The sequence below is a fragment of the Synchiropus splendidus genome, chromosome 3 (genome assembly GCF_027744825.2).
Source record: "Synchiropus splendidus isolate RoL2022-P1 chromosome 3, RoL_Sspl_1.0, whole genome shotgun sequence".
Classification (NCBI taxonomy): Eukaryota; Metazoa; Chordata; class Actinopteri; order Syngnathiformes; family Callionymidae; genus Synchiropus; species Synchiropus splendidus.
In genome coordinates, this window is record NC_071336.1 from 10762510 (window position 1) to 10903114 (window position 140605).

Sequence of the window (140605 nt, forward strand, 5' to 3'; positions counted from 1 at the left end):
AGCTCCTGCCTATACATTCTGGAGTTCATTTGTATGGAATAATAGTGAATGGAGATATTGCCTCGGGTATAAGTTGTGATTTGGACTCAATCCTGTCTAAAAAAAAAAAGCCAGTCACATACATAAACATACATTCTCTAGTATGCTGAAGTTTACCCTGATTTACTCCAATGATCAGCCTGATGTGAAGGCTGCCTTAGATCCATGTTCAGTCTGATGAACATGCTCATTGATGTTCAGTCTAGTGAGCACAGTTGTGGATGTAAATGTTCAGTCTGTTGAACAAAAGAGCCCCCGAAACCTTTAAATCATCTGACTAACATCATTTAATGACACAAATGTGTCCCAACTCCAACTTAAAGCCACAAACGGGGAGTTAGACACGCACCGATGCGCACACACTGGCTCAGTCAGGAGTGCTATTTTTATGAATCATTTGGTGTCCAAACACTTCTACCCGCCTCATTTATCAGCTAAGGGTGTCACAGAAAAGTAAAGAATTTGTTTGCTTTGCTTCTGCGATTCCGCTGCCGCTGCTGGGTGCGTGTGTTTGTTTTTGCTACAGACCCGTCTACGCCGCAGAATCTTCTTCCTCTCTGAATAAACAAACACATTCGTTCCGGCTCACATACACACACCTTTTTTTTTTTCCAAGACAAAATGAAACCACACAGATGTGCTGAGGCTGTGAAGAGGCCGTGAGCTGAATCCCCAATCAAACCTGGCATGAATTAATATAGCCCAAGGCCATGGAAGCCTTTATGATCACACAGTGTGGAAAATTAGGCAAAAATTGGAACAATTAATTGCAATGAATTTATCCACTTACAATTTCTATTACAATGTTTCTGCCTTCATCGAGTACAAATGTATGCAAGCGAGTGAGACGAAATGCTTCACACATTCATCCCTCACAGGTTCTGCAGTGGCAGCGACTATACGAAGGGCTCAAGTTGCAGCACAACAAACCTGCGCTAGATTCAATAAAAGACTCAATCACCACATCTCATAAACACACTGCTTCCAGTATAACCCTGATTTCTGCATAAACTCAACGGTCTTTGCAGCAGATTTACGAGTGTGACATTACAGCTCCACAGGGGTCTCTTTGCTTTAAATCTTCTCGTCGTCTTGCTGCTTGAAGTCAGTGAAGCCTGCACCCTGAAATGACGGGCTCCGCCACTTCCACCTCTCCAAAGACTCAAAAGTCACTGATGGAGCGGGTGGAGTGAAAATAAAGTCAGCGTTACCCTGTTCCACTTAAACAACAGCAACACCAGAGTTGATCACCAAATTATCATTTAACTGGACGCATGGAGTCAAACCACAGTCAAGTCATTTTAGCAGTGAAGCACAGCACCATAGCGGGGGTCAGTTAGTGTTCAAGGTCAAGTTGAAAGCGATGAACACGCACCTCAGCACAAGGACGTTTGTTCTGTCATCCGCTAGGTCTTTACACTTCATCAGTTATCAATCACACAGCTCACCAAGCAAACACTGCCAGCAGGGGGCGCACAATCAAAAGAAGGAGCAACGCACTCCCATTTACTCCAGAGAATCACACTCTTTCTAAACATGATTTATTTCTAAAACAATAAGCAAGAGTCGTAATCCTCACTTGAAACTCCTCAACATTGAACTCATTTAATAGCCATTTAATAACTAATAACTGAAACACAACTGAAAAGGTAAAATCGAACTCTAACAAGTGCGTGTGAATATGTGTGAGTGTACACACATGAGCATGTTTGTGAGCACACGGCTTAAGTGTTTACTACTGTCGCAGCTCCACTCATATTTCATGTTGCATTTAGCATCGCTAAGGCGTTACATGTGACCCCCTGTACGTGTGTGTGCTTGTACTTCTATCTTTGTAAGAACCTGTATGAGTTTTTAATCAACAGAATGAGGACATTTTGGCCGGTCGTCGCTTCATTTTGAGGGTTAAAACAACAAAATAGCTCGGTTATTATAATTGGGTTTTGGTTTGGTTAAGAGAAAAGGTTAAATTTAGCTCTTCTTTCTCAGATTAGGTTTAGGGTGAGAGGCTGGGGAAAGGGTTATGTCAATGTATGTCATTGACAGTTCCCACGAAAATAGGAAGACAAACCTCTGTGTGTGTGTGTGTGTGTGTGTGTGTGTGTGTGTGTGTGTGTGTGTGTGTGTGTGTGTGTGTGTGTGTGTGCAACTGTGCATCAATGAACATGGAAAAAGACATTCGTCACAGACACACAACAAATGTTGACTTAATAGACCAAAATGGATTTCGGGAACCAGCAAGTGCTTTTATTTGGAATCAACATTGAAACTGAACCGACACCTGAGGCTCGCTGCAAAAATGGATCATTAGACATCACTAGCATGAAAGGATGTTGTGTCTAACAACACTCTGTAGGAGGGAGAACGCAAACAAATGCTGGTCCAGTAGTTACGCAATGAATTGAGGGTGATGGCAAAAAAGAAAGGTAATAATAATAACGCATAATAAACCGCTTCAATAATTTCAAGCGAAAGGGGAGAGAAACGGTCCCAGGAGCAGATGATACACCCACATAATGCACAACATCCTGCACTCCAACATGAATTGCAGTTCTTGAATTCTGAATGCAGTTGTATTGTAAGTTTCATTGTGACAATTCACAGGTTTATGGCATCAAACAAAGTGAAGCAGAATGCCGTTTGTGCTATGTAAATATGTCTGTCAGAAAGATAGCAAGACTGCCATGCGGATGGAGAAACTTCTCAATAAGGAATCTCACGGGTGCCACCACAGATGGGAAACATGACACCATTTGGACCGACCAGAAGAAGATGAGTGTTGTGAGGATAATCCTCCTTCATGTCTCCTAAAGCAGATGTTTGATGGTGAAGCAAAGAAGCTGCCCAGATTCGCAAGCTGGTGATAAAAGAATCTCTTTGACAAGCAGCTGCTCTTAAAAAGTCAATTGTTTTCAAGACGTTACTGAAACACTGTGGTCACAGTGGAATGCTCAACAGTGAAGCTGCTGTTCATCAACATCAGAGGAGTCGTGGTCTCCTGCTACAGAACCAACGCACCACCAACGCAGGCCTCAGCAATACAGAATGCCCACCCGGCTTGAAGGCAGAAGAATGAAGAAGGAGACAAGAAGGCGTTAAAAAGAGCACAAAGAACTACTAATATGTGAAACATGGGAGCTGCAACAAGGAAGACAGCCCTTTGACCAGGTAACAGCGACAGTAGTAGCGACAGAAGTAAAAGAATGAACCAATAATCAAGCAAAGCTGTAAAAGCCAAAAAGACAATAAGGCAGGAAATGTAAATAACAGTGCCACAAATCATGGACATATCTGGAGGGGTTGGGAAGAAGACATCAAAGGGATAAAATTAAAAAAAGAAGATGACAAACAATGTGACGGTCGGGAGAAAAGGAAACTACAGCATTATAAAGAAAGAAAGTGACAAACCAGAAAAAAAGGAAGATCAAAAAGGAACGACACCATTGAAAGAATAGACAAAGAAATATGAGAAAGAAATGTCTCCGGTGAAATCAAACTTGGACGTCAAGAAAAGGATTATGAAAATGAGGACTAAAATTAAAAGAAGGCGTATAAAAGATGACAAAGAAAAATAGACTATGTTGATGACGTTGAAAACAAAGTGGGTGAAGAGTAGGGAAGTGATTCAACAACAACAAAGTCACTAGATAAGGAGATGGCGTTATGTAACAAGGTGATTAAAGTTTTAACAAACATATGGAGGAAACACATACGGAGGAGGAGGAAGCAAGTCCATATGGAAACTTCAAAGAAACAACAAGAAAGCAGTGAGGAGACAACATTTCCAATGCTTCAGTGAGCGTGTCGCAGCAACATCCTCAGTTGATGTGTGACAGCCACAACTGCCTCCACTTTCAGGCTTACTAACAGTTCTAACCCGCCTAAAGCTAGAAGCAGTGGCCACCTGCAGGTCTGGCTTTATTGCCCCTCCCACCAACTGAGAGCTTCCTTCAGGAACCTTAAGAACTGGGTCACACCGGATGGATATAAAAACCTTCCTCACCTTTGACCCTTGCAGGCATACCCAAGTAGGACAAACAAAACACCAAGAGCAGTGAGCGCATGCTTGTGTGGAGGCAGTACACACTGTATAGCAGAGAAGTACTTTTCTGTCTAAAAGGCCATCAACGTTTTCCGTTTTGCTTCCCATCTGTTGCATAATGTGGTGTTTGACCACTTATCCTCGGTGGTTCTCTTTCCATCTTGGTCATTGTCAACCATAATCTCTGCGCCCCATTATGCTATCACATGCTTTCACAATGACTTCACTCCTGATGAATACCGCGCAGCAGTATTTCTGTCTCATCCCACTGTCATCTTGTAACATTCACACCACAAAGATACTGTACCTTGTGTAATTCGACAGAATGTATATATTCAATCCTATTCTCTCATAGCCAGGAGAGGTCCGTAGTTAGATTTGAACCCACATCCTCCTTGCTGTGACCCACTAAGTCAATGTAAGAGCAACATGCTGCCATAGATGAGGGAGAGCTGCTAGTTTCTGTCGTTGAAAAAGTTTAAGATGACAGCTAAATAGCATGGTCACATCAGGCTTTACATCTATCTGCCCCTTCACTCCCACATTTCTATTCCCACTGAAGACAACATACACGCATTTGAGACACAGTTATCATCTGTTTTAATCCTAAAGAAAGCATCTGCAATTGCGCGAAACTCGCTTCTAAAATGAACCAATCAGCGTTGACTTAAACGCTGCCTGACGTCATTTGTGTTTCATGAACGGCATCTGTCAATCATCTGCTGCCAGCATCAGCAGCAGAGGGAGCGCACGTCTCCACCTGCTGGTCACATAAGTGAACTTGCAGCAAGGTCTCAGGTCAGACAGCCGCTCAGCGCCTCTAAGTTTAGTCTGGTCAAATAGCTTTGTCCGTGCGCAGCATAGGAGCAGCAGCTGCCTGCACCCTTCATGTGCCACTCGCACGCGCGCACTCACCTGGCGGGCAGCTGCACTCAGGTGATGCCTGTCGAGCGGTCCGGATCTTGGCCAACTGTTCGTAAGAGCGCTGAAACGAACACACATCGGGTTCATTCATTTGTCCCCGAGGCTCCAACTCACCAGCGAGCACAGAGAGACAAGACACACCTGGGAGAGCAGCTCCGTCACTCTCTGCTGGATCACTGAATCCAGATCAGAGGGGGTCCGAGTCCCGCTCTCCAGGTCCACGACTCGGTTTCGGATGTCGGCGGCGTTGATGCTGAGCAGGACGCAGAAGGCGAGGGAGGCGATGGAGCAGGCGGACGAGGCGACGTGAATCAGCGTCGCTCGGCAGGATTGTCGCTTGACTTCTGCTGTCTCCATCTTGTCCGCAGATGCTGCGCTTCTCTGCCCGCGGGCTTGATGCTGGCGGGGGGCGCGTGCGTGGGAGCGCGCGTGCGACGCGATCACGGGCGGACGCGGTTGTGCGAGTCGGCGGAAGCTGCGGAGCTCAAACTTGTTGCTCTGCTCGGCGGCGCCAACGTCAATGTGGAGAAGTGGAGCGGAGGGTCGGGAGCGCGCGTGTGGAGGCAGCTGCCGGCGGAGGCACCCCCCACCGTCCCCACGCCACTTCACTCAGGACCCCCTCCCGCAGGATGGAGAACACGCCCCCTTTCTGACAAGTCATTCATTCGTCTGTGCACTTCATTTTCACTGGCGACAAGTCAAAACATTTTGAGATAAAAGCCAAAGGAAAGTGACGCAGAGTTCACGGTTCACTTTACTTACAATTCCTGACATTGCAGCATAAATGGTTGACATCACGACTGTGGAGGCAAGGTGAAATATTTTCAATAATTCATCATGATAAAATTTTAAAAGAACGTTTACAGATGCTCCATGTGACGTGGTGTGAAAGTAGAAGTCCCATTATATCAGATAGGACGAGGTCACCCTAAATCATCCTTTTAAATTGACCAATCCAAGATGACATTGAGGAGTACTGACTGAGCTAAAAACATTCTGAAGTTGACAAATAAGGGACAAGGAAGTGCAACAATAGGGTCAAAAAGATCACTGATTCACTCATTCAAGTTTTAAAAGTGATCAGCATCTGTGCTATTACTGTATCTAACAAGCTAGTTTAGTTTTGGGATTAAGAGGTTTCAGAGATACCAAAACTGTCTGGGAAAAGTGGGAACTGGGAAAAGAAAATACAAAAAGGAGGCAGAATTATAAGAACTTCTCGCCACTCCTTTTCAATTCCTCAGATCAAGTTTGGTGTCGTTTTGACATTTTAAAAAAATGCATCAATTCATTTCAGTTGTGCTTGTAATGCTACCTAAATGAAGAATTGGAGTCTGCCATAAAATTGGCGATGGAATAAACTGTCAGGTTCATTGGGCATTGGACCTCAACTCGGCTGTCGTTTGTCGCCTGTCTAATTTCACAGAAAGAATTTCAAGGCAGAGCCAAACTACAAACTATTTCCAGTTTAATGGTCTCAGGCTCTCTCTCTGCAGATGTTGGCTCCATTAACCTGAACTGTCTCTGGTTCCCCTCACAGCAGAGCCCGGAGCATCTGCAATCAGCACAACTAAGTCGGAGACTGTGGTGCTCAGACAGGGAACAGTGGGTTGGTGGTCGACACTGGTGGTGAGGACCGACTCCAAATAGTTTCTTTCACTGGGAAAGTGCCCAGCCTTCCTGCTGCAATGCTGATGAAAAGTTCTTGGTGGGAGCTCAGGTAAAAAAGACTGTACAGTGCATGTAAAATTTGGTGTCACTGGTGTCTTGCCATTTTCACTGTTTGAACACATTTTTTGGTCATTTAGTGTGCATTCCTAGCTCATTTGTGATTTTATTTGAAGCAAGCTATTTGAATTACAAACGCTATTCTTCAGGTCCCTCCATTTAAACACAACTAGGACATATTCAGATGAGTTAAAACAAAGTGAAGATGTGCTTTAATTTCAGACGCCTTGTTTAATTTTTGAGGGTATTTCACAACCAAATCAGTCGTATGGTGAAGGTGCCCTTTTCAGGCAACTGTTCCAAAATAACGAGACAGTTGAAGGCTCAGCTCATCCTCAGGCTCAGCTCATGACAGGTGTGTGTGTTATTCCCTCATAATCCTGTTTTAAAGGAGCAGATAAAAGACTTAGAGGTAATTTCGCGGATGCTCTTTGCATTCGGAATATGTTGCCGTCAACCCTCAATATGGGAGCAAATCTCGGGTATAGGAAAACCCCTTCTCTATAGTTGTCCTGTCCAGAACAAGAACACTGTCCAGGAGAGGCGTGTCACAGTCAACTGTCATGAGAGACTTAGCCAGGGTGATCACGCAGCCAAAAGATGTAAACCACTGCTGAGCCACAAAAACAGAAAGGACAGATATGCGTGCCAAACAATAACAATCTAAAAAAAAATCCTTTACAGATCTGGGGGATCTGAGGGAGAGACGAGACAAAGATTTACCAAAACCAGAGTGATAGGAAGAGAAGAGTATGTGGAAGGACAGGCCCTGGTCAGGAGCCACACAAAACAGAAGCATGGTGGTGGTTGTGTCATGGCGTGGGCAAGGATGGCTGCCAGTGGAACTTGTTCCATTGTATTCATTGATGATGTGACTGCGGATAAAAACAGCAGGGTGGATTCTGACGTGTTTTGGGCGATATAGCCGGCCCATGTTCAGCCAAGTGCTACAAAAGTCATTGGATGGGGCTTCACAGTGTAGTGACCAAAGCACAGGAAAGCAACCAAAGAGATTTTAAAGCCATGAAGTGGAACATTAAGCAATGCCCCTGTCAATCATACAACCTGAAGCCAAGGGAAACAGCCCCAGGAACAAGCAGAAGTGAAGGAAGTTCAGCCTGGCAGGCATCACCAGGGATAAAACCCAGCATCTATTGTATGTCTTCCAGACTTTAGGCGGTACCGCGAAGGATTTGCCACCAGGTATTAAAAATTTGATTTATCGTTGTTAATTTCCCCCATTACTTTTAGTGTCTTAAAAAGTAGGGAGTAAAGACTGATGCAATTCCAACTCTGTTCACCTGCTTTGGATGCTGCAAATGAAGTCTGTGGTTAGCACATCTTGTTCTTCTCATTTCAAATCCCTTCTAGCTGTGTTTCAAGCCAAAGGGATAAGAATTGTGTCTGTGTCCCAATACTGAAGATCAAGCAGAAAATGATGAGTCGAGGGAGCAAATTGAGGCCAATCCTCCCCACCTGAGTAAAACCACTGAACGATTTTGTTCTGTTATTATTGCTTCCCAGTTGCTACTGATGAAGAGGTTGGACTGAACAAAGAACAGCAGAACGTTGCCTCAGGATTCAGGATTAAAATGAATGATTGCAATTCTCCACTGATTAAGATGAATTGTTTGGTTTGTAGGAACAGCTGAAAGTAACCTCCTCAGGTGCTACATTTGCAACAAAGATCATTTAAATAGGTGCTGTCGGAGCTCAACTGGATAACCTAGTCAGTTTCCGAGACTATGAGAAATATGAATAATTTCCTCTCCGCAAACTACAGAGTTTACATGCATTTTTAGTGGGACAAATACGAGAACTTCCTCAGCTGTTAACATATCCATCGTGACGATGGACTCAGGAAACAAACCTTTTTGTCAAGTGAAAAACATTTTCTTGCTCACAGTGTTTTAGATATTAGTGTGCAAAAAAGCTAATATTAGTTCAGTGCTTTGAACTGCATTCAATTCTGTCGCGTTAGATCGCACAAACTGCACGACTGTATTCAGTAGAACCTAAAATTACACCGTTTTTTTTAATCAACCTCGTTTGGTTTTGAGTAAAACAAATGATACATACCAACCGTCATGCTACCTCAACCGGCAAATAGATGCTTCAACACCTGCGCCCGAAATCATGAACATATGCATCTGATAGCAGCGAAATTGAGTTCATCATTAATGGTCATTAAACACTTTTTCCTGCTTTCCTTCGAGACAATCATAATATAGAACTTGATTTGACTTACTGGACAACTTGAGCTAATAATTCTGAAAAAAAACTAGGGTTAGAATTGGCAGAGCGTATCGCGCTACAAATGTAGGACAAGAGTGTAAAGTTACAAAACTCTTCTTACCTTCAGAAGGATTTTGAGTGAAAACTGACCCAACTATTTTACAATTTGTTCATTAAATGCACTGTTATATGGTCGTCACACTTATCCTGAGTCTTGGATGTGATTGGAACTTTGGCGCCATCTAGTGTACAAGGACTGACGAAGTGACAATATTATAAACCTGAAAGATTTCGAGTGTAAGTTTAGAATCCTGGCTATCTTCCTATTCATACAAAGCCATTCCTTGATGTACTTTGCAGAGCAAGAAAATGTTTTTCATATTACTTTACAACAACCTCTTGACAAAATGGGTTCACTTCCTGTTAGTTCAAGCTGGCTGCATTATAAAATTTAAAAATGAAATGCTATGTTTTTGACATCCCTATGGAGCCATGAGTCGCACAGTGGCAATATCAAGCATACTTGCTTAGTCACGCTCGTCTGAGGACTCCATCACTGATAATGAATAACTTATTCTCTCTTTTGATGAGGGACAACTTCAGACATCTGCACAGGCCTGATAACGTACTGCTCATTTTACTGCTCAAGTCTATACTCAATATTAAAAAATCATCATGAATCATGTTTGAGCAAAGTTGCTTTTGGAATCTTCACCCCTTCACTTAACAAACTCAAAATAAAATCACAGCAGTGACCATCAAAAATAAAGACAATTTATTAAAAAAAAAAAAAAAAAAGACACTCCACATTTGGATGAGAAGAATATCAACATTCACACAACGTCCATTAAAACATGACTGAAAATGACACGTGGTCAAAGAGTCTGAACCACACAATACAGTAAAAACCACCACAGCCAGTCAGTCTTCAGAAAAACGGATGTGCTTGCAGGACTCTGACGCCCGGGCCACAATGATCTTCTCCGCTTTGGATATGAGCTGTAGGGAAAACATGACTTTAAAAATACATTCTTGTGAACATGTGTTATACTGTCGTGAGGCTGACATGAAGTAGGTGAATTTTGAGGGACAATATCAAACATGTACCATTTAATATGACACATAACAAAAGTAAAAACTAGTCTGTTTACCTTCTCGGTCCCACGCCTTTTCTCACGTGGTCGGTTCAGTTTGACCTGACGATCAACCAATATCTTCTGCCAATATCTTTGTTCATGGTCACCTTCAAATGACACACACTGGATTTAATGTTTCAAACAACAAATCTAAGCAGCCTTCAAATTCTTTTTACCTGAGAGGATCTCCATCTTCCAGCTGTGCTGCTCCTTCATCTTCGAGCTGGCTTTGATCACCGCAGCAGCTTGATCGGGAGTGCTGAACCGGACGTGTCCATCCAGATCACCATCCAGGACGTCTACGTATGCCACTGGAGAGATTTTACTCAGACAGTCCTGTCGACCAGAACCGGGACACTCAACACCAGGACAGGACAGGTAAGGAAACAGAAAACAATGTTGGTGTGACACGTACTTTGATGACCATCTTGCTAGGTAGCGGCTTGCTGTCCGCAATCTTGAGGATGACACCACTGGTGAACTGAGGTCCCTGCTTCTGTGGCGGCTCACCCACTGAGAAGAGACAACACAACACAAATCTAACACAAATCTAATTCACAAAGTCAGAGGAGGATATAATGCTACAAATAAGGTCAGTTCATTAACTCTGTTATCAGCAGTCTTGCTGGCAGTAAGATTTTATACATCTGGACTCACATGTTAGGTCAGCAGCACCATGAGACTCGTCCTGCTTGGTGTCATTGATCTTAGTGATGCATTTCTTAAGCGATGCCATGCTGCTCCTCTGCAGATTGAGGTACTCATCCTTTAGCCGGAGCCAAGCTTCTCTGGGTGGAGAAAAAACACGTCAGGCTTCTGCCTCATTCTGGAGCTGACAGTTCGCATCTGTTCTCACTTTGACAAAACCCTCAGGGGGATGACCTCCTCTCCAATCTTCAGTTTCTCCTTGTGTTTCTTGTTCCTCTTCCTCTTTGCTTTTAAAGTGGAGTCGTCCCCGTTCTCCTTCCCGTCGTCATGCGAGTCTGGCAGAAACCAACACAGTAGGAGCTTCAGATGACCCAGATTTGAAGAAATCAAAAAACAACATACCAGTCTTTTCTGCTGCATCACTTTCATCTGTCTTTCTCATCTTCCTCGGGGCCTCGCCCTCAGAATCAACCGCAGCCTGAGACCTTCGCCTCTTTTTCTCTGTGGACTTGCTCGCTACTTTAACATCCATGTCTTTCTCTCCTTTTGCCGTCACCACGGTCTTCTGTTCAGGAAGCTTAGAGTCTTCTTGCTTCTGCTTGACTTCCTGGGCTGCGGCTCCATCCTTTTTCTTCTTTTTCTTCTTTTTTTTCTTCTCCTCCTCCTCAGCTAAAAACATTAAACAACCCATTCTAACCATTGTGAAGTTATTTTCACAGTGCATGCCAATTGATTTCCAGGAAAATCCAACATTACGTATACATTTTTCATGTATCCATCATGCAGACAATCTATGAAAATGACCTATCAGTCTTGATAATTTTTACACATTCTTCTCTTCAGAGCTACTCTATGCAGTATTTTCTAATGTAACCGCAGTTAAGTCCATTACATGCAATTGTGGGAGTACCGTCTTCATTTTTGACCAGAGAAAGTGAATGAAAGTAAGATGATATATTGCTCTTTATTAACCCCAATTTGAACACTTTACTTAAGGAACTGTTATTGGAAGAACTTTCCCAGGTCATATATACAAGCATAACAGAAGAGCAACATCATCACCTGGTGGTGGATTGTCAGCCTGCAAAGGAATGGGTTTCCAGCCTTTGGTTTTGGGGAAGATCCCAGGTTTCCTTGGAGCATCTTCAGGAGGATTGTTCAGCATCTGTTTTGTGCACAGACCCAGGTGTCATACACCAGTTTTGCACATGCATTGAATACAAAAACAGCATAACAACAGTCACCTCAATGGCTTTTTGTGCTTGCTCCACAGTCTCAAACTCCACAAAGGCAAATCCTTTTGGGTCTCCTGTAGACCTGTATCTGGGGATGCTAATGTAAACCACGTTGCCACACTTGGTAAACACTCGCTCCATCCAGCTGTGGTTGACATCCCTTGGTAGAAGTTCCTAATTTAAAAATAAAAAAAAAATTAAAATTAAAAAAATAAAATAAAACATCTTCATGACCGACTTCATTCCATTTTTAAACATAGCAATTTTGAAAAAGACTTAACCCCAAACCCAATTAGCCCAAATTTTAAAAAAGGAAACTTTACACTTCATGAGGTGTGTTGAACTTTTACTTCCATGGCATGTAACACTAAATATTGTATTTAATGTCTGATGAATCATGCCGTTTAAAAGAAAAATTACCACATAAACAGTGCGGCTGTCCACATCTTCTGGCTTTTCTCCGATAGGAAACTGCCGTCTGACTTTATTTCCCTCCAAATTAACCTGAAATACAACTACAGTCAATGTAGTAAAAGAGAACACTAGAAAAGCACCTTTTCTTCACTACATTACTTCGACAACGGATGAGTTCTTCAGTGCTCTGGCAATCAGTTTGGTATCAGATGTGAGCTTCTTCATCCGATTAAAACTGGCCAGCACGGATAAGTCCACATCTGCAACACATTCAAACTGTGTCACACCCTGAAAGCCATAACTTGAGTGATCGAATACCAGTTACTTACATCCATCACCAGAGTCCTCGATGAGCTGTCTCATGAATCTGTCCTTGTGAAGGTTCACATCCCCAAACCAGAACTCTACTTGCTTCTTTACATCTCCGAGCAGTTGCTTCACACGAGACCGTTTCTTCTTTTCAGTGTCTTCTTTCTTAACGCTGTGAGTCCCGCTTTCGGTAGCCCCAGACTCACTGTCATTCATTCTGTAAAGGGGAAACAATGATAGAACCGAAGCATGAATGATCAGTCGCCTGAGATATTTAGTCATGGTCAATTATTTAATGACAATTTGCCAAGAACACGCTGATGGGACATCGCAAAAAGACCCTGAAGAACAGGAATAAATCATACAGTTCTAAGTTGTTCATGTACTAATGTGAAAGGTCGAGATTAAATCGAACTATTTTTGTGAATGTGAATGGAGTTACAACTAAATGCAGCTGTGGCGTTACTTAGCTTTCCTTTCACCACAACAAAAACTGACGATTTAGTTTAGAAGTCCTATCGCATCTTGTTCGCCGGCAACATCGTTAAAAAAAATAAAAATTAGATAATGAGGTCGAAACGAGTTCAAATAGCAGATATATTTACCTGATATAAAACCGAGGACAGAAAGAGAGTCGACTAAACTGTGGATATTTGTTTAAAAAACAGAGTCCTCCGGCTAATGTTTTAAGTCCGCATCGACGCAGAGATGACGTTGGGTCACGACGTCATCAAACGCAGACAACATCCGGTAAACATTTCAAAATAAATGCAGAAAGGGAATCGGAACTCGGAGTAGTGTATTATTGTGTATGCTACTCAAAAGTGTATATCCTCGTAAGGACTTTTGGAGGTTTCTGATTGCCGTAATGCGTTCCCGGGCCACCCACCATAAACTAGAACCCTTAACAAAATCTAAAGTCAGTTATAAAGACCCTCACACACGTATTTCTATCCCTGTTTCTCATTGCCATAATGCTTTCCCCAGCCTCTCACCCTTGACCTCACCATCTAAAACAAATGGCTCACCTTAACCATGACTCTGAACCAAACTTACACCCAATCATCCTCAAATTGAGGCTTAACCTCGTGGGGTCCAGCCAAATGTCACCACGAAGTCTTCATAAGGATAGGGTTTCCTCAAGAATTGGTCCCCACAAGTAAGGATTAAACACACTCACACACGTATTTCTATCCCTGTTTCTCGTTGCCATAACCCTTTCCCCAGCCTCTCACCCTTGACCTAACCATCCAAAACAAATGGCTCACCTTAACCTGTGAACCAAACTCCTCCTCAAATTGAGGCTTAACCTCGTGGGGTCCAGCCAAATATCACCACAAAGTCTTCACAAGGATAGGGTTTTGTGAAGAATTGGTCCCCATAATGTGGGACAAGCAAGCCCACACACGCACACACACACACAGCAGTGAGTGAATGTCACCAAGAGAAGTTTTTCAGCTTTATTTGACCAGCAGGTAGAACCGTCACATGTACAAAGACATACAAATAAATAAAAACAAATATCTACAAACTGAAAGGCATGTTTGTGATGGTTTGTTGGAGTTGGAAACATCACAAAGTGGTTGAAGAAACAAACAGGTTTCCTGATAATCTGAACTATATAAATAAAACACTTGGACGAGAGCAGAGTGCAAAAGTTGTCGCTTAGTGCAACACAAACATCCAAATCATGTCAACTGTTCTCTAGAGTAAGTCCAGATGTTTGCCGCTACGATGATCAAACAACCATTAATAACATTAATTTAATCTAATTATAAACATGTGCAACAGTTTCTCTGGGTTCCAACCACATTGCACAACCTCAGATAAAACCTCCAGATGTTTTCGGGATTTAAAGTAACCTCTCTCTTCTTTGATGAGATCAGGTGTTTTTTCAGAGTCAGTATCAATATTGTCTTGGAACAAAACAAAAGACTGAAGGTGATCCAAATTCTCGGACACCTTTAGATTCTAAAGAACGTCCAGGATCTTTATTCAGACTGAAGACGGTCTTTGTCATGGTCTCCTCATGTGTTGTGGCAGGACTGACAGCAGCGAGTCTGAAACTGGGGCAGCGAGCAAAGGTCCAGCTGCTGGACTTTCTCACAATAGCGGGTGCTGTCCTGACATTTTCCTGCTGAGACGAGAACTTTCAGATGCAGGCACATATTCTAAACATTTACGCACATCAGGAACAGCAGGGGATATTACTGTGATTAATTACAGACTGAATTCACAATACTAAAATACTCAAATAAAAATGAACAGAATAACTTTCTTGTCTCACCTTGACCACAAGACTGGACGTTGCAGCGTTGCCAGCTATGAGGGCGGAGCTTAAATAAGCACTGTAGGTCAGGCATCACCTTCCCCGTCCCCTGGTCCACACAGGTCACCTGGCGAGACTGGAAACCATGACGGCCACAAGAAGCAGTGCATTGAGTCCACGGTCCCACCTGCCATGATGGAGAGCAGGCGTCCGAGGAACAATTGTCCACAGAATGGAGTCTAGGAGCAAATATCAGAGTTCCTGAAAGTCTGAGTATGATTTAAGGGTATGTGGAAATAAAAAGACAACTATGATCGCCAAAAGAGAAGTGGAAGATGCAAACCATGAAGAACAAAAACAAACCAAACCAAACAGGAACGTTAAAATCAGTTTAGCATGAGAGTGCAGATATTTAGAAGGGCAAACTACCTAGTAGGTCCGACACACATCCTGGAGGAAACACGGGTTCCATTTGCATGCTGACAGTATACATGCCGACGTGGAGAACATGTACCTCGACACTGGAAGACAACAGTTTTCATGACAATAGAATACGGACAGTGAATTAAATTATTTACGCTTGTGCTCTACTTAGCGTTTTCTAGCTTTTTCACCTGACAAAATGTTATTCAAGCAATGTCTGTCCCATGTCTAAGCGATAAGACATCATGTGTGGGATTGACAGACACAGTTCCTGTGTTAGGAGTCTTACCGGGCCCCATCGGGTCACCACCCATCTGAAACATGGCGTCAGGAAACAGCTCTGTGTACTTGGGGGTTTCTTTCCCGAGCTGGAGCAGTGATGCTGTTTCACCTCAGACAAGTCAGAGTCCTTCAGGCATCGAACACTTCTGGTCTGAAGGCCATCCCCACAACTGGCTGAGCACGGAGTCCAGGCCTCTGCATGCCACCTGAGCCACCAACAAGTCTTGATCACTTGATCAATTCACACGCTCTGAATGTGACTCGTGTAGTAGCAGAAATTCACCTGAAGGGGCAGTGTTGTACCACACATTTCCCTGATGGTTTTGCGTGGCAACTCTCTGCATCACACCTTTCTCCTGGAAACACATTTATATTCATCAAAAGCCATTCCACAGGAGGATTGTTCAGCATGATCTGAACCCTGAGGTAAAACATCTCATCATACCTGACACCTGCAGCACAGAGGTCAGAGACGCTGATCCAGACAGACTCCTGGTGGTGCAGGTGTACAGACCCTCGTCCGACTGGGAGGGGGTCTGGATCCTCAGAGCTCCAGTCTTAAGCACCTCCACTCTGCAAACAATATCCAAATATCACTCCCCACCTCCTTCAGCCACATTCTCACACTTGCCACACCTGCCAGTTTGTATCAGCGCTCTCCCATTCTTTGTCCAGGAAACGGACGTCTCCACGTCTCCCAGCGACTCACACCTTATCTCCAAACTAGCTACTGGCTTGCGGAGCACCACTGGACCCCCAACATGAACAATCAACTCCGATGAGTTCCTTCCACTCCCAGGTGACACTACCAATGAGCCGTGAGACCTTGTAGTCTGAAGGTCTGGAGGTAGAGTGGGTGATTCAGAAATTTCTGGCGCTGTCAGGGCTGACTTCTGGGTGTCACTTTGAAGTAACTGCCATCCCTGTGGCCCTCCAGAGAGCTTCTGTACCAACTCATCCAGCCGGGCTGTGTCTACAATGAAGACTGAGGGAGAAGACTTGTTCCTTCTGCTGAACTGGGACTTTAGGGCGATGTCTGACACTTCATGTTTGTGCCTCAGAAGATCTGCAATATGGTCATACTGGTGGAGGGAGGTGATCTGCTCTAACAAAGAGCTACGAGAAGGTCCCACCTTCATATCGCCTCCTGCTTTCATCTTTGGTAATGAGAGTTTCCGCTTGTTTCCAGTGATCTGAATGACCAAATGTTCCTGTGCTGCACCTGCCACACATGTGTACACTCCGCTGTCAGAAGCACGGACCTGATGAATCTTCACGTTTCCCATTGAAGTGATGTACAAGTGTGGACGGCTCAGTAGAGGCTTTCCGTCCTTCAGCCAGCGAACACGGCTCCTCAGGAAGTGGCGGGTGGGACACCGAAGCACCACAGTGGTGGATGGGAGCAGGTAGCCAAAGCCTCCTATGACTAAATGAACCTTTTTGACCTTCAGCAGTTGAATGAAGAGTTTTCTCTGTCCCAGGATGGAGGGTGTGCGCTCCATTAAATCTGTCACAGGGAAAGAGACAGGAACATATGACATTTCAAAGTCAAGTTACATGTGCCAAAATCAGCCCACACCACAGTTTCATGGTGTTTTTATCATGTTCACTTTGCCTTTTTTTAAATTTCAACTGACTTTCAAATGATAACCTGTTTCCATAGCTTGACCTGTATTCTGAGTTCCACACCTGCACACCGCACCTGCTGATGACCAGCCATTGAGCTAAATCCTGTACAGACTCTCTTTTAGTTCTTGTTTGTATGTGGACTTTGGAATCATTTTGACATTGCCCATTTTAGCTTGGATCTTCCAGCGTTCCGGACATCCCTCTGGATGCAAATTGCACATTTTCAGATAGTGACTCTGTGTATCGACAGACAGTATTTGCCTCTTGTGTTTCTGCTTCCACTCTTCCGTGCTTCTCTGGTCCTTTATTACTGTTTATTACTATTACTTTAAAACAACTTCTGAAGCTGAAGATGCATTTATTTGGCTTTGGTCAAAGCCCTTTTCTCACAGTTTCACATTCCATTCACCTAAACATAGAGCCAAACAACAGATCCACCAGGGAATATAATTCCACATGTTTTGGGACTCTGTGTGACAAGTATATGACGTCATCTTTTAAATTTTAAAACTTGCATTAGTTTCTCCAAATAAATATTAGTGGGACCACTGCAAGCCTGCATTTGTTCTAGTTACAAAAACAACCATTGTTGACCACAAACCAATCCAAAGTCTTCAAATAATCAAATTAAATCCCCTTTAAGATGGATTCAATGTTCTTAAAAGATCCAAACCATTTCACCAAACATAGTGCAATACGATATGATTGTAATTAGCAAAGGTTTACCTTGTTTAGCTGTCTGGGCTCAGATTTAAATGTGACTAGTCATAAGCCTGAGTGATTTCTTGTTGTTATTACAGCCATGTAATCCCCATGGCCTGCGAGTCATTGTTTATGTGTGCACTACATTGTGATTAACTTGGTTCGCTGCCTAAATACCTTCTTTCATGCAAAAAAAAAGCTCAAAAATGTGACTTTCTGGCACGCTGAGCTTCTGTTTCAGAACAAAATTAAAGAAGACGTCCTCCCTCATTTCCCACTCCTCAAGAGAGCGGACCAGACGTTTCTCATGGAAAAAAAGCAACAGGTAGTGAGGTACCCAGATGATGATTTTGTCATGAGACAATGCAGTTTTCTCTCACTCACCATTACATGGTCTTTGGGAACATGGCCTTACACTGGTTGGTCGAACCACGGTGGAACAATCTTTTGGATCCAATACCTTGAGGCTTCCAGCATCTCCTAGTCTCTGGCAGGTGACCTGACGCCTCTGAGTCCCAGCTCCACATGTCACTGAACACTAAAACCGGGACAGTTTCACATTAAAATAATAACCTGATGGCGGACAGGTCAGTCCTCACCTTGGTCCAGTCAGAGCTGAGCCACTCTGCCGGACATTCCTGGTTGGAGCAGGTCTGGTGGTTGGCTGGTCTCTTGGAAGTGCACAAGGAACCTGTCTGATCTAGTACACGTCCATCTGCGAGTCTCTGTCTACAAACAACCTGTCTCAACTGAACCCCACCACCGCAGCTTTGCGAACACTGGAACAGCAAAGGATTTGGACAGTGAGAATCATTCCGTGTTGTTGTACGACAAACACATACTCACCTGCTGCCAGTCACCAACCTCCCAGCCTGGTGGGCAGTCCAAGCGGTTGCAGACTTGGACTGGCACTGGCTTTGGACCTGCACAGGCTTCCTCAGCCAGAACCTCAATGGGGATGTCCTTTCTAGAGCAAACAACTGAACGGCTCATCAGACCTATTCCACAGGAAGCTGAGCAGGAGGTCCATGACCCTGTCACCCACCTGCAACACAAATAGGGCTTCAGACTTAAGTATATGTGGAACCCTCTGTCCACCACTGAATAGTTGACCTGGACATCATCACACAATGTGGTCAAGCCCACTCAAAAGTGTGAAGAAGTTGAAAGCCAGATTCAGCACTAACTGTCCTCTGAGGTATGATAATAAAGTGAGACGGTACGTTCACACCAAAAGCTATTGTCAACTATTGCCGTGTTGCTCACATCCGACAGAAAAAGAAATACACTCTGTCTATTGGAGGAAAAAAATAGGCCAACCTGCTCAGGGGTGTGTCTAAATTTAGTGGCAATATCCGAGTTCGGCGAGGGGGTGTGGGAGTTGGGCGAACAGCAGAATACAAGTCACATCCTCAACTGCCCTCCTGAATAGTCTACCTTAAAAAAGGCCTCCTCGAATGACGTTGAGCTTGCTATTACGTTATTATGAGTGATACTACATTACTACAGTGGACAACTCCCCTGACGCTGACAAAGTCTCTGCGTCGGGGGACCATCACCATCGTCTCATTGGGGTTCCATGTGAACGGTAATGCCAACAAACCAAGGTTTTTCTTAGATCTGTGTCCAAAAAAAAAACAGAACTCAGTCCAAATGAGAGCAGGACAGCTATTTAGCATCCTCGGAAACGTTCCAAAAATATACATGTTTAGAATCTTTTAAAAGCTACATATGCTTTACTGTTGCAAGAGGTCCACACATTGGTGTACAAGAGTTCATCTAAATTATGTAGCAGTGTTTTCACCTGGGTGGGCAGGGTTGGGTACTGCAATTCTGGACCAGCGAAGGGGGGCGATGGGACATCAAACAGTGGGTGTGGGGGACCTCTTCCTCTGTCTGCTGGTTCACACAGATGATAACAGACTGCTGGACACCTGAGAGGAACATCAGCATAGAGGCATCGGATCTTGAGCGGTGTGTGTGTGTGTGTGTGTGTGCGTGTGTGTACCTCCTCCACAAGTCTGAGAGCACTCTTTGAAGCCATTGTATTCCCATTCGTGCACCTGCTCCCTGGCTAGATGCGTCTCAGCCTCTTCTTCCGCTACCTGGTCATGATCTTCCCCCTCTACAACAGGTTGTAGGCTTGAATTCTTCGGGCAGGAGTTCTGGTAGCAAGGGCGGGTGCTGACAGGTTGGACCCCCTCGCACTCATCTTCCGGGACGTCGACCAAAGCCTGAGAGAAGGACAGCAGCACCTGGCAGCTGACTGTGCGCTGCTGTACGCCTGTGCCACAGGTCTTACTACAGGGCTCCCACTGACCAGCAATCCAGCTTTAATGACAGAGGCATTACTGTTAAGGTTTGGTGTGCTGGGTGGACAATAGAGAGAGATTTTTATCTCTCTCTATTGCACCCAAGAAACAAATAAATAATACCGGACCACAGACGGAAAATGAAATAAGGGAAAGGAAGCTGAATTAAAAGAGTTAAGTCCAGAAAACAATTCAAATAATTATTTAAAAAAATACAATAGTATTAAAAGTATACTTAATCACATCATATTGAAGGCATATTTGGAATAGGAAAATGTCAGTGAACGTCGGTGTGTGTCTCTGTGTGTCCTTACGTAGGCTCCTCCCTCTCCTCCAGTTCCATGGCTTGCTTGTTCCACGCAGGAATTTTTTGTTCAGGTGGGATTTCTGGTCAAATAACATGAAATATTGTTTCAGACCAACTTCAAAATGAAACACAACAATGTTTGCTAATATATAATAAATTAATATTATTTATTTGATCTAATAGCTGCTATCCAGCTGTTTGATTCTTTTTGCATATAAAAAAAAGTTAACATAGAAATAAGAAATACAAATATTAGAAATAAATTCCAGTTACATGAATTTCAGAAAGAGTCAGAAAACGAAAATCTAATCCTGGATGGACATTTATTGCTTATGGTTGATCAGGAATACAAATTGAACTCCTCAACAAGACCTTAAATTGTTGCAGTGCATTGTGGGGATTATAGATTATAGGCCACTGAGTTTGTGTTTTACTTAATTTTGATATTCAATGGTAATAAGTGAAGAGACACCTCTGGACTTGTAGCAGGGTGTGGTTACGACACACTCCTCCTTAATGTGAGGTTTGGTAGTTGGGTTGCAGCCTCCAGCATGAAGCCCCCGGTGGTCCAGGCACAAGACCACCCTGTAGCGGAGACCCTGACCACAGCTGACCGTGCACTGATAGAGACATAACAGAGATGAGATCAAAGGACGTCAAAAGGTCATCTGTATTTTGTATTCATAGGCCAGGATATGATTTTGGCTCCACCCACCGGTGACCACTCCTGGGCCTGCCAGTGCGGGCAGGTGAAGCTGTTGCAGGGCTGCATGATGGGCGTCTTCGTGGCGTAGAGACACTTCCACTCATCTGCTGGGATGATGTTCCCCTGGACATCCTCTTCGACGCAGGACACTGAGCGACTCTGGACACCACCGCCACATGAGGCAGAGCAGGAGGTCCATGGTCCACTCTCCCACCTGACAGAATCCACATCCACGCGTCACACCAGTAACTGAAGAATCCAATTATAGAGCAAGCGGGCTTACCTGGGCAGCGGGTGGTAGAGGTCATAGGGCATGATCTGTTTGTAGCCATCTCTGCAAGAAGGGAAGATCAATCATTAGTAGTTGAAAAGATATTACATTTTCATTTTCAGTGAAGAAATAAGCCCTCATGCTGATAGGAGGAGTAACTGTTTATCGTGTCAGAGAGGTCTCTACCGGGCAGGGCAAGGGTCCAGGTTGCATTCCTGCAATTTAGGCTTGGGTTTGATGTTTTCGGGGTGATAATGGCAAAACTGGTCCAGCACCACCCGTCTGCTCCGGAAGTCGACGCACTCAGCAGAGGTCAGCTGGTATCCTGCAGGACACGACAAAGGTCACTGAAGACTGACAGGTGGGTCAGCGGGACGGAGCGGCTCTCACCTCCACCACAAGTGGCAGAGCAAGGGAAGAAGTCCGTCTGTCTCCAGCGGTGGGGGATGGGCTGGTAGAAGATGTACTGGATGGCACTTTCTGTCACCCCAACAGGCTGGGCCTGGACATACAACGCTAGACTCACTGATACAGGCACACAGTCACCCATACTCACAAACAGACTTGATACCTTCACAGTGAAGTCAGCGGCCAGCGGACCATTTATCCTCACAACTTGTTTATCTGGAAGCTTTTGGAAATCCACAGTTGTGTTCTCCAGATGGTACTGACCAGAGTGATCCAGAGCCAGCAGATCTTTTACACCATCAAGTGTTTTGCTTTCCAGAGCTACACACACACACACACACACACACACACACACATTGGTTATCAATAATGAGTCAATGCTTCTGCTCCAGGGCGTCGGTAAATACACAAAGGACTCCTTTCTGAGGCGTAACGGTTCAAACTTGCTGACCAAAAAATAAATGCCATTTGTAAAAAATAAATAAAAGCAAAAAAAAGTCATGAAACAGAAACGTAATGACTGAGTATAGAACCCCGGACCTACCAGGACTTACACAAGTGATCTGGACCTTTCAGAACCAAGCGGATGTGACGACTCATGTAAGGCACCATGACCACTTCATCTGCATGAAACAAAGACAAAGCGATGAAACACTGTTGTCAAAGAAAAAAAAAGAAATCTTGGAATTTGATCACAAGTTTATTTTCAATTGTAGTTAGTGTATTTATGTCAGTGAGTATACAAGTTGACGATGATGTTTATTCTCTTGGTTGTTTGCATAGTGTAACATGAAACAAAGTGTTGGTCAGAAAGGTTGAGAATCTGATGTGAAATGAGGAAAGATTAAAGCAGAAAAATCCAAATAGAGAAAACCAACTTGTTCCTAATGCATGCTGGAGTTTGTAGTTTCCTCTCACAAGCCGGCATGAAGCTCCATCTCCGTTACAAACTCCGCAGTTGTCTTCTTTAGCTGGACTTCCCAACTCGTGATCACATCCCACAATCTAAACACATGACATTCACTAAAAGCTGCAGACAAAAGAATAACACAAAACACTTGCCGAGGATTCAATGGTCACACCTGACACACTCCACTGATGCACATGTCCAGAGACTCGGTGTAACAGCGTGTCCCATCCAAAACTTTCGGAGCCAGCTCTACGACCAGGTCCATGTCCTTTGCCTTGCACTTGAGGCTACAAGGGTTCTGAGGGTCGTTGTAGACCGGGAGCCATTCATGGTAGCGCCCTTGGTGACGCACGTCTGCATGGGCGAGACACTGCTGAGACCTGAAGTCTTCAGAACCATCAGGACAGTCCTGAGCACAAAACAATGGGAGTCAGAATCAGGCTTTGATCATTGAGTTATTAAATAACAAGAGAATAGTTTTACTTACCACATTACTGCAGGTTCGGTATTTTATGTTCTGTCCATTGCAGCTCCTAAAACAATTATGATCATTATTACTTCGAATAATTCGAATAAGTAAAGTCATATCAACATATCAGCAACAGTAACAAAAATGGTTGCAGCATTTAGGAGCATGGCTTTCATTCCCATCTGTGATCACATCACAGTCATAGTCTCATCTAACACTCAGATTCTGGATGTTTTCAAATGAAAGCAGACACCAAGACGGAAGTGATACTAAACTTTCTTGATCAGCTGGTCAGGAACAGAGTCTGTCGCGAGAACAGCACGATTTCTGAGATTCTATTCGGGAGATGTCTGATCTGCCAAGTCAAACATCTGCAGCGGCAGCATGGAAATATTTCATGTAGACGATAAAAACAGACCAAAGTCATTTCCTCTTTGTGAGAATTTATCATCCACATCGCACAGACACACACACACACGAGCAGAGGTAGACGCACACACAGGGACATGCAGACACAAAGGCATACACACACAGTGAGGTCACCATAAAGTGACAGCATTCCTCCCTCTTTCTTTTTCCCTTCATTCCTTGAATCCATAATTGGCCACTTAACCCAAACCACTTTGATCGTGCAGCCAAACTAAGCAGAGCCGTGTGGCCTGCAGATGAAAGAACCTGCAGGTCCACGTCGGTTCCGAGATGATGAATGCCATTAGCACACAACCCTGATTTTGTGTTTACTTCTTGGTCTCAATTCTGCTAACCAGAATCAGACACTAGCACATGACAAAAACAAACCCGCACAAATGCACACAGAATTAGATACAACATGTAGCATGCAAAAGAATCAAGTAAATAATGGCTGTCACAAACCTTGCGCACACTTGCTACACATTAAAAGTTGAGCAGGATAGCATCAGCTTATTTAAAAAAAAAATGGATCCAGTGTCAGTCTAACCTGGAGCTCAAACACCTCCTCAGTGAGTACGAGGCTCCTCCCCCGCATGTACGTGAACACTCGCTCCAGGATCCCCAAGCATCCCAAAGTGTCTCGCGATCTTCTTCCGATCTGGTCGACCGTGAGTTCTGCAGACAAGTAAAAGCAAATTGTTGCCGGTCAGTGATTTCACCCCACATTGTATATAGAAGAAGAAGAAAACCTAGTGAGTGGTTTTCCTCCAGATCCTCTGAAGCTTATCTAGAGGTACAACACATTCAGTGGCTGGGTTTGCAGGGTAAAACAAAGAAAACGCAAATAGCACCATCAAAAACTGTTGATGGAAGCACGTGGATTTAGAACACCTCTCAAATGTCGCAAAGAAGTTTTTACACTTTCATGAAAGCTTTTCTTTATAGTGTTTAAATACTGAACTATGCTGCATACGCGTGAAAAATACACTTAAGACTGAATCCTTGGGCAACTGCCAGTTGGTCCAAATTTGAGAAGCTTAGTTTGTGGAAAATCTGCGCAGCTAATGGCTTCTTTGTGTTGACACAACATGACACTCAAAAGTGTGAGAGACCCTGATTAACGACCTGATGCAAGTCTAGTTTCTTGTTTCAGGAAAGGCTCGACGTGGAGAAGTTGGAAAACACGATTCAAAGCCTACCTCACTACCTAACAACTGTCTGGATGAGGGACCTTCAATCTGAGGAGTTGTTGAGGAACACCAGAGCCTCAGCTGTTGCTCTGTTCCTTTTCATGTTAAATACTTCGGACATTCTCTTCTTCAGACAACCATGAACTGCATCATTGATACCAACAAGACGGAGTTGAGATGAGCTGTGGAGACACTTGTCAGCTTGTATTTGGAGAACCAGAATCTACTGAATAATGTAAGACCATGTAGCTGCAGGACCGCAGCCCCAAAACAACCATTGACAGAAATTGTGGACTTAATGCAACAGTAAACATGTCACATCAATGCCGTCTACAAGACGACAGAGTCCAGACTCTTTGTCTTTCAAAGGTTAAGGTGCTTATGAGCAACAAACTGTAGTCTCTGGCACAACACATCTCAGAGAGACAGAAATCTTTCGGGGCTGTACAAGCTGATGAAGTCGGTTTTGGTTAAGGCCATGAACAGTAATGTGTAGAGGCGATGATGGAGAGGAGAACTTGGGAGAGAAGACCTTGAGAAACCTCTGACATGCCTTTGAGCAAAACGACAAGAGCACAACAGTCGATGACCAGACTTCAGCATCCTAGTTCAGCACTACACGTTTTTAACAAAATGATCATTTTACTTACTTCTACACGGCACATTCAAACTCTTGTATCAAGGTACCAGTTGTATATTTTGACACATTCAATATGGCCATGTATGTTGGTATCTGAAGTACATGAGTATCATCTGTTAGATCATGTCTCTGGCCTTTTATTATTGGGTGTCTTTCAAGCCAAAGCATCCATGTGAATGAAAATGTATGATTTGATGTCAATGGCCTTCCTGTTTTCAGGATCTCTGCCTTCAGTAACTACATGGTCTGAGTCCAACTGCTTTTAGAGCAGCCCAATGTTTTGCCTTGCTCACAGGCTGGTCACGAGTCCTCAGCTACTGGTGACAAGCAGGATTTTCATCAGACTGGAGCCCCATGAATGAGTCCAGAATCAACGAGTCAGCTGAATAAGCTCAACTCAATGGAATGACTTTGTCAAAGAAGCGAGGAGCCAAATGGCCTCACATCTGTCGCATTATTGCCCTTGGGCAAGTCTCGTACCCATATTTTCTGACTGATGAATGGCTTGGTACCGCACAACAGCACCCTCCTTCATTATCTTGCTAAATTTTGGCCAGCTCAGGAGCCAGTAATTGAGACCAGTAATTAAGAGGTTCGGCTTCAGACAGAGTGACCGTTAAAGAGTCTGCTCACGGTGCAGCACCAACACCCAAGTGAGTCTCAGGAAATTAAAAAGTTTTTACCCCAGAATGTGAAATGCAGAGCAGACCTGTGCCAGCAATAGACTCACCAGTGTAACCGCACCTGGTATCGACGAGGGAACCTGATCTCAGATGTGTTGATCCACACGTGACAGTGGTCGACACTTGATATTCCCACATCTGCCAAATCCCTCAGTCACACCAAAGTCTGAGGATCAACCAAGATAACTCACCATGATGAGAAGAAGGACAAGTCCACCCCAGCGTGAGAAATCCATTTGTACGGCGTGTTTCTACCAATGCGCAAGTGTGTGGTTTTCCTCACTCAAAGTGTGCTAGCGTGTCCTGTCCCGCTGCTGTCTCCTCTCTGAGTCTCTCCTCCACAACACTAACTGTGTGAGGGGAGGGATGGGGAGGAGTGTGGGTCTGGAGGGGAGTGTTAGGTGGAGGGCTAATTGTGTGTGCGTGTGTGTGATGACCAATCTGGATGTACTTGTGACAACTGTTCAGTTGATGTAAAAATTACAAAGTACCTGATTGTTTTAGTGTCTAGTTTTGGCTACATTATAGTGACCACATAATGGGAGCAGGTGACTAGTTATTATAGTATAAACATCGTTCAGAAGATTGACCTTTTGTTGTGGTGAACGAAGCTGTCCCTTCAGTTGACAAACATTGTTTCAAGCCACTTACTTTGAGTTTGGAGTTATGTGTCTTGTGGCTGTGGCAAATCATGTCTTACTGTTATGTTCCGCTTCATTTTTCGGTCGTTAAAAAAACCATTCTTTCCTTCCAACGACACTTGTTTCACTGGTGCAGTGTGAAACGGTTTGTGGTGTTTTGATCATTTGTGGTTGTCTTGAGCTAAATAAGCAATTGATTCGTACTCCAAAAAATCCACTTGAATTTAGGGTCTAACTGTTATGGTTGCTACCAGTCAATATTTCTTCAGGGCGATTATAATGGTGAGTGTTTTTTTTCGGTCAACCACAAGAAATGGTAAAGAGACCTGAGAACAAGATCTAAAAGATCATTCACCAAAGGGGGCGCTGACCAGGAGATGTGATAACACTGGAGTCAAGAGGCTGAACTTCATGATCCAAGCGCAGCAGGAGATGCGGCAGCTCTGGGAAGGCTCTACGAAGAGCAGACTCCGCCTGTGTTTCATCGTGCTCCATCACTTTTTCTTTTCTCTCTCCAGCCGTCTTGTATAATTCCTGGGATCCGGTTTCACTTTCTGAATCCATCCAGCAGATCTGATGGAAATGAGCTCACACTCCTGCCATCGTGGGCTTCTGTTCCAAAACCACTAGAATATCAAGTGCAGCACACGTCAACAACAGCCGGCTCGCGGGACTCATGTTCTGGTTTTAGAGGAGTCAAAGATAAACACGTCTGAAGAATTCTTTTCAAAATTTCCACCAGTCAAGAGAAAAGTTGAGTGTTTGAGACATGACCGCTAGGTTTGGACAATTAAAAGGTAAAGACACTGTCAAGGAGACAAAAAGAGCTGTTCATCGCATGAGCGGTGAATATAAATTCTCATCCGAGTCCATACAATTTTGTGTGCAAGTTGGTGTCAAAGGTCATACAGGAAGTGTGCCCATATACAAACACACATGCACATTTTAAATTACAAAGAAGACAAACACACACACATCACACAAGCGTTTGGACGTCCTGTCTCTTTAATCACTCGTCTGCCTCCATGTCACCACGGTAACCAGCATTTACACCTCTTTGTCTGTCATTACCTCAGTGACTCATCACCAATGCACCGGCCACACTTCTGACCTTCAGAGCGCCTTCCTGTCGGAGTTTATCGCATTATAATGTCCAAGCTCCTTCCTGATAACCTATGATCTTTTTCCTGAGCCAAATTCTTCACAATCTGCTTCCTGGCTTCAGAGTTTATTTTGATGTCCTCCCTTTGTAGTCACATATTTTTCTGAAAACGAATTGCAAATTTCAAAATCTTCCAACCTCTTTCAGACGTTTATTATTTTCACTTTGCTCTGATTTCCAAATGTTGAAGCTTAGCTCAGGAAGAAGCTCAAATGTCCATTAATGTTTGAGCTCTTTGTGATGTCCACCACCTCTAATGCCTGAGCACAGGCAAGTGGGTCGTCATGAAAAAAAAACTGCTTTTGGAGAACATAGTTTTACTTTCTACTTCTTTATTCCCTATAGTTACAACTATATTGGTTATAACGGTGGTATACAGCAGAGGTCCCTGACCACTGGGCCAGTCCGTGAGAATATTGTCGAACAGCAAATCACTCCTGGGTGCTAAAGGTTGAGGACCAGTGGTATACAGTACAGAAGGTGTCCATGCATTTCTTATTTTTAATGGTGCACCAGTGGTGCATGCAGTGTTTTTTGACACTTTGTACCTATGAGGAGCTGCAGTGAAGATTGTCCAAGCTTGGCTTTGTCAGTGGGTGGACCTTTGGATGTTTCAATGACAAGACTGTATTTCAAACAGATCTGGTATTGATGGTTCACCTGATCTTCAGTTTTCTGTCCGTCGTCATGTTGCAGCTCCTCAGACAGGTGGTCTCTTCGGATCAGAGTGAACTCTCTGATGAATACAGCGTCCCCATCGTCGCCCCTTACGACAATCTGAAAAACAGGAAAAACTATTGAGTAGAAATCAACACCTCACCAGTGCTATTTCCGCACTTTAAATTATTTGCAGCAATTTGCCTCCCACAAGAGGGAAGGAATCAGTAATCCAGCCTCATGCCACAAACCCACTATGACACATTACTCGCACAAAGTTTTATGTTCAGTGGTTCTAGTTTTCCCCCTTTCTCAACCAAAAAATAAGCTCCCAGCCCCCGAAAATGTGAAGAGTTCAAGTATGCTGCTCTGATTGACACAGCAGTTGACTCGGGTCATTAAAGAGTGTTTATGACCCACAGAGGGCAGCTGGGGGTCTTGCTGAGCTGCTAATGGACCGTAACAAGATCTTTAAATGTCACGTTCACTCTGTTTCACCACCAGCTGAAGTAAAATATGTGATTTAACTCTTGATGGTCCAATCCTGCTGACGGCTTGACTGTACCACCGTTCATTTCTGCAGTACAATAAGCTGAGTCGTGTGTTTTTGTCATAGTGAGGACCATTCAACAGATTGAACCTAGTTTCATGCATCCCCAAATATTCATGCCTTAGGCAGAATTCCCATTGACCAAAAGCAAGCTGGACAGAAGCGTCCAGAAATGGGCAAAGACGGTACGAAGGTCATGAACACGGTCAATGATGTAGGCAGTCAAGAGAAACAGTGCTGGTGAACGAGCAGCTGGCAACTTACATACACTGGCAACAACTGAGAGGAAGCAGTCAGGTCAAGATGAAGGTGACAGGTGTGTGCAAGGGACGGGGGGGATATGAGGAAAGGGTATGAGTGGTGGTCACCAGTGTGAAGCTGTGACATTAAATTGGCAGAGATTCTTCTCTGTCCAACTACTCCCCATAGGAGAACTGGCCCCCTTTCTCAACATGAACTTATTCATTCATCATCCAAGCAAGCCAGGGTTGCTGACATTTGAGCCAAATAAAGCAAGAGGCAAGGCTGTGTTCCCAAAGAAAACGCACTCTATCATGAAGCCGTAGGACATACAGACGCCTAAGTCTTTCTCATAGTTCACTTTCTGTCAACCCCATTGCCTCTCACCATTTGAACCTTTCCAAAATTCCCATTTGTCTAGACTGATGGTCTGAAGCCCAAGTCACCATTAAGCACCTGAGAGACTGCGATCGTTGGATGGTCTCTTCTGTTTAGGAAGACGAAACACATCTACACATGGGCACTGAAACAAAAAACATGCCATGACAGCACACTCAAGCGTGTCGACTTAAAAAAAAGTGTTTTGTTTGCATTACTTGCTGAGGTTTAAGTAAACATCAAGTAACCACCTAAGGGGGCAGATGTTTTCACTCAGTGGGAAAAAACAGTGATGTTCTGCTACATTACACGTTCTAGTGACCTGAACATGATCAAAAACAGGAAGTGACCGATTACACATGTCAGAATGCAATAGTCTCCGTTTGTGTGCGTACAAGTTGAATAAGACAGAGGTTAAGAAAACACACACTCCACAGTATTTGTGTGTATTCCTGAGCACACGCGTACATGTGTGTGTGAGTGAGACAGAAACCATTTACCCCTTTGATTTCAAAGAGGGGTCCACAGAAGGAAAGGTCGTGACCTCGACTTGTCAGCCCTTCAAAGTCACATAATCAACAGTAAAAACATCAACCTGATATTATAATTGAGCTTCCTGCCCTCGTCCCCACCTGACTTCCCCGCCTCCACAGAAAACACACACACGCACACACACACACACACACACACACTAAACATGCCACAACGGCCCTGTGTGGGTAGGAACTGACTTGAAACAGAACCAGGACTTGTGTTTGGTTGACTGCAGCCTTTGATCAAGACTGTATCGGACATTGGAATCAAGAGCCGCTCTGTTTGAATCCGAGCAGCAAAACATGCAGAAGTGGATTCTCTTTAAAGGGACACATCCATGTCATTCAACCGATCCAGAAACAGATCAGAACTCTCTGTGATGCTCCTGTCAAAGCATTGTTATTAGTTCCCATTTAACAAGTTTTTCAGAATTGCTGCATAGTCTGAAGGGAGAAAATACATGAAAATTTGAAATTGCATTACTGTGGAATGATAGTTAAACTAGATGGGATCACCTCAGCAGAATTTGCAATGAACATGTGGACAGAGTTTGGAAGCGGTTGGAATGGTTGTAGTTGACAATTTGATAATATATGACAATGTGGACTTTTTAATGGGCCTGGACTGACTTCCCGTTTGTGCAGCTGCGCCTTCCAATAGATAAGGTGCAACGTCTTAAATCAGGGTAGGGTGGAAATCAGGGTAAGAGGTAACTAACAAGTGTGTGTTGAACTGAATATCGATGGGACGGACTCACACATAACTTGATGTGCTGAAGGAACAAGCAATGATAGACATCTTATAGCCAGATTTGCCCCCAATTCAGACTTTTGCGAGCTACACTTCCATTATATTGCCTTCTACTGTAGACGAAACAAAATGGTGTACACGAAATAATAGCCCCAACCACTACTATTAGGGTGAACAGAAGCATCAACGGGGTGAAATGGTGACCCTTCCAGATACATCGGACTCTTCTTGGAAACAGTGTTAACTGCCCATGAAAGCTGATTGGTCCGATTTTCAGAGACATGACTCTGGTGTTCCTTTACTCGAAGTGCACCACCGCCAACTATGAAGGCTGTCAAATGACACAAACAAAAGTGGGTTGTTGATGAAACAGATGGGAATCGAAACAGAACCAGTGAGTACAAGGAGTTTACTATTGATTGGGAACAGCAATGAGCTCAACACAGGACAAACTCTGTAACTTATCACACATGAGTTTACATGTTATAGATACTTTTTTCCAGCTGTCCAACTTACGCCAATCTAATTCCAATCATAGTCTGACAGTGCAAGAAAAAAGCAGCATATTTGTGTGACTGCTTGCTAAATCTCTGCAACAGTCTCTGTTTGCAGGCATTCTGACCAGTGGACAATCTTTATTTCCATATTCTGTTGCATTCTTGGTCCCTGATCTCATCTGGCTGGCATTGAGGAAAATAATGGACTGCAGCCCAGCGTGAGCGTGGCATTTTTCGCCTTCTCCCAAAATCCCTGGTTGAGTTCCATCCAACTGGAAACAAGCAGCACAGCAGCCCCGTAGGAAAAAATTCCAACACTTTTATTGGTCTGAATCAAATTCTGGAGTGTTTGTCATTCAGCAAGAATTCAGCATTCTTCAAAGACTTACTCAGAAAACACATTCAGCCAAAAGTGACAAAAGTGAAAAAACATTCTGCCTGTTTTTCAAAGTGAGCTGTTCTGTCTCAAAGTGCATCTCCACCACGGGGCGCTAATGATACAGTGGGAAACGTTTTCATGAATAAAGGAATGCTCTCAAAATGAGTCTGGCTCGCATGTAGTGCGCGGCAAGAAGGGGCTTGCTGTTGTTTTTGGCTTTAGTTTATTGGCTGCTTTCTTGAAATTAGATGCATGATTGCTGGTTCCACAAAAACTATTCAAGCCTGGTTCAGACCTGTTAATTTGATGGAACGTGGATTGCACTTGATATCTTCACCACTGACCATGACTAGCGCTTGGATTTACTAGGCATGTGTGAAAACAGGATTGGAGGAGCACCAAGATCATGTCCATGTTTATCAACTAGCTTCTGGATTCGAAATGTGGAAGACAACCAGAGTGCCCAAATGAAACACAAGTCAACAAAGGGAGAACACAAAACCTATGGTTTGCCCCAAACATGGAAATCAATCTCAGCGCTGTGACGTTGAGACACACTGTGATGTGAGTATATATATATTTTTCCAAATATATTTGGATAAGCCTAATAAATACCTTCGTTTGAAGTTGATTTCGAGTTTATTCAGTAAACAAGATGAGACAATCAAAGAAAACAAACACACCCAACAACGAATTCTTTTGCTTTTTTCATAAAATCATGCTCTCTCAAACATTCCTGACGGAATTGACTTTCTGAGATCTCTGGTTTCAATCTGATAGCTCCAAAATTGCTTCTGCAACAAAACCCTTCAAATGCGCTTGAGACCGCCTCCCATTGTTGAATGTAACAGAGATCCAAGTGACACTGAGATGCTCCGGGCAAGATATCCAGCAAAGTCTCAGTTCCACATGCAAACAGACATGACTTGCGCTGTCTACCACTATCACCGCAGATCACAGCGCTCGTATTTCATTTTGAAAACATTTGGGTTAGTAACATGAAATGCATCAGGTGCAAAAGCACTGATATGGTTTCCTGTGGTCTTCTGAGTCCATTTGTGTTCCTGGAGATTAAAAACCAAATGGACCCCTGAGATTAGTGTCAGCCTGTAAACGTGATGCCTGCAGCAGGTGGACGGAGAGTGAGACCGTTAATCTGTCAGAGCTGGTGGACAGGAAGAGTGGAATTATGGGTCACAGTGAGGACACGGGAGGAAACATGTGCTGGGTGAAAGGTGGTCTTTATTTTACACAAAGCAACACTTATGTAATTGTCATTATCAGAGTCCTAATCCTGGACAGTGAGTCAAAAGCCCAGAAAAACAACAACTGGAGCCTTAAGGCATTAGCAAAAATGTCTTTGATGCTGACTGCACTGTCACAAAACATAGTTGATATCTGCAGATAACTAAAATGTCAAACAAACATAAGAGAGAAGATGTGGGAACATTTTAAATAAATTAACTTTGTACCAGACATTGTTAATGATAGATAGTGCGACTTACTGCAAAAGGTAAAGCAAGAGGTAGCCTTGGTTTTTAAGGCCGGCTTGGGTCCTTCTTATCTGACCAGGAGTCACCAATGAACCATACCTCTCACCATAAGAAGGCTTCAGTCTACCATAATACTAGCACCCCAAAATACTAGCATTAGTACACAGAACTGAATGACAGTTATATTCACTGCATGCTTGAAACAAGTTCCGACCTTCTTCATGCACAAAATGAATTTACGTAATAACACCATGTTTCAGACATGTTTCCTTTATTCCAATATGCTTCATCAACATCTGCTTTTCAAACTGATCATTGAACCTATTCTACTGTCTGTCTTCTACTGGCTTGTGGTATCTGCTCTGCAGGTGCAGCTGTGGGAAAGTTGGGAACAGAGGTCAAGACAGGAAACCTCCAAACAGGAGGCGAGGACGTGTACAAGAATGATGAAAGTCCACGACTGTTAGCGGTCCTCACTGGTGGCATTATCTAATGTTTAATATGTTGAATGAAAATGTATCTGCTCTAATGATTACTGACAAGACTGTGCCTATTAAACAGGGTACGTTGAGCCACACCTGAAGAAACATTACAATACTTGTCTGTTCTGTCCTAAACTGCACTTTATTGTTGTCTAAATGAGTTCCACTTCCCACATCTGTTGTCCAAATTAGTCGTCGGCTAGTTTGGTCTGGTCAGAGGAAAAGTATTTTGCTGGTGTCCGCACAGATTAGCCGTTGCAATTACACACAGGCATTGTGTGCTAAAGCTGAGCGAGCGAGCATAACTCAGCATGAGGTGAGGGACTGGCAGCGTGTTAGCTCTGGGCAAACACAACAAATTCTTCAGCTCTTGTGCAAAGTGACATGCTGCCAGTTTAAGTGAAAGTCTATTAAAAGAGGAAAAACTGATGGTCACATGGCAGAGAATGTTTTCTCATTATTTGAAGAATCATGTGGAAAGACCTCTTGTCCAATACAGTGGAGTTGGTGTGATTCACATTATATTCTTATACTCTGTCTCTATATGAGTCATGCGCCACAGTCTGTTTGTGTGTTCATCCTCCTGAGAATTTCATGGAGTAGTTTATCCACCCAGAGTCTGGAACCTAGACCCTTTCTTGCAAGAGGACATCAGAAAAAAACAGGGCTCAGGAGCATTGCTTTCCGCAGTCCAGATGTTGGTTTACAGCATCCTAGTTCCTGTGTCTCCTTCATCTGCCCAGTTCATCAGGCTGCCATGTGTCGTGGTCAGCATCTCTACAATGAATACAGGGGCCTGTGGGGCATGGACAGTTAGCAATAAAACCGTCATTATTGATTCTAAAGCCAGCACAGTGATGCTAGCACTGGAGGGACATGCCAGCTAAGTTAAGTTCTGGACCAGGAGGAGGCGTGACAGAGATTTATTGTCGATGCTAGTGAGGAGAGACAGTAGTCTGGACAGGAGAATACAAAAAAGCCAAACTGAGATGTAACAGTCAAAATGAAGCTCTCACCATTGTCTGCCGCTCAGATGAGGTCATTGGCTACTTTCGGATGTGCTGCTACAGCGCTTATCCTAAGTTTTATTCAACAGCGACATGCAAAAAGACCAGGAAGAGGATCAGCTCCCCTAAGTCAGAGAACATGGTTCTCAGTCGAAAGTGGAGTGAATAATCCAGTCCAGGAGGAAGACAAGATACTGGCATGAGTTTGACAAGACGAGTGGCTGCAGTGTAGAGTCATAGAAAGACTCTCTGATTCACGAAAGGTATCTAGTACTTTGTCATCAAGTATGTTAGTGAAGTAACTCAGACTTCTGAAAAGGGCACAGAGTTCATCTCGACAGCACTATTGTAAGGATACTGTTAAATACTCATTCCGTCTGTCAGCTCCAGTTATCACTCGTCGCACTCCTCTGCTTGAGTTACCATTAAGAAATCAAAACTAAGCCTCCTCCTCACGGAACATGAATTCTTTCAGTCAGCTCTTCTGTAGTCTTCATGGAATATATCTGGACCGTCTGCATATTTGACAGATCTGGGCTGCTCTATGATCATGTAACGATTTGCCCTTAATGATGTGATGATGTTCACTCCTGCCACCAGACACATTCCTGCTGCACCCTGCTCTCAAACACTGCACACATTCTTTGTTTACCGGCGTGTTGACGGGTGCGCCAACATTCACACATTCATCCCTCATGTTCACCAGAACAGAGGTACCACTTAAACAAGCAAGTACAATGGCTTTTAAGACAATTGGAGAGTACACAAACACCAGTCTTCCAACTAGGAATTCTAACCGCGAAGGTACGTCACTCTAGAAAAAGATGTTTTAGGGTAGAAACCCCATGCATGAAAGTCTTGCTTGAAGTGTGATGTTATTGTAAGTCATACAGTTTACCACTGGTTGATTACATTAGGCAAAACTGTTTGTGACGCTCTCTTTATGTAAACTCATGCATCACCTTTGTTGCCTATTGAAAAACATCGATCTTTTGTCTTGCTATTTTGTTCCTCACCCACAAGAGTCGAGGACAATTGTACAATTGCTGTACAATTGAGTTGTAAGTCTTGAAGGATTTTTGAGTTGAGTCAGTGTAAACACAGATAAAACACACTATTAACATGAGACCTACGTAGAAGTTAAACCAACCTAGAGGCACAAATTTGGAGTATTGACAGACGAGACTTACTTTCTGAGGATTCAATAGTCTTAAGGGCCTCATTCTGTAGTGGTGTGCATTATCACTACAGAGTGGACTGGACTGTGACAGCCCTGCACTGTATGTAATTTTGAAGGGGATCTATCCTGTAGTTAAGACTATTCTGACTGAACCGTGTTTCAAATATGGACGCCTTCCGCTACATGATGCATGATGATACTACGTTCAGAAGTTATCGGGAACGTTTGAAATTGTGGTAAGGAGCCGTGTCCAGGATCAAAATCTCCATCCAAATAAGCAAGGCGCCTGCAGCTACTTGTGAACCACAGCGCCGGCCTGATCCCAGGGCATGCTGGGATTTCGAGTGCACGGAGAAAGGCTCTAAAGCCATAAGCTATTAAAATTATATTGGAACATTACAATATCTTTATTTTTGCACAAAACTAAACACAAAAAAAGATATTTTTTTAAACATCCAGAGGGCTTTGTTTAGTGGGAGCTGTTTTTTGCTTGTTTTCCTCGACCACAGCCACGGAGGTGTGACTGCTCAGGAGTCTAGAGTAGGTCGCACCTACAAACGTTCCACCCTGCTTCTGGCTACAGCTACCACCAGGAACACCTCCTGGACAGACTTGGACAGATGAGTGGTGCTGGTGATGTCAGCGCAGCATTTCAAGAGTGCTAAGACTCACAACCTATTTAAAATCAAGAGATGTCAGTCCCAATATACTCCATTGCTCCAGCAGATTAGTCACCCTCCTCTTGGAGCACCCTCTCAGTGGGTGCAGGTTTTGTTCCAACCAGTCACCTTTTCACCAATCAGGAGTCTGAAGGCTGTGATCAGTCGATTGTCAGGCTGGTGCGGATTGGAAAAAAAAACAGCAACCACTGCAGCCCCTTTGTGGCGGAGTTTGAGAGCCTTGCTTCAAACATTTTGTGAACTATGAGGTTGTGAACTATATGCAACCACTCCATGCTCCCTGATCTGAAGATTGAAGCTTCTGATCTCCAAAGTCTTACTACTGCAGAGTCACCACAAATATTTCAACTATTCCAGCTATGAGGCAGATTAAAGGAAACATTGTGAAGATGTAGCAGAAAGATTTATATCCTCAGCCCTCGGACGATCAAAACAAGCTGTGGTGGGTAGCACTGTACCCCCACATCCCTTCTCCCCTCAACTTCCTCTATATACAAACACACCTAGCAAACCCAATGATGTCACAGCACTTTGGAATGTTGGAACAGAAATTCCACAGTGGCACATGAGATTTAACACCAGTCTGAGACAACAACAGTAATCTGAATAAGTTAGAGGTGGGAGGGGGTCAAATATCGACCACAAGTTCAAGTCGTCACATTTGTCTTTACAATTATGCCAGTACATTGTAATACACAGCTCCATCAAGCTGGTCCAGTAAGTGTGTGAGCATGCCTGCATGCTGCAACCGTCCCACTGTGTGTCGACGCAGCTCACCTGCCCTCCCTTTTAATTAGGCCTTGTGAGCCCCCGCTTTTCTAACACTGTCCTCTGTCAATCCAGCGGCAACACTGCTGTGAGGACGGACAAGGGTCAAGGCAGGGTCACACCCCGCACACACCAGTTCAGGAAATAGATGCTCAATTAAATCCCTGAGGGAAATGAGGGGTGATGTGCAGACACAACTCAGTATTTTTGGAACTCAATTCAGGAGGTTGGAGGTGTGCTGTTCAAGTTCTTGCAGAAACCCCCAATCTTGCCAAGTATGTTTTTGCACTTCAAGATAAAACAGCTCTGATATCTTCAATGACAAGTAGAAGATCAAAGAAAACTAAACGACACTGTGTTGACAGTTGATCAGTCAGTGCTTATTTCTTGTGTTGTCGAAGCCATGGTTTAATTCAGGAGTTTGCCTTATGATAAATCATGGATGGCCTGTCCCATAATTTCAGAGAACCAAGCTATTGTCATCATAACATACATATCCATACAACAAACTGAACAAATGTTGCAGTTTTACTAACTTTGTTTGTCTTCTGTCCTGGAGGAGAGCGGCCAGCTCCAAATCCAGTTCCCAACTGTGACCATCCAGAACTTCAGGAAGGCACTGCCGAGGTGCCAATGCTGGGGTGGCTTCTCTCCATGGCTTTGTTCCATGGCAGGGAGAAAGCTTGACAACAGAGTCCAGGAGATGGACAGAGGTCTACTTTTTAACTGATTGCTACTTAAAGTACTACAGTACATAATTTAAGATCATAGAATTATTAATGGTGGCAAAATATTTCAACCAACTTCTGCTTAAATCCATCCACTTAGACTCCAGAGATTCAGACTGTTTTTTTCCTCCCAGCTCCATGGAGTTCATCACCTCTGCTCACTGACAACAATCTTGAAAAGATAGTCAGCATTATAGCAGGACGGTAGAAGTCAACCACGTCTAGCCCAACGTGATGGAATCATCCTGAAAATCCCAGGCACATACAGTAGGTCTAATTCAAATTCTGCTGTTAGATTGCACAATAGTAATGTCTGACTGGACTCAATGTTCATTGTCAAACATTTTTCCAGTCCTTTTTGTCCTTTGAATTTTATTTAGTTACATTTTTCTAATACTTTTGTCAATTTATTGTTATTTATTTTGGCACAATATTAGCTTAATGATATTCATCTGTTTTAATTTCTATACTAATGTTGTTAAGTTGTTTAATTATGCATTGTGAAGCTGCTTTATGTATAGTCTTACTTTTTATACATCTTTAATGCGAGTGTTTGTGTCTTTCATTACTTTATGTCTAATGTGACAAGTTGAACGTCTCTATTGTGGGATGAATAAAGGGTATCCAATCTCATTTAATGTAATCTCATTTAAATTCACGAATCAAATCATTTCATGTGAATTCAGTTGAATACTAATTTGAAGGGCTCCAAACACACCCTATAAACTCAAGGGGTGAACTCCAGGTCACATGACTCATGGGACATGAAGTGCCACAAGGCAGAAAACACAGCAGCACACAGGTGATGAGAGTGGAATATAAAGGAAGACCAGACCAGTTGGTCAGACGACCCAGCAGGACAGTGTTACAGATGAGACACTCTCCTCAAACCTGTCCCCATCATTCTCACCCACGTGCACTTGTCGACCTCAGACAACCATTGTTGAATGGGCGACTATATGCATCACATCCAGATCACCACCACTGTTTTACTTTTTCAGTAAAGTTGAGATCTTTGTTGTAAAAAAAAATAATATCACACTAAATCAAGTCAAAATACAACAATAAAGTGTAGCCAAGTGGACACATGATAGCAGAGGCGGCAACAAGTCAAAGCAGCCTCTACATTGCATGAGAACATGAACATGAAATGCGATCATGGTTTCAGCACATCACATTTTAAGCTAAACTACAGCTTCAATGCATCATGTTGTTTCAGTTATCATGAACCACAGTGAGCTGTTTGTTACACTGAGCCACAACAGGATTCTCTTTTCAAACTTCTGTTCTGATGCGTTCAAGAAGTGAAACGTATTTGGTTTCAGTTTATTGAATATTCTTCTGCTGGCATCCATCTGGTAGCCGGCAGTAACACAGCTAAATGGATACCAGCCACCACTAAACCGCAATAGAAGAAGAGAACTATTCAGTATGCTCAAACACACGTATCACTCCTTGAACTCATCATGGCACACACGTTGTGATGTTATGTAATGCGATTAATGGCCACTAAATATGATGCTCTGTCATTACGTTTTTTTTTTTGTTTTTTTTTTTGATAAACAATGAGTACAATTCCTAAATTCACTGAGCGCCTGATCATGACTCTGGTCATTCTGGTAACAGTATGACAGTAACAGGCAACATTCTGGTAAACCATATCATTTTCATGGCATGGTATTACCAGAAGGACTTTTTTATGCATGCATACAACTAGAACATCCATCTTCTGTAGGTTCTACCCAGCACTTTAGCAGTATGGGGTCCACAACGCTGGGAAAACCATGTCAGTGCTGTAGGACTGTGTAGGATGTACAATTCATTCTGCTTTTGTGTTCCCTGTCATCAAAATCCAACACATTGCTGGCTTCACTCCCCGCTCCCCCTGGGAGAACCCTGATATCTGAGGACACCAGTCAGCACAAAGAGGTCCACACTTGCCTCTTGACTTGACTCTTCTGGGAGAACAGTGTGGCATTCCCAAGACAATCTGAATGGATAGCCTGTGCGCTGTTCTGGGGTCTGCCTCCTCCCTGTAGGGTATGCTCTGAACACCACCCGACAGAAGCAGCAGGCAAGATTCCTGATTTAGGTGTCTTCTCTCACACAAGGTGGAGCACTGTTGAGTCTGGCCAAAATGACTGAGCCCCTGCATCCTATTGCCAGGGGAAAGCCCAGACACCCATCATATCAAAACTAATGCATGTGCTGTCTTATTCAACAACCCAAACTCTTGAGAAAAGATGAGAGTAGGAACTGAGGGCTTGCTTTTCATCTCACATCTTCACTGCGGCAGTTGAGCACATACAATTTTCAATGACTTAACTGGAATTTGTTTCACTCAAGACGTCTTCATCTCAACGTTTCTGATTTACCAACTGAATCATTCAAGCGTTATAAATGTTGCTTGTGTGTGTGAGGTAAATTCAGGTGAACATTTAAAGGCATCATAACTTTATCAAAAGTTCACATGCGCTTGGATGAGCAGACGTGCGCACTTGAAGGCACCACAGCTACGGCACCTGAACGCATCACTATAACGAACAAGCTCACCTTCACGCAAGCGGCCAGCAGAAGGAGACCCGCCGCGCCCCCGCTGCGCACTCTCATCTCCGCCTGACTTGATGGGACGATCCGGTGGTGGCTCCTGCCTCAGTCCGCCTGGGCGTCCGGGTGGCACCGCTCTCGTCCCCGGTCTCTCCGCGTCTGCTTTACCGATTCAGAGGAGGCTCAGCTCGGCCTGAGGCGTCGCTCTTCGTCCGCGTCCACATTTTTAGTTCCTCTGAACACATTGGTGCTAAATTTATGTTTGCATACCAGGAGGTCCCCCCACCCCTCCAACATCACCACCCCCGGCTGTCTTAAAGGAACATCAACCCGAAACAAAAACAAATTTTGCGGAATAAGAGCAATTTGGCCACATTACCACAACTGGATACAGATGTTGTCACGCTAACTGACATGAGACTGGCAAGTCAAACAGATGTGATACAGTTTTAAGTCTAGTTTTGGGTTCTAAATTACGCAACACAATTGCAAAATACGACATTATGAAGAAGATTATATTTTGCCAAAAGTGTTGTTTTTCGTGCAGAAATGACAACATGGCAATATTTCTATCATACAACAATGATGAAAATAATGAATACGACAATAAAAGTCATGTGAAGCGGTTGAATAATGCCTATATTTTACCACAGAAGAGTTAAGATCGATTAAGCAATTTTAATCTTTTTCTTGTTTGAGAATGAAAAGGCTTCGCATCGTACCCACCTTAAGCACATGAGCCGGTTCTTGTGGCATAAATGATTTTATGCTATTTCTGAAATATATAAAATAAGTAATCGTGAAATCGTGCCAGATTGGTAAGTGAAAAATGTGGCGGTGAAATGATGAATACGGGTTCTTTTGAAAGTTGTGTCCTATTTTATTTCAGAGTCACCATCAGCTGGATCAGACCACCAATCTCTTCACGACCAGGTCGTGGTTTTAAGTGAGGCTTGTGCAATGATGGTGACTTGCTGCCGCTCAGTGACGTAGATCGGAAATACAAGTAAACTCAAATCGACCCGAGCGCGAGTCCCGTTCATAAAGCACCACGAACTACAGTATACTCGAGGCTACGTCTATGAAATGATGTGAAAGTTATTCATGAGACAGACAACGCTCCCGACTGTGATCCGAGGTCAGCTATGAGGAAAGTCTGAATCACCTGACACTGATGTCACCCAGACAAGTGCCCCAGTGAAGAGCTTATTGACTCAATTATATGACTTGTTTCATCACCAATATCATCTGAACTTTGATATCTATCTCCAATCTCCACTCGTCAGTGATAAGCGGTGCGTTTATGTGTCACACGCAACGTGTGCAAGTGAAGAAACCGATCTCATGCGCTGGAGACACTTCTCATGCAATATGTATGATATTACAAGTAAAACTCAGCTAAACGCAGAAACACATTTTAAAAAATACATATACACGTGAACGTTAAGGAGCTTGGGAATCAATTGACTCGTTGTCATCGCAGGAATCGGAACTCCCCTTGAACACAGTCTATCACCTTTGACCCAAAAACCTTGGCCCGCTGCTGACTCACAGACGCACGACCTCTCGCGATAAGACCGACAATATAAATTGAAGTCAGTGCGCGTGTTTAGTCATTCGGTGCCTGGCGATTCAGTCGGTTTGTGTCCTGACTGTGAACGAGGATTTTGATCGGATCGTTTCACCATGTCCGCCTCCAGAGTTTCTCCTCCGACGGTGAGTTTTAAGGAGATGTCCTATTGAAATGATAAAACGTTGAAATGTAAGACATCATTGTCTAATAGTACATGTAGTTTTTATTGATTTGATTTTGCTCACCATATTGATCTCAACTATTGGTTGAAATATGAATGCAAACTGTTGTTGTTGTTGTAGCCCAACACGAGTGTTGTTCTTGCATCTGGATCTGATGATGTGTGTTTTGGTTGCAGAGCGTGATAGACCGAGTGGCCTCTCTTCCTCTCGTCACGTCCACTTACCAGCTAGTTTCCACTGTGTACTCCTCCACCAAACACACTCATCCCTACATCCAGAGCGTGTGTGAGGCTGCTGAGCAGGGAGTCTGGAGCTTCACGAATGTCGCCCGGACCACCGCCACCCCTTTCATCCATCGTTTTGAGCCGCAGAGTGAGACAAGACAAGCGCCCACACACAAGCATGCGCTTGCGATTTTAATAGTGAAACTCAGATGATAGACATAACTAACCATGATTGACATAAAGGCTACAACTGGAAATGTGCTCCTCAGGCATTCACACTGGACCACAGTTGTAAAAATATAATTGAACCTCTGTCCGTTAATCTCAACTCAGCCACAAGTATTTCTTCTGCTTAATCAGTGTTGTGGCCTTTCACCCATTTCCTGATCTGTTGACTCATTTAACCAAGATCATGTGATTGCGCTGAGGAAACATTTCATAGTTTCACATAGTAACTCTTTGTTTTTTGTCAACCTCTCGCTCCCATGACTGTGCTGCAACTGTATTGTCCTATTCTTGCAGTTGCTGTGGCCAACCAGATGGTCTGCCGTGGCCTGGACCAGGTGGAAAAGTCACTCCCAATTCTGCAGCAGCCTCCGCAGCAGGTTCGATTCACATCCAGAGTGCGTGCCCTTGTACAGCTGCTTCAATTGGTGTCTTTTCTCTTTGCTCAGATTGTCTCCAGTGCAAGGGGCCTGGTCAGCAACACCAAGCACGTGGTGACGGATGCCACAGTCACTGTCTCAGACACACTGAGCAGCCTGATGAAGCGGACCCGGGGTGCTGTGCATAGTGGAATGGAGAAGACCGTAGCAGCTGTGTCCGGCAGTGTTAGCTCAGTGCTGGAAAGTCGGGTGATTCAACTGGTCAGTAGCAGCATGGACTCTGCCCTGATCACATCTGAGAGCCTTGTGGATCAACTCCTCCCCTTGACCGAGGATGAACTGGGTGAGTTACTGCTAGTCTTTGTGCCACACTGATGCTGTAATCTTTGCTGACTTCATCATTTGAGTCACAATAATTATTCATGGACGTTGCCACTCTCTAGTGGTCAATGGAATGAAAGAGGGCCACGCATTCATCTTCAATTTAGAAATCTAGACCACCACTACTGCTGCACAATGAAGTGAAGTGAAAGTCCAGCAGAAGGTCGCTCCAGCTAGTCACCCTGTAAAAAAGTTTGCTACCGGTGCTTGGTACTGCCCACCTGGCTCCTGGGTTAATAAGGCAGACCACTGCCATTCATTATTCCAACTGTTGAGTCCTCGACTGACAGATTCCAGAGTCTGACCTAGGGACTTTCCGTTGGTACAAGGTGATCAATTAAGACAAATCTTTGACGCTATAGCAGAACTAGAAGACAACTCCATCAGCAACTTCGACAGGACGCAGCAGGGCTACTATGTCCGTCTGGGATGTCTTTCCACTAAACTGCGGCGCAGAGCTACTGCCACTGCTTTGGACAAGATCCAAGCAGGAAAGCTGCGAAGCCTGGAGTTTCTGTCTGAACTCAACACAACTGTGGACATGGTGAGTGTCTGTTTTGGACCTATAATGCATGAATGAACAGGTACTTACTCTAGCTTTTGGACTTTAGATCCATCCTGGCCGACCACACAAGCGTGTACCGTTGAGATCTGCAGGTCAAGAAGCAGAGGTGAGTTTTAAAACATGATTTTTCTGATCTGCAATAAAATTAATATCCTTGTTATTTAGGTGATCGAGTCTCGGACCTTGGCTCTGGCTCACTCCCTCACCCAGCAACTTCAAACCACATGTCTGGTTGTGGTCTCAGGTCTACAGGGTGTCCCCAGACACCTCCAGAAGGAGGTGCTGTCAGTGGCTCATTCAGCTTCAGAGGTCTACAATAGCCTTAGTAAGGCTACAATGTTCTCTGACCTGCCGGACAATGTTGTCAACAGCACTAAGGTTCAGTTCGGTTATATGCGGAACTCAATGGATCATGTCTTGGAATATCTTGTCAACAACACACCACTTAACTGGCTTGTCGGACCCTTCTACCCGCGTGTAGTCCGAGAGGAGATACCAGATCAAGCTGTGTCGCGTCCTCCCACCTTGACCACTCAACACCAGCAGAGTTCCCCTGAGATAGAAATGGATTCACTCTAGCTTCTATCTTTCAACAGTCAAGGCCAACACTCGGACATTTGTTGTGTCCAACTGAGATCCAACATGTCCTCGAATCAAGTACTGCAACAGTTCCTTCAGACTGGCTTTCCTTAAGTTCATTACCAGACTAGTGCTTCAATCATTCTGTTACAACTTCATGCCCTGTGATCCTGTTTTCCACTCATTAAATCATGCAGCTTTGTCAATCACGATGTAAAATTGCATTTTTCAATTCCATGAAATAAATTTGCTTTAAAAGATTCTGTCTTCTGCACTTCAACGGAAAAAAGAAACACTTGTCATAATGTAGATCTTTTTTTTTTGTTCAGAATCAGAATAGAATTTATTGCCATGGTCAGTGGGGTCCCACTAACTAGGAAAGTACTTCAAATAAGGTGCTGTTGGATGGACCGTAGCCTCCTGCCAGAGGGAAGAGGAACAAACAGTCCATGTCCAGGATGGGAAGGGTCGCCTCTAATCCGAACTGCACGTCTCTGGGTCCTGGAGACATACAGGTCATGAAGAGGTCTTATTTGATGATACGTTATAAGTTATTATTCATGTTACTATTATAGCTTTATTCATATGGCACTTTTCAGCACTGTTCACAAAGTACTGATTTATATCCATAGGTATATATTCATGACCAGTTTTCTATACACTGAGGATGGCGTCACATGCTCTCATCTAAAGACTCTGTGAGTAATCAAACAGACACTGTTAAGAGGTCAAAAATTACCCATGGTTGGTTTCAAAACAAGTCTACAGTCAGTCTTTTGTGCTAAGAATGTACGTTTTTCAAGAAAAATATGTGCGAAATGTTTTCTTATGTGTGTCTTTCACAAACACATGACTTTAAGGTCACAATGTTTGTTTGGATCAGCAAAAGCCAGTGTGATTATGAAGACGATCAAACTGACTGATCAAAGCCAAGTGTGTGTCACTTAATTTCAACCTGATATCTATTTGCTCTAAATTTTAATTTAGTAGGATTAATTCAGAATATTTTTTCTTACATGTAGTAGAACATTTGGTTGTGACCAGTATTTCATTTATTGATAAGTCAGTTGTTACAGATGAGGTGAACACGAGGACAATTGAGACTTAAGCTGAGATGAAAATAAGGCTGACATGACACTGATGTTTTGAGGTGATCGATCGGCTACTGGCAATCAGCAGCAGCAGTAGTTTTTTTTTAAATATTGGAACAAATGTGTTTCCCTAATGTTAGCAAGTCAATTAAATATACACTAGAGTAAAATTTATTTGTGTATGACGCCATCATGTTGCTGAAGTGAGGATGTTTGTCATGTAAAAAAAAGGTGCTTATTTGCTACTTCCTTATAAGTTCGTTTAGTAATTGCGTTTCTGTTGGGTCACTGCTCACTATTTTGGGGAATTTTGAGTCCATAAAATCAAACTGTTTCAGCAAAACATGTAAAACACGTAGGATTGCGCATTTGGACAATATACAAATATGGATATTTAAGTTAATAAAAGTTAATTTTTAAGATCTGGGAGATGTTTTAAATTACTGTATCACAAAATCAGACGGCAGAATAAAATATATAATATAAACACCGCTGTGGCGCATCAGTAACCCAGGAAGTATCTTCTGTCAACTTCCGGGTGATGGCTATAAAAAAAATTGGCGGGTTTGCTGAGTTGTTAGCAGAGCTACCAAGTCTGCGTTCGCCGTGCTTCTATTTCCGCCTAATGTTCTCACTATAACATCCAGAGATGTCGGAAACGGATGGGAAACATCTATGGTGGTCACTCCTGGTGCTTGGTTTTAATCCAGAAACCGTCAATTCCAAGCACATCAACATGGGACCGTAAGTTTCGTTTAGTTTCCGTCATGTCTCGTTTAGTCGATGTTCTCCATTGTTTACAATCTCAAACCCCCTTCCCGACAGGGGTATGTTCGACAAACCCAACAAAGACGCCTTTTACATAATTATCCACTTCCTTTTGGGGAAACTGAACCCGACGCGCTGCCAAGAAACTTATAGGTAAACTGCAGTTCATACACTTAATTCCTATAGTGTGGGAGAAACATTGATTGTTTCTTCCATGTTTTTCTCTTCAGGTTTTGTTGGCCTGTTCTTAACCAGAAGATGGACGCAGATTTCCGAAAAGCCACTTGTACTTGGCTACGTGAAATTCTGGTAAGAAGTCAAAGCAAACTTTGAGAGCAATTAGATATACTGTTCCTCTGTTACTATAGCAATTAAATATCATAATGATATGGCACAATGCTTTTATTTTATCTTATTTAATGGACACAGATAATGTGTGCCTAAAATTCTTAACATGAAGCTACCTCACAGTGAATAATTGCCAGCACAATTTTATTATAACAAAACTTTGTGTATTCGTTCAGCTTGAATGTCACCTTCTGTCTAATGTTTTCCAAGTATTCATGCTTGTATAACGGTTTGAATGTTTACATGTTACTTTGATAAGTGTCAAGAGTCAAGACATGAATATAAATTACCACTGTGGCAGGGTTCTCCCAAGGATTTGCTTTCACCGCATAAGAGTGTGAGGACAAGGATCGACAAGGCGGAGTGGGGTTTGAGCTCAGCTCAGTTTGAGCTGAGTAAGTGGGTGTATGGCTGGACGACAGCGTTTTGTACATCTCTCATGATTCTCCTTAATGGTCTACCTTAAAAGGCACAGTCCTGTAGGACAACCGGTCACGGAACAACGCGTCAGACTTCACTTGACGAAAACAGCTGGGATTTCTACCTCTATGTTGAGAAAATACCAGTGTAGAGGGGAATTCCCAGCAAAGGGGATCAAAATACCATGCTTCCCCACTGCTGCTGTGGAGACCGCTGCCACAGCTGTGGTAAATGTGACATGCTCAATACATTACATGTCAATGACAGTTAGTGGTGGGATCTTTTAGTGTCATGATTCGATTAGATCATGATTTTTGAGCCATGATTGAATTTTAAAAAATGCAATTAAAATGATTTCTGATCATAATCCACTCCCATCTACTTTGCTATGGCTTTCCAGGATGAAAACGTGAACGCATCATTGCTTCTCTCTCCTGGTGGCCCCAAATTCACTAGTGTCATGCTTCAGCTGGTCAGATACACCCTGTTGGTTGAGATGAAGACCCTTAACAATGGTGAGTGAACACATGTGTCAAGGAACTGTTGGAATAGGAAGTGTTTGTACTTCAGTCTTGATTCTGTTTTCTTTTCAGATGAAGGCTGGTTCCCAGAGGTGGTGGCCAAGCCAGCGTCCTCTCCAGAACTCAGAGTGAAGCGATTTCAACTGGTCAGGAGGCGATTTCTGAGAGCCGCACTTCACCAAGATGTCCTTCTGAGGGAGCACCAGAGACGATCACAGTCAGTCTTATGAAGTCCTAGTGTTTGCTTGCTTTTAATTTGAAATGTGATTCATACTCTTTTTGCCTCATTTCAGTTGAAGTTTTATTTCATTGGCTTAGAAGATTCTCAGAAATCTGCAGAACTCATGACTTTTAAATTTATTTTTCAGGACGTTGGCCAAGTCTGTGAGAGAGCTGCAAGCAGAGAGTCTAAAGTACAATGAACTGCTGAAGTAAGTTTTTTTTTTTTTTTTTTTTAAAAGTCTAATACGTTTTCAGTGACATGTGGTTTTTTTTTTTTTTTTTCCTCCCAGACGTTATGAGTCCAATCAGGAATGTTCTGCTCCAGACGGTGTCAAACTAGTACGTTCCCTGTCATCCACTGTTGATGAGATGTTGGCCAATTCTGCAAAGGGTCAGGAAGTTTTGAAAGGTGTTCTGAAAGGGTCAGCCAACCAACAAACCCTGGAGGGACCAGCCCATGTTCTTCAGATTCCCCCCCGTCTCCTTGAGAAAGTTGAGCAGCTTCCACATCAGCTGCACTCCGGGGCTCTGTATCAGGATGGTCAACTGAACTTGCTCGGTGCAATGGAGTTAATGAACCACTCACTTCAACTTTTAAAGGCAGAACGGCACAATCTCTCCAAGTCTCCCAAACTTGAACTGAGTACTTGTAGTCTACAGAACTACAGCGAGCAGATGACCCGCCACCTGCAGGATCTTCGGCTCACCAGGTGACTCACTCTAGGGTCAAATAGCCCTAAACTGATGATTGCCCCGCTCAAATTCAGTAGTTTAATGTCACTCCTGCTTATTTTTTTTCATCTAGACAGAAGATTTCCAAAGAAGAAATTCCTGAAGTCCAGTGTAGCATCCATGAGTTGGAGGCTGAGTGGGACAGAAAGTGGACAGAACTGTTGAAAGAGACCCCCCTTGCCTCTTTTCTCAATAAAGACTCAGTAAGTACCTTGTAGCTGACTTGCATACCCCACGATAATGACCGTGTAAATGGGGTTTGATATAGTAAATGTTATAGCAGTTCCTATGTTTATTTCCATGGGTTTTGCAGTCATAGCTGTTTCCATTGCAGACTATGAGGCTACTTGTATGTGGAGAGGGCACGCTAAAGTGCAGTCGTCCATTTAGCAGTTTGCCTCTTTATTAAGTTGAATATATTACATGTACAGAATATTGTGGCAGAAATACCTGAGAATAATTCGTCTTCAACCTACAGGACTTGCCCACTAGCTCTGGCCCGTGGGGTCAGGTTAAATATGGAAGACTGAAAGATTAATTGCTTCTAAACTCAACAGCTGATGTTTGAAATGAGAGTACAAGTGTGCAATATGACCTATTGATTGCAATGAAAAGTTCACATGCTGTTTGTAGGTAAACATTGTACTGAATCTCTCGCTTTCAGGTACCAGGTTTGCTTTCCCCAATTAGTCAACTATCGTTTGAGCCCTCAACTGAAACAAGTTCAGGCGCAAGTGTGTTCTCTATGTTTGCTGCCAAACTCCTAGGTGAGAAAAGTTCTGGTTCTTCCATGTTCCCCAATTAGACTCTGATAACTCTGTTCAATCAAGTTTTTTTATTTTTTTGCAGAGAAATCTGAATCCCAAGATGGCATGCTTAGTTCTTTACAGATCCAGAGGTAAAGTATGAGCCAGAGTTATCTGGGAGGCAGATACCCAGGCAGACCTGAGCACTGATCTGTCTGTCACCAGTCCTCCCGACATCATCCATGCTCTCTGATGACTGTGGAGACCTGAGGGAAATCTCCACAGACAGATACGGAGCAGACAATAACCTTTGTCATGGGGTTCTTATCCTCACTGTTGATGGCTAATTTTTTATTTTTTTGTGTCAACAGTTGTCGCCCTGCTGCTTTGAGTCAACATGGTGTGACTGAACCATCGTCACCACGAGTCAACAGTTCTCTAGACTTCATCTTCAACACACCACCATCTCCTCCCATGTCTGTGACACCAATTCAGGTTTGATCTTCTTTTTCCAAGCAAGACTCTTCATAGAAGTCTAATCAGTTGACTCCCCTTTAGGAGGACCCCATGTGCCTCACTCCTGACAACAAAACAAAGACCCCCGTCCAAAAACTTGGCTCCACCAGGACCAAGAGTCAGATTCTGGACTTGGAATCTGACAACCTTGCAAATCAGGTAATATCTCTTTTGAACTTGAGGGGCAATATATTTTATTTCTGACTTGGTGATGGTTCTTGTAGTGTCTTTTGAGATTATTAAAGGCAATTTAAATGCTTTGTTTATTCATTCAATCATTTCCTTGTTTGAAACAAAGTTATCGTGTGGCCAATAACTGTAATCTCTATTAGTTTGCAGAGGCTGTAATGATCAGTCCAAAGGGAGACAAAGTCCCTTATATGGACCTGGAAGATATTCTCTGCAATCTGCGAGATCCCTTTTCCACCAAGAAGAGACTTCTTCATACCCCTGAGAGCTTGAGTGAGTTAACAGCCAGATTTGCATGTGTCATGTTGCCATTTTTGTCGAATATGTGTTTGGTCAACGTTTTGGATGCCTCAACCTCGGACTGTGCAATAGGCTTATTGTACACAATTTACTACTCCATCGTGCACCTGTGTTACAATGCAGGGACACTGCAGTCAATGATGTTTCTGAATCGTCTATAGCTATTGAAGGAACCACGCAACCCAGACAGCATGGTGGAAGTCATAAGCATATTTCTTCCGCATGCATTACTTTATTTTATTGTATTATGGTTTGTTAAAGCCATCTTGTGTTGCTATTCAACACAACAGATTTATACACTCAAATTGCAGCTTGGACTTTCTTGTTCCTGAATCTCCTCTGAAGATCAGTATGTTGGTTTGTAATTGCGTTGTCTCAGATCCTCGGGTAAATGTCTGTCATTTATCATTTCAGTTCAAGATGTGAAGGACTCCTGGCGGAAAGCCGTTGGATCATGTGAAGCTAAAAAACAGAACACTTCTGAGTTAAACGAAAGCCTTGGGGGTCGACTTCAGCCGACTTATTCATTAAGTTCTTCTGAGTCCCCTGACTGCTGCCCCACTGTAAACCAACAGGAAGCACTCAAGTCTTCACTCTTTTGGGAGACCACTGGTACAGACTCTCTTGACTGCAGTGCAGTCCCGTTCAGTCTTAACCTTGAAACGCTGCCTGAGATGTCCAGCTGTGACAGTCTCCTCAGTCTCGGTGAGGATGATTATCAGCTTGATAACTCTCCACTGGCCCAGACGCCTGCACTGAACACATCGGCTAGTCTGATCCGCACTCCACAAACTGGATACTTTAGGACTTCTGAAAAGTGTCTGGTAGACTCTCCAGGGCTGGACGGTGAGTGGGTAGGGGGACATCCGTCCATTGTGGAGCCCAGCAGCAATGTGTTCTCTCTTGACTTGGACTCACTAGACCTGCGCCCCTCCACGCCATCAGACAAGCAGGAGTACAGCCTTCCGACACTGATCACCTTCTCCCCGATTGATGACGAGAAGATGCACTTATTGTCTGATATTTAATAAAGAGGATTTAAAATGTTTTGTCTATTGTAACAAGTCATGCACTAACACTGTTAGGACTAAATACATTTTGGAATCTGAACGTCAAGTCTTTGTCTTTTTTTTTCTGTGTGCCTGACCATCAGATGATGTGTAATGGTATTAAAAAAAACAAAAACTAACTTCTGTCGCAATCTCTTGAATTTTTCCTCTTGACACTTTTAGCCCATGTGCCTGAATGGGTTCAATGCATGATCTGGTCCTGTTATCTGTTATGGTGGCTCCTAAGCAACAACGTGAATCATGGTTGTTGGTTAAGACAGAAAATGCACGAAGCCCTAATCAGTCATGGCGTGGCCATTACAGCTCAGTCCATTGCCCATTTCCCTGGAATAAATTGTGTGCAATTGTTTCACACGAAGGATGTGAAATTGCGATTTAAACCTAATGAAGATATTTTCTCGGATCCTGTGTGGCTGCATGTAACGTAGATGTCAAGTTAACAAAGCTTTCTACTCTACGACTCGTCTTTTCCGGTACCAGATGTGTAAAGATGAACGCTTTTATATTGAAGGTGTTGGGCGGAAACCGTTGATGTGGTCTCTGTAGCTAATCTGTGGGCGGGCCCAGAAGAAGAAGCTGACACAAACATGGCGGACGCGTATCAACGCTGAAGACGAAGCTGTAAAAGTTTGTTGCAACAGGAAGTCACATTCATGTCAACATCGTCTGTGGCAAAGCCGTAACCCGCTGGTTCGTCATCTTCCTAACTTGTAAGTTGTGCACATTGAACTTCGTAGCTTGCGGCTGATTCAAACAGTCTAAAACTGACTCTTTGACAAGTCAAAGTTGGCGGGAGGGGTCCGACATTTTGCACTGTGCTCTCGTTGAAAGCCACGTATCTCTCCGCACCCGGAGTGATACGCAACTTTTACTTTTAGAGTCCGCTCGCTTGTGTTTCCTGCTTCGGTTTGACCCAGTTGTGATGTCGGAAGCAACAGTTGGTAATATGACACCCCCAGCCTCCTCCTTTCACCCCCCTAACGTCTCCTCTGGGTTTGACATGTGACCTGTCCAGGTGAACCTGCCGCCTGCACAAGTTGACACGCCCAGTGATGTGTAAATAAAATACAGTATAAATAGGCGAACGGTATTAAGTGTGTGTTCGGCCTGATAGACGGGTTTTAGGAGCTTATCTGTTTGTACGTTTGTTTAAGCTCTGCCAAGTGTCTCTTTATGCTGGTCACTGTTGGTTGCTGGTGTTTACTGACATGCACAGCGGAGTGTTGGGCCCCGTTTGAGACTATATAGGGTGACATCAATATTGCCAGTCACTCTGCTCTTGGTCCTGCTCCTGCATTGCTGTGGGTGCATGGTTGCCTTGGCTACAAACACACAAAGAGATGTTTGTATTGGCTCTTCCCTTCAGAAATTATTTACTTAAAGAGAGGCATATAGCGTTTGACAGAAGGGTCGGTGCACAAAAACAAATTAGCCAGACAGTGTGAGACATGATGTACATTATCACAGTAAACACTTTCAAATGTCTTGTTGATCATCGGATGTAGTCACACACAACTCTCATTCAACATACGATGAATGTGATTTCTGCATACCCTTGATGCCGTCCAGTGAGCAACAAGTCCAAGATGATATTTCTGAACCGAATCTTAATTTGCATGTCAGGTCAACCAGCCATGATTGAGGACAAGGGTCACCGTGTAACTGATTACTTTGTGGTGGCTGGGCTGACTGACCGGTCCAAACCGTTGGAGCAGGACCTGTCTGAGACCAAGTCCAGTGGACCCAAGGCTCCAATCACTGACTTGGCTGTCATTAACCGTTCTGCTGGTGAGGCAGTGCCAGAGGGCTTCACCTGCATCGACTCCACGCCCAGTGGCCAGCCTGCCAATCTGAACCATGGCAGCCTGAAGAGTCCAGAACTGTTCTTGTGTTACAAGAGGGGCAGAGGAAAGCCACCGCTCATAGACATTGGGTAAGTGAAACGCCACATTCTAGACAAGTATATATATTAATTCTTCCCACAATGTAGCCACGACAGGTCTGGTGGTATCAGTTTTTTCTTTTCATGGCACTTTGTAATGGATGCCATGCATAACTTGGAACACCAGGTTTACTGGTCATTGACGTCATTGCTCTCTTTTGTGCCTATGTGCGAGCGAGCACAATACCAGAAATGGCCGATGCTCCGGGACCATTGTGACCCAAAAAAATCCAAAGTATGGAATTTCACAGTATACACATCAAACAGTAAAATTAGATAAACAATCTGGAAACATATCTTCCTACTTTGAGCTGGATTTGAACCCTGAACCTTCTTGCTGAGCAGCTTCTAATGCTACAGATATAGGTTTGGTTAATGTTTTGTTTAGTCACTAGGACACGTCCTGTCATTTGATGATGACTCTACAAAAATGGCTCATAGAAGCATGCTTTTACATTACTAAAAACAACCCTCCCCCTCCTTTTTCAGTGTGCTGTATGAGGGGAAGGAGCGGTTGATCCAAGGCTGTGAAGTCATCCAGGCTACACCATATGGCCGCTGTGCAAACGTCAACAACAGTTCTGCCACCTCTCAGCGCATCTTTATCACATTCCGGCGAGCGCCGCCCGTGCAGCCTCAGAACTCGCTTGCCGTAACGGACATCTGCGTCATCGTTGGCAGCAAGGGCGAGAATCCGCCACACACATTTTGTAAGGTGGACAAGAACTTGAACTGTGGCATGGTAGGAAACCGCTGGTATTTCCTGTGCTCAAACCAGAATCTGTACACCTGCTGACTCTCTTGTTGAACCTTCATAGTGGGGCTCCAGTGTGTTTCTCTGCTATAAGAAGTCTGTCTCTTCTTCCAACTCCATCAGTTACAAAGCTGGTGAGTAAATAAAAAATAAATAAATAAATAAATCAATAAATAAATAAATATATATATATATATATATATATATATATATATATATATATATATATATATATATATATATATATATATATATATATCTATGTATGTATATATGTATATATATGTATGTATATATATATATATATATATATATATATATATATATATATCTATGTATGTATATATGTATATATATGTATGTATATATATATATATATACATATATATGTATGTATGTATATGTATATGTATATGTATGTATGTATGTCAGTGTTATCATGTCATGAATAATCAAATTCATTTATATATATCTCATGTCAGTCAGTGCATTCCATACAAAGTTTAAGTTGCAGGTGTGTGTGTGTGTGGGCCTGTTTATCCTCCTTTGTGGGAACGATTCTTCACACTAGCCTTGTGAGGACCGTATGACATTTGGGTGGACCCCACGCAGTTAAGCCACAATTTGAGGATGAAGACTTCTGGGTAACTGGGTCATTATAATTGAATTTGAGATAGGTTTAAACATGCTTGAACATAATGCTGCTTGACTGATGGAACATTGTTCCTCTAACAAATACACTGGATACTGTGTCGCAAGATTCCTCTCAGTACAGGAAATGCGAGGGGTGGTGATCTTTGTTATATTGCAATATTAGATAAGGTTTATTAAGCAATGTGGTTGTTGGAATGCGGTGTGTACATTCCACCTGGCAAGCACAACCTGCTGCGTATTTGAAACAAGTGCTTATTCTGAACCTGTCTGTCACCTTGCAGGCCTCATTTTTCGCTATCCTGAGGAGGACTATGAGTCTTTTCCTCTGTCTGAGTCTGTACCTCTGTTCTGTTTGCCAATGGGGGCTAAGATTGAATGCTGGGCGCCGAATACACGGGACCCCTTACCCGTCTTCTCAACATTTGTCCTGACCATCTCTTCAGGGGAAAAGGTGACGCACACTGTTCACCACAGAGCCTTCGTAACCTGTTGTATGGATCTATTGAGGTTCAAATATTCTGCGTGTTAAAATATAGTTTTAAGAGTTTTTTTTAACACGTCCCAGTCCAATATAAAAGAAGACAATAAAAGCTTTATAATCTATTTTTTATTCCTCAAAAAGGCTCAAGCAAACTAACCTTTTAAGACCCATGTTCATCCTAATGCAATATTCTCAAGATTTTACAGTAAAAAGGACATGTAGTGAGATTAAATTACATGTTTTGGAAACATCTGAGATGACTTCAAGCTCATTTGAATAGTATCCATGTTAAAGAAAGTGTTAGTGGACACACACCATCATTCAGTCCATCAATGCATCACCATCAATGCAGTGGTTTAACTATATTTCCAATTGTAATGTTGACAAAGTTACACGAAATGTTCATGATACTTTTTCATGACCCTTTGTGGTGTGGTTCTCTGTATACCACGTTATCATCACATCATTTACTTATCTCTGTTGCTTTTAGGTCTATGGGTCTGCGATCCAGTTCTATGAACCTTACCCTGTGGATCTCTTGAGTGAGAAGCAAAAGGTCCAGTTGGGTCTTCTCACCACTGTGGAGAAGAAAGTGATTCCTAACCGGCCCGTGAACACCAACAAGTGTATCTGCCTGCTGTCCCGCTGGCCTTTCTTTGAGTCCTTCCGCAAGTTTCTCATGTTCCTCTACAAGCTGTCCGTCTCTGGTCCACACCCACTGCCTATCGAAAAGTATTTGTCAATCATTGTCATCTTTCATGTATCTGTAATCCTGCAGGTCATTAATTTGCGTTTCCTTCGTAGACACATCTCACATTTCATGCACAATGTTTCATTTCCATCGCCACAGAGGCCCAGAATTCTGGTTCAGGTGAGAGTCAAGACCGGCTGTTGGCTTGTATGTACCTAAGTCCGTATGTTAACATGATCAACTTTCTCTTAGCTCTCTGCACACGACACTCTGAACCTGTCACAGCCTGTTTCGACTCCATTACCTCTTAGGTAGGAGTTTGTCCGCCAGTAAAATGCAATAAGTATATATTTACTTTTGAGGAGTATCACAAGTTTTCACATCCTCTCATTTCTGCTGCTTTCCACAGCGGGGCAGACTATGGCACGCTGCTAATGAATCTGGGTGCGGAGAACTGTGCAACTCTTCTGCACTTCGTCTTGCAGGAGAGTAAAATCTTGCTGCACTCACTGAGACCTGCTGTGCTGACGGGGGTTGCCGAGGCAGTGGTGGCGGTGAGTTGAATATTGTGTAGATGATCTTTATGGCACCGTCTTGCATCAGCAGCTTACATTCAGTGGTTTACAATATTTTTGTTGCAAAATGATGTACTGTAATGTGCCATTGTGAAAGATGCTTTGTGTGACGCAGTGCGGTGATGTCTTCTGATTTTTCTTTTTGTGTGTCTCAGATGATCTTCCCATTTCAGTGGCAGTGTCCTTACATCCCTCTTTGTCCACTGTCTCTCGCTGATGTCCTTAATGCACCGTGTCCCTTCATTGTGGGCGTGGACTCTCGCTACTTTGATCTTTACGACCCTCCTCCTGATGTGGTTTGCGTGGACCTGGACACCAACACCATCTACCTGTGTGACATTAAGCTCTTGTGATTTACTGTCATGTAAAAAAGTCTGTATTGATGTGCGAGTCTCTTTGTACAGCTCTGATGAGAAGAGACACAGCAGCTGGAAGAATCTTCCGAAAAAGCCCTGCAAGAGCCTCAACAACTCTCTGAACAGCCTGCACCACCAGCTTGCCACAGGTAGTTATTTCTTGCAGTGTGATTATGCTGTCAATGTTATCCTTAGGTTCTTACAAGTGGATTACACCAGTTTCAGTGCACCAGAGTGTTTCGGAGGGCTCAGCCTTGGACATGACCCCAATTGAGGCAGACTTTACCTGGCACAAAAAGAAGACCGCGCTGGAGATGGAGATCCAGGAGGCCTTCCTGCGTTTCATGGCCTCCATCCTGAAGGGCTACCGCAGCTACCTTAAACCCATCACCCAGGCACCATCTGAGAAAGCCACTGCAGCAGATTCACTCTATGACCTGCAGGGTACAAAGACATTCATCATGAAGTCCCTTCCTGAGAGTTACTTTTCTGATGTGAGTGGTTGTTCCCAACCAACAGGATTTTTGAAGAGTCGAGATCGGGCCCATCAGAAGTTCTACTCTCAGCTAACCAAGACTCAGATTTTTATCCGCTTCATTGAAGAGTGTACCTTTGTCAGCGACAAGGACACGGGTTTGGCCTTCTTCGACGACTGTGTGGAAAAGGTGACTACACAGCGGATGTTCTCTTTTCTCCCCTGTTTACCTCTGTGGTGGTTTATTGCTTGGCTGTATACAGAGAGACTCAGGAAACCTACATTTCCTCTGATTCATTCTGTCCCATTGCATTTTTCCACTTCTGCAGCTATTTCCTTCTGATAAAATCACAGACAAGAGCAGCAAGGTAATCTCTCTAATTAGCTCCCTGCCTCGTTCCCACTTTTCTGTGTTTCATTCCAAACTCAGTAAAAGAGAACTGTCTAACAATTTGCATGTGATTGCATATTTTTGCAGTTTATTTACGGACTGTTCCCCTCAGGTGGAGGCAGAGTCATCTGAGGACACCAGACTGTTGGAACTGGATGAGTCCCAGAAGAGCGAACACACAGTGTTTGTAATGCCACCTGAACCCCCAGCGGATGAAGTCTCCAGATACATGTAAGACCATGAGTCCTTTCCATTTTAGCTATGTCACAGCAATCTAGCTGCACTGATGTGTAATCTAGGGATTTGGAATGACCCCCACTTAAGGAGCTATGATTTAAACTTTCTTGGTCTTGTTCATTCCTTTTATTTTCACTATATTACTCAACTGTATAGTTGAACTATACAATAGTTTCAAATAGAATAATTAACGCTGCTATTATGCTTATTCATGACTAGGGACGAAAAATTTCCGGTAAAAGAAAAAGTGTCTGGTAAATTTCCATGGGAAGTGAAACTAGGGAATTTGGAAATATTCCATTTTGGAAACTTTGCATGGGACGAATAGGAATGCAGGGCAGCTAACTGGGGAAATATATTTTCTTATCCCTCCATCGAAAAATCTCCACTTGGTCCTTTTGAAAATGTTAAATGGAAAAAAACGTATCATTAAACCTTTAAATCTTCATTGAAGCAATCCTGTTTTTTGCCCAGTCAATAGTCTCCTCTGTCTGCATGACTCCATCCAACACACCAAGTATGACTTAGAATCTCAGTCCCTGCTGATGTTATTATTGAGAGTTTCATGTATTACTCCGGAACCATTTAATAGACTAAATCGGTCCTGTACCTAAAATGATTTAGTTCCTGTAAACTGACATACAGTGTGAAAACACCTGTTGAAACAGTAAAGCAGTAAATGTCATGCACTTTGACACACTCAACTCTGACAGATGACAATTGAATGAACTAAATGCGGCTGTATTTGCGGATCAGGTACAAAGGTTTCCCGAGGCTTCAGGTGAATTTGTTTGACCGGCCAAGAGAGTTACGTCCAGCCATCAGTACCAGAGCTGCTGGTGCCAGTCTGTCCAGCAGCCCCGCACTGCTGGCAAAGAGGACCAAGCAGGTTTGTGCTGTCACCAGGCTGGTTGTTTATTTTTTGGTTTTGCATAATCTTCTTGACAAATAACTAATGATTACGCAGTACATACCTTAATACCAAGAAGCTGACAGTGGAACTTACTCTGAGTCTGTTTGACTCCACAGGAGATCAAGCTTGCCTACAAGTTGGCCAGGCGTTACTACTCCAACCCCCCTCTGTGGGCACGCTGTCTGTTCAGTCACTGTTATAGCCTGTGGTTCATCTGCCTGCCTGCTGCGGTGACACTGGCCAAGTCTAAAAGCAGAGCTATGCAGCAGGCGTACAATATCTTGCTGAAAATGAGGACCACAGAGGTGGAGGTCCTTGATGAGGTAACCTGCCATTTTCCCTCTGGAAACATGACAGTTGGGCTGCAAGGTGACGTGTGGCCTTTATATTAGGTGTGCTACAGGGTGGTCATGCAGCTTTGTGGTGTCTGGGGTCTCCCTGTTATGGCAGTGCGAGTTCTGGTGGAGATGAAGAAAGCTGGAATCCATCCCAACGCCATCACGTATGGATACTACAACAAGGTACCGCAGCTAGCTCATCGCATGAGAAGAGAGGACGATGGACTGCAGATGTGAAGACTCGCGTATCTCCTTTCCAGGCGGTCCTTGAGAGCCCCTGGCCCAGCCGGAACCGCAGCGGTCTCTTCATGTGGACCAAACTGAGGAATGTGCTGCGAGGCATCGTGCAGTTTAAATATGGGATTAGTCAAACATCAACCACAAAGGAAACCACAGATTCAGCGACTGGTGGGCTCAAAATGATTTTTGAATTGTCCATTACTCCACATATGACTTACTTCTCAAACTTTTTTTTTTTACTTTCAAGCAAACAGACTTTTGACGTACTTTTGTGGACCCTCACATCTCTTTCTTCTGTACCTGTCTTGTGGTTTAGGAGGAGCATCTCCATCTGTAGGTGATCATTTGAGTGGTTGCCATCCCAGCAGCCCTGGAGCAGCCATTGAGCCCCGTCTTGTCCACAGTACCACAGATACTCCAGATACTCACCAAGGTAGTGACCAGCTGCAGATTTCGGGCACGTCTCATTGCTAAATTATGTTAACACTCATCCTCAGGGCCGCAGCTGGATCAGGGCTATGGCTCCAAAGACGAGTTACCCCAGGAGGAATCCCAACTGCCTGTCGTCCCAACAGCTGAGGACAGTGTGGCAGCAAAGAAGAACGGTGAGGCTGATTCCGAATCATTCATGTACCGGGTTCACCCCAGTGCTTTCCCACCACAGGGGGATTTTTTTCTAGTTTGTCAAACTGTAGTGAAATATGACTCCTATGTCAGTGCTCCCTCACTGTCAGTTGAGCTGGACTCCTTTTAAGGTACAGGAGGACCGTGAAGGCTGTAAATGTGATACATCGCTGCCCTCTCCCCCAATCGGAGACACCCCCTATAAAAAAGTCCTGGATAGAACCCTGGTGTACTCTGTGATAGTGATATGTGTATGCTGATTCCACAGGCACCAGCTCTGGCTCAGTGGACAGTGCAGTAGCAGTGTCAGAACCATGTGGCCTGCCTGAAGTGTCCTCCACAGCCCGTGGCATTGTGAAGCCATCTGGCAGTTTTGATGCTGGCAGGGACTCTGGTGAGCAGAGGGATCTTACTAGTAGCTGAGGTTTGGTCAACTCAAAATAATTTAAGTTCTGCTCGGCTGTCTCCAGGTGGAGGGTCCCTTTTCAGACGGAAGAGTAATAGTGACAACGTGTCTCTGCCTGATGACCTCACTTCTCGGGAGCCAAATGAAGCTACTAAACAACACAGGCAGAAGGCCTTTGCTGAACGCAGTTGCAGCTTTAGTGCAGAGACACGGGCCGGCATGCTGCTGGACAAAGGTGTTGACAACATGGCCAGTCGGATGGGTGCAGACACTCGGATCCTCGCTGCGGCTCTGTCTACTGGCCAGAGTCCTCCTCCCAGCACGGTCTCGAAATCACTCTTCACAGACCTGGATGAAGAGCCGGAGGATGAAGATGGGTCGATGCCGAGGAGGCTAGAGGAGGAAGAGCAAAAAGTGGACGTGAGAAAGGACAGTGGACATCAGATACCCACTGAGACCAATGAGGATGAGTCAGGGTTACGGAGTGCAACTCTAGAGAGAGCTGACGTGGAGGTTGGCGCAGACCCCCTCTCCCTTCTGGTCTCTGAGAGTGAAGAGTCTGCCTCAGTCAGTAGTCAGGACCCCCCACGCCCTCCTGCGGTGGTCTCACGCAACCTTGCAGAGGAGATCGAGATGTACATGAGCCTGCGGAGTCCCCTCGGGGTCAAGTCCTCTAGTATGGAGTTGCAGGAGGACCAGGGTGACTCCTCTGATGCCCCTCAGGCCAAGCAGCCTCTTGGGCGGAGGTCCAGCCTCCCTGTGCCTGCTGGAGGGCCCTCACAAGAAACTCCCAAGCGCAGCCCCGGCACAGTTACTCGCTCCAAGACATTTGCAGTCAAGACAAAGACCCAGGGAAGCACAGCAGGAAGCCCTGGTCCTAAACCTTCCTCATTGACTGCGCTGGTCAAGTCCTCCCAAGGAGGCTCGCTGGGCTCGGTCATTAATTCCTTTTCAGGTATCAAGATGGATAATCTGCTGTCAGGACCCAAGATGGATGTGCTCAAGTCTGGAATGAAGCAAGCTGCAACTGTGGCCAGCAAAGTGTGGGGGGCTGTAGCCTCTGCGTACTCTTACTCGGACGATGAGGTGAGTGCTTCAGACAGCACTGCATAGCGCTGCTATGTTTACATGGTGACGGCCGAGTTCAGGAAAGTTTGCACCACCTGAACTTCATTTGCATCTCCGTGTAAACGGGACCTGAAACTGGATGAGTAAACTGACCTTTTTCCTTTTCCCTGTTTTGTCTGTACAGGATGAGCAGGGACAAGGAGGAGGAGGCTTCCCTGCCCATCTAGATGAGCACATGCTGTCAGCCCATGACATAGATGAGAGTCCTGAGAAACCCATAATCCCTGGGCTTGTGTCCAATGGACTAAACCGGAGCTGCACCAGCCTTGGCAGCAGCAGTGGCAGCAGTGACACGGGCAGAGGAACACAAGCCACTCGTAAGGCCATAGTCCAGAGTGCTTGGTCCCGTTGACCTCACTCAAACCTGAACTGTGGGCTTGCTTGGCAGATGCTACTCCTGGGAGGTCTGGACGTGGTCTGGATTCTGACCTGGGATCCTCTCATCATGCCTCGTCCTCCAGCATCTATCAAAACTGTGCACTGGAGGTCTGCACACCAACTTTGGATGATCTACATTGAGTTGCTGACTGGTTTCCTCTGCTGCTGATAGGTGCTGATGTCCAGCTGCTCACAGTGTCGCAACTGTGGAGCGCTGGTGTATGACGAGGAGATCATGGCAGGCTGGACGGCAGACGACTCCAACCTCAACACAAACTGCCCCTTCTGTCGCACTCCCTTCCTTCCTCTGCTGCTTGTTGAGTTCCACGACCTGCGAACCATGACCAGGTATCGATAGAGCGATAACATGTGACCCAAAATATTGCGTATGGATGAGGGGGTCCTATAAGCACAGGAAAGATCTCAGACTGTCTGTTGTCCTCCAGGTTCTACATGAACCCCAGCGCCTCAGGGGACAGCATCCACAGCAGCAGTACTCAGCCCACAGCCAGCAGCTCAGTGGACATGAAGACCCAGGACCTCATCTCCTTTCCTGAAGAGGGATCTGGTCCAGAACATGGTCCAGGAGCCCAGCAGAGGTACACCACGACATCAGTGGTTCATGTCTTCTTGAGCTTCTCTCATCACCCGTCTCTGTCCAGTTTGGTACCAGAGCCTGTTCAGTCTGACCCTCTCGGTCTACTGGAACATCAGGGGGCTAAGAAACAGCAGCAGTGCCACGGTGGGACGTCGCTGACCCGCAGCAACAGTGTGGGAGGACCTCTACAGGGTCTGGATTCTTCCCTTAGACCTGGTCATGGGGTGTCCACCACAAGTCTACCTTGCAGCCTTCTGGAGGTGTCGGTCAGTGTCGCACGCTCACCAAGAGGAAGATTTTCCTCACATATGGGCTCATTAAAATGTTCTTTTTCATACTTATAGTTATACCTACTTTAAACCAAAAATAACTGCAAATAGTAACCTGGGTTACTCACTGTTGACTTTACTGTGGACAGGATGGTATGGGAGCCAAAAGGCCCAACCCTAAACCTGTGTCTGTGCCGTACCTGAGCCCGCTGGTGTTGCGGAAAGAACTTGAGACTTTGCTGGAGAACGAGGGAGACCAGGTACACGCACTTCCTGTGCCACCGTCCCGCATCTCCTCCTCCTCAACCTCATTGGACCCTATATTTTTCTCACCAGGTGATATATACCCACAAGTTCCTGAGCCAGCACCCCATCATCTTCTGGAACCTGGTGTGGTATTTCCGGCGCCTGGACCTTCCCACTCACCTCCCAGGACTCATTTTGACCTCGGAACACTGCAACAACGGAATCTCTGTGCGCTCCGTCTTTTTAATCTCACCCTGATGATGGTGCACCTTCTGTGGTCTTTGCTTCCAACTTTGTTTCCTGTCACAGCTTCCACTGACGTCACTGTCGCAGGACAGCAAGCAGGTTTACATCCAACTCCTGTGGGACAACATCAACCTGCACCAGGAGGCTGGGGAACCCTTGTACCTTCAGTGGAGGACCCTGTGTGAGTGTCTCTAGTGTTGACAATGATGTTGCTGAGGTCAAAGTGCCAACCTCTTGTTGACCTGATCACAGTGCAAAAGAAGGGCACGCTGGCTCCGACTGACCACCTGGAGATCCGAACTCTCCTCAACACGATAGTTCGGAACATCCAGACTAACGATGTTTATGGCCCCATCAACCTGCTGATCCGAGAGATTAAACGACTGCCGGAGGGAGTCAAGCGTCAGAGGTGAGACACTCGCCTGGAGCTGGTATAAGGCCTTTATAGAAGAGCCATACGTCATCTCATTGGTGTTACCTTCCCTGCAGGAGTGTTTACCGGGAGATCTTGTTTCTCTCTTTGGTGGCATTGGGACGAGAAAACATCGACATCGGTGCGTGGTCACTGGATCATCGCTATAGCGCTGTGGGTCATGACTCTCTGACCATGCGCCTGTCTCTTTTTCTGCAGAAGCTTTTGACCGCGAGTACCAGATGGCCTTCGATGCTCTGAGTGCTGAGCAGCTTCAGAGCCTTGAAAAAGTGGACCACCCGCCCAGCCAGAGTGTCCAGTGGTGCCTGAAGAGTTTTGGCTCTCCCTTCATCTAGTTGCTGGGCCGCTTCCGTCTGAGGTCCTTTAGTCATGGCTTAGATGTCTATGTGCACTTTTGCAGAGCAGCAACTCCTATTGTACATATTTTCCATCAGTGTGCAGCCACTGAGTCGCTCAGTGGCGCCCCCTGTCTGTAAATATGAGCTGGTGTGTAAATGAGGGATGACTCGCAACATTCCATTCGATGCAGGTCTTAAACAGTCGTCATAGCTGACGTTTTAGGTGTTTATCGTGTTTTAAGCTCATTTGTTCGTCGTCATCACGTTAGATTCGATTTTTAATCTCTGACCACAAACATTCCACCACAGATCGTTGCACCGTCTGTCAGTAACACTTTTGTCCAAACGATGAATTTATTTATTTTTGTAAAATTGACTCGAGGATCTTTATGAGCCCAATGTCAGATGTGCTGCAATAAACAAGTTTGTGAGCTTTCCATTGCTTTAGTAGGTTTGTCTGTTCTGGAGTCGCTCTCTCGAAATCCTGGTTTAAGCACAATTTCTTTACACTATGTTGAATTGAGTAATATATGCACAAACTAATAGGTTTTTTTTAAGTCTCAATACAAACCTTTTTCGTATTCTTCATAGTAAATTATCAAGATTAGCCTGGGGAGGTTTGAAATTCACACTATAGAGTAAGTGTGTGATCTCTTTGGTAGAATTCCGCTCAGAGTTTTGGCATGTGTAATGGCTTTAAAAGTTAAGACCTGAAAAATTCTCAAATTGAGAAAATGTACGTATTATACATAAGTCTCTTTGCTGTAGGGGCCACAGGTCCCTTCTTGACTCAGACGTCAGTTGGATAGTGGCGTATGGTGTGTTCTAAAGCAAGCGCGCCATCTAGTGAGTAAGGGCAGTTTCATGAAACCCATTCAGCCCATTACTTCTCTTCAGGCCCTGTAACAATTATGACAGTAACATTGACTACTCATACTTATTCAAACTTCATCTATTTACACTGTTTCTCATGGAACCTGCTGCTTTATCAGCCCAAGTGAATAACTCCACGTCCCAGAACAATTAAATAAAAACTGTTTATTCAGATTTTATTTTATCATAATGCCAAAGATTCAAAACAAGCTTATCACTGTAGTTCCTTTAGAACCAGCCGACAACACTCGCCAACCTTGGCTGGATCTGACACAGATGAGTACTTGGAGATTTGAGACTGGACTCCCAGGGAGCGGGCAAGATCCTGGGCCGTCTCGTCCGACACCACCGTAGTTCCCAGTGCCACCAACAGTCTGAAGATGGCCTCCCGGTCCTGCACCGTCTCCAGCGCCCTGCTGGCCACTGACAGACATTGAGCTTTGGCCTCTAGGTCTGACTGGCCGTGGAGGCAGCCGGCGTAATTCAGCACCAGCGTCGCCAAGGCAATGTGGATGTTCTTGTTGCACACGGTAACCAGGTCAGCAGCGTGCGACAGCACCGTCTCCCGCTGTGCCAGCAGCAGGGCCCGGCCACTCTGCCCCAGGAAGCAGTTACACAGTGTCCGCAAGGCCAACATCTGATTGGCTGCTCGGCCCTCGGGCTTCATCAGGCTCAGCAGATGGTTGCACAGCGGGACGCCCTCTGCATCTCCACAGAGAGTCTGGTTGACCCGTGGGTGGCGCACCGCCAGTCTAAGGATGTCCAGGACTGGGAACACGATGTCTGAGAGGACACGTCAGGGGACCGTCACTCAATCATCCATCCATCCATCCATCAATGGGAACCAAAGCAAAAGCGAACTTGTCTCACCTTCTGGCCAGTGAGTGGCTGTCCAGAGCTCACTGATCTGCCTCACACTGGGACCTGCTTCAGACTCCGACCCAGAAACACACAACAGCAGCTGCTCCAAGTCCTCTAGAACTTCTGAGGTCAGCCGTTGGTCTTTGGGTGCTTCAGAGTTCAGTTCCTTTAGCTTGGCTGAGGAGCACATTTGGATCATGGGTCAATATTAATATCTCGAAGCCACTTGAATGATAGAGATCTGAATAAAACACTAAACTGCTGTGAAACACTATTATCCAAGAGTCATGGAACCGCATGAATTTGAAAGCTTTCTACTCTTGTTGTCGTGAAGTCTTACCAAAGATTTGTGTGGTATTTGCTTGCTCAAAGGCAACTCCATCAGTTTTTGGGAAGTAGATGTTGGTTGACTGCCGCAGGGCTGCAGAGGAGTACGCACCTCTGCCTGGGAGAGAGGCAACTATTAATCACAGACAGTGGAGTAGTGTGGACCGGAATGCGGAGGTTCTCACCTGTGAAGGGGTCGGCCACTCCCACAGGGACTCGAGGGCTCTCACCGGACCCGGGGATGTAGCGGCCAGCACCTGAATACACACAGTGTTGACATCGGATTGAAAAAAACATTCCAGGAGCAATGAAGAAGACCAAACCTGTAAACGGATCCGCACCAAAGCCAGAACGGCTGTCATTTGCACCAGGGATGTACCTAGCGCCACCTGCAACAAAAATATAGAGTCTTATTTAGCACCAGGCAGATGCACACAGACATCCTGCCGCCTGATGGCACTATATCTTCACATCTGTTTTTTAATCGAGGCTGCATTAACACACAGAGAGAAGGTCTGGTCTCACCAGTGAATGGGTCTGCCCCTGTGGGCTGGGCCGGTCCCACCACATGTCCTTTAGTGTTCTCAATGATAAAGTTGGCCACCTGGTCCAGGAACATGGGGCTCAGATCATTCTTCTGCAGGAAGTTGTGCGCTGTAAGCCAGGGGTCCTCGGATACGTTGTAAGGCAGCTTCATGGATGGGCCGCCCTCGTTCACGTCGATCGTAAACACGTAGTCGTACTCCTTCCCTTCATACACCACACTCTTGGACGTCTGCTGGTTGGAGCCGCCGACCACGTCACCGATCTTCTGCCACCTGCCGTCGCTGACGCTCCACTGGTAGGCCTCCACCTTCTGCCCGTCCTTGATCAGCCGCGTCTGTCCATCTCGGTTGCCTGTTGTGAGAAAACAGTGTGAGCCACACCAGCCCACGCACTGAGGTCTTCATCGGGACACCGTACCCGGCTCATCCAAGTGCTCACGTCCAGGAAGGTCTTCCATCTTGATGTCGCCGAGGTCGCCAGTCTTGGGATCAATGGTAGACTTGGAAAGCTCATCCTCAAAGGCCTTGAGCTCCTCCGGCGGGGCCATGCGATCCTCTGCTTCGGTGAAAATCCTGATGATGCCGTCACTTAGGAAGAACAAGATGACTGACAAGAGGGCAGACAGTCAGGACTAACGCAGAAAGAGCGAGACGGCTACCTGGCTCCCACAGCAATGTCTCCATTAGGGAGAATACAGCAGCACCAGACAGACTGAGCTGGGAGACGGATGGTCTGGCTGCACTCGCCGCCTTTCCAGATTCTGAGAGTTCGGTCTTCACCGGTGCTCACAAAGTCTGCAGAGAGACAAACAAGCCGTGTGTCACGGAAGCTCGAGAATTTTGTCTGAACGAATGGAATGAGAAAAGGATTCAAAACTGACCTTTGCAGTTGGGGAAAACATCCATGCTATAGATGTAGTTGGTGTGACTATGGTACACCTGCACACACTCTCCTGTGACTGTCCACCGTCTGATACTGGTGTCGTTACTACAGGAGAAGAACTCGGAGCTGCTGATCACAGCCAGAGCTCGAACACAGTCTTCGTGACCTGGAGAAGACCACAACATTAAGGACAGTAACCACAGCGAGACAGGTCTTACTTGTTTTCGCACCTGTGAACGTTCTCTCACATCGGCCTGCCTTCCACAGCCTGATGGTTTTATCAGCCGAGCCAGACAACATGAGGCCTTGTTCAGGTAAGATGGCCACCGCCCACACAGCAGCTGAGTGACCCTGGCCAGAGAAATTTTAACAATAAATCACAAAACTAGAGGCAGTGAAAACGAGAAAAAGAACCATTAAGAGAGACAAGTCGAGCAGAGTTTTTTCAGGTAAATATAGAGCCAAAATATCAAAAACTTGTTGATACCTGCAGCGTCATCATGCACTTCTCATTGAGCCAGACTTTGGCTGTAGTGTCCCAGGAGCCACTCAGAAGCGTACCAAACTTTCCAGCCGCCAACGTGCAAACTGAAGATAGACAAGAGTCGGTGTCGGGTTTGGCGGGACATTTGCACCTCAGCAGCATCAGCACTCACCGGTGTTCTTGTGTCCTTTGAGCGTGTACAGCGGCTGGGGCCGGTCCATGGTGAAAACACAGATGTTGTTGTCGTTGCCGCCGGTGGCAATGAGTCCTCGTGCGTACGTTTCATTTGGGGCAATGACGCAAACACAGGATACGAAGTTGGAGTGTCCTGACATGCAGTGCATCTCTGTGAAACTCTGGTCAGAACTGACGAGAGAGAGTTTTTTGATACATATAAAATAGTATTTACCCAAAATAGCCTAATCACTTGTTAATATCTAGAATTAAAAAGTCCATTGTCAACCTTCGTGACATGTTTAGTTCCTGGAAAATCCAACTTACTTCACGCTGATTCTGATTCTGATTCTGAAGAGACCATAGTTGGCCAAACAACCTGCACAACTGTCCTGTCGATAACTTCTAGAATTGATCTTTTTCTTTAACATATTCCTGTTACAGCGGTTATAATGATGACATTCCCAGTGCATGAGCTCAACTAAGAAACAGTCATTTCTTCCTGGTAAGATATTGAAAATCCGCATTCAGCATGAATGACAAAGCTAATTTTAAAAACAGTTCTTTCACATGCTTGTCATATTAGTGGGACCTATGTGAAAGTATTAATAATGAGTTCGTAAAAGGTTAATGAAACCATAGGGTCGCTGTCGCGAGTGAGTTTGACTGCCTTTAAAAAAAAGAAGTACAAGAATGACTCTGGTTAGCAGCAGGCTAACGCTACCTACCTGGAGTTGGGCACCCATATCCTCCCGGTTCGGTCTCTCGAAACAGAAACCAGCGCTCCGTCCGGGAACACCGCGGCGGCAAGGCCCCGGACGTCCATCTCGTGGCCCGCGATCGAGCAGCGCAGTTTGTAAGTGTTGGATGAAGCCATGTTCGCCAGGAGAACGCCGGGTCCCGTCTGGTGCTAAGATGCTAAGCTGTCAACAAACACCGGCTACGACTAGCGGAAGTGTGCTTTAGTCACGTGGGCTGCTGCTCAGCCAGCCCTGGTTCCTCAGGGTTCAGGCACTATACTCCAGTGGCGTTCGGATATGAAAATGTCTTTAGAGAAGATCGTTTCCTCGACCGGTGTCTGGAGAAGTGCAAGGTGAGAAAATGAAAGGGACCAAAAGCTTCAACTAAAATACTCAATAAAAGACAGAGTCGTGACTTTATTCACTGTCTTTTATTGTGTTATATCAAAGGCATGTTTGCCACAACAACGAACGACATTGCAACTTCCACCCGTCCATTCAGAATGGACGGAACACAGTTTCAGAGATTTTTTTAAACAAAATTTTGACCAGTGTTCCAATGTGTTAGAGTTTGAGAAATAAGATGATTATTGTTGGTTGTAGTAATAGCAGTAGGCAGAGAAGATAGTGAGGTGGGACATAATTTGAAGTCGTCTTTGTGCTGGAGATAATAACTGTCAATAGATACGTTTACCCAATCTATGACAGTTACCCATAGACAATAAACTGGACTGGGCTCGGAACACTTAGGCGTCTCTACTTCTTGAGGAGGCTCAGGTCCTTCAACATCTGCGGGACAATGCTGAGGATGTTTTATGAGTCGGTGGTGTCCAGTGCAATTCTGTTGGCTATGGTTTGCTGGGGCAGCAGATTAACGGTGGAGGACACTAACAGACTCAACAGACTCATCCTCAAAGCTAGTGATGTGGTGGGGGTGAATCTGGACTCCTTGGAGATGGTTATGGAGAGAAGGATGCTCCTGAAACGGAGGAGCATCCTGGACAACATCACCCACCCCCTCCATCCACTTCTGGTCCAATAAGGAAGCACATGGACCAATAGACTGCAACTGCCCAACTCAAAGACCGAGCGCCACAGGAGTCCATACAATTCGTCCCTGAAAAAAATACAATGAAGTTTTTTTTTGGCACATTTTCTGTTCTTGAACTGCATTTGTTGCGCATTGTTTTTCTAAGATCTTTTGTATCACTATTTTTTTTTTTTGCACTTTATAATATAATTTCTTTTTAATTTATTGTGATATGTTGAGTACAGAGCATGTTACAAACACAATTACCCTTGGGATTAATTAAGTTTTTCTGATCTGATCTGATTATACTGTAATAGTTGCATTAATAGACGTAATAGTACTGTTGGGGGAGTGCTCATGCATATGACAATATTGGATTCTGATTCTATATCCAAAATTATATAAGCATTCGTATCACGGCGTCTGACTTTGAAGTCTGCTTTATTTTGAAACCTACAGATCGGAAGGCAGCATCTGGGCGTGCGTTGGTTTCCGGTCCCGTCCGGCTCCGACACATCGGAGGAGGGAGTGGGCTCAACCGCACCGGACTGGACCGAGATCGCAGGTGAGGCTTTGTGTGCGAGTTAGGATGACACCTGTCAACAACAACAGATCACGTTGTGTCTGCTGTTGTTGGTTGACGCGGTTAGCATACTGAGCTAACAGGCACCGTCTAAGCAAGCGCATCCACTGTCGCACCGGAGGACACGTCCATACCTTTACAGTTAGATACGCTCATAAAAACAGTATTATCACGTGAAGTAGCACATAACAAGTAATAAACACAGATAAAAAATAATAATCCAGTTAAATTCAGTGCGCATACTCGTCCTGGATACTGACTTACACTGGCATGCCGATGACATTTGTAGACAATTAAACCAGGAAGTGAATGTGCAAAATAAATGAGCAGTGGTGGGTGCGTTAACTTGATTGTTGGGGAGTGTATGTTTGTGCGAAAGGTCATTTGCAGTTGTGCCTCGGACGATCTAGATCTGTGTTTCCTCGTGTTTCTGCTTTCCATTTACTACTAGCGTGTGTGACAGGAATTACTATGGTTGTGTGTTTACTATTCACGTGTGGATTTAGAGTGTGTCACAATTTTAGTTGTTGGTTGTACATTTATTCATAGCTCATACTAACATTTGAATACAGTTATTATAAAGTCAAGATTGATTTCCATATTTTTCTTTTATGCTTGTTTGTTGGGCATGTTTATCCTGTGTGTTCCTGTGTGTGTGTTTGTGTCCGTATGGTTGTTTTGTGGGCATGTGTTTCTGACTTTATAAGTATGTTATTGATACCCATATAAACATGTGATTTTAAATATGTGTATGGATTGGGCATGTAGCTGGCCCCGTCGACCCAGCCGCCATGAGACCGCACCTCCACTTTGTGGTTGACCCCATGGGCTGGTTCTGCATCAGTGTGGTGTTTGCGATCTGGCTCTACAACAGTGTCTTCGTGCCCATGCTGATTCTTCTACCTCACTACAGAGAAGGACACATCCCCCTGGCTGTCATCATCTGTGAGTGTCACCATGTTTTAGATTACGAGTCAGAATAGTTCCAACACTAAGCTCTCTGTTTAACATGCAGGTTATTATGCTGCATCAGCATTCTGCGTCCTGGCCTTGTTCAGAGCTTCCACTGCAGATCCTGGTCGTCTACCTGCTGACCCTCACATACCCCACTCAGGTAAGTCCAGAAAGTCCTCCTGATGTCATCTGAAAACTGTTGTTTGCTTTGAATCACAGATTTTACATATTGTATTTTATTATTTGTTTCATATAGGACAATGATACAAAGACTTGAGCCGCAAAATATACGTAAACGTCAAACAATGATCATGTATATTGATGAATAAACAACGTGAACTGGCATGTTTTCTTTAAAAAAAAGCACTGGTCATGAACCTCCCGTAATTCAAAAGTTCAGTATTTAAAATGTTCATGAAAATAATTATTCTGATTCTGACTGTCTCAAGACATGTACAGAATAAATAAATAAGTAAATGCGAGAAAATGAATTTGAAATTACCATGACAGTGAATTCCAAACCCTAAAAACACCAAAACTTATTTTTGTGATGTATTTGTTGGTTGCTGTCTCTCAGAGCGCCATCTATGGGAGCTGTGCAACAAATGCAACTTAATGAGGCCGAAGAGGTCCCATCACTGCAGCAGGTGTGGACACTGTGTACGCAGGATGGACCACCACTGTCCCTGGTAAGATACACGCACACACCAGTATGAAATCAATGCTTGATGTCCATTTGTTTGCAGGATAAATAACTGTGTGGGGGAAGACAACCACTGGCTGTTCCTGCAGCTCTGCTTCTACACTCAAGTCCTCAGCCTGTTCACGCTGCTGCTCGACTTCTGTCAGTACTACTACTTCAGCCCGCTGACAGAACTGAACCCGGTTAGAGTGACGTCGAGATCATGACGCAGGAGAGTGTAGTTAAAATCAACAAATGTGTTTTTTTATTCCACAGGACGAGTTTACTACCAAACATGAGCTGGCTCTGGTGCGGGTTTCAGCTCTCATGGGTTTGGTCATGTTTGGTGGCATGAGCGGTTTGTTCTATAGTCAAATGACGGGCATCCTCGCGGTGAGTGACAGTGGATTTTTCTATTAGTCATGTAGAGGCTTCTTTGAGCTCAGTGGTCCTCTTCCTCCAGGACATGACCACCATTGAGAGGATGTCTACCTTCTCCACTGAAGTGTGAGTGCATCGACTAACATGCTGATGGAGAAATTTAAGCGCTGACAAGTCACAGTAATGTTGTCGAGTTACAGTAATTATTACTTAATACTGACAACTCTTTTAGGGTTTTGTCTTCAACATTAGGAATGTCTGATATTGATTTGTGGATATACAACACTGTACACTTGGATTCCGTTACTAACTGTTACATCCACCCGTGGTAGAAGCTGCGGGAGAAAATACACTGGTGTTCGCAGCGCTGTTGTGCAGTGATGATGCCCAGCCTTTATCATTGCTGCTTGAGAGATGTGGAAGGGAATCACCACAGCCCTTTTAAAATTCTGAAATTTGCTGTGGCCGCCACTAGGTGACATCATGATGTACAAATTAGATGATCCCGAACTTTGGGTCACACAGAAAGAAAATCTTGTTGACAGTATTGCTAACCATTTTCAATCTACAGCCAAGTGAAATAGTCATACCAAAGTAGATTATTTCATTGAAAAAAACTCTGGCTAAAAGGTTTACAATATCAGTCTAAAATTGGGACAGTACTTCAACTTACGTTATGTAAACATTTGTGTTTGTCTGAAACCACAGACACTCTTACTCATCCTGACAATGCTCATTGCAACCAACCAAATCTGACTTCACAAATCATCCAAAACATTTTATCTGTGCAGTACAACTTTGTAAACAGTTAAAAAATCATGTTGGATCTTGGAATGAGGCCCAAAGTGCGCTCTCTTTTGCATGAGCTACAAATAGAAAAGCCATAGAAAAAGTAAACATAGCAGTTTAATACAGTGCTGTCAAGGCTTAAAGAGTGATGCTGGTTCCCCTGGAGTGGTTTGCTCTAATTCTTATGCTTCTTGTCCTTGAGGTAGATTTTTCTGAGTGACTTTAAGTCTCTCACTGCTGTTGCAAACGATTCCTCCACTTGCCAGAGACAAGCACTGAGCAGCCAGTCAGTGCTTATATTGGTCTTCATATTAATGTAATTGGTGTGAATGGCTGTGTTTTGGGAATGTATATCTTACATTAGCTTTTTGTGTTTGGTTCTTAATCACGTGATGTGATGTCATGAAACACCGGATACATTTATTTCACTGTATATGTGATTTCACTGTGCATGAGTTGTTCTGAGAGTGATTGCTTTTCTTTGTCTGGATGACTGGCAGATCTGGCTCGAAGCGGTCGTGGCAGTGGGCACTGGAGGAGGTTTGTGGAACCCGCTGGAAGGTCTTGTGGTTCCTTCCGGTTCGCAGCCGCAAGTCTCTCAGGAGTGGACGTCACTTTCGCGGCCTCGTATGAAACGACAAGCTACTGTCAGGTCGATCTGCACACACGAACCTTTACTAAGCTGCGACTTGTGAGTGAGGCGGGGTGGATCGCTCGAGTGGACTGTTGGAGCAGCACTGATGCAGCTGAACTAAGCAGTGCCTTGTCTCTGTTCCTCCGTCTCTTGCATTGGTTTGAAAAGGCAGAAGCTCTCGCTGGAAGCCTTCGAACAAAATGACGTTGTTAGAATTTTATCTCAAAACATTGCTGTTTCAGACGTTAAGACCTGTTTGTCAGGTACATTCACAAAACATGTTTACTCACTCATACCTCTGAAGTTAAGTTCCTGTAGGATGTTATCACTGTTGTTACTATTTGTTTACAAGGTTGCTCCGGTGTCTTTTAATCACTTGCGTTTTCTGCACATTGTCTATGCTGTCACAACTGCTGATTCTGTGTGAATTACAGGTAAAGGAAGGCGTGGACGTCCAATTTAAATCCTCTATTGTATTGTATTGATCAGGGACAAGACGAGAGACGATTGAGAAAATCGCTTTTGTTTTTGCTGTTTGTGTGAGTGCGTGTGGTCTTGTTTAGGATGGTTAGGTTTTTGTTGGGAGAAGCTGGGGGAAGCATTATGGCAATGAGAAACCTCACAATGGCCCCACAAAGGTATAAATACAATTGTGTGTGTGTGTGTGTCTATAAGCCAAAGATCAGAGACAGAGTGGCATATTCACTCTGTTCATTTATCCAAAACGTGCACTGATGTTTGTTCTGGCACTTTTAAGTAAATGTTTTTCATCAATTAATGTACATTTTTTATTTGTTTTTAGAGTGACATTTGAGTTTTTCTTGTGTCCTGGGGTGTGGCTCGTGGATATTATACTATGTTAAAAAATTTTTTTTTTACGGTAAAGCAATAATGTTTGTTCATCAATTTATCTAAGATTTATGCTTCTCTATATTTGGTGGTGTGAACTGAGGGTTTCACTTGTTGAGCCCTGTATTATAGTGATCAGTCTACTCTTCATCACTCCGTTAGTCTTCATTGCGCCTCTGAACACTGTTCAAATAAACCAAAATTTACTCAGTCCAGGTGTCGCCTTTGAGAGAGAACTCTGATTGTATCTTGCAGTGAACTGCATGTCGCTTGTGACAAACCCATGAGGAAACACGAAAGTGTCCTTATTTCCAGATTCCAGTGGGTGGCACTCTCTGCTTTAAAATCTTTGGATTTGTACAACCAGTTCAACGAAACCTTTCATCACTATTGAACCAAGAGCGCCTCCTACTGAGCTCTGAGAATGAGCAGGGGAATCAGCCCATATCTCCCAATACTTCCATGTACTTCCATCCACCTCTCAGTTAAGCCATTTGTCTGTTCATCCTTGAGTCAACTCAATAATTCAATCTCCACAAACCAGTGTGGAAATGTGATAATACACCTTCCTTTTTCACAAAAAGTCCACCCTTCAATAAGTTCAGTTTCTTTGTCATCCCTCCAAAAAACACAATCCTGCCATCTGCCTTTATATTCATTTACAAAAAATATGTATCCACCATTCTTGAATCAATCCAACTATAAATCCATTTGGAGTTCTAACCATCTGTCTTCACCAGCAGTTCATCAATATATCCATCCTTACAGATGGAATGATGGGTCTACACTTCTGTCATGAATTGTCCATCTATCCATTCCCCTGTAAATCTTACAATCCTTCCATGTATCAAGAGACCAACTCCCTATACATGTTTTCTTAAATCCAGTTTCCCATCAATCCAAACACAGCAAACTGTTCACTCTTTAAACATTGATCTTTCCTGCTATCCTTATGGTCAACTAGCAACCCACCCACCCTCCCTTCTCCAACATTCTATCTATCCTTCCTTTTACAGTATAACCTGCACCTCATTCCCCTCAATTTGTCCAGCCAGCTGAAGTCTCTTAATAGAACAGTAATAATACAATTATTAGTCCAAGAGATGAAAGCCTTTGTTGGTCCCTGGATCTGTTTAACTTGTTCAACTGTTCAACTTGCACTTGAAGATCCTACTATCATCACAAGCTTGGCTCCATCTTGTCCATGTCTTCGCCTGTCTCTGTATGTTTCTGGTGCTTTACTGTCTCCTCAACTTCATTATCTCATAAGATCATAAATATCATAAAGCACTTTCTGTGTAACCTTTTCATTACTTCATTACTCTTTTGGACATTTCCACCAGATAGTTTTCACTACTTTATACAAACCTCAGCGTCCATCAGATTCTCATTCATCCTTCTAAAAATCTGAATCTCCATCTACATCAGGTGTCTCAAACTGATGCAGTAAAAAGCCACAGAGTAGCCCGACTAGCAATTGGTTTATTCCAGTCTTCTGAGTGGTGAAAAGACGTTCTCTTGACTGTTTGGAACAGAAGCCTGCACCTACTGTGACCATTTTGTGGATCGGTCAGAGACCCCTGGTCCGCCTAATGAATGTATGGATTTTAATTTCATGAGATTGCATTGCCTTATTCAAACGTTGATCATCTTAAGTTTGGTTCAATATATTTCACAAACTTCTAAAAACATTTTCCAGCTCTAAAAATGAAATGTATGACAGCAAACATTGTTTAACATTAAGCCATCATTGTCATAATATTTGACCCACGGTCCTCTGAGAGCGTGTCTCCCTCAGTAATTAATAATTGGCTGCTTGCTTTGTGTCGCTAATCTGCTCGTTCAGCTGCGAGGATCCAACCAAAGACCGGCTGTCACTTCCTGCCATACAACAATAGGGCCCACCACGTCCCCCTACCTGGGGCCGGGTCAGTGGTGGCTTGGCGTGTTGCACCAGACAAGGATTAGGGCAGAAATTATAATCTGCTATAATTATTGTGCTTCAAACTGAGGTCCAGATGGAACAAACAACCTCGGCAGCGGGTCAGAACAGGTGACCTGCTGTTCTTGTCTCAGGTGTGATCACATTTATAGTGTAGGCGGCAATGTTTATGGACTTCAATGGATAACGCTCTCAGTTCTTTCCTGCAAAGTTTTTTTTTCTGTTAACCGACATGGGCTTGTATTCCATTTCTTGCATATTTATAAATATGATAATCAATGCACCTGACACTTAGTTCTACAATGTGTTGTTCAACAATACAATAGCAGTGTTATTACCCTTCCGTGTGCGTCCGCGTGTACTGAAGTGCACGTGTGTCTGTGTGTGAATGTGGATGTATTGATTGGTGTATTGATTTTCAGGGCAGCTCTCGGTGAAGAACGTAGAAATCCAATTAAAAGTAGAAATTTAATCCAATCAAGACGAGAAATATCTATCGATTTTTCCTCCTAAATAATCAATATTGCGAGGATGGGAAGTGTGAGGGTTCAGCATTCACTCTCTCACACAACTCTCTCACACACACACACACACACACACGTCAGATCAGGTGAGAGAGTGATGACGTAACTGACTTGAGACATTTTGCTCTAGAGAGGTGAATGATGTCGTCTTGACCATTTAATCTGTGAAAGATTTGAAGACAGGTGCAACACTGATGCCTGCGTCAACACAGAAATGACAGATGGGATCCCTATGAGGAAATGTGAACAGAGGAAATGTCGAGGGAAAATGGTTTACTATGTGAAATGTTTAAACAACACTTCAGAGTGGTGAAGTTCAATTAATATACATCCATAAAGTGGGAGTTCATACACTTTAAAAAAGTTATCTCCAGATCGACTGGCTTTTACCTCCACAAAGTTCCATTTAAGAGTTAGCTTAGCCACTTCTTGCAATTTTAATAGGGTCCAAAGGATCTTGTCAAACAGTTTTTATCTAGTAGTGGGCAGGTGAGCCATGCACAACACTTTCAGTGCTGAGGGGTTTAATACGGCCTCCCACCCAGGCATCCTTCGGACATCCTCATGTCAAGGTCATGAAAGAAGTAAAGAAAAAAAAATGAAAGTAAAAAGAAATATATATGTGTGTGTATATATATATATATATATATATATATATATATATATATATATATATATATATATATATATATATATATATATATATATATGTAGGAGAGGAATGAAGGTTAGCCGCAGCATGACAGAATACATAAGTGTGAATGAGAGAAAGCCAAGTGGACAGGTGAAGTTAAAGGATGCAGAGATAAAGAAGGTGGGGGATTTTTAGTACTGAGGCTCAACTGTCCAGGGCAATGGAGAGTGTGAGAAAGAGGTGAAGAAGTGGGTGCAGGCAAGATGGAATAATTGGAAAAATGTGTGAGGTGTGATGTGTGACAAAAGGGTGTCGGCAAAGAAACAGTGGCACTGAGGAAAAGACAGAAGGCAGAGCTGGAGGTAGCAGAGATGAAGATGCTTGAGGTTCTCTCTGGGAGTGAGCAGGACGGATAGGATCAGGAAGCAGTAGATCAGAGGGACAGCACATGTCAGGTGTTTAGGAGACAAAGTCAGAGAGGCTAGATTGAGATGGTTTGGACATGTACAGGAGAGATAGCCAGTACATTGGTAGGAAGATGTTGAGGTTGGAACTGCCAGGCAGAAGGTGGAGAGGAAGGCCAAAGAGGAGATTCATGGTCGTGGTGAAGAAGGACATGAAGTTTGTAGGTTTGAGAGAAGAGGAAGCAGAGGACAGGGTGAGATGGAGGAAGATGATTCGCTGTGGCCACCCATGAAGGAAGAAGCTGAAAGGAAAATAAATAGTAGCACACAAGATATGTATCTATGAAAAAAAGGAGGCACATGCAATTAATAAGGTTAAGTGGAGTCAAACCGACGTCAACACAGATGAGTGAAGAGTAAGAGCAAGAGGTGGACTGAATGATGGCTGAGACAGGTGATGGATTTAGTGGTTGACAGTGCAAACAATGTGATACTGTGTGTATTGTTTTGTGTGTGTGTCTGTGTGTGTACGTTTCAAACTCCACACGACGCGAGTGTGCTTGTGTACATCGTCATTGGTGGCTGCTGGTCACATGCCCTTGCTTCTTCACACTCTATTAAACTCCATGAAATCGTTTTGATTAGCAGATTAACTCCAGTTTTTGTATCAAATGCGCGTCAGATTGTCGTCATTAGTGCGGGTGTAGTGGGTGGGGCTGGGGGCAGCGTGTGTGTGTGTGTGTGTATGCGTGGGTCAGTGAGGTCTACGGGTCATGGTCCGGCGGGTCTCAGTCTGTCTCCGGCGCAGCAGACGTGAGGACTCTTCCTCCTGATGAAGATGATGGTGGGCAGTGTGGCTGACAGGTCCGTGAAGTGGCAGCTCTGTTATGACAAGTCAGCAAAAACCTGGTGGATGGTGAGTCAGCGCTGCTGTGTCATTGCTCTCTTGCATCTGCCTCTAATTCCTGCTTTTATTGGCAATTTCCTCTGCTCATCAAGAACTAAACCAGCACAAACAATCATAAGTCAACAAAAACCTCAATGGAATTTCAGACTATTTCTTTCTTGTTTCTGTTCGACTGTGTTCAGCTACTCTTTTTACTTGCTCTTTGTTCGCTCTGCACTGAAAGTTATGAATGTATGTTTGAGAGTTTCCTGATGAGAGTCCTCAACAAGCGAAGCAGAAAAGTGCGTTAGATGTTTATCTTTCTAAAGTCAACAGTTTAAAATTCCTCTGTCACAACCAAAGATCTTTTGAAATCACATTTTTGTAACTGGAGGAGTCTGACTAGCCACAAACGGCCCGGTTGTTCCGCCAGCGCCTTTCTCATCATCAGCATTCTGAATGTGTAATGGCATGAGTAATGAGCTCAGATTATTCTGTTGGGGCAGGTTTGTTTGACGCCGACTGACCTTTGACCCTGCACGTTGGTATGTGTCATAAACAAAACCAGAATTGTCTGAGCCGTCTCCTACACAGCGCTTTTATCTCCTCATGACCATGAGCCTTCAGGGTCAGTGTACATCGCAGCCATTTGAATTTTACCATGGAACCTAAAAACATGAAACGTAAATGTAACCACACCCCCACTTCACTGGGGGAAAGAAACGAAAACTAGCAAACAAATGAGCATTGACTTCTGAAGATGTTGGACTGAGAAACACTCTCAGGGTGGCGACAAATGAGAGCATGTATGAAGACGCGGGTTGTATGGAAAGAGGAGGACGGCAGGAGCCACGTCTTTGCAATGTGCACCAACTGTTGCTCCAGCTGAAGACAGTTGGACATCGCTGTGCATAATTGAATTATGGTTGCTGTGCTAGATAGTAGCGATGTTCTACAGTGCATTACATTGATGGCTCCCCAGAGTTTATTTATTATTAGTAAGCGGCGACTTCATTCTTTATTTTGTCATTACATGAATAGTTCACAATAACAGTTCATGATTCCATTTTTTAAGTTTCTCAAAGAGCTGCTTTGGTCTATATGTTTGGAGAAGTAAGAGGAGTCTGCACCATGATGCTGTACATATGTGTCTGACCTTTCATTGACATGTCAGTGATAGTACTATCAAAATAAAATACACAATTCCCTACTTTTGGGATTAATTATTCTTTGCTGTTACATATGTAACTGCAATGAAAAATGAAATGAAATGAAAAATAATAATACACTGAGTAAATCTCTAACACCAGCCTCCAAACTACCTGGTTCAGTACAGGACCAGTATTCTCACCAAGATTTTGTTTGACCTCTATAAAGATGTCCTGATGAATCAGGTCAAGTTCTTGTTCCAGATCCACACTCGTGCCACTTTGTCTGGTCAGACAAGGTGAACCAGTGGTGTGTCTTCAGCTGATTTTGCAAATGTCAGGGTCGTAACAAGTCGTAAAAGTGGGAACATAGAACCTGTCGGAACAAAACTGCTTCATTCCTGTCAACAAAAGTGGTGTAATGACAATGTTTACAACAGCAGGTCCCCTGCGGATGGAGCCATGTCCGCCTCCTGCCAGTCAAAAATTGCTGCTTTTCTATGTTTCTGATGAATCACTCGTCAAAACCATAATCCACATGAACATCTTTAAATAGGAAAAAAAGAGGAAAAGTCTCTTTTTGTAATCATTTTTAAAAAGTGAAATAAAGGGATGGATTTTGTTTTTTTTTAAAACTTATTTTTCACAGCGAGGGATTTAGCTAAGCCAAATGTGCCTGGAACCACATGGCAACTCACAGGAATTGCAGTGGTTTATGAGCAATAATATTGAACTGTAATTCAATAATAATAGCGTCGTAACACTTACCAGTCAGTTCACTATGGCGGTGTCATTCACTGGGGCAAACTAACGACCTCGGGCTTCGGTATTTTCCGTCTCTTCTCGTTTTTCTCCGTATATGCTCGGCATATCCGGACAAATACGCCGCCCACCAATGCGAATAATAATTATTGAATAATTACAAGTTATTCCCACTAGAGGGCAGAAGATCCACATTAATATTACGGCCGCTTTTGTTAGTAAAAAACAGCATAGAGCGACGGAACGTTTTGGAGCCACGCAATACAAATTGTCAATGAAGTAAAACTGATACGCAGCTAAATACAAATTCGAATGAAATTCCAATCGGAATTTATTAAAAAAAAAAAAAAAGTCTTATGCGCACCACAACGCCAATAAATGTCTCAACACAACTTGAATCTAAAAACATATTCCAAACAAAACCACCTTTACATTTCACACATTATGTTCAATTCACAATGAATTAATGGACATTGATGTCTGAAGGAGGACAACGCTCAAGTTGGCTGGAAGAAAACATGAATGTTGCTCATGAATCATTATTATATAACACTACGAGTGATAATGATAGACTTGTGCCAAATTAAAATTATTGCCAAAACGACAAGAACCGACATTAAAATAAATTAGGTTAATAAGGTGTGTTTCATGAATTACGCACACGCGCACGCGACGACGCGCACAGACAAGTTCGGTGTCGAGGAATATGTACTGTACACAGTTTTATTTGAAAACATGTCAAACATTGACATGACGTGAGTCAATAAAGCGGCCGAACATTCATGGTGGTGGAGTGTGTAGTAGTCACGTGGGTTCGTGTGAACTCAATGGTCCGGGTTCAGAGTCCCGGGCCGCTGCTGCCGCTGCTGGCGACCAATCAGGAGCCGGGATGCCGACACTGTCGCAACCACGGTCAAGTTACACCTGTCTATGACAGCATAGGCCGGAAAATGCGCTTCATTTCTACAAAATAAGAGTGAAATATCAGCGCGAAACAAACGTTACTTCATTGAACAAATATATGAAACGAATTTGCTTAGTATAATGAAAAAGACATACCACAACTGGTAGTAATGTCATTATACAAGTATAGCAAATCTTAAATGGGAATTCAAATTGTAATAGCTCAGTAATAAAGTTAAAATTACAAATTCATATGGCAGACCGTCCTTTCATACAGAAGCAGGTGATTCATTGATGACGATTAAATGACATGAAGCGCCGCTATTGCTGTGACTAGTAATGTCTTCGGTCGGCGGACAGTCATTTTTAAGAGGGCTTGGTTTTATTTTGAAGGCAAAACCGGATACAATGATAGTAGTGTGCGAAGAGCGGTGAGTGCTGTGCCGGGGGCATCGGAGTGTGCGAGTCAGTGAAAGTGAAGGCGGAGACCCGCGGAGCCGCAAACTAAACTCAGCCTCTTCTGGACCTGGTTCAAGTCCGGTTCCCCGGTCCAGAACCCGCCCGAAACCCGAACTCACGAGCGGTGCCGAGCTCGCGTGAAATAACCTGCCAAAATTTGACTTCCGGTGTCTTCGGATCTGTCGCGGGGAAAAAAGTTTGACGTGAGAATGTGACGAAGTTCGTGACGAAGCAGAACCAGGACCCAGTTTACTGATGCAGTTCAGTGCCATGGTAGGTGACACACTCGCGCGCGCACACTCGGACACAGAAAAGCCATTTGAATATGTCAATTTGGACTTTAGGTTGACGGTGCGTGTTGAGCAAAAAAGTTGATGAAATTGGCGGAGCAGGGTGAATTATGTGCAGCGCCGAACACACGGACGCGCACGCACGCACGCACACGCACGCACACACCTCGGCGTAATCCCGGGTAGCGGCTCCTCAGCTCCGCGGACTCGAACCTCTCACTGTTTCTGGATGGTTTTGTGTTCTCACGCGGGTTTCTGCTCCACAAGAGTCCGGAATGACGCGATAGATCCACCAGAACCAGAACCCGAGTGTCCTCCGCGCCGCCGCCTCGTCATGTACTCTCCCATCTGTCTAACTCAGGTATTTCTCACTTCTTTTCTCATCCAAAATGTTCTCTGTGGTGTTGGACTTAGTGAGAAGTTCTGGACCCGCCACCTCTGATCTCTAGATCGGCCAATGTGCTGCGTCAAAAGAGGATTTCTGGTTTTTAATAAACAGAAATCTGGCAAGAAACATCATCAGTAGGAATGTTGACAATTTGTCATTTTTTCAAAGGATTGAAAACTTCTATGTATTTAGTAAAAAAAAACAAAAAACATCTCAAATCGAGTTTATTGATTTGCGCTTTTTTCCCCAAGGCTTTAAGGCATTTAAAAAGTAAAGTCTGATGATTCATTGAAACGTGTTGGTTTATTAATAGTGCTCTTAAACTCATTTCTGTGCTGATTTGGAGGATAAATGTGCTGCTTTTGTGATCAGTAAATATTAATTTTATTTTGAAGATGCTGTAAAATCTACTGCTGATCAGTTACATATTCAAATCTTTTTTTCTGTTTCATTCATTGAGACGTCAACTGTAATTTCAGGCCGTGCTTTCACAACCGTGGTCATCCGGACATTTTCGCTCAGGCTGCTGTGTAGGAGGCTGAGATTACAAGTGTCACTGCTTTAATTCTGCCGCATTGGGTTTAACGATCTGGTCCAACGGATGCCACAAATAATCCTTAAACTGACTTAAAAATTTCTGCAGTAAAATCCATTTGCGGTGGGAAAACACTTCAAAATAGGCAACCACTTAATGTGGCGAAAGAATAGAAAAAAATGATTTTAAGAGCATTTAAATAAAATGTGCACCAGATTCTAGAACTAATCATTATTTTGCGACTTGTTAAGATGTAAATATTTGAAGTGAAAACATTGGGCAAGGTTATGTGTTGTCTACTTTCCAAGCTTTGGAGAGGCGAGCTCTGGACAGAGGACGTTTTATTACCATTCATTTTCTTGTAATGCAACATTTTGACAACATGCTGGTAAATGCTATACTTTGAAGTAGTCGTATCTTTTGGCAAAGCAAGGAGGATATTTTTACGCTCCTTGCAGGGTGTTCTGGTTCAAATCTTTTTTTTTTCTAGCTACAATTTCTTCTCACAACATTTCTACTCTCTGGCAAGAATTCAAAATCTAAATTTGTAGATAGCAGAATGTCAAAATGAGCAACTGTGTTTTGAAGTGGTTATCGCTCTTTTTCAGTGTCTCCTACACAACAGAGTAATTTTTTCTTCATTGTATTTGACTGGGTTCAGATAGAAGATGAGACTAGTGATGTTGTTGGTGTTTTTATTCAATAAACAAACCATGTTATGTTAAAAACGCTCTCATTTTAAAGGTAATCTAAGACTGTTATTTAGTTGAGAATATTTGAAAACACCAAACCGTTCAGCTGCTGAGCTGGCGGAGCTCAGGTCAGTGCTGTTGAGCAGGTGGATTGACAGCTGCTGCTCAGGATCGAAGCCAGTGATTGGGGCTTTGAAATCGTAATGGCCGAGGATGTGTTTGTTGATTTATCACGGATGAAATGTGAAGCATTGTTGCTCATTTTCATAGTGAGCTGGGAGGGATTGAATTTTGCCATGGTGGAGGAGGCCTCTTAACCCAAGTGTAGGAACATAAATGCAGAAAGGACCAGATATTAGGTAACAGCTATGATTGCTCTTTTTAAAACATGCCCTTGTGCGAAGTGTGTCATTCATTTAATTGTATTGTTTGTATTGAAATAATACGTGGTGGCAAATTTTAATATTGTTTTTTAGTCTTTTTGTTTGATCTTTTTTTAAACGTATACTTTATTTAAGAGTGGTGATGTCGCCTTGTTGTGTATTCTATCTAAAGACGAATTAAGAATACAATTTAACAGCTTTTACCTGCACATCTATTGCTATGAATATATAAAAAAGACAAAATACTAATCTGCTGCATGATGGAAAACCTCATTTGAGATGGAATTGAAAGACGATCACATGCATATCAGGTTGGAGCTCTCTGAAAGTTTCATTTTAATGATATGTTCAGTCGTAACACAGTCACCTAGGGCCACGACTACTTTTTGCAGTATATTTTCTTTAATGTGTCGCAATCTTTTTAACCTACATACTGGTTTCCTTTTTAGTTTTTTTCCCCTTTGAATCTTGGATTCATTTGTAGTTAAGAAAAAAAATGATATTGTTCCATCTCTCATAGATTAGAATTATTGAATTATGTCAGTAGCTCAGCTGGGTTATTAACACAGACTCTATAGTAGCACTGATCAGTTTGTCAGGATGAGTCATGTCTTTCCGTTTATGGACCGGAGGACAAATAATGAGACAGTTTTAAAGGTGATTTAAACCAGTGATTGAAGAAGCTATAGCTGAGGACATTTGGGGGACTGTACCAGTTTCACTGTCACGTATTTACCCACAGTTGAAGTTGATCTTGAAAAATGATATTAAAAAGCATGTTCTGAAAAAAATAAATAATGTGCAGGGCACGATGAAATTAGAATCGAATACTTGCATTTGCACGTGTTGAGTTGATTCGTTTAATTTTGAGGTCTGACTTGTATTTTACAAGTAAGAGCTGTGATCTGCTCTCTCCACCAGGATGAGTTCCATCCCTTCATCGAGGCTCTCCTTCCTCATGTGCGCGCCATTGCCTACACCTGGTTCAACCTGCAGGCCAGGAAGCGTAAATACTTCAAGAAGCACGAGAAGCGAATGTCCAAGGACGAGGAGCGTGCCGTCAAAGACGAGCTGTTGAGCGAGAAGCCGGAGGTGAAGCAGAAGTGGGCATCTCGACTGCTGGCAAAGTTACGCAAAGACATCCGGCAGGAGTACCGCGAGGACTTTGTGCTGAGTGTGACGGGGAAGAAGCACCCGTGCTGCGTGCTTTCCAACCCGGACCAGAAGGGAAAGATCCGCCGCATTGACTGTCTGCGACAGGCCGACAAGGTGTGGCGGCTGGACCTGGTCATGGTCATTCTGTTCAAGGGAATCCCATTGGAGAGCACGGACGGGGAGCGGCTGGTCAAGTCGCCGCACTGCAGCAACCCGGCGCTCTGCGTGCAGCCCCACCACATCACGGTGTCTGTCAAGGAGCTGGACCTGTTTCTGGCCTACTACGTCCAGGACCAAGGTAAGGCCCCTCGGTGACAGAGGATGCCCTTGTAATAACACTGTAGTGCATGCATACACACCACACGAGCAAACTGAAGCATCACAGGCTCTAATGCAATATGCGAAGATGGGTACATCTCTATGAGGGTGACACACACACACATCATAAGACAAGAAATTATCAATTAGTTAAGAAGTTATCAATTCAGATTTATGATCAAAATACACACACAATCCCACTGTAATTTCATAGGCATCACTGATAATATTTTTTAAAACATTTAAATTATTTAACTTCGAATCAATGTTTTCCGTTTAATGTCACAGATTTTCAGCATTAACATATCATTTATTCTGAATTTCGCTCAAATTAAAATTGGAAGTATCACATGTACTTCTGTTTAGGTGAGATCAAGGAAACCGATGTGTTTTGACAAGACATTTCTCTCCTAAATTCTGCATCCTTCTTGTCAATAATGGATATATTGTCGCTGGTTCGAGCTCCGGGACGGTTGCCGTGGCAGCCACTTGGCATCGAACTCTCTTTTGTGTCTGGCAGGATCTTCCAGCTGGCCCTGCTGCGTTGACACTTCATTGCTGCTGATTTAATTGAAGCGAGATATTTTTTGGTCGAAACTGAAGTTCTATAAAGGTCACGTGCTCAACTCATCTTTTACTCGATTCAATAGTTCCTTTTCGCGTCGCGACACGACAGCCGCGTTGCCACCTTTGGTCTGCGCAGCCATATTATGTACCGCGTGACGCCATTTTGTTGGCTTGAGTGCCAGGAGGCCGTCCCCGCAGTGGCGGTGGTGGTTAGCAGTTTGGACGGTGGCATCAAACCCTCTTTGTCTGCTCCCGCAACTCTTTGATTTGCTGGTTGGCATCTGCAGCGGGCACAAATGAAGCTGCTGCTTTTGTTCGGATGCAACAAACAAAAGTCACACACTCAAGATGGTGCTACAAACGTAGCTTTTTTGGTGTCAATTGTTTTTTTTTTATCAATAGTATAAAGATTGGGTGGAGTGTTGCCATGCCAACTGACTCTTGGATATAAAAGTAGACTCACATATACGAAAACACACATGAAACTCAAGGTGTACACACACGCGCACACACACAGTGATTTCTGTATTACCAGTTGGACAGACTTGGTGGAGGTCTGTCAGGTCGTCTTATCGTGTCAGAACACGCCAGCCTCTTTGTCTGTTTCTTCCTCTCACTTTGGAATGTGGACTGAAGCTCGTCTTCAGGATTAATATTGTGATTTATTCACACTGGTGTCAGATGTCTCAATGTTGCAAAAACAAACATCACATTTGATGACCAAATGACAGGATTGATAATTGTGTTTTCAGGTCAGATCTGTTAAATCTGTTACAAATAAAATAGACGAGGCTGTTAATGATCATAAAGTCCCTGAAGGTCTGTCAGTGGAGGGCCACAGAGGTCAAGTTCAAGTCCATGTTCCTGCCTGTTGGTAACACAACCCGTAAAACACTAGTGTCTCCACTTTCTCCATGAAAGGTGACGAATACAGAGCAGTCTCTGACACGCTAATGGAGTTCGTGTTAACTACGTGACCTCTGACCCTGAGGTCCTGACCTGTGCTCAGGGGTTGTCGCAGCTTGTTTGAAGTGTAATTGACACTCGCAGACACACGCTGGAACAAACTAAACACTTAAAGACAAAGAACACATGAAGGCAGACTCGCAAGATTTACACATGTTCTTGGTGTGTTTGTCTACTGTGTGCTGTTTGTTTACACACAACAAAAAACAATATACACTCTTAAGTAACCCACAGCATTTATATATTAGTCATTTGCTGTCAATATCTAAACTAAATATGTGTTTTGAAACTGTCAACTACTCAAAAGCACTGTGTTCTCACTTGTCTCTGATATCTCGATTAAAATTATTTATTTTCTATTCTAATTCACATTTTACTCATTTTCATTTAGAGCGGAACAAATTGTCTGAACAATGGCTCCCGTGTTTTGACGCGCACACACTCGCAGAGAAGTATATTATTCAAGGGCAGAATAACGTTTATATATGCAGATGCATGCTACAGCACGCTCATGAAGCAGCTACGTCACTGACTTCCATGTTTTCACACACGTTTAGACTCACATGTCACACATGAATGGCAATGTGCTCACTCATAAAGATGCTTCAACCCACACCGCCATGCTCGTACTCACTCCAGTCAAACAGATCAGAGTGGTGCGTAAAAGACAAGTGTCTGTGCAGAGGTCGTGGCAAAGGTCAGTGTTGGTAAGCCCCTCTTATTGACCCTTTGAATCGGGGTTAAAGTGCGATTGCTGACACGAAGGTGGTCTTCTAGCGACTGTTTGTCTGGAATGGCTGAAGGTTTTCTGGATTGTGGAAGACGGACTTGTCACCGGACAGACCCCCACTCACACTTTCTGATTCTTGGACCTGTTGCTGGGTCTTCGGTCCGGCCGTCTGAGCGGAGGCCTGCCCCGCTGAGTCACAGCGGAGGTTTGTGACGAAGCATATCATAGAGACCCCCCTGATTTAGCCCACCCTGCTGACTCTTCACTTTTCTGGCTTCCCTTCAAGACCAAGTTGGCGGCCATCTCCCCGCTCTTGGCCGAGGAGGGTGCTGGGCTCGTGCCAAGCATGTTAAACAATGGCCGCAGTGATCTGACAGCCTTTTGATATTTTCGATAAAAACAGCAACATCTTTTTTTTTCCACTTCACCAAGTGGAATTGTGGAAGTCAGTGAGTCTTCCTGAGTCATTTACCGGAGCTCATCAGTATTCATCTGGTGGAGTCTGACCGCATCCTTCTCAGAGTCGTAACCTATCGAACACTTTCTCTCAATCTAATCTACTTAAACTCTCGCCGGCTGCTGTATTGATTCCTGCTTCCCACTAAACGTCTCCCGAGCCTCTCCCGCCTAACCTGGGAGCGATTTATGCTCCTCAGTGTTCTTACTCCGGTCGCTTGTTTGTGATCTTGGTCTGACTTTGCTGCTGCTCTTTGTCAAACACTAACCCAGGTTTCCCCGGCTCAGTATGGAGCTGCGGTTATTAGCAGCAGGGTTTCACTCCAGCAAATACCTCCAGGCTTAAACAGGCCGCACTCCCCGCTTGGCCTCTTTTGTGTTCCTTGTGTACATAAACCTCCATGGAAACCATGCACCTCCGAGCTCAGGCCGCAGAAAGCGCGGAGCCCTGCTCCACAAAATTTACAGCCTCTTTGCTTGGCGGCTGTGTGTTTAATTTGCTTGTGTCACAGTTTGAATCTGTCAAAACGCTTTTTCTTTGCAACTTTGAGTCACAGTTGAGGACTTGAAAAGGCTTTTCTTGTCAACTCCGGCGGGGGATTTTGAGCTTCTTTTTTTTGCTTGCGCTGCTCCACTTGGTTAAAGACGGCAGTTTGTGCCATTAGTTAAGATCTCAGCTCCACTACACTTTCCCAGGCTTTCGGGGAGGACCCCAAATGCATTTTGAATCCCCCCGAGGCCACTTGACTGGAGGACCAGCACCTCCCACTCCTCTCAGATAAATTCCCCACCCCCACCCTGTCTGCTGATCCTCCCAAATGAAGACAAATGGGTACATTCACCCCCTAAACCGGGCAGTAGACTGTACCTCACTGTCCTCCCTCCCCGCATCCACCGGCTGCTTCTCTGCGTTACTATCAAACTAACAAGCTTACAAAGTCTTGTCCTGTCTGAGCACACAAAGGCCCGGTGCAGGGAATTCATGTGAAGATGTTTTTTGACCTTACATTTTTCAGGAGAAAAGCACCTCAAGTACCAGACTGAGACCCTCTTTCAGCCAGGAAGAAGCAGCCAGTGAAGGGAAGAATGAAGGGGTGTAGGTGGGGTGTGAAGGGGAACGGGGACAGACAATCGGAGCGGTTGCCGAGGAGACACTGACTTCTCTGTACGGCCCCCCCCAACTCTGCTTTGCCCCATCAAAGTCTTTAGTGTCCAGACAGACCCGAGCGGCGGCCCAGAGTGATGGTTGTCTCTTCTTTTGTCCAGCGGTACAGTACGTCCCGTCACTGTGACGGCCCCACCAGACCCGAGCGGGACAGAGAAAAGGCCCGCCGAGGCAGTGCGGTGCAGAATGTACTTTTGGGTGGGCATGTTGGTGTTTTGGGAGGGGTGGGGGAATGAATCCTCTCAGGATTTCTTTCTAGTGCTGGTGCAGCGGGTCACCGAGGGGATATGCTGTCTGGATCGGGATACATCAGCCCCCCATTGAGCTGTCAAGCCCGCCGCAGATCTTCACTCCTCCTGCACATGTGTCGCGACGACTTTTAGAGGAAACAACCAGGGACCAAACTGGAGCTCCATACCCATGTTGATGATGAGTCTCGAGCCAAGAATACGAGAGTGCTAATGTGCTGTGGCATACTACTATGACTTCAACTTTTACAGAAACAATCATATAGTTAGTTATATTGTTCAGTTTTAAACATAGCATAACTTGTTCCAAAACGGCAGATATAGAATAATCCCTGCGTGTCTTCTCACTTATCTTAGGTTAGCTGCTTTGCCTCACTGGAATCCGCAGTTGGCTAATACATTTTTTGGACATAAACATGACGCTCAAATCCTCAACAAAAAAACTAAATGTACACCCCAGTCCAACATCCAAAGAGAAATATTTTTTCCGACTGTCCAACTTCTCAAGTCTGGGCAATGAAAAAACACTGTACTTGCTAAACAGAACCCCCTTAGTATTTAAAAACCCACACAGTAAAGAACATGATTTATGTTCTGGACCATAACATTCCAGAAGAGCAGATGTTTTTATTCTTTGACTTCTGTGGTCATCGTCGCATCCCCTTCTCCAACGGTTGTCGGTTAAAAACTTAATGTGGGTTCTAAAAGTCAAAATTAGCCCACAAACATGTGCGCCTGCCCACAGTTACTGTGTTTCCTAGCGCAATGTTTCCACTTGTTCACTTATTTAATCTGTTGCATCACCAATGGAGTAGTTCTGGACACAACAATGGCAAACTGTTGATTGATAGAAAATTTTGCGGATTCTGGTCTATTGATAATGATGCTGTATTTGGACAGCCAGTCAGATCCAGTGTGAGATACTCAGTTGTCATGTGATAGCTTGGACTTTTTGTGACTTATTTACTGATGAAAAGAAAAGAGAAGGTGGACGTACAATAAAAAGTTATCATGTGGGTTTAAGAAAAAAGGAATTTTTATCTCAAAAGAATATAGCTAACGTTACTGTGTGATATAAAAAAAAAAGTTTGGTTGTAGCTGTGTAAAAACAATGACCATTGGTTAACACATTGACACATAACTATTGTTTTGGTGAGCATGTCGTGTTTTTATTTCCCGAACCGTGACGACATGACCAACGATTGTCTTGTCATCGCTCTTGTTTCTCAGGAACATCCCTGCTTTCTGCTCCTCCTCTCAAACATCTCGAGGATTCTTGAAAGTGGCCATGTGCGTCTTGTTAAGTGCAGTTATGACAAACTGCGGCAGCTGTACAAACCGATCCCCCCACTGTAGCTTTCACACATGGCGCCCAATTAACAAAGAACCACTGTGGGGCTCTGATCCACACTGGTGCCGCACTCTCCACCCCACAGACCCACTCGCCGTCTTGTTAGCCCTGCTCGTGTTCCTCTCTGCGGATAGTCTGAGGTGTTTGTTCAGACTCCATTCAAACACAAGTCTGCTGGTGTTTGTGCGAAGATCATAACATCAACTCCTCCACTCCAGTTGAAACTGCGGTGTGCAGTCATATGTACAGAACAGAAGGCCTGAGCGAAGTCTCAGGAAATGAATTAATTTTAAAATCATTTATTTATTTATTTATTTATTTTGTGAGCATGTGACGCTTTAAAAACACATCCTCGTTTTAGCTCACTTGACTTTACTCGCTTGTGTGTGCAGAAAACCATTGTGGTCGCAGAAAGTCAAATTAAAATATTGCAAACTGGTTCCTTGTGTGTTTTGGGTTTAAACAGAAGCGACTCGGATGTTTTTGGGGCTGCTGCTGCCAATGTGATGACATGAATGGAACAAATGAAGGAGAATGAAAATGGTCGGGTGTGAGCGCTGGCAAGCGACGTGAACCAGCTGCCAACTATTATGAATGAAAAACTGCTGTGGAGCAGGGAAAGAAAAGTCAGGGCTTTTTTAAAAAAAGAAATGCTAGCGTAATTATTCATGTTCCGGTAAATAGATCCAGAAGCCCGGTGATTGACAGCAGATCTGAGTCCATCAGGAAGTAATAGCTGCTTTTGATCTTTCAACATGATTTTAGAATCGCAGCAGAATTCATCCCATTTAAAACAATAACCAGATTAACGTTAAAACAGAAAAATATTAATACATAAAACACCTGCACTGTCTGCTTGTCTCTTATTCCTGTTTCAGTATAGTTGGAAGTCTGCATGATAGAGCATTATAATTTGATATAATATGGAGTTCAACAATTTCTTTATTTGTGGCTAACTCAAGCTAGTAAATAACAATTGTTTATTCCTCAAATATTAGCCCCGCCAGTCACTGCTGTTTGACATTAACTAGTCGGTACTGCTCTAGTACTCTTGACTCACTTTGTTATTCATATTCAATTAACTAGTCTCTGCCAACTCTGCCGTTGTGCGCCTCGGTGTCCCGCCGACTTTATCTCTAATCTTTCATCAATGAACAGTAAAAATTTTGTTTCACCGTTAAATTTTGTCTGACATTGACACCCCCGCCCCCGACCGAGCACACTCACTGGAGACACAATTGCCGCGCCACAAAAAGTGCTTTCTGGCAATCAAAGCAACGTTATCAACATATTCTCACCAAGAGACCCCGACCTGAAGAATAAAGCCCCCATTGACTGATGCTAAAGAAAGGACCCACCACCCCCTGCCCGCGCTCTGCCTTCTGTCCTCTGTGTACGTCTCAATACTGGAGTGTGTGTGTCTGTGTGTGTGTCACCTGCCAGACTGCTGGAATGTTAATGCTGTGGTTCCATAATTGGATTTTGTACGAAGCGTCTACAAGGAACGTCCAGCGGCATTCCCTCTTATTGTCCGAACCCTTGTCTGTTTATTCAAGACCCTCCGCTCAACACTGACTGTTTAGTGAGTGTGTCTGAGTTTGTGTCCCTCTCCAATCTCTGCATCTGCTGTGTGTGTGTATGCTGTTGAGTGGTTTCAGGTGAAAACTTGCCTGTATTGTGTGTATGGTTTTTCTACTGTGTATTCAGGATGAGTCTTAGTGTACAGCTGACACACCCTCTCACAGGGCCAGGGGTCAGTGGCAGCTCCTCCCACTGGTTCAACATGTGTCGGACGTAGACGATCAGCACTCATGAAGGAAGTAAGCTCGATTGTGTGTGTGCGTGCACAAGCGTGTGGAAGTGAGTGACCAGATCAGATCTGCAGTCTCCCCTCTCCAGGGCCTCTACAGCTATTTCCACACGCGCTGGTGAAACTCTTGACTGACCTAAATTCTTCATACTCACCTCAGAAGACCCTGCACCGTCCCTTGTGTTTCTTTTATGTGCTGACCCGATGGACTTGTTCCTTCCTTGACTGTGGTTCCAGTTTACACCGACCAGAAAAGGTTTCACTTCTGTTTGTGCTTCAGTTTACTTTAGGAAAGTTTAGAACTGTATCTGCTTGCGCTACAACTATTTTGGGTCGAGATCAGTCCTGGTCTGTCAATCCCCCCTGGGGCTTTTGAAAACTACTGAAGGTAAAGAGCTGTTCCCAGTGTCGCACAGATGATGTCACCGTCTGATTTTGGCATCAAGTGGAATGAAGTGAAGGAGGAGCCGTGAGAGATATGGTCTCATATTGAATCCAATATTCCATGTCATCTGACCCAAGAGCATGGTGTCCCGAGTGTCTGCTGTTGTGTCTGGGTCCATGAAACGCGAGACCTTAAATGTACTCTTAGTGTGCAAGATTTGTTCAGACTCAGTCAAGGGAGGAAACCTGACAAGGTTCCGCCCTTGTGGATCTGGGTCAGAACCAGACCGGACAACCGTGACGTCAGCCGGGGCGGCAAAGTTAGACACATTTGAATGTGCTGTAAGTGAAGCAGAAAGGCAGGGGGGCGAAAACCTAGACTGCCACTCCCTCGTATAAATCACACTTGCTGGACTGGATTGATGCAACTCGATGGTTAACAAGCGCTGAGTCTAATCATGTGAGGGCCGCTCTTGACCAGTGAGGAGCTTGTGCACTTCAGATTGACTGTGTCAATGCTCCACACAAATGTTAGCTCAGCCCATCGGAGTGAGATGGGATCTATACATAAGCAATGGCCCAGATGAAAAAAGTTGGTTTTAAAAACTTTCACCAGATCAATTTCTCTTCTGGCCAATAATCATTTATATTGGCAGGGTGCAGGTATTACAGAATTTATGACTAAGCTTTTTAACTTGCCAGATTATTGGAATGTAAAGACTTTATTTGAACATCTATCTAGGTTACTGCTGAAATGACTAAATGCTATAATAAGTGCCAAGTTTTAGTCTGGTCAGTCCCAAAATAATATAACTTGAGTTAACATGCTGGTAACCCGCAAAATGTCGCACGGGTCTAAAAGACATTGAAATTCCGAATCCCATGCATCAAGAAGGGAGCATCTTAGAGTCAGGTCGGCTCCATTCATGCTTCAACCCCAACTCCTTTGTAAAGTTAATGCATAGAATGCATTTTGTCCCAGAGCACTTGTTGAATCGACAGTGCACAGATTAGTGACAGTGACGACTGACTTGTGTGAAGCTCTGTCTCCTGTATTTTTAGCTGTTATACTCTGCAAATGGCGCTGTTCTGAGCTGTGGCTGCAGGAAGTCCACTCCATGGGTGCAGATCTCAAACAAAAGTGGTACATGTGGCGAAGTGGTCCGTCGCTTGTCTGTCTGGGTTCACTTGTTGTTTATTCTTTTTATGTCTCCGAGTTGTTGTTCGTAGCTCTCAGCTGTTGTGTGTAGTGCTTTCGTTTTTAGCCATTATTTGTTCTCGGCGGAGTCTCAGCAGACTGAAAGTTGAACCAGAGCTACAACAGTCTAGTTTCCATTTAAGCAACGATTTGATTACGTCTTCTGTGTTTACATCTTCTGCAGAGTGTCAAGCTGCGGATTATTATCTTTGCTTCTCAGACCACATCTGATCCTGCCAGACTTTCATGTCTAAGTGGCGCACAGGCGTACAATGGCAGACACACACACAGGCATGTGCTGCAGGGTGAAAATCACCTTACATTTCATTTAGTGTTTTTGAGTCCTTGTTTAAAGTAAACTCTGCTGTAGTTTCAATGTATTTATCCCGGAGCACTTTTAGCAGTAGCTGATATTTGTTGTTCGGAACAGACAACTGCCGTATGTTCTTTGGTTCACAGATCGTGACTCACTCGGCTGCTAAATGCTAAGAGTGACTGAGCGCAGCGTGTTTTTGTTTCTCAAGGAAATATGGAAAGGGGAATTTTTAATTAAAATATTTGGAAGCATCTTGAGTGGTTCAGTTAAAGGTCTCACTTTATGACTCTTTATTATCACAAGAGCAGATTTATGGCAACTTGACAGGGCAGTGGTAACAAGCTAAGCAGCTATTGACAGCAGGAGCATTTGAAACACGGCTGGAGTAATTCTGGTTGAAAAGTTGCTGGGCACAGAGGATGGTCCCTTTGGGAGGCTGTCACTCTGATTCACAGGAGCTGCGACAGTGTTAGTTGTTGATGGCGATACGCGCACACAGTCTACGCAGACACCTGCCATACGGCTTTAACGCCGCTCGAGTGGCTTCTATAGTGCGATGGTCTTATGTTCTTTCCTCTGGAGGATGACCCTACAGTGTGCACTCCGTGACCCTGACAGTCTATAGGTTGCGCGCTGCCACACCCAGAATTGTGAGGAACTGTAGAGCTTGAGTGCTGCCGCAGGGCTCCGGTGCTGCAGGCACAAATACACACATATAACAGTTTACAGAACACACTGTACGACATGCGTGGAGGTTAACTGAGGAAAGCTGCTTGGCTAACAACAGTCAAGTTAAGCAGGTTGGCCCAAGTCGAACTCTAGTTGTACAGTAAATGGGCTTCAAAACACTTTGTTTGGCATTTAGGTTCTTTGCTGAGTTTATATCTGATATGTTTTGTGCGTATGTGTTTGTGTCTACCTACAGTATATGAGTGACAGTTACATCCAAGCTGTTTTTATGGCTCACTAAACGCTTACATGTACTCCCAGCAGCCACATGCCTACTCTCCTGTAAACCTTCACAAAGTCCCGCGCAGGCCCCAAGTTCAACGAGTACATGAGGCATATTTTCACTGCTTGGACCGCCCCGACCCCCACCACTCCCCCCGCCCCATCGCTATACATCCAGCTCTGCCTGTACTTACAGTAGACTCCTGCCGAGGAAACAAAGAATTCCATATGGTGTCACACGATCGCTGCAATTCCCCCTCCACTGATGAAAGAAGTCTCTGCGCCGGTGATGAGTATGAATTTATTTAAGGTGAAAGAAGGACAATTATGGAAGTGGGTCCCTTAAACCCCCCAGATTCTTTCTGCTTGAGTTGTTTCATTAAAGTTCAGGCGGGCACTTATTCCTTCGCCCTTTAGTAAGACCCGGTAGTGTGCCTCCTCTAGTGTTTTGGCAGGGTGCGTGGATGTGTGGCAGTCTTGTGGCCCAACAGGTGCCAACTCTAAGTGGTCTGGACCAGAAACTTGCAGAACCACAGATGGGAAGTGGAACGACACTGCTGCCAAGGCCACAAGTGGACACATGCTCACCGTCCCACACGTCGTCTTTGTCCCGAACTAGGTATATGAACCTATCAAATAGACCAGGGCTAGCTGTGTTCAAATGTCTGCTTCAAAACTATTACATGAGAGAATTAAAAGTAACTCCTTCCAGTTTTCAGCTCTGCAGATTACTGACAGAAACACTGTTGGAACTCAAATGATAATGGGATATTTTGGCTGTGAAAATGTTCACCTCAATATCCCCATGAGGTCTATTAACCTATCACATCAGGAAGCAGTCGCCGTCTGTCAATCACTGTTTCTCATGACCTCATTTTTAAATAAATCCAGTCAAGCTACTGTCTGATCTTGGGAGATGAAGTCTACACAAGTCAGAGATGTGTTTTTCAGTGTTTTCATTAATAACTACTATACATTTTGAAAACGTGACTTGTGCTCATGTTTCCTTGCTCTGTGAATTTGTAGGGTCAGGATCAAGTGATTTTTGGTTGATTGTGATCCCCCTCTTGTGGCTAGGTCTTAATAACGGCGCTGCCTTCTACTGTGCAAATATTTCATGAGATTATGATTCTAGAGCCTCGTGGGAACGATGGCAGCACGAGAGCGAAAACAAGGAACCTCTTCTGAACCTAACTAGAACAAATGGACCCACTTAAACTGGTCAGGTGAGAAGATAATAGGTCTTTGTTGTTGGTCGCATCATTGTCATTGTTGCGTTATGGAAGCCGGAATAATGAAGATCTGAAGATGCCTTGCATTCTTGTTTTGATGAGTGTGGGCGGAGCCAGGAGGTGACTCCTTTTATTACCGCTTTGTTACATCCAGGTGCTTGGATTCCTGCGGTTCATGACACCTGTGGAAATGAGGTGTGTGTCCTCATTGAGGCAACTTGTGGGTTTGAGCTTGCTTCTGTCATTAGCCCTGAGGTTTCGGTTACAAGACGCTGAGAAAAATCCTGCTCTATGACGCGCAGCAATTCTGTAACATTTCCAACATTCACCATAGACTTTCCACTGAACTTTCTGTACCAGTACCTGTGTGATCTGAATAAAATGCACTTTTAAGTGCTGTCATTCTCAGCGGTCGGCTGTTCAGTGGGTGCTTATGAAGGTAGCATGTTTAAATGTACTCCCTCATCTATCCTGGTCATTCCTGGAAGGTCGTGTGGGGCACCTCTCTGGCTACTGCTTTTTGGAATCAATGGTTTTGAAATTTGGGCACTCCACCAACCAGATGAAGAGAGCTTCTGTCAGTCAGCAATGTCTGGGTACGGCTCTGTCAAAGCGTGCCAACAAAACAGTGGTGCAAAAATGCTCCGTGGATACTAACTAGTAACAGAACATTTTAACTCATTACGGTCTCTTTATTACAAGTTTCACTCCTGGAGTCAGTGGCCGAGGTTTCACCTGCAGGATCTGCACATGTGCTCTGCTCAACATCTGTTGGCTCAGTCCGCGTTCGAGCCACTAATGACAAGTTCTAGTCTGCGGTCCATCCAAAGCCGATGCTGCTGCCAGACCCGGGACTCTCAGTTTAAGATGCGTGTTTGTGTTTATGCTCGTCTGGCAAAGAGAGAGCGGGACAGCAGAGATCCTCGTGGCCTCACGCCCAGCTGGAGGGACGCCATCTTACCATGCACGGGAGCGCCCTTCTCACCAGAGGGGACTCCTCTTGGCTGCGTGCTGACACTAGCTGGCACCCACTGCTGCTCTGTGGTCCAAACTAAACTCGCATATGACTCTGCATGTTTGCACTTCCAACACATATCACAACACACCAGCTCTGTGAAAATACACAACAATGTGCTCTAATGGTAAGATGGTTACCGTCAATTATGGCTTGTTCAAAAAAGTAGAGTTTAAAAAAAATGACTGCCCTTGTAACTTTTATAAATTGTTGTTTATAATTTGTTGTCTATAGTCCTACATCATACTTTATGAAGTGGCTTGTTGTCACTTTAAAATACTACATACAAATGTCATTCATTTGTCAAATAATAATTTTAAAATGCAGTATATAAACTTAGTAGTTTACTGTATATTTTGTTTTGTAATTTTCCCAGCAATCTCTCCAGGCTAATTTCTAAATGCTTTTTGAACTACGTGAGTAAACTTTTCACTGAAACGAAAGTCTTGAGTGTGCGCCGGTTGTCAGATCAGTGCAGCCTCGTGCGGCACAGAACTCTCTCCTGAGAGAGTCGGGAAATTCCCAGACCCTGAAGCCCCTCCCTATGCTCACTCACCCCCACGTCTCTTCGGACCCGTCGGGACGTGCAGGTCTGAGGCCACAGTGTTCCAGGCCTCTCATGCCCATTGCCACTCAAGCAGCGGGGGTCGGCTGCGTTTGTCTCCTAATTATCGCAGCAGTCGTGGTGGTGGGAGGAGGGGGGCCTAGGTTTGGAAGATGAAAGCGGCAAATCGCAGTGCTGCACAGTCAAAGGTCCGTCTGCCTGACTGGGGGTTCGGATCCATTGACCTGGTCCTCAGCTAACCTCAGGCCGCCCTTGCCATTCCGTGCACACACACTCACGTAGACGTGCTCAGCTAGAGACAGAGACACACAGACCGTGACACACACCCTCATGCAGACAAATTCATGCGCTGTTGTTTTACACACACATTCAGCTCAGACAAAACTTCACTCACTCATACACGCCGACACATGAATGCATATAAACACACACCAGGGATGCCTTTAGTGGGGACAATCATCCACGATGAACGCTCGTGCACGGCCTGCCCCCCCCGCTGGTTCATTCACAACTGGCAAAATGTAGAGATGTCTGCCCCCTCAGACTTTACTGAGCCCCCCCCCCCCTTTGGCGGATCCATCGGCTAGCGGCCCACCTCACTCACTTGCCCCCCTCGTCCTTCCCTCTCCTTCTTCTCTTAACTACTGCGAGGAGTTAATGGACTGTTTTGGCGAGTCTCCAGACGGTGAGTGTCACCTCATTAGCCCCCAGACTGCTGATGTGTGTGTGAGCACAACGATGGAATGCCATTGGTCCCCCCAGGCCCCTCCCTCTCTCTTCCCACCACTACAATGAATGAGAAAAGCGCATGCATAATTAAGTCTATAGTCTCGTTCTTCCTCCTCAGTCTTGTTTGGAAGTTTGCCACGGCCGCGGCGTCTTGGATGGCAAAGGGATGCGACCAACCTTCCACCCTTCCATGGACCCATTCTTTCTTCCGCCGCGCAGCTGAATGGCAGCGTGGCGACAGCGGGCGAATGTATGTAAACGCCCCCCTCCCGGCCCCCCGTCCTGCCAGTCAATTACGCCGCAACAAAGCTAATTGTTAGCCCAGCTCGCATTGATGGTGGCATTGTTTCAACGCAGATGCGACGTATAGGTTCTCACAGACCAGGCGGGACGCTGATTAAGCCGGTGACTGATGAGACGTTCACAGAAACGACCGGGAATCAAGTGTGTAAAAGCTACTTGTGATTCTGAGGTTGTTTCCATGACGTCAATGGTGACACTCAAAGTGTGAGTTCTTTTTGTGTATTAAGAGAACAGACATCAGGCGAAGGTCTGGTATGATGCGTAGTTCAGGGGCTTTTAGGAATCAGTGGTCCTCTAAAGTGTGTTTCTTTGAAAGTGATACTCCCTTAATCTTATGGAAGTAGATTGTTTCTCACCGCACCTCAGTCCCTGCTGCTCACCCTTGGTTTTGTTGAAATATCAAAGTTCAACATGATGGTGCAGTGACACACACGCCGCACTGGTCAGTATTCTATAATTCTATACTTGAAAACTAACCTTGATCAATACTGTTTTTTTCATGAATGAAGTGTGACTGTGTGGTTTTTGTGTTTTTATTTTCTCCCTGCTTTTTCCCTATGAAGCAACTGCAGCTATTTATTTCCTCCGGCTTTAATTGTAAGCAAAAACATTTGATGTGATGGCTTTGGATTGAACATGAACTATGAATGAATTTTATTTCAGTTTTCCCCACCTGACTTGAAATTAAAAAAAAAGGATGCCAGTTGTTTGCCATGCTTCTTGTATGGCAGTTCAGATCTTACAAAATTGCTTCAGTTTAGCTCAATAAATGTTTGTAATTTAGGTTTTTTTTTTTACCATTTTAAACTACACGCAATGCCACTTGTTTTTGTGAGTTCTTTCGTTGCCATTTCTATTTAAACTTTTTACAAGCTGGGTCATGAGAGGCCCGGAGGAAATCCAAGCCACCCATCCTCTCCCAAACTCTAATGAACCTGTCATTATTTAATGACTTTTGGATCAGGTTCTTCAAGAAGTATGAAGTGATTTTGCTTTTGTGTCTTATGATGGATTATCTTTTATGATCTGCAGCCCTAATAAGAGTTTCAATGGAATTTCAGTTAATTAAAGCTTTAGCTAAAGCATGCTGACACATTTAAGTGGTGAAAATGCATCTGAGTAGCCGGACATATGTTTAAATATCATGTGACTAAACAATGCAGATAAACTCATGTTTTTTCCAAAAAGTAATGTATTTTGAGAGTTTCACCCTCAGTTATCACAGCTGTTGGCCAAAAAATGACAATATGACCAATGACAATAAGCTTGTGCTGTACCTGAGTTACCAACTGTAACTTCGATAATCGTATGATATAACTCATTTCACTTTAAGCAAGTGTCCCGTTTCTGTGTAGGCTGGGGGTGTGCATGTGTGCGCCTGACTGCACGTCTGCTATCTTTTGTTTGTGTTTTGGCTGCAGCTTTGCCTGATAACAACACTTGTTTGGACCACGAACACGGCCGAAGGCAGAAAGTGTGTTAAAGCTGCAGGAAAGTGAAATAAGAAAAATCGTATCATCTTACCATTAAACATAGACATTTCTCATCTGTTGCTCTGCTGTTGCACGAGCTTCGCTGGCCATAATCAGCCTGTTTACAAATGACATCACTGCCGAGATGTGGGGCAGGAAGTGATTAGGATGCGTGGATGGTTGTAAACAAAAGTGTTTCAGCCTGATTCACCTCGTATTATTTCACACAAATCTCAGTACACAAAGACATAAAAAATATTGTTCCATGTGAAGTTCATCGAGCAACACATGACTGTGCACTGACAGTTTCACAATGGAAGACACATAAATCCCTTCTAAAAGCATAACACATTACATACGCAGTTCTGCAGACACACATCAATGGACATTTACTCTTTTGTTGCAGTTTTAAGGCACGCCACTACACTGACACACAACAGTGAATATGTAACTCTTGGATGCACACACACTGTAAAGGACTTTATCATATGCACTAATACACTTAAATAGATTTCCACCAAATGTGTTAACACTCACCCACACACTCACTCACATATATAACAGCAGCAGCTGTATCGTGGAACCGTCAGGACCTCTCTGTAATTAGCTCGATATTTTCGGGCCCTCTCACTGTTTCCCATTTTCTCCAGAATCCCCCTCCCCTCCTCCCTCCTCCGCTCTCCTCACTCGCCTCCGCAGGCTGCTGAAATGCGTCTTGGCTCGGGCCCCGGGGCCTCTGGCATCCAGCCGCAGCTCTATACATGTGCAGAGAAGCTCGCTCGGTATAAAATGGCTGCCAGGCTTCTCCTGAAATGTCGACGGTGGCGCTGGCTACACGTTTGCAGGTTGTGCCAGCGTGCAGATAGTTAACACACTCGCTGATTCTCACTGAAGGAGTACATGTGTGTTTGAGAGCAAGGGAGAGTGATAAAACTCTCAGGAGGACGAGCAGGGACTTTTTCCGCAGCGATTAAACGCATTAATAGTTACTCTGGGGCGAGAAGTAAATACCCACAATCCCCCTCTGCCGCCACCGCTCATCATCACTTGCATATGTGGAACTATTTTTTTCCCTCTGCTTGTTTATTTAAACTAGTGGACGGACGCCAGCAGAGCCTGAGAGTGTGTCAGTCCAACTGAGTGATTTTTATCAATGCATGCACACACATTTATGAGGGTGTGTTTGTTTCTGTCTTCAGGTGTGTGAAAGTGTGTTTGTTTACTTATTGGATTGTTATTAATATTATTGGTCTTGTTTTGTCTGTTATATTAAGTTGAAGCCCAGCCTCTTTGCTCAAGTGACATATCTTTCACGTCTACCAGACTTGTTCCAGGCTTTCTTGTCAGGCTAACATTTCGCAGCAAGCTTGGACTTGAAGCTCGTACTAGAATGTCACTTTACATCTATGAAGAGCAGTGATTCTAATTTAATCTGCCATGTCTTGTTATTGAATTTCAAGCAAGACAAGTCATTATGCAACCAGAGGATTATAAAACTGGCTGTTCGTGACGCCCACAAGGAGAGGTTTTGATTCTTGGATGGATTGTAGGTCAAAAGATTGTAAGCAACGTGGCTCACATTCAAGAAAGGAGTTGATGCGTACAATGTTTAGATAACAGCAAGAGGTGGCTGACTCCGCTGAGTGATTTGAACTCGAAACCTGTCACCTTCTTAATCATTTAAGCCGTTTAATATGTACGTCTAAGCCCTATTAATACATGCGGCTTGAGCTCCGAGTGCTGGGAAGCCAGAATAATTAATAGTAAACAGTAAGAAAGACGAAAAAGTTGGCAAACCAGCTGGTCATCTGTCATCCCGCCACAGACAGCAGTTGGCACGCTCGGGCAGCCGACTTATTGATCGACTCAAGAGGAGAGAGCTGCAGTGAGTGCTCTCGCAGCCGCACCGGTCGAGCAATAACCATCACTGGATGAACTTGACCGTGGGAGAAAGCGAGGTCGCAACCCATCCCTGAGGTCAAAGGTCAAGTGTAGCTCTCAGGTTTGACAGATGCTCATTGTGTTTACGCCGACACACCCAGGTGGTCCCTCCTGGTGGTCTGTGCTGCTGCTGCGGCCATCTGCTCCTGTTGTTGTGGAAACAGCTTCACCTTCAGTCTATGTTTACCTCCTGACGATCACCTCTCCTCGTGGTCTCCACACACTTGACACCCGTTACTAGATTGATGGATGACTGAAGGGACTGTCCCACACTGCCCACGCATACGTGCTTGCAGAGTCTATAGTAATTCAGCACGCACAATGTCCTCAGTGTGATACCCACCTTATTATTAGCAGTCTAAACATCATTATAGTTAACATTGACTTGACTTGAAGAAAATTACGGATTTCACTGCAACAGCAGCACCTTCGATACAACTACAATGATTTATCAGGCTATTTTTAGGGTAGATAAGTGTTCTACTGTTAGCCTTATTGTCAGGCGTACACAAAGGCTTTATTTCTCTTGTACATTCAGCTTTACTTAACCCATTTAACATAAGCAATAGATCAATTGAATAATTTAAATTCAAACACTGTGATTTTTGACATGTGCGACAAGGAAAGGCCACCTAATCTAATCTATTTAAATATCCTGTGTTCTTTTAAAGACGTTTGATTTAAGTTTTAAATTGTATTTATTTTTACAGTCACATGCCTTTTACCTCTGCCAAATGTCACCATTCACGACTGTTTTGGATGCAGAGAAGTGTGTGTTTTCATCCTGTTAGGTAGAGTGTGTGTACGGTGAGCGGGGGTCTTTTTCCTCGGTGGTCTGGTCTCCTCCCTCATCGTCATTGTTGACCTACAGCCAAGAACATTCTGTTTTCTCTGCGTCGTCTTTAACAGTCACACTCAGCAGCCATAGAGATACACACACGCAGACACACACAGATGAATCTTTGTGCCCCTAAAGCCCACAGGAAGACAAGGGTACCTGAGTTCACAGGTCTAGTTCTGGTGTGGGGACTTCAGAGGGTCCGGAGTTCTGTCATCGAATAACACTCGGAAGAATGCAATTTTGCTTGTTGATATTTATTCATTTGAGTGTTGTTATTGTTGAAATGAATCTGTGAATAACCAGAACAGGAAACACACACACACACACACACACATATACTGGAAAGAATTCCACTCGTGTTTCCTCGTACTTCCCCGCCCCGCCTGCACTCGTACCGTGCTTTGTTCTGATCTAGAAACTTGTACAGCAGGTATACACACTACCCACACACAAATATTTGTGTGTGCAAAAACACATAGGTTGACAGAATTCGTTGACATTTCCGTCAGCAGAAAAAGTTTGACTCTCCCCTCATTTAAGCTGAAGTGACTGAAGAGTGCGGGTGTCACATTAAGTGTACTGATCAGTGTGTGTTTGTGTCTTTCCAGACTCACAACAGTCGGGAAGTCCCAGTAACAACGAGCCCGGAAAAAACCAACTTCCAGGTCAGCGGAGTTTTTCTTCTCGGGTTAATGTTAGAAACTGTGACCCAGTGTGAAATGTACCCAAAATTGTAATACTAATGAGACTGAACCCGAGAAGCTGTTTTGACCGTGCTGCAGTTCTTTCTGACCCACTATGACATCATAAGGCTAGAATGAAAACACTTTAAATATAATTTAACTGCCAGAGGGAGCAGGTTTTTGCTGATCCTAGTGCCAAAGGAAACATCATCCTGGATCGACCCGGGCCGTCTGGCTCCACATCAAAGCTCTTGCTTACCGGCCACTCACAGTAACGTGACCGGCAGCTGCTGGGTCTTTATCAGGAAAAGAATATTGACCATCAGCTGATCCTCACGTCACTGTTGGCACCTGAAGGTTGGCTGACTCCAGGTCATGTGTTGCCAATGAGATGTCAGACCTGGAAATATGACAGCGTCAGTCATTTTTTTGTTGCTTCTGACTGAAAAATTGTTTTTTTGAATACTTGTGAATTTTAAAAATGGCCGTGTGCATTTTGCAATTTTCAATGTCCAGTAATCGAATGTCAATCGATTATAAAATATAGGTGTATTCTAGTGACATGTTTATTCATTTATAATGTCTGACGTAATGATGCTCATGGTATGATGAAAGTGTCAATGGAGATGTCAACGAACGAGATGAGATTGAAATGAACATCTGTTAACTGACCTTGCATGACCCTGTGGAATAGATAGCATAACTACAGAGGGTGTGTCACTTGCCTTTAAAAAAAAAACACATTTTCATTCCGCCGTCTAGATTCTTAGCTTTTTACTTGAAAGGTCCAGTGCCTGTTAGTAAATGCTCTTTATTTGTGTCCAGTGTACCTGGAAGACAGCTTCATCAAGTCCGGCGTGTTTAGTGTGTCCGAGTTGGTGCGAGTCTCCAGAAGTAAGTTGTGCATTTCCTAAACTGTCCTGCTCCCTGTAGGGGATCTCGCCAGACCAGTTTGTTATTATGATAAGTACATGTGTAGACACATGAAGATTCTATAGTCACCAGCTCTTCAAACTCCGCTGAGGTTTGTCTGGACGTAATCCTGATCAGCTCAAAGTGTATCAGACAGCGATAGTTTTAAATCCATTAATGGGACGTCATAGGGAAGACTTGTCCTCGGCTGTGGTCGCCAAAGTTGCCAGGCAGCAGTGGGCAACCAGGGGGTGGAGCCGGGTGCAGGGAATCATGCCAGTGGTGAACCTCAGACCACAACAAGCGGCGCCACGCGCTCTGTCCTCTCATCAGCTCTAAACCAACACACCACAGAAGCTGCAGGCGGCTGAGCCAGCGAGATGGAGAGATGATTTTATAAACCCTCCTCAGTGCTGTTGATCTATCACATTATCTTGTTTATCTGTGGTTGGGTATGAGGAATTTCTGCTAAATAGACACTGTTTAATAGTAAAAACATGAAAATAAGTTAAGAAATCTAGAAAGAAATGTAGCTTTCTAACTTTCTCAGGGCAAAATTGTTTTTTGACAATACATGTACATATGTGTATAAGTTGGATTGGACGTACGCAACTTAACAATATGAATATATTTTGACAGTGCCCATCACTCACGGCGCCACGGTCAACTTCTCCATGGCTGACATGCCAAGTCAACCCTATTACCATGATTTGAACTCTGGAGTGGGTCTGCACCGCCCCCTGTCCTCACCACCCGGCAGGTCAGATGGTTTGAATAATACCTGTAGCTTCCTGTTTATTGAACATGTGGCTCCTCAGTGGTTTGAAGTTTCTAAAATGGGCATCTTTCAACAGTAAAAGACCTAAAACTGTGAATATGGAGGAGAACATGGATACCAGTCCGACTGGACCGGACTTCTACTCGTCTCCCAGCTCACCAGCAAGCAGCAGGGCCAACTGGCACGACAGAGACGGGGGTGAGTACCTTCCATGAGTCCAAGATCCACCATCACATATTTTACCCTATAAGTTGAATGGAAAAGACCAAATCACCAGAACGCCAGCCTATTTGAACTAGCCACTGAATGGCTTCCTTTCAAAGCACATGCTGGCTGAGGAATGTAATGAATTACCAACTAAATACTAACCTACTAAACTGCTTTTATGAGGAACATGTGCCCTACTAAAATTACTTTTCGATGACACTCCTTATGAACAGTTTTGCCTACCTAGCAAATACATTTGTTCAAAAAAACCAACCTAAAGTGATTACTGCCTTTTCACTGACCTTACTGCTGCGCAACCTTCATTCCAAACTACTGGAAGAACAACTCGCAGCCAAATACCGACCTTTAAACCCAAGTCTCATAATAAATCACATAACCAAAACAACCAATCTGAATGGACCAACAGGAGGAGCAAGACACCTCGGATGCACTGGAATTTGTGATTTTACATGTGTGATGTCTATGTTTCACGTACACAATAGGGTGACAGTTGGTATGTTATTTTAACTTCCTCTTACTGTATGTGACTGGAATTGTTGCTTCCGAGGAGACCCTCCAGGGTTTCTACTGACTGATGCGTCGTCATGTGGCGCCAGTTGGGAAAGACTGGAATTTCTTGATTGTTCCTAAATCAACTGACTCAGATTTAGTCGTCTAAATTATTATTGCTATTATTATATGATTATTATCTATTATTATTTTATCTCAGTGCTATGTTGCTAGCTTGTGAATGGCTTGTCAATTGCAGAGTGCACTCTGTGTCTGTATGTCCAGCTACTTTCTGTCAGGGCTTTTTGTGGTTCAGGTTATCCTGTGAGACCATGTCAACAATCTCGCGTGCGCCTCTCACCAGCAGACATGTCCTCTCCGACGATGAAGAAGCCAGAGAAGCAGATCTTCAGCCCCACCTCCCCCCAGGACTCATCTCCTCGCCTCAGCACTTTCCCGCAGCACCACCCCGGACTGTCGGGAGTGGGACACAGTGGTGCGTCTGAGTTTTGGGCTGCTCCAGCTTGTTGCGATTAGTCTGATGTCACTGATGATTTCACCATCTTCTCGACAGTTATTTCCACGAGGAGCCCGCCTCCGCACTCGCCACTGCAGTTCTCGGGCTCTGCCATTCTCCCGCCGGCGCCTTCGCCCTACTTCTCGCACCCCACGATCCGCTACCCGCCTCACCTAAACCCTACAGATCCCCTGAAGAGCTATGTGCCGTCATACGACCCGTCCAGCCCACAGAGCAACCAGGTCAGTGTAACAATAAGCTCAAGTCAAAAGAGCCCAACCACTAAAGTATCTCTGCGGCGGCCAGGACCCGGTGCTGGGGGTTTCTTGGGAAACCAGGGGGGTCTAGAAATGCTTCAGCGCTCCTGAGCGAAAGGGCCAAGAAGGCTTGTAAATATTAGCTGTTTCCAGGCTCATGTGCAAAATTAACTGGACTCCGCTGTGCTCATATAAAGTGGGAGAATAGAAAAGTAGCAGCCAGAAAAAGACGCTTATGATTCCGTGGATGAGTGCCAATTTTTTTTGTGCTTTAACTCATTGTATTACACTCACAATGAAACTTTTTTTTCACATAGGAGAAACTTGTAGAACTGGTGCTGTCCAAGAAAATCTGCCTATATATATATATATATATATATATATATATATATATATATATATATATATATATATATATATGTATATATATATATATATATATATACAAAGCGAGAGAGAGAGAGAGAGAGCTAGATGAAAGAAAAAGGAAAAAAAATTCCATGGTGTATATAGCAATGCTACTCAGCGGATGGTGATCATAATCATAAGGAATGAATGCTTGAGACTTGAGAGTCCTGTGTATTGCTCGTGTCTATGTCTGACGTCCCTTGCATTGATGTGCGACCCTGTTGAGAGCGACAGACAGAGGGCTACCTCTGCACAACCATTTATAGACAGAACTGACATGGTAATGTGAAACCTAGATAAACAACTTTAAGGTTCTAGTTGAGCGTGTGCATGTGTCTGCTGGTCTGGTTCGCTTTCCGCACAGTACTGGACTTTCACAAGTCATCAGAATGTGGGTTCTCAACAGGAATTGATTCATTTCACATTTTTACAGCCTAACAGCAGCGGTCAGGTGGTCGGGAAAGTCCCTGGTCACTTCACTCCAGTTCTGGCCCCCTCCCCCCACCACGGTGCAGTAAGACCCGTCTCACTCTCGATGCCGGACACTAAACCCATCACCACGTCTACAGAAGGTGGGTTGTGATCAGATGTTTGACATGACTGTGTCATTGCAGTAGTTGTTATTACCGTACAGAGTGTGTATCTGAACCAACGGCACGACTCGGTGTTACTCGTAACCAAATACACTCCCAACGTACATCATCACCATGTCCTAGACCTGGGTCCCCCATCAGAGGGACGATAGCATCACACATTGAAATCACGCATTTGTCTTGTGTAGTCAGAAAAAGAAAAGAAAAGGACAATCCCAGAATTGGGGAAGTTCAAATGGTTTTGAATAAGTGAATGTATCTGAGGGACTCATCCAGTCTGTGATGTCTTTTTGGTGATGTTCTTGGTGCTTCATGTAGATCCCTGAAAAGTCATTTAATGATATAAAATGTGATAAAAGTATCGGGTTTTAAGTATCTGTAGTTCATATGGTCACTTTTAGAAAATGGATGTGACGTGTTGCATTTCACACCTCTGCATTTAAAACTGCAGGGATTGAATAACCTGTGAAGATTATTCACTTTGATGTCATCATTCCACTTCAGAATAAAATGAACAGAATAAAATAATTCCCACCCCACATTCAAATGAATTAAACAGCTATCCGAACATGAGTGAACCTATGAGAGCTCTTATACCGATTCAGAATATCCATTTTTTCCTCATTTGATCCTAAATGTGAATGAGTCACATTCTAATTCCATAGTTTGGCACCACCGCAGCTTTTAGATCGTTTTATGCGCTGAAATGTCTGAGCTGACCAATAAAATCTGTCCTGTCCAGGCTACTCTTCTCCCGGGACACCTACAGCGAACCGATTCGTTGGCCTCAGTCCTCGAGACCCTGCCTTCCTCCACCAGCAACAGGTGAGGCCACGCCCATTTCCTCCACCACCACTTGTTTTCTCTTCAGAACGTAGTTAAAAAACAACCTTCACACTGAGTTTGTTTTTGTAATAATTTCACAGATAATATATGTTATAATCCCGGGACACGTTTGTAGTGACACACACTGCTTTGATGTGCTAGAACAAATCACTTTCACATGCCAAGGCCTCCTCACACTGCTCCTTTAGTTTTGATATCGTGTCCATCTGTACTTCTGTCACGTTGAGAAAAGCTTGATTCGTTTTAATTAAGCGGCGAGTTAATCGTCTAAATGTGGTGGCATTTTTTGATTCACCTTTTTTTTTTTAAGAGAAAAATAAATGACTTGGAAATAATGTTGCTACAGGTCTCACACACACATGCACAGACACCACATGTAAACAGAACATTTACAGAACACAAACCAAATATTTATCGTTGGCATCACTCAGTTGCTTCGGCAGCAGCAGCCTCAGGACACATGTATGTGTGTGTGTGTGTGTAACTGTGCATTTGGGGTGTGTGTGTGTGCGTCTGGTCCGGGGCCAAGGCTTTTCCAACCACAGCTAATTGAATGCATCTGCACGCGGCTTCGGGACGATCGCCGAGTTTCTCTCAGCCTTTATAAAAGAGAAAGTTTGAGGCGAACGACAAAGCTCGCCTCTGTTTCCTTCCTCGCGCTCTCTCTCTCCTACTCTGTCGCTAGTGAGATGCAAAGTAGCACGACTGAGTACCTCCTCTTACGCAAGTTTGGAACTGGCTTATTGGTAAACACTTGTTATTACTGTTTTTTAATCAGCCTCACAAATAAAAATAAAAAAAAATGTAATTGTTGGATGGTTGGGACGGTGAGGAGTGACGTGCGAGTGTTTTTTCTTTGACAGACAAACTCAGTACTCATTTATTTGAAGGTTTCCTTTTCATTGAATGCTTAGTCTGAGGGATGTTACTCCACACATAGGCAGCTTCTGACTGAAGAGTTGTTGCGTCAGTATCAACTGGTCGGGACATAAACGAGTCCCGACCTGAATTAAAGGTGAAAGTAAACCAGCCAGTATCTTAACAATGCGACCACGCTAGAATAGAACACACACACTCACACACACACACCTGCTTCCTCTCCTTGGTTAACCCCTCGGGGGAATGCCAATAGGCGGCATTCCGCTGGGAAAGATCCATGATCAGATGTCGTTTGCTTTTTATCTGAGAGAGAATCCTAATCCTCAATCTGCCCGCATCTGTTTGTTCATGTCGGGGTACCCCGCCACCGCCGCCGCCGCTCTGATGCTCTGCTGTCAGCAGACAGATGGTGAGACCATAAAGAAGCGGCGGCCTGAGCCCACATTCCCACAGCGCTTTCAGAGGTATATTTTCCCAATGTGGATAAATATTCCTTGGGGCTGAGAGATAAATGTAATATTGTAAAAGATGTTTACTGTATGTGTCTTTTTTGAGAGAAACAATAGTAATTATAAGACGCTGCTTGGGTCTGTGGCAATGACTTATGGGAGATTGTTCCATTCTTAAAACCGTGATTTTTTTTTCTTTTTTTGTGATCATTTTTTTAAAGTATGCGATCTAATGTGCAGCCATGTTACTCTCTCAGATGAAAAGTCCAACAGGTCATATTAAGAAACTCTTTTGACTCAAAACACGATTTACTCGTGCGAATTAAATGGAAGCACTGCCGATGGTCCAGGTGCACGGAGCGGACTCATTTGAATATTCGGAGATGATGAAATCCTTTTAAGAGCTTTGCTGAGGGTTCGATGCATTATGGGAAGTGTGTGAGGTCGCAGGTCGATTACACACACGTGCAGCTGCATAATCAACATGGAGAGGAAGGTGCATGTGTTTACGTGTGTGTCGTTGCCATCTAATCAATAAGTGCAATATAGATGAGAAAGAAGATGCATGTCGAGTCCTTGTGTGTCTTTGAGCGTCTGCATGAAGCTTCACACACAAACACACACTCGAATGTACCCATTCATCTCATATATATATATACACACACACACACACACACAAGCACAGTACTAACCATATGATTCTGCCTTCAAGTTGTGCATGACTTGTGTTTCACAGTATGCTGATGTGTGTTCGGTGTGTGTGCGCCTTTGTTTACAGTGAGCATAAGTGTCGTGAGCCATTGCTTTTGTCTAGTGTGCGTGCTCATTGTGCGTGTGAGGTGGAGGAAGTTGTCTTGGCCCAGAGTTCTGACTGCGAGGTTTTGATTGACAGCTGAGGAAGTGTGACTGGAGCGTGACTCAAAATGGTCGACAGTACGGCCCCACTGACGACACACTGGGGATTTCTTGGCAAAGGTAACTTTTCATTCTTTCATGCCGACACACACACACACGCACACACACACGCTTCACTGTCAATGCAAATTGTAATTTGAGTGAAATCATTCTGTTTTACCTTTATTTTATTTCAGTCCTCTGTTCTCTCTAAACACACTTGATGATGCTCTTTCTTTAATGTCACATCAACATTTACGTAGCTTCCATGTTTGCATGCTCTGCTATGCTAACCAGCCGCTAACCACTTGCCGTTGTTGCTCCGCCCTCCTGCTTCTGTCAAAATCAAGCCCCTCCCACTTTTATGTGCTCCATGCCTGTGAGTGTGAGCGTGCGTGAGCGTGTGTTGTCGTTGACCAAAACCAAAACCAGTGGTCCAAAGAAGGTGGGTGAGTGATAACAGGGGGACAAACAGAAGCTGCGTGAGTTGGAAAGCATAAACATGTGACGTGGACGAGTACATTAAAGGATTTAAGTGTGAGTTGGTGAGAAATGTCTGGAAAAAGAAACTAGCGAGTGAAGTCAGAGTTGCCACCAGTTCTGGTGAATGAAGGGGTTAAACGATGGTGAGTGAGTGAGTGTAATTGTGACTGGTTGAAGTCATTGAAGGTTGTGAGTGGGTGAGTGAAAGTCAGTCGAGCTTTTCAGATGGTGTGTAATTGAGCGTATGAACATGAGTGGGTGATAGACACTGCAAAAAGCAGTGGGTGATTAAATTAAAAGTATAAAGTAAATATGCATTTGTTCAGCCATACATGCGTGACACATGCAGTATGTGCATGCAGAGAGCGCCATGATCCTGTTCTCCCTTTGGCTCGAGTGTAGATTTGAATGGAAATCTTCAAAAGCAGCATCTCTTTCATGTGCGCTGACGTCGCCGTGGTTCTTCAGGACACAAGTTAAAAGGCGGCCAGAGTGTGTGTTGGACAGGAAGTGGGTCAGTAATCCATTAAGATGCCATTAGATAATCTAATTTGGAAGCTAATCTTTAAACCATGTATGCTGGTAAGCTGACCAAAGAGGGAGCAGGACCAGTGGAGGTCAGCTCAGGCAACACAGAGATGGAGATGTGAGGAACCCTTCTGACCCATGATGCACCTGTACAAGATAGGAAACAGTGACTGGAAGTGATAAGGCCCGACGTGTGTGTGTGTGTGGGTGTTGCTCATGAAATTTGAAATGTGAACTTTCGTTGCTGAGATCACCCCATTCTGGCCTCCATTGCTGAAAAGTGGTTAGATGGACCTGTCAGCGGTCAGTCATGGTGTTGAGTGGCTACTCGCGGAAGCCCTCCCGCCGGCCTTGAGGATGTTCCAACATGGAATCCTCTTGTAGGGAGGTGACGGTGCTAACCACTGGACCCTGTGTTGCCAGAGAGCACTCTTTGTTCAGACGGTAGGAAAACTAAATCCCCAGCTTCCTGTCTGATGATGTTTGGCAATGGGAACCAGCAAAGGTGGGTGGACACGGTGCTGGGAGGGTTCGAGCCTATGGAAGGGAAAAGTATGAGCGGAGATTGTAAGAGGAGAGGGAGCCGAACTTCATCCCAACTCTTCGTATAGCCGTCTCTTTTTTTGTGCTTTTGAGTGTGTGTGTGTGTGTGTGTGTGTTGTGTTTGTGGAGGGGCTAATTATCTGACGTGTATGCCCCCCGGGAACAACACGCTGTTTGTTCCCACTCGCGTTTTCGGTTAGCACCGTTGCTCCGCAGGAACAATCACTGTGTTGTTTTGCCATTAGCGTGATATGAATAGGGATGGGACCGCTTTGTGTGGCACCCCCCTTCCTCCCCCTCCTCCCTCCAACACACACACACATTAATGCAGAGAGAGTGTGTGAGAAATCAACTTGAATTAACATTTTTCTTTCTGAACAAATAAAGATTAAAAACGGACCAGATGAGACTGTGGGAATAAATCTGTTGCCTCATTCAGGCGGCTGTGCTCGTCCTGTCAGCAAGGGGGCGCAGGCAGAACAATTAAAAACATGATGGCCGAATCCCTGCTCGGTTAGATATATGGAGATGAAATAGCGCTGCTATAATTGAACCTAAAAACTGCTGTGTGAAGGTTGAAGTGAGCTCTATTTCCTGCCACTGAAGAGAGAGTGTGGTGTCTGAGCTGTTCCGTCTTTTCTCCACAGTCCTGGTACCTGGGCGAGCTTAGTTCCATTCCAAGTGTCGAACGGGACGCCGATCCTGCCAACAAATGTCCACCAGAACTACAGCATAAGCATCATTGGTGAGCCGCTAGTCCCCGCAGAGACGGGGAACTAGACAGAGCCCCTGGCTCCGCCTGCCGCAGAGTCAGCGTCGGTCCCGCTCTCGTCCTCCACAACCCGTCAGCCGCTTGGATTCTTTCAAACTGTTTTGATGCCTTAATGTTTGATTCCTGACACCCGAGTCTCAGCGGCGCAGTGGAAGTCTGCGAGACGCCAACTCCGCCGTCTCTTGAAAAGAGCTGATTGACTGTGACTCCCCCTAGGTTTGATTTCAGTTTACTGTGACACCAAGTCGTCTTGTTTGGTTCTTACTGTTTCTTCAAGAGCTAATGTCGGAGTTGAGAACTCTGCTGCCGTTTTTGAAAAAAAAAAAATTTTTTAAAGAGTGGAAGAAAGGCAAACACTAAAATTTCAGATTGAGGTCAGAGCCCCGGTCATTGGATTTGCGTCTCCTTTCCAAAAGGATTTTAAAGATGAAGAGAAGTCGTTGGAAGCAAGTGCAATTTCATTTTTGAAGGGAAGCTATCAGTCTGTTAGCCCAAGACTCTAAAGGAATGGGACGAATACGGAAAGGTTTTATGGGTAAAATTCGAATCCATGGCATGACGCTGTGGAAGGCTCGGCGAGCTGAACCAGCACTTCTTTGAGCTCTTCTCGCCCTTTACAGGGGAATATTTTTAATTTATTTAGTGGGTGAAAATAAATAAATCATGAAATGACGCACTTAGTCATTTGACCTTTCAGTGTCAAATCGTGCAGATGAGATCAGAGCGTTTGTCGGCTTCTAAAGCTTCTGTTTACATTGTCAAAACAAATGGAACGAAAAGTGTTATTTGGTGAAACAAATCCCTGGCATCTGGAAGAGCGCACGACTCCGCACGGACGTGTTGCTATATACGAGGAAAATCTCCGACACTCTTAATTTTGCACGATGACATTTACACACATGACGTGCCTTCGACTAGCGAGACATCACTACACTTGTTTGTGCTGCATTTATCGTCCTAGATGAAAAATTAACATTTTTATGGTGAGAATTTTTTTGTATGAAATGTTTAACTCCTCACAGTTACGTCGCATATCAACTGTGTATAAAGTTTATAATCAACCATTTCCTTTTTCAGTATTTTTTTTTTTTGGTTTTCTAATAACATGTCGCCTACGGTTTCCAGTTACTATCGTGGAGACGGAGTTGAGAGAAATTATGCAATACCAAGTTTGCCTGTAGGTAGCGCTCTCGTAGATGAGTCATTAGAAGCTAGTTCCGCGGAGACATTGTACCTTGTTTATTTTCTTGATGTTTGTTGCTGTTGATGATGTTGTTGTTGTGGCTGTTTATTTTCCTTTGACGACCAAAGTGGGGACTGCCGTCTATGCAGTGATTGTTGACTTCATTTTTTTCTGTCGCTCATCACAATTGCGCGACAACAAATTATCGGAAGATTTCTTTTTAAAAAGCCCTTTTTTCCCTCTCAGCGATGGATGAAAGTGTGGCGTCATTTTGATCCTGATGCTTTCAGTTGTTCATACGAAGCTTCATGAAGCAGTGGTCTAATTTTTAGCGCCCACTAGGTGGTGCTATCTGCTCGATAATATTTGTCTGAGTTTGGTTTAACCTACATGCAGTCGTATCTCCCCTGCCCACGATCACGAGCGTCCAATTCGATTACTATAATAATTTTAGTATTCTCTAAGCAACTGCTCGTTGCTCTCTTTCCCGCCTGCAAGCCCAATGCGCTACATAAAAAAATTCAACTAGATGTAGATCTAGATCTTCTATTGGAATTTTGACGACATACTGTAGGAGTGTTAAGTGTCGTAGCTAATCCCGCCGTCTTCACTCTAGCTGAAGAATCCTTCCGCACCGGGATGCTCCGATCTAGCCGCCATAAGACACATTAGCTTGGAGAGACAGCTTGACTTGAGTTCGACAATCATTTCTAACAATCCCAGCAAATTCCACACACGTTTTTATATTTGAATGCAATTTCCAGGTAGATGCCTTATACACATCATTAAAGTGACCTGCGACCGTGTCGCAACAATCCCACACGTCGACGGGGCCGTCCGAAATCACTGCTGACGGCTGGAAGCGCCTTCAGAGTATTTTTTTGTAAAGTATTGGCTACGATTGATGCTGCAATTCTCGTATTCAGGGCCACGGAATGCTCCCTTTGTGCAGCTGTCGCGTTAGATGATCCAGTAGGAGACTATGAGTAGGCAACTTATGATAGTAGGTACAGTAGAAGCACTTATTAGCAGCTAGGCAATCGTCTCTCCACATCAGTGTTCTCAGACGGTGGAACACTCATTTCCTGACCTTTATTTTCATAATCCTTTTTTTTAGAAATCTGACATCGAGGTAGCGAAATGCTGCTTGGACACTTTTTGCACTCCTTCCTAACAATCGTAAAAGAAATCCAGTGTTGTGTGTAGAACAACAAAATCACTTCTCAAGTCAAGCGTCATCTTTCAGTCCACACAGAACAAAAGACTCTTGTTTCCAACATTATGATATAAGTACTTTGCAGACCCCACTGAAGTCCCCAGAAGTGTGTGCGGGCGTGTGTGTGTGTGTGTCACTGTATATATAAGTCCTGCTTTGGCAGCTTGTGTGTGTTTGTGTGTGTGCATGAGTGTGCACTACATAATGAGGGTCTTTCTATCAATTTGAAAAGTTAGTACACTGTAAACTTTAGGAGTTTCTTTTTCTCTGGAGCCCTTTTTTTATTTGTATGTTTTCACTTTTGAGAAAACAATGTAATTCCATTTTTTGGAGAAAAAAAAAAACGTTGTGAAATTTTTAATGTTGATTGTTTAACAGTCTGGATTTGAGTTAGAACTCTCCAGACTTTTTGGATTGGTAGAATGGAACGTGTTGTGTTCTCGTTGTTAAATTGAGGAACAAATAAGAAACTTGTCCGCAAAAATGTAAAAAAAAAAAAAAAAAAAAAGGCAACATCAATGATGGGTTTGTTTTCTTTTTTTTCATTATCTTTTAGCTAGTTCCATGTGGAAATGATATGTTTTTGATTCTTTTTTTTTCTTTTTTTTTTTTTTTGCGAACTATATGTTAAACGTGTTCGTGAGTTGTTTGTGTAGCAGCTGGGAGGGACGAATCACTCAACCAGCAAAAAGAAAAGTCCCAGAATGCACCTGAAGTGATGCAGGGTAATGATTTGAATTAGACGAAACGTCCTCGACAAGTCCATCCAGTAGTTTTTTATTTTCTTCTTTAGTTTCTTTCTCCAACAAGGATCGGTGCTAACACTTAGCCATGTTTCTAATTGGGTTTCATGCAGATCCCTGTTTTATTTTGTAGCTCTTCCTCTTCTTATTGTGTTGCTTCCTTTCATTATGCACTTTTACAACACTTACAATCTGGTGCTCCCTCAGGTCGGGTCGGTAAATCATTGACCTGCCTGTCTGCTGGTCACACGACCCCGATGAGAAAGTATTAAGGCATCAGTCAAGAAAACGACAAACTTTATGCAAAAGGACCTGAGATTAGTGAGGCAGAGCAAACATTAGCAATAGCCCCCCCCCAGAGCCCTTCGTACGTCGGCTAGCTGCTCGTGGCTTCAGGTCGTTTCCGAACGTTTTAAAAACCAGCATTTGTTTCCAGGATTCACCAAAATCTGATGAACTCTAGCATCGCAGTGCCTGTTTCAGCTGTCCAGTGTCTGTTGTACAGAGATGTAAATGTGAAGCAGCGGAATGTGGCTTCTGGATTCTGTGATTTTCCTTTTGAAATAAGCTCTAGCAATGTTTCACGGTGGGGGTATCAGTTCTACATCAAGTGCAGTGAAATCATTCAAGCGTCTTCTTTCACTTTTGTTTGAGAATTTTCGGGTCTTGTGGCACTTTTACTTCCTCTGCGCGTTCTTTGTGTCGACTTGGGCTGCCGCAACATCGGCATCAAAACGACACCGTCAGACGGGCTCCTGGCTCCTCCGCAAGTGTTTGTGTGTGCGTGTGTGCATCTGAATGTACCTTCTCCAGGACTTTTGGACACTTTTTAAAAATAGTTTCACGGTTTTAGGAGCCAGAGGTTTAGTGAGCCGCCTCTTTTATTGATTTTGTTTTTCTTTTAAACCTCTGGTGGAGCCAGTGCGGAGGCTAAAACTGCCACAAGATGAACGTGGGTGTAAATAAAGGTGTGTGTGATTGTTGCTGTTCTATCCAGCCTTTACTGCTCGCAGCTGTTTTACTGCAGTCAATTACTGGAAGTGGATATATTTCCTATGCAAACTGTTTAAACAATAAAAGAGCTATGCTACAAAAATACCCCCCATGTTTGCCTTCTGTCCTTCATTCTCTTGATTTGACTTTTGTGATGAGCAGGAATGCCGTTCCTCGGCGGACACTGACTTTTTGGGGCGCTGGGAAAGCACCACGTGGAATGGGCCCGCTGCCTCGAAGTTAGCATTCGATGTCAACAATCGGTTTTGACCTGACTTGCCTTTCCACCTCAGACTGCAGTGCAGGTTTGGTAGCGCGCCAACATAGCTGAATGAATCACAGCGGTTCCTACAAGCTCAGATATTTGGCTCGTCATTTTCACAAGCATTTCGTGCCTCACACCTGAAGGAGTTTGAGTTTCAGCGCTTTCCAGCGTCTGCGCACGTAAACTTGGTGTGGGTCCTCTCCTTCACTGGGCCGAGACTCGGTGCCGTCGGGTGAATTAAGGACAAGCTTACTCTGACTAGTCTTCAGTATTAAACTAATTGGATTGTGTTGATTGTCAGTCTGTGACAGTTCCTCCTCAGAGCAAACATCCGTGTCCTTGAACGCTCCTGCAGCCTCACATACCTGCTAATCTGATGTCAGACGGACCAGAACCAGAGTGCACCGAGGCTTCGGGTCATGTGAGGTGGATCCATCTGTGTTGACAACTTGTCCCTCTGATCTCCTAAGTCTTGCTAATGGGATTGGGGGTAGTGAAACTTGCAGCGTCCACCACGGTGGCAGCAGCGGATCAGTGTCGCCCCCTGTCGGCCAGGACATGGCACTGCAGCACACGGAGCCCACCTGGCCTTGAGTCCATTAAAGAGCAGCAGCGCCGATGTGAAATTACGGATCTATAATGGTAATCATTATGCCATTTATCAAAATTGGCTGGCGGAGTCAACATCTGGCTTCGATTGAGGCTGGAGGTGCTGCGGCTGCTGGCAGCGACTGCGACGCATATTTTCCACGCTTTTATCCAGACCTGCTGTCGGTGATTTGACGAAGCTAAATATACGATGATTTGGTCCTATTATGTTTCACGCAAAGAGGATTTGTTGATTGCTTTTGTGTGCGTGTTTTTGTTACTTGCGCTGCTCTGGATCCTGGAGAGCCAGGCCTGAGTGAGGGTGAGGCGGGGGACGGGGGAACATGGAGGGTCTGTGCGGCGGCTTTGGAGAGCAGCCAACAACAGCACAAAGACCTCTGTCACTTCCAAGTTTTAATCTAATATTCAACTGAGTGCTGGATTTATCTGATCCTCTCCAGCCGAGACCCAGGAGCAGGAACACTCGGGGTCTGCCAGTAGCTCCAGACTGGTCGGGCGGTGTGCGAACAAGTCGCTCTCCACCAGCTAATTCGAAATCTTCCTTGACTGAGCTGATGGCAGGTGGTCATCTTCTTCTTTCCCCCAACTCTGTTTCCTAGGATCCCGGGTTTACCCATGTCCACTGGGGGCGCCCTTCTTCTGTGAATTCCGTTCATCCATCAAACAAACAGCCAGAATGTTGGACACAAACACCTCAAGTCTCCACCAAATCCATCACATGATTTCCATTCATCCATGTACTTTCTTCCATCCATCACATAAACCAGGGGTTCTTAACCGTTTTGATCTCGGGGCCCATCTTTCCCAGAACAAATGGGCCCAAGCCCCATTCAAGTAATAGAACTGATTCATGACTCTTGATTTCATTTGAGATCAACAACCATATTTAATCTACAAACATTTAAACAAACCAAAAGCTTGAAATGACATGAAACCATGGGACCATCGCAAAGATAATTATTTGTCATCAAAAACCCCGAGCAGCAGCAGAACCAGGTGCAAGTCATGTTCGTCAAATTTACTATACGAAAAAAGGGAAAAAATAGACTTCATGCAAACTGTTGAGAAAATAGGAAAAACTGAATGAAATTCCGAATAAAATAATATAAAACCATGTCTAAATATCATAAAATAAAAATAATATATGTTATTTAAGCTCCAAAGACGATATAAGTAAAGTGTAAGTGAAAGTATCGCCATAAAATGTTCTAATTAATTTTCAAAACTGCTTCAACAGGTGCTTTCATGAACAGTGTTTACTGTTTGGGGGGCACCTTCACTTTCTTTATGATTTTTTCTTTTCAAGAACTTCTCCATAGTTGGTAACTATCACAGATTTGCAGCTGTCATGTCAATTCAGTGACACGCTACTGCCACCACATGTGGTTAATGTATCAAAACTCAGTGTCTCGCGACCCTCACAGCCCAAAGGTGTAAAACAAAAAAAACATTTAGCGGCCCTCTAGGAGGCGCTCGCGGCCCAACCATGGGCCCTGGCCCTACGGTTAAGAATCAGTGACATGAACCACACATTCATCATTAAACAGTCATCACCATGTCACATCACCGATATCATCCACCGATCTTTTACTCATCAGCCTTCCAAAGTAGCAACCTTCGAATTCACCACACATTATCTAACCAAACACCAAACCAATTAATTTATCCATCCAAGTGTGATCAGATGTTCATTGCTAATTTAAAGATCCAATTAATGTCCATTCATCCATCCATCCATTATTCAATAATCAACTGCCCTTCCCTCATCCATTATTCATCCAGCCCAGTATCCTTCAACCATAACTAGCATCCCTCTTCAACTGCTCCCTCACCTGCCGTCTAGTCTACGTTTAACTCTCCAGTCAGCAAAATATCGTCCATCTAGGATACGCCCTCCATCATTATTATATCATCCATCTAGGATACGCCCTCCATCCATTCACCTCTCAGTTAGCCGTCCTTCAGACAGTTGAAGCTTTTACTGTTGGTCCACTCCCGTCTTCCTCTCCTCTCTGTCCATGAGCTGTCTGAGGGCGCATCGCTGGATCTTCAGCGCATTCACCTGCCTGAGGAGACAGATTGATAATCCACCTGGTTCCTGTCTCGTGTTCCACAGCGTCAGGATTCCAGACTAGTAAAGTGGGTCCCTTCTTCACCGTGTGCGTTTGTCTTGTCAGGCTTTGCTGTTTCATTGTGTCCAAGTCTGGCATCGGACTTTGGGACTCTGAGAAGTTTGTACCATTTGTTGGACTCAGTCTAATACATGGATTGTGAATTCTTAAATTGAGCTGTCAGTAAGATCTTTTCACGCTCGCACTTGGCTTCCCTCAGATTTGTAAAAGCAGAACATTATGTCAGCTAAACAAATGTTCATCCATCCTGACTCTGGACTACTCATCTATTCAAAATCAACTCATCCGTCTGTAACAATCCCAACATGCAGTGCTCTGCCAGAGCGTCATATCTTGGAATGTCATTCTGAAATATCGCAGCACAGTCTTTACACCATTGTGCTTCTCCATGTTCAGGTGCTAGTGATGCTCCTCGTCTTTGTATTTTAAACCTCGGCATTAAAACAACAACAACATGGAGTCTGTTTACTGTTGTGTTGATAGAGGGAATTAAAGACTCCGCAGTTTCCCACAAACATTTACATACATTTCATCCTTGTTTTCCCAGCCTGGAATTACAGCGACGTTCCGACCGTCCCGGGTTCTCATGTATGTGAAGAAACAGGTGTTCAGTGTGTGTGTGTGTGTGTGTGTGTGTGTGTGTGTGTGAGAGAGAGAGAGAGCCCAGGGGGAGGGGCTTCATTGAAGGGTCCTGGATTAACAACAGCAGCAGTTTCCCATGAACATCCTGGACATTAACATACGGCACAGACAGACGTAGACCTCCTCCTGCACCTCCTCCTGCACCTCCTGAACCTCCTCCTGCAGCACCTGCTCCTCCTCCTTCATGAATTAAAGGTCCAGTCTAGACCTTGATCACAGTGATTCACCGCTATAGGAATGTCAGGGGGCTCTGAGGTGAGGAGGTCTTTCATTTGAACCGCACTCCCCGCTATTACCCGTCCTGCTTCCCTCCCTCCCTCCCTTCTCTCCTCCCACACACTGATGTTCACCTCAGAACGTGTCCTCCTGCCAACTTCCCATCAGCCCCGTGATTTATGTCCGTGATGAATTCTTGGTGGAGGCGGATCAGCTGAAATATGATCCAGAGACGCTCCAGTCTGGCCTGCAGAGAGACGATCGGCGTGCGGGGAAGAGTTTGGATTTTCCGGATTTGAGAAATGTGGCTCGATGGATGCATCATGTCCTGACAAAGATGATAGGCTGACTTTGGTCTGATGGCGACTTGTCACTTCGGTTGAATGTAGCCACTACTACAGCTCCTTCAAGGATAGGAACTCATATCCTGCGTCTCAGTTATCAGCAACAACTGCCACTGCTACCTCTGCCAAGGCTTCTGTCATGTGACCTGGTTGTCAGTCGATTAACAGATGAAATCTCTGCTAATATTCTTCTTCAATTGCTGAGTTGTTCCACCAACAGATCCAGAAAGTCCACAGCATAGTTGATTTGCAGTATCTGATGACACAGTTCAGACAGGCAAAACACTGCGTTGCAAAAAATAATAAGGGTGGAACTAGGTGGCTTGATGGAGCGAAGGCTTCTAACACCTTTCAAATTTAGATAAAACTTTACGTCCGGTTAAACCCAATAATCCCCTTACTATATGAAATAACCCCAAACTCTAGAAATGCCCTTCAGGCCATTTCTATTCAATTTTCTTTCCAACCTGCACCACAGGTAATAAAACCTCGGTCATACTGTATTGCAACAATGACAAAAATAATACGTTTGCAAACTTGGTTGTTATGTAATCTGTCCAAATAAGCAACTTCTCACAGCTTGTGAGTGCAGCAAAACCTCATCAAACAAAACAACAGAAATCCCAGCTGCCTAACTTGCCTGTCTCCGCCTCTCATACATGCTACGTATGTGACCCAAACCACATGCATCACTGAGTGCGGTTACATGCAGAGTGTAGCCTGATGAAAGCGATAGCTACATCAGTGTACTACATCCGTGGCGCCGCGAGCTCTTCAGTCCTTCTGGTTCTGCTGTCAGTAGAAGAACAGGCGAAACAGACAGGTAGTGAGGAGCCGAGCACAGAGTCGCACTTTTGATCACCAGATAGTGCCTCGACTTACTAAACAACCATGCTAACAGTGGCTAGCATGGTGGCAACGCTGTCTCCTAAGAACAACAAATTTTGTCCTCTAAACTTCTTGTGAGAACCGATCAAAACACCCTGCGAGAATGCAGCTGAAGACAAAGCTACATCATCGTCGTCGTGAGTTGCAAAACAAAGGTTTGTCACATGTTCGCCACACACATCGGCTTAGACAGAGGAACTCGCATACTGCGTCAGGTTACGCAAATGACTTCTCGATTGCATCCAAGTTTATTAGACATCATAAGCGTGACTAGGAGTTTTTTATTTTTTTACTTCCGCCGTGTAGCTGAAGCTCCCTTAGCATTATCCAGGTCCTACAGTGCGAAAAAGAGAAATTTCTCTCCAGTGGTCGGTCATAGCTGTTTACATACATTCTAAAAGTCCAAACTTGGCAGGGCTAACGCAACAATTTTGTTTTTCTGAGCTGTCATGCGCTCGCTGTGAGAGCCAGACCTGACAAATCAAGCCAGAATAATCTATCAGTAAAGCAATATCCAGCGCCTACATGCTCAACGATCGTACCTTTAATCTTTACCTTTCAGTTCTCCCCTTTTTGATTGTTATCATGCCTTTATCAGCATCTTTGCTGTTTTATAACTGGATTTGTGTCACAGGTTGTCATCCTCTATTTCAGGACTGCACTTCTCAACGAGGGCCTTATGAATAAATTGATGGATATTGAACCTAAGCAACAAACGAGGGACTGCAGGTGCAAGGTCTTTTTTCTGTGGAGGTTTTCTAACCAGCTGGTATCTGCAGATCACGCGTCGAACCCCTGACCACGTGGAACTGTATCGCCTCTCCTTTTCCAGTTTGACTAACAGGCAGGACCGCCACCCGCTTTTGGCTGCAAAACATTTCGTTCAGAGAATACGTTTTTCTCACACTGTTGTGCATTGGCAACAATAAAATGAGCACTTGCCGCTCTCAGGACCTTCCATGAACTAGTCTGCCCTCTAGTGACAGCCTCCAGTACTCTCCACAGCGCACGCTCATCAGGACTGCACGTTTGACATGTCTGTGTGTATGTGTGAATCTTTTCAAATGTCTTTCAGCGGCTCTCCGTTGATGTTTTTTTTCCCCCTGTTCTTCATGCAAATGCACTTTATTAACTTCAATGAGCTTGAAGGCGGCTGCAGGTTTGTTAATGAATGCTGTCACATCTGTAAGTAAGAGCGAGGCTGCGGCACCATCACACCTGCGTGACATTAGCATGCTAACCACCTGCAGGTGTGTGTGTGGGTCCCTGTGTTCCCAAACACAACTCCTCAGATTATAGAACGTGTCGGTGGTTCCTTCAAAAGGTTGATCAGAAAATCTCATGTTGTTACAGTTTCTCACTTCCTCACCTGCTGAACACTATTAATGATAATGGCTTCCAGATCCCCAGTCAGCTCCAGCGCGGGGTTGCAGGTCATTTATAAGCCTGGTATGTTTGCTCAGTCTCCACAGTCCAGGGCACCCGCGGAGGACTTCGGCTGATAGTCCACACTCACTCTTGGCAATCCAGGAAGTTCCTGAAACATTTTGTTTTGCTGTTTCATGACAATCTCAAGATAAATATCTTAATATGTTAATGAGCAGCTTAATGTGCACTTGTACATGGACAGTAAGTGCCCCCCCCCCCCCCCCCCCCCCCCCCACACACACATATATATATATATTTACACATATATATAGATACACATAGTCTCAATGAATCGCAGTTTATTCATATAAGAATACTTGCCACATGAATTTGGTATATTACTGAATCAAATCATGGACTTATACATACATTTAAACAACAAAATATTTGCAAAGTTTACTTTGCATCAGTTTGACAATAGCACAATAAATCAGGATGGTGGCTATACTCACGTTTTTATATCACCTTTTAAAAACTAAAGCTCTTTTAATGTCTTGAAAATATTTGTATAAAAATTTCAATTTTAAAAGAATTTCAAGTACATTCAGTGTAGTGGAAACCCTGTCAATTGTGTAGCAAAACAAACAAAACAAAAGCAAACAGATGCTTTTGTTTGCTTTTGTTCAGGGATTCCTCCATGTTTGTTGTTGTTGTTGTTGTTATCATCCTAGCTGCCACGTGTCTTATGCATCAGTGGACCAGGAACTCCTGCGCTTACAAAGGTTCCCTGTTGTCTGGAGAGCAAACTGTTAAATTAAAATGATTATATTATATATATATCTATATATATAGATATATATATATAGATATATATATAGTTTTGGAGATTCGTGTTACGTTTGTGTTGGTGAAGGAACAACGTGGTCTTGATGCAAAATCCTCAATAAAACCGACCTCAGGGGAGGAAACCAATTTAACGGCCGCACTGAGGGTAAAATACATGGAAACACAGATGGTGGAAGTTATAGCCAGGTGTGAATGTTGTTTCATTATTTGCCATTGTGTTTTTCTTTTGTGGTGACTGTTGTGGTTTCGTGGAAGAGCGTGGGTGTGTTTTCAGTAGGCAGTCAGATGCCCGGTGATGTGGAGGAAGCCGGGAAGAAATGGTCGTAACTTACCAGCATAAATTGACGCACCAGAAACACGAAGCAGACTCTGGGCGTTCAAGTCCATCACTTCAGATCTGTCAATCAACATCATGTGACTTCCCGCCCCTCATTCTTCCAAGAGCTTGACAAGGTCAGAACTCCTTTTGAAATCCATGAGGTGCCGCGAGGCTCAGCCCCAGAGGGACTTTGAAAACCTCCCTCTCTCTCGCGGGTGTTGGTGAGCAGAACATATGGCCCGGTCTTCAAGCCTGGCAAGTGGAAGCAGCTTAGCACAAAGATTTCCTTCTAAATGACATAAAATGGCCCAGAGTCATCAGAAGAGTAACCTTCACTTTCATGAGCTCCGGCGAGACTCCTCTGATTCCACTGGAGGTCCAATCCTTTGGATGCTAGCGGCCCCAGATGGCACTAGGACTGCAGCAACGGAAGGATGAGAGAGTAAAAACACTCCCATATGTGTTTCTGTTTCTCTTCATTAACTCACAGATGAGCAGAAGCACGGGCAGTTGTGTCGTCGGAGACGGCCATTTTGGTAACAGCCAATGAATCAATGGAATAAAGGACCGACATCACTCGACTGAAGTCAAATTAGTTCATGGACAAATGAATGATTTCTATTTCTTCTGTTTTTGCGCACGAAATTTGCCAACTTCTGATGTGCTCTGGCCACTCAGGCCTACTCTGTGGTACATTAACTACATAAACAAGAACACTATTGCGCAACACTGAAGTATCAGGACGTGTGTACCAAGCACACATCAATAGATGTTACTAACTAATAACCCTGGTAACTGTGTCGGCTTAAGGATTCCAGATGCCATAAACTGCCCTTACACTAGCAAAACGATTGTTTACTTTATTTATTTACTTTGGAATTGAAGCGAGCAGTGGATCTCTTGACAATGACGGACCTAGGAGGCTGATCCTGGAACAATGAACATGTCTTCCTTCTCAGCGCTCTCCCGCGTGCTAGCAGTAAACGGCTTTGACCACTCATCTATTGTGAATTCAGCGAAGCAGAGAGTTGGCTCTAACTTGAGATGCTCACATTCTGGATGCAGTTCTTCAGTGTTCAAGTTCTGCGGCACGTGCAAGGCACCAGAAGTACACAGGTTGGAGTGAATGCAAGGTTTTCTGTAAACAGATGCATTTGCTGGGAATTATTTTTGAAAACAGAGGGTGAATGTCAGTTTCTGACAACTGTCTAAACATAGGCTAGTGATGAACACATGAAGGTGTCTTTGTCATCATTCGTTTGTCTTAGATTTGGGGGCCCCAGTGAATTCTAAGGTGTGACATCATGACACATTTATGGTAATGGTAGAAAGCAATAATACTTATACAAATCATACTTATTTTACATTTTGATCTGTGAGTGCATTAAAACTGCCACCACAGGCACCACAAACCCCTGACCTACAAGCCCCCCCATCCCCTCCCTAACCAAATGGTTGCCATGTAGACAAAGTGCCCATTGTGCCACTGCCCTCATTCTTACAGCCTCAACAACACCCTGCAAGAACCAGCATCAATGATGAACGTCTGAAAAAGACTATTCAGAATAACAGACCAAATCATCATTTGAACCCAGAGGTTGTGTGCACCAGTCCTCTGCACCCACTGAATGCTTCCTGTATGCCTGTATGGATCACTAGCAGTTCTGCAGATCCTCCTCACCAGATCCTCAACCACTCAGGTGGCATCCGGCTCAGCAGACTTTAACCGGAATGATTTTCTCTTGAGGCGCAGCAGGAAATTCCAGCATCCGCCAAGCACACAATTCTGACATTTCTCACATGTGCAACATTTCTCGTCACACACACTCAGAGGAAAATGTGCAGCCAGTGACTCCTCTCCTCCGTGGATAAAGTACCTGGAGAAGGTGTTGACCGGATCAGCCAGATGTTTCAGATCCAGTCTAGAGTGGGACCAGAAGTGTGTTTGACAGGGTTTGATAGAATTTGTGGCTGAATTTGATTTAGTTTCTTCATGAAGTCTGAGGCGATAAACGCTACGACACCGAGGTCAGGAATATGTCTCGTATAAAAAATAACCATGAATGATGATTTCGTATCATTTCACTCATAATCAGATGAAGACAAGTGTGGGATAGTTTGGGAAGGAAGTGATGACAGCTGTTGAAAGCCTGCCAGCCACGACCTCGGAGAGAGATATGAAAACAACCTGATATAATGTCTGGGTTTGATTTGGGTAGAATTGCAATTTTAACTCATATTTCAGGTTAATATCTGGATCTGGTTAATTCTAGTCCAACAAGACCAAGCTCTCTCTTGGACGCCTACGAGCTGTCTGTAGACTCAGCACTCGGTCTTCAACTTATTACAGTTCTTCACCTACCAATTTATCTTTAACTAATCTAAAAGGTAGCAAGTCTAGTTTGGGGATTCCAGATCTACGAACTCTGGGTGTCGTATCATCCTCTCAGCGTCGACCGCGGCTGGGTCCATATGGTCCAGTTTTATGGTCCAGTTTTACAGTATTTGAGGCTAGTGTGTCAAGTTTTCTTCATGTCATTGTCTGGAATCACCAACTCTTGTGTTATTGATCAGTAATTTTTAGTTTTTGTGTTTGACAGACAAATGGCATCGGGTAGTGAAGGTCTGGGTCACAGTGGTCCAGGTTTAGACCACTGTAATGAGGCTAGTCACAACCACTAAAACTGGGGTAGGCCGCATTATGTACAAGTGACGTGGGTGAGGTTTATGGCTGGTGAGGCACTGACTTCATAACTATCAGATTTACAAACACATGAACCCTACAGAGTAGCTTATTCACCATTTGACTGGCAGCAGTTAACAGGTTATGTTTCAAATCTCATATCAGCTTTTTGACATGCAAACTGCAGTATACAAAAAGCACATTAATTCAAACAACAACGACAACAACAAAAAACATTATCATGGTCTTACCCTAGTTCCTGCTTCGATTGAAAGTCCAGTTTAGGTAATTGTTAGAGTTTAGATATGTAATCCTCCATTTTGAAAGTGAGGCCGAATTACAAGAAAAGATAAGCGAATAGCTGCACTTGACTAGTGCCCCGGACCATGAGGCAGGAGAACTGCCTCACTTTGTGGCTTTATGCGTCCGTTTTATGATCGCTCAGCACAAGAAACTAGTAACACACATACAGTTCTTGACAAAAAAAACACCATTCATTATATGCATCAGCTATACAATAGAAATGTAGTTGGTATAGCAAGTGTTTGAACATTTTAATAGCGATATACAGAGAGACAGCAGCACGTTCTCACTGCAGAGCATGTCAGCATGGTTAGTCGAGTCAGTGCGCCATCCATGGTGAGGCTCAGCAGGTGGCTGCCTCACCACGCTTCGCTTCTCAGTATTTGAACAGTGAATGTGAAAATTCTGCCATTTTGAATAAAAATAAAGTGTCAAATCAGTGGATAAATATAACCATTTCATATATTTTTTCATTTTACATTATTTTTCTTTCCAAGATTGACAGGTGAGGCGGGGCTGCACGTCACTGCTATGTACAGTGATTATTGTGTGAGGCCATCACGTCCAAAGGACAGAAGAAGAAAAAAGTCGTAAGAAAAAAGTATTTTTGCATGTTTTATTTGTATTGGGGGGACAAGAAATAGTGAATAAAATGTGCCTCATCAGAATAATTTAACATGACTGTTCAATATAATGTGTGTTCATTGCTATGGAATGAGGAAAAAACTGAATGAAACTAGCTTGCGAGTAATATTTAGAATTTAAATGGTTATTAATGATTTTGTTTATTTATTGTTTTGCATCTATACAGGCTAAGGGCTGCCTGTGGCCCTTGTCTGCTCTGAAAGGTAGGGTTAACATCAGCCAACGTTGGGCATGTTCTGAACTTTGTAGGTCAAGTTCAAGAGGACCTGGTTACAGGTTCTTCATCTCAGGTCCTCGGTTTCAAGTGCAGGTTCAACAGCTCTCACTCTTCCTAGTCATGAGAGCTAACAGGTGCTAGTACAGCAGGTCCCAGTTTCACAGGTCTGCAGCTCACTGAGACTCACCAACGGTCCCCGGACACTCATCCCTGCAGGCAGTCTTTAGGTCAAAGATCATCTATCTGAGATCCGGGAACTATGTAGCTCGGAGGAAGCGGTGCCACAAGCAGACGAAGGTCGGGGCACCTCCATCATGGCCCTGCACCTCCAGCGCCTCCTCCTCCTCGGCAGCCATCTGACGTGAGGTAACATGTGAGGGCGAGCTTCCATCTGTCTCTGCTGCTTGCTAGCAGAAGGTGCAGCTAATGAGGCTTGATTTGCTACTGCACCTGCCGCCAATCTGTGTGTGTGTGTGTGTGTGTGTCCCGCCCCCACTCACCCTCCAGGTGTAATCATTGGTTATCCAGTGTGAGAGCCTGCAGGATGATGGACCCTGGGAATTCATTAGGAAGCAGGTGAGACTGTGGGTCTGCTCAGCTCTCGGACCTGCAAACACTCAGTGGTTGTTTGAGGACCTCCAACTCAAAGGATGTCGGATCTGAGGGAAGATGAGGAGATTGTTTACGTCCAGATGGTGGGTGTGTGGACCTCCTACACATGTTCCCTGTCACAGATACCATTTGACGCGAGAACTCTTCAGGGACCGGTTATTCCGGACCATTGAGTCCAGATCAAAACCAGCTCCTTTAGAGGCGCGTCCACTGTTCTTGGGCATCTGATCTGTTCCTAGCGCACGCACTGATCATGTCTCTCCCTTTCTGTGCCTCGCTCTCTTTCACACACACATCTTCACACACCAAAACAAAAGCACGGGTAATCTGCTCGATGACATCATCGCCCACGAACACTGCGTGCCACTCCGGATTATTTTCAAATTAGCTGCTCCATTCAGGCCCAAATTAGATCTTGCATATTAATGAGCTGCCATGAGGTGTGGCTAATTCTTAATTATCACTTCTGATTTAGAGACGCTAAACTCAGATGGACGTTTGTTCAAACAAACGTTTGCTTACATCTACAGCATGTTACCCTGAAGGCTCGGCCTTCCATGTCGCCTATAGAGCTGAATTCATCTCGGACAGTTGCTTCATTGACACTTTCTTTACTGGTTACACAGTAGTGTCACCGTCTGAGATAAAAACTGATGCAGCGTGTTTATTCTGTTATGTTTTTTTTCATGTATGAATTATTAACAGTATTGAAAATCACTTCTCTCATGAAACCAGGAGTGTGATCTGTCTCTGAACTTAAACTGTCACATAGCACAAGGCCCACAAATCGTTGCTTAAAAAGATGTCAAACTGAAGTCCAGACTGATGTAAGCAGAAGAGGCGGCTCTCTGGAATCACACCAGGACGAGGATGTCCCATCGGGACCGTTTGTTTCCATTTCACATTCCCTCTGCGGTGGGAAGACAGTGGCTGTCAGGGTGGACCGCCCTCTGCTGGCCGAGGACCTCTTCTCCCCTTCAACTGGTTCTTAAATGAAACTTTTCAATGAGTGAGAGGCTTGAATATTTGACCAGTTCAAAATGGTATACGATTGTTGGGAGGATTTGGAAAATAAAAATGTGAATTTACTTCCCATTTTTTATTTCATTTTATTTCATTTTCACATCATTTACTTCAGATTCATTAAGCGATTGTTTAAAGCTTTTATCAACCGGCCATTAATTAAAGTGAAGAGTACTTTCCATATGCAAGCAGACGCTCCGCGTGTGTGTGCGCTTGAGAATGGGGGTTCGATCGCCGTGCAGGTGGCTGCCCCCGCAGGCAGATGGGACCAGTGCAGATCTGTGAAGTTCTCTCTTCAGTTTCAAGCTGCACCGATGGGCCCTTGAATTATTACTGGGCCCCCCATTCATAATTACCCTGCGCCTACTGGTGGGCCCGCCGAGCCCGGTGGGGACCAAAGCCCCTCTAATGACGTCTTTGTTGCTGCTGATCTGCACAATCAACAAGAGGACGCACGGCGGCGAGCAGCGGTCCCACGTCGACTGATAACGTGCCTCCAGGGCAGCTTCTCTAAAACAATCACGCATGGCTTCAGCTCGTTAAAGGGCCGGTTCACATGAGGCGTGAGAGCGTGCGCGCACGTGTGTGTGTCTTCTGATATGTTCCCACAGGATACACAACCACACACCATTTATTAGACCATCAAACTCAAATAGAATCATTTCACTTCGGGGTTTTACCTTGCAGCCGGCACATTTGTCTGCACTTCACTCTTCAGCTGGAGGACCACAAGATGCAGGGTCCATGGATGGGACCACTAAATCTTCTCAGCCAAATTTAGCTCCTTAAAACCATTCCATTGAAAGAGCCTGAATCACTCTGGCTCGTGTCTCGGGTCTAAAAATACTGAAATACGTCATACATGTGACGCAGCAAGATCATACACACAGACGGCGCTCTACTATGATCTGCCAAATCAGCTCTAATGTTCAGCTACACCCAGGGCCGGATGAGAAAAAAGACACAGACACAGACATGAAAAAAAATGTTATGGCTATTGTGATGTGGTAACCTGCCCTACCAAAAGTTTTGATTCAGCTCAGCAGGAGCAGAGGGCCTGAATACGATGATATGAATATTCCGTTGGTGTTCTGTAAAAGTAACAGTGAAATTTTAAAATGCTCTCTATATTCTTGCTTGAGAAGAGTTTCAGAGAGATGAACCAGTTCCATGCTGTGATTCATGACACTTGTATGGCTCTTCAGCATACTGGTCATAGTCTGACTGTCCACCTGAAGGGGTTCGGCACCATCTAACAAGTCATCTCAGGCTCCTCTGCCTGTCACCACCCCCAGCCCGCCAACACAACAGCCTCCACCAGCCATGTGGGACCTTCTCACCATTGGGACCCTCACCATCGCCCTAGAACTGTGAGGGATTGAACAACACTTGAGGCCTTCTGGTCTGCACTTGTGAGAAATGTGAATTATTCAGGGGCAATGTCTCCACATGATCCGTGGCTGGCATATACCAGGGTCACAAAGCAAAAGAGATGCTTACCGTCATACTAGCAAGCTGCTTTGGTCTTGAACAACGTCACCATCTTAAAGGTTTCCTCTTCAGGCAAGAATTCAGCTTTCTCAACTGCCAAACATGCTCAATGCTAAGATGCTAATTTAAGCTACAGAAGCAGTTGTTTTACATAACTTTAAGGGAAAACATATGTGGCTGAGTTTATATGTTAGTGGCCTGTAAACGTCCTAATTCATTCCTGTCTTTAGTCTGATGGCCAGCTTAACTCTGTTGAATTATCGTTATCTGTTTCTGGACCAGTGCAGCAAGCAGCAGGAGGATTTCATTTTCCACTCAACGGATAAAGCTCTCAAACCTCCCTGGCACATGAAGCTTCTCACTGGAGGAGAAAGGAGATCAGCTCCGGACACATAAAGATGAAATAACCAGCAAATTTGACCCAAAAGTCATGCTGCGTTCTTGTGAAGTTGGCGTCCATGTTACTGTTCTGTGCAGCCACTTTTTGTGTTGCAGATTGCTGGTTCTAATGTGTAGCTTCTCTGCTATTAATTTGCTTGGTGTACATCGCTCCTTTTTTGTGACGCTAATAATGTTCTCAGTTATGTATGTGTCAGCATTCCTGGGTGGTTTGTTTGTACTTTTTGATTTTCATATTACTGATTTGAGTTTATTGTGTTTTAATACTTTCCTGAGATACAACTTTGTGTGCCTTTGTGATTTATTTTTAATTCTTTCATAAGATTTTTTCACTTCTTTGCTGTCATTTTAGGTCTGGTTTTATCAACTTTTTTAGCAACATAAAACCTTTAAAATGTTTTACCCATTTGAGTTGGACATTACCTTTGTTTGCATCAGTATGTCCTTGTTTAAGAACACATGTTTATGTTTGATCTGTTTTCAGTGTTTAATGTTGCTGTTGTGTGACGACTGTTTCTATTCTTCCAGTCATTACCCAATGGAGTGCCATGCCACTGGTACCCTCAGTGTCCCAGCTCCTTGCAACAAGAGGCAGGGGCCACAATGGCCAGGTCGTCATTTCATCGTAAAGCATATATAAAACTTTTCAATGACACACTCACATCTGTGGACAAGTAGATGTATCAATCGATGGCTGTATGTTTTTGGATCGCTGGAAGAAACCAGAGTGCCTGGTGGAGAGAAGATAGAAATGAATGGACACTTGGTTGCTCCAAACAGCACAGCTTCCAGCTAGCACCATTTTGTAGCATGCTGTTTGGTTTTAAATCCTTTGAGATTCTGTTTGTTAATGCATAATTTAGTTCATGTTTCATGTTTTCACTTCTTTTTTCCCCCTGCACTCACTCGCAGGACATAATCCAGTCCAAGGACATGCTGGGAACGCTGCCACATCGCTCTCCTGGTGCTCGACGGTCAGGCAGCTGTGGAAGCCTCCGAAATTTGATTCCTAAAGCTGTCGCTTAGCAACGGCTGGTATTAGTGGCACGCTAGCTGGATGGGCGCGGGTTTGGTGCCAGCGGCGGGACGGACGGCTGGTTGCAGCTCATTGGCAGGTGACTGTGAGTGAATCCTGGCAGGCGAAGATTAGGGGATCAGATGCTCTTGTGGTCCCTGCAGGAACCAGTCTGAGATGTGGAATCAATGCCAGCGGGTGCAAAGGTGCACTGATGTCACTCCGCTGCTAGCTAGTGCCGCTAATATTTCCGCGCGCTTCGTAAAAATATAATATTTGCCTTTGTGATAAAGCTTGGTGCTGGACCGGTTCCGAGCAGATGCACTGGCGTGTCTCCAGCGCCACAAATTCTGAATGTCACCTCTTATATTGATTTAGTTTGCATAAATGAGCGGCTGTTCCTCCGAGCGTCACGTGTGTATCCTTCCTTGAAAAACCTAAAGTCAGCGGTATTTACAGCGGGGTGGGGGAGGGAGCTGAAGACCCTGAACCAGATGTCTTTTTCTTCACAGAGGATCAGAGGAGCTCGTCATTTATCAAGATCACTTTTACATCGACTATGAAATTTACCATTATTGTACACAAACCGTGCTATGCACGTGTTAGCTACTCTGGCGTCCTGCCAACTGTCCAGCTGACCTCTACGTTCCTCACAAGATTCATTCAGCTAAAGTCAAATCTGTTTCAACTATATATTTCCCCAACATGACCTGATCTGTGATTATTATTTTTGGCATCAGGATGCTTGTGAGTCACAATGTTACTGCGAGGTGTCAGCCTCTTCATGCCACTGCTCTCTGTATTTTCCACCCTCTAAATGTGCTGCCATCATCAGAATTGCAGGTGTACTTGTGTCATGACCTAATCCATACAGCTTTTATTAATACCCACACTCCTGCTTCTCTTTGGCCGCTAAACTTTTAATGTATTTGCCTCTAACAGTAAAGTGCCCCCAGGAAACTCCTGGACTGGCCTCACCATCGACTCACGCAGTAGGATTCATGTTTATAAATCATTTTGGAAATCTAATTCAAGAGTCACAGGCCAACTGAAATAAAGAGGATTTAAGAAGCCACACATTGTGAAGTGAGATGTCATGCATTAAGTAAAAAGCCAAATGTACTTCTTGACAGTCTAAGGCTAAAGTTTGAAACATTGATAGCAAGGAGCTGAATGGAACAGCACATACAATACATTTAGTTACGTACCACTACAAGCAAAGTACATACCTAAAAAAAAAGACAATGCTTCTGACATGTATGGTTTGTGTGTTTGTTCACATTTGTGGTATTGGCTCCAAACCAGAAATGTGTTGGCTTAACCAAAACAATGGGTCAGGCAAGGACCAGCTATCATATTTTGTTGTGCAACTGTATGCCATGTAGACAAGACACATGAGTTCCTTTTTGTTTATTTCTTATCTTGCAGGTAGCCAAAATAAATCTGTCCATCTTCTCAGGTCCAAGCTTGAATTGAGAGACAGCAGCTTTACTTAGGATTCGTTCATTCATCTTTTACCACTTACTCCCCTCCAGGAGCTGCAGGGGGCTGGAGCCACCTGGGGAGGGCAGCGGAAGACACCCTGAACAGGGTGCCAGCCCATCAGGTTTCACACGCATACACACACACGCCTGTGGGCCATTTAGACTTCTCAATTAACCGCTGTATGTTTTTGTACTGCAAGCATGAGGAGAACACACAAACTCCGCACAGAAAGGACCACGGTTGCCTCAAGCATAAAGCTAACCTGCAACCTTCTTGCAGTGCGGTGATGGAGGTAACCACTACCCCACCGTGAGCCCCTGTTGTTAAGATCCCCAGACATAACCTAGATCAAGTTAGGGCACTTCTCTAGTACATTCAACTAAGGGTGTACCTCCAGGTGCAGAGAGGCGGTCTTCTATTATTATGACGGTCCAATCCATTGTTCTCATGGCTGATGATTCAATGGTCTGTTGGCCACTGAGTTTGCCACCGCTGTCCTGGGTTAGCTCTGGCCTGCAGCCGCAAAGAGAGATACTTTGTGTCCGCCACTAGTGAAAGAGTTAGACCCCAACTCATGACCAGACACTGGATCAGTCTATCAAGTGACGGCGATCCACACATCAACTTCACTCTCCACCATGATATTATTGTTGCTGTGAGGCAAAGCTGTCTACAAGAACTTTACACTCGAAGTTTCACAGTGTAAAAGTCAAAACAACCAGAGCAGGTGTCGGTTATACATATGAATCGTGTAGAAGCATATAGTACGGATAATTCTTCTCTACAGCAGGTGTCACATCATTTAGTGTACATCAGACAAGGAGGTACAAACAGGAAAAAAAACACACCAAAGACTGGCGATTGCACACACTGTGGTCAGGTTTTGGTCGTCCCGAATCAGCAAACAAACCTTTAAGGTAAAACCGTGAAGACACCCTGATGTCCATTTTATGATCACCCGCTGCTCAACTCTGATTCCTCGGCTGAGACATTCCTGCTGGGAAACAGAACGAAGAGGACAGTGAGGAATCTCCACATCTGAGTTTTCCCTCTTTGTATTTCACGTCTATAAAAGACAAAAGTCAGTGATGGAAGGGGACGAGGGAGCAGAACAAATCTGTCTGAAGGTTTTGTGATATCCTGGTGGCAGCTGGAGCCCAAACCTCAGAAGCAGAATTTTACACTCAATAAAGTTTAGGGGTTTGACAAACTTTAACATAACGTTAATAAATTGTCCATGTGAGCGAATATACCCGGTTGCATGGTTGTTGGAGATTCATGTTCAGGCTTCCGACTGCCTCGGTTTAGGATCGGTTCATGTGACATATACAGTACCAACCACAGGATGAATGAATGAACACATGCATTTTTATTTATTTATTTATAAGTTGTTGTTTTTTATCAATGAAAAGCAGTGACCAAAACTCATGCAGTAGTCATCCGAGTAATGTCTCATTCCATAGCTGTCACAAATACAAACATGCTCCTACCTCACCTCTGACTCTCCACTGGCTGCCAAACCTGAGTCGAGTAATGGCTTGCTCTTGGAGGGTCACTAGGGCTGCATGACACTAGATTCTAGAAATCTAGGGCCACACAGTGATGTCATGACTACAACAGGGGTAATGGAGTTGATGCCAGACAAGAATGAAGAATGCGTGTCACATTATGTAGAGATTCAAGGTTAACAGGGGAAAACTAGGGGAATAAGTAACCGTCTTAATACATAAAGAAGTCTTCCTGTAAACAGGAAGTGGTCAGAAAGGAACACAAAAGGCCCCTGGCTGTGTTCGGCTCTCTGGGGGTCTTTCCCTTCATCTTAAAAAGTATCGACTGTGTCCAGCCAGTTCCCAGCACAAGAGGATTAAGGAGGGAAAGGGCAACTGGGATCATTCAGCAAGCTGAGTTTTCCACTTCAGCCGACACAGGCAGGGATGAATTGTGGCCTAGAGGGAGGGAAGGTGCCATCGTTCGGATTCCCACCATGAGTCCAGGGATTCCGACGTGAGGCCAGATGGCGCAGGCCCGACGCTCTCTGGGACTCATAGCATACGGCAGTGGGACGTGCGGCAGAAGGTGGCGGGAAACAGCGGCGGGGTCAGTGCTTAGATGTCGGACGCCCCCCTCTTCTCTCCTGGAGCGGTTCCTTCCATCTCTTTGAACCAGAGATCATCTCCACACAAGAGCTGTGGACTTCAAACGCATCAGTGCTGCCTCCCGCCTGAAGCCGCCGGAGCTCCCAACATATGTCCTCAGACCGGATCAGAACGCGGAGCCAACAACACGCCGGCGACACGCGTGTGGACATATGTGCTCTGTCTCTAACTTTTATCTCACACTTTCTCATCAGACTCGCCCGCAGCAACTGTCACCCTGTTTTACGGGTGAATGTGAACTCATCGCCGGAGGAAACGGGACAAATCTGAGTGGGAAATGGCTCTTATTGCACAATAACAGGTTCAGAATTCACTCATTGTTACTTTGCAAGGTGTGTTCTTTTCACTTGTTCTCAAAATTAATTCATCGCTTTCTTGTTATTATAGATTCGTATTGAACATTCGCACAAAAACACGCATGTTTGTATTGTTGAATTCAGTGGTGGGTACATCACTCACACGGTGCTGACCAATCAAATGCTTGAAGAGAACGAGAACGCAATAGACCGAACTTTCAACGTTGATGCAAATGGAAGTCATTTAAAGTATATTTTCTTAGCTCTTAGAACGTCTGGACAGTGACACACAGTCAACTTGCAGGCGGATACGGGAGGAAGGTTCCGTCTGCATGTCTGAGATCAACGTGTTGAAGACCTTTTAGATAATGATGAGTTTATACGAACATCTATCTTGAACATGGCCCAATGTGAGCCCACCCCTCAGTGGAAAAGTAAGTCCACCTCTGCACCAAACCGCTAACTTGACAGTGGGAGAAAGTGACACTTTTGAATGTCATCCAGATCACGCCGGGATGAACCTGAGCCATTTAAAAGCAGCGTTCAAGTCTTCAAGTCCATACATAATGATGTTGTCATGAAGCATTTCAAATGAGGAGCCGTCACCGTGCCTCCTATCCATTGTTGTGTGTATGTGTGTGTGTGTCAAATGGGATTTCTCAGCATTAGAAGCGTTCAGCTTCGACAGTAGTTGTTGTTGACGATCTGCTCGTGATTCTCTTTAATGGTCCATCTGTCATGTTGGCAGCGGCTCAGTTAGCTGTGATTAACATTTAATTGCTATGGTTTAATAAGGAATGTAGAAGTGACACAGTTTGTTCCCAAATTGTTTAGTTTTTGACAATGTCCTTGATTGGTGACCGGTTATGTTGCCTTTTCAGTTTTGGTTTTCCTGATGCTCACGGTCATTGACCAGACATGGAGGGAGGAGGATTCAGAGTGGTGCACTCACAGTCACATGCGCGTGAGCACAGTTCAGTCAGACTCCATGGTTTCAGCTGAGAAACAAAGACATACAAAGTGAGGAACATTATTATCTGATCATACCGCAGTCAAGAATCTGCT

At 44.2% G+C, this 140605-nt stretch overlaps 8 protein-coding genes and 1 non-coding gene across 23 annotated transcripts; 6 read left to right on the forward strand and 3 right to left on the reverse strand.

The window, feature by feature from the left end:
• Window positions 1-9733: 9733 nt before the first annotated feature.
• Window positions 9734-13436, reverse strand: larp7 (La ribonucleoprotein 7, transcriptional regulator). The gene is made up of 13 exons (XM_053859936.1): window positions 13316-13436; window positions 12731-12927; window positions 12561-12661; window positions 12408-12491; window positions 11997-12161; window positions 11815-11917; window positions 11155-11421; window positions 10961-11087; window positions 10762-10892; window positions 10520-10617; window positions 10281-10440; window positions 10120-10211; window positions 9734-9967 (listed from the first exon to the last, which is right to left on the reverse strand). Exons 2-13 carry the CDS (start codon window positions 12924-12926, stop codon window positions 9890-9892), a joined length of 1602 nt encoding a protein of 533 aa, XP_053715911.1. The 5' UTR covers window position 12927; window positions 13316-13436; the 3' UTR covers window positions 9734-9889.
• Window positions 13437-14181: 745 nt separating this feature from the next.
• Window positions 14182-41239, reverse strand: adamtsl3 (ADAMTS-like 3). Of its 5 annotated transcripts, none has more exons than XR_008414197.1 (26): window positions 41002-41239; window positions 28786-28902; window positions 24357-24484; window positions 23417-23462; window positions 23102-23338; window positions 22898-23024; window positions 22574-22642; window positions 22183-22340; window positions 22002-22113; window positions 21798-21936; window positions 21624-21674; window positions 21350-21554; window positions 21107-21254; window positions 20642-20714; window positions 20024-20346; window positions 19820-19949; window positions 18862-19060; window positions 18615-18794; window positions 18400-18553; window positions 16321-17191; window positions 16130-16257; window positions 15968-16040; window positions 15692-15890; window positions 15409-15500; window positions 14998-15166; window positions 14182-14844 (listed from the first exon to the last, which is right to left on the reverse strand). XR_008414197.1 is itself a non-coding variant. In XM_053860369.1 (26 exons), the coding sequence occupies exons 1-26, from the start codon at window positions 41056-41058 to the stop codon at window positions 14738-14740; spliced, it is 4344 nt and encodes a 1447-aa protein (XP_053716344.1). In that variant the 5' UTR covers window positions 41059-41239; the 3' UTR covers window positions 14182-14737. The 5 variants fall into 5 exon arrangements, 3 of the variants coding, with proteins under 3 accessions (XP_053716344.1, XP_053716343.1, XP_053716345.1); XR_008414198.1 differs by having other exon boundaries at window positions 14182-14847; XM_053860369.1 differs by having other exon boundaries at window positions 14998-15218.
• A 1368-nt stretch (window positions 41240-42607) lies between these two features.
• Window positions 42608-45332, forward strand: plin2 (perilipin 2). Of its 2 annotated transcripts, none has more exons than XM_053860373.1 (7): window positions 42608-42711; window positions 42927-43122; window positions 43497-43579; window positions 43649-43922; window positions 44323-44504; window positions 44572-44631; window positions 44691-45332. In XM_053860373.1, the coding sequence occupies exons 1-7, from the start codon at window positions 42682-42684 to the stop codon at window positions 45102-45104; spliced, it is 1239 nt and encodes a 412-aa protein (XP_053716348.1). In that variant the 5' UTR covers window positions 42608-42681; the 3' UTR covers window positions 45105-45332. The 2 variants fall into 2 exon arrangements, with proteins under 2 accessions (XP_053716348.1, XP_053716349.1); XM_053860374.1 differs by having other exon boundaries at window positions 44326-44504.
• A 1420-nt stretch (window positions 45333-46752) lies between these two features.
• haus6 (HAUS augmin-like complex, subunit 6) lies at window positions 46753-52096 on the forward strand. Its single transcript, XM_053860371.1, has 14 exons — window positions 46753-46939; window positions 47021-47116; window positions 47194-47272; window positions 48132-48246; window positions 48325-48469; window positions 48621-48683; window positions 48765-49184; window positions 49280-49409; window positions 49871-49973; window positions 50056-50104; window positions 50324-50447; window positions 50511-50627; window positions 50801-50930; window positions 51372-52096. Exons 1-14 carry the CDS (start codon window positions 46845-46847, stop codon window positions 51983-51985), a joined length of 2280 nt encoding a protein of 759 aa, XP_053716346.1. The 5' UTR covers window positions 46753-46844; the 3' UTR covers window positions 51986-52096.
• Window positions 50128-50258, forward strand: LOC128756607 (small Cajal body-specific RNA 8). Its single transcript, XR_008414285.1, has one exon. It is a non-coding gene; the product is annotated as a small Cajal body-specific RNA 8 (non-coding RNA).
• A 493-nt stretch (window positions 52097-52589) lies between the features above and the next one.
• Window positions 52590-65166, forward strand: dennd4c (DENN/MADD domain containing 4C). 3 transcript variants are annotated; one of them, XM_053860023.1, is made up of 34 exons: window positions 52590-52737; window positions 53651-53960; window positions 54459-54711; window positions 54788-54857; window positions 55659-55828; window positions 56349-56590; window positions 56663-56729; window positions 56802-56860; window positions 56959-57103; window positions 57280-57455; window positions 57529-57629; window positions 57700-57924; window positions 58000-58145; window positions 58285-58323; window positions 58459-58577; window positions 59340-59472; window positions 59613-59819; window positions 59889-60017; window positions 60095-60242; window positions 60391-60507; window positions 60572-60679; window positions 60967-61092; window positions 61169-62190; window positions 62357-62549; window positions 62621-62718; window positions 62783-62958; window positions 63057-63209; window positions 63273-63474; window positions 63627-63737; window positions 63814-63951; window positions 64033-64150; window positions 64222-64378; window positions 64459-64523; window positions 64601-65166. In XM_053860023.1, exons 2-34 carry the CDS (start codon window positions 53662-53664, stop codon window positions 64735-64737), a joined length of 5649 nt encoding a protein of 1882 aa, XP_053715998.1. In that variant the 5' UTR covers window positions 52590-52737; window positions 53651-53661; the 3' UTR covers window positions 64738-65166. The 3 variants fall into 3 exon arrangements, with proteins under 3 accessions (XP_053715998.1, XP_053715996.1, XP_053715997.1); XM_053860021.1 differs by having other exon boundaries at window positions 63057-63474; XM_053860022.1 differs by lacking the exon at window positions 58285-58323 and having other exon boundaries at window positions 63057-63474.
• Window positions 65167-65763: 597 nt separating this feature from the next.
• plaa (phospholipase A2-activating protein) lies at window positions 65764-70011 on the reverse strand. The gene is made up of 13 exons (XM_053859896.1): window positions 69616-70011; window positions 68886-69079; window positions 68717-68817; window positions 68460-68580; window positions 68228-68395; window positions 68006-68141; window positions 67765-67934; window positions 67327-67698; window positions 67125-67190; window positions 66987-67058; window positions 66815-66919; window positions 66484-66651; window positions 65764-66396 (listed from the first exon to the last, which is right to left on the reverse strand). The coding sequence occupies exons 1-13, from the start codon at window positions 69762-69764 to the stop codon at window positions 65828-65830; spliced, it is 2391 nt and encodes a 796-aa protein (XP_053715871.1). The 5' UTR covers window positions 69765-70011; the 3' UTR covers window positions 65764-65827.
• A 1136-nt stretch (window positions 70012-71147) lies between these two features.
• On the forward strand, window positions 71148-77521 carry zdhhc21 (zinc finger DHHC-type palmitoyltransferase 21). Of its 2 annotated transcripts, none has more exons than XM_053859637.1 (8): window positions 71148-71222; window positions 72009-72185; window positions 72256-72354; window positions 72772-72883; window positions 72941-73079; window positions 73153-73269; window positions 73340-73383; window positions 74547-77520. In XM_053859637.1, exons 2-8 carry the CDS (start codon window positions 72032-72034, stop codon window positions 74677-74679), a joined length of 798 nt encoding a protein of 265 aa, XP_053715612.1. In that variant the 5' UTR covers window positions 71148-71222; window positions 72009-72031; the 3' UTR covers window positions 74680-77520. The 2 variants fall into 2 exon arrangements, with proteins under 2 accessions (XP_053715612.1, XP_053715614.1); XM_053859639.1 differs by having other exon boundaries at window positions 71190-71222; window positions 72154-72185; window positions 74547-77521.
• A 5538-nt stretch (window positions 77522-83059) lies between these two features.
• LOC128755269 (nuclear factor 1 B-type-like) lies at window positions 83060-119698 on the forward strand. Of its 7 annotated transcripts, XM_053858479.1 has the most exons (13): window positions 83061-83464; window positions 83749-83842; window positions 86401-86932; window positions 105801-105857; window positions 106701-106769; window positions 107427-107547; window positions 107642-107763; window positions 108647-108778; window positions 108857-109041; window positions 109898-110036; window positions 110800-110882; window positions 113124-113206; window positions 115327-119698. In XM_053858479.1, exons 2-13 carry the CDS (start codon window positions 83816-83818, stop codon window positions 115457-115459), a joined length of 1683 nt encoding a protein of 560 aa, XP_053714454.1. In that variant the 5' UTR covers window positions 83061-83464; window positions 83749-83815; the 3' UTR covers window positions 115460-119698. The 7 variants fall into 7 exon arrangements, with proteins under 7 accessions (XP_053714455.1, XP_053714454.1, XP_053714457.1 ...); XM_053858480.1 differs by lacking the exon at window positions 83749-83842 and having other exon boundaries at window positions 83060-83464; XM_053858482.1 differs by lacking the exon at window positions 83749-83842 and having other exon boundaries at window positions 83063-83464; window positions 108650-108778.
• Window positions 119699-140605: the final 20907 nt, after the last annotated feature.

Coding starts and splice junctions, on each gene's coding strand:
- larp7 (XM_053859936.1), bottom strand. CDS start 12,926: ATGAATGACAGTGAGTCTGGGGCTACCGAAAGCGGGACTCACAGCGTT. Junction 11,422..11,814: donor GGCTGACAATCCACCACCAG/GTGATGATGTTG, acceptor TAATGTTTTTAG/CTGAGGAGGAGGAGAAGAAA. Junction 11,088..11,154: donor TGATGCAGCAGAAAAGACTG/GTATGTTGTTTT, acceptor GGTTTCTGCCAG/ACTCGCATGACGACGGGAAG.
- adamtsl3 (XM_053860368.1), bottom strand. CDS start 41,058: ATGAGAGTGCGCAGCGGGGGCGCGGCGGGTCTCCTTCTGCTGGCCGCT. Junction 24,485..28,785: donor GACAGAAAACTGAAGATCAG/GTGAACCATCAA, acceptor ACTTGTCTGCAG/AACTCACGGTCGACCAGATC. Junction 16,258..16,320: donor GCGCTGATACAAACTGGCAG/GTGTGGCAAGTG, acceptor TATTGTTTGCAG/AGTGGAGGTGCTTAAGACTG.
- plin2 (XM_053860373.1), top strand. CDS start 42,682: ATGTCCGCCTCCAGAGTTTCTCCTCCGACG. Junction 43,123..43,496: donor CCATCGTTTTGAGCCGCAGA/GTGAGACAAGAC, acceptor CTATTCTTGCAG/TTGCTGTGGCCAACCAGATG. Junction 44,632..44,690: donor CTGCAGGTCAAGAAGCAGAG/GTGAGTTTTAAA, acceptor CTTGTTATTTAG/GTGATCGAGTCTCGGACCTT.
- haus6 (XM_053860371.1), top strand. CDS start 46,845: ATGTCGGAAACGGATGGGAAACATCTATGGTGGTCACTCCTGGTGCTT. Junction 49,185..49,279: donor CAGGATCTTCGGCTCACCAG/GTGACTCACTCT, acceptor TTTTTCATCTAG/ACAGAAGATTTCCAAAGAAG. Junction 50,105..50,323: donor AGTTCTTTACAGATCCAGAG/GTAAAGTATGAG, acceptor TTGTGTCAACAG/TTGTCGCCCTGCTGCTTTGA.
- dennd4c (XM_053860021.1), top strand. CDS start 53,662: ATGATTGAGGACAAGGGTCACCGTGTAACTGATTACTTTGTGGTGGCT. Junction 59,820..59,888: donor AGGTGGAGGTCCTTGATGAG/GTAACCTGCCAT, acceptor CCTTTATATTAG/GTGTGCTACAGGGTGGTCAT. Junction 60,680..60,966: donor TGTGGCAGCAAAGAAGAACG/GTGAGGCTGATT, acceptor CTGATTCCACAG/GCACCAGCTCTGGCTCAGTG.
- plaa (XM_053859896.1), bottom strand. CDS start 69,764: ATGGCTTCATCCAACACTTACAAACTGCGCTGCTCGATCGCGGGCCAC. Junction 68,818..68,885: donor CAAAGGACACAAGAACACCG/GTGAGTGCTGAT, acceptor GTCTATCTTCAG/TTTGCACGTTGGCGGCTGGA. Junction 67,699..67,764: donor TGAGCACTTGGATGAGCCGG/GTACGGTGTCCC, acceptor TTCTCACAACAG/GCAACCGAGATGGACAGACG.
- zdhhc21 (XM_053859637.1), top strand. CDS start 72,032: ATGAGACCGCACCTCCACTTTGTGGTTGACCCCATGGGCTGGTTCTGC. Junction 72,884..72,940: donor ATGGACCACCACTGTCCCTG/GTAAGATACACG, acceptor ATTTGTTTGCAG/GATAAATAACTGTGTGGGGG. Junction 73,270..73,339: donor AAATGACGGGCATCCTCGCG/GTGAGTGACAGT, acceptor CTCTTCCTCCAG/GACATGACCACCATTGAGAG.
- LOC128755269 (XM_053858476.1), top strand. CDS start 83,711: ATGGTTTTGTGTTCTCACGCGGGTTTCTGCTCCACAAGAGTCCGGAAT. Junction 106,770..107,426: donor GTTGGTGCGAGTCTCCAGAA/GTAAGTTGTGCA, acceptor ATATTTTGACAG/TGCCCATCACTCACGGCGCC. Junction 107,764..108,646: donor CTGGCACGACAGAGACGGGG/GTGAGTACCTTC, acceptor GCCTCTCACCAG/CAGACATGTCCTCTCCGACG.